Raw genomic sequence first — 144,179 nt, 5'->3', positions numbered from 1 at the left:
GCTTGCTGGCTGTGTAGCTGGGTGGCTGGCCCATGGAGTCCTCCTCCTTCTCTGGCTCCTCGATCTCTCCCCTTCTCCAGATTTCTCCCTCTATATATTCTCTCTGCCTACCAGCCCTGCCTACCCTTTCTCCTGCTTTGCTATTGGCCAGTTCTTTATTAGACCATCAGGTGTTTTAGACAGGCACAGTAACACAGCTTCACAGAGTTAAACAAAAATAACATAAACAAAAGTAACACACCTTAAAATATTCTGCTATACCCATCACATACCTGCTTGTTTGTACACTTTACCAGATGCTTCTCTATTTCCCTGACTTTTGCATTCTGGGGGGTCACCATTTTGCTTACTTGTAAATTCCACATGTGAGTTAGATAATACAATATTGATCTTTTCTGTCTGATTTATTTCAGTTAGCACAATGCCCTCATGTTTTACCCATGTTGTCACAAAAGGACTTCCTTTTTAAATGTTTGAATGTTTCATTGTATATACCACAGCTTCTTGCCCGTTCGTGTGTCAACAAACACCCCAGAAAGTGTTTGTATCCTGACCAGTGTGAACAATGCTGCTATGAAAGGCATCGCTGGGCTTTGAACATTTTGTATTTGTGATTACAAATCGTCTCTCCTTACACAATAGATGGTTGAGGTTTTGTTTATTCTAGCCGATATACATTCTTCTATTAGCTAGAGTACAGATATCTCTTGAAAGATGCTGTTTGCTTTGGAGATGCATGTGTTATTAAGTGCATGGAAAGTTCACGATTGCTAGATGTTGTATAAATCAAATCTATTAAGATCAAGTTGCACCAGGCAGTGGTGGCACACGCCTTTAATCCCAGCACTCGGGAGGCAGAGCCAGGCAGATCTCTGTGAGTTCGAGGCCAGCCTGGGCTACAGAGTGAGTTCCAGGAAAGGCGCAAAGCTACACAGAGAAACCCTGTCTTGAAAAACAAAAAACCAAAACAACAACAACAAAAAAGATTAAGTTGTGTAGCTATTGAGTCATGCTTCTTGCCTAAAAGCTGTGACATCTGATAGTAAGAGGGTTCTAGAATTCCTTCTCCTTTAGTCTCATGAGCTACACTCTCCCATTCTTTTGCTTTCAGCACCTTTTATTGTGAAGATTCACTTTCGTCTCGTTACACAACACTTCCTTAAGGTGTTCTTCCTAGTTTTTGTTGTTGTTGTTGTTGTTTGTTTTTTGTTTTTGTTTTACTGGAGGATTTATTCTGTATATGAAAGTTTCTTTTTATTCATTCTTTGTGGCTTTCACATCATGCATTGCAATCCCATTCATTTCCTGTCCCTTCGTATCTGTTCTTGCAACACTGCCCCCTCCAACCTCACCACCAATGCTGCCGCCGCCACCACCACCACTGCCAATTAAATTAAATAAAATTTAAGAGGAAAAATAAAAGGAAAAATCTCGTCATGGAAGTTGCAGTGTGACACAGTGAGTCACGCAGTGAACTCCTCTGTCCATATGTCTTTACTTGCAAGTATTCATTGCAGACTCATTGGTCTGGTTCGAGACCTCTGGTTTCTGCTACACTATCGATGCTGGGCCCTCACTGGGACTCTTCTTGGATATCCTGTTGTTGCTCTGTGTTGTGGAGATCCTGCAGCTTTGGTCCTGCGGGACTGGCCCCTCACATGCTCCAGCAGATTATAGATGGGGTGGTTGTTGGGGTGGGCCAACTCATAACCCTGATTCTGAGCCTGGGTAGTTGTGATGTTGGTCAGTCTGACAGCTCTCCCTTGTCTTCACCACCACTAGGGGGAGCTCTTCAGCATTGCCCTGGCTAGTGCACCCTTGCAACAATGAGCAAGGGGTGTGGCCAGTTCTCCTGCTTTCATGCCCTCAGGGTCAGCTTTCCCACACCTACAGCTTCAGAGCCAGCTTTACCATGTTGCCCAGGAGAGGTATAGGGGCCTCTGTCCCAAGTGTTGTAGCTGGTAAAGGGCAGGAACAACGGTTCTTATTTCTACCTTGAATACACTCCACAAATTTCTTTTGTGAAGACTGCTGGTCTGTGCTGTCATTGGAAGCCAGGTTGATGTGAGAGGCCTGTGCTACCATCTGAGGCCATGTTGATGTCCATGATCCATGTTGCTGCTGAGGACTATGTGCGTGGGTCTATGGTCATGCTATGCTGTGTTGATGTCCATGGCCCATATTATCAGCAATGGCTATGCAGATATCCATGATCTGTGCCACCACCTGAAGTCATGCTGATGTCAATGATCAATGCTACCACTGGAGACCATGTTGAGGTCCATGGCATGTGCTGATACCGGAGACCATGTGAATGTCTGCAGTTAGAGCTATCACCGGAAATCATGTGGAATGCCATGATCCATGCTCTCGCTGACTGTAAAAGGCAAGAAAGCTACTTTTTCAGTGGCATCAATGGCTACAGATTCACAAGTGAGACAGAGGGACATAGAAGGTTTGGTGACAACCCCTACCCCCACCCCATCCCACCCCCCCAAAAGTGACAACGTACACAAGAAATCACCAAAGAGAACTCTTTAAAAAAATGCGACAAGGATGCTGAAGTACAGCTCTCCACAGTCCAGGGCTTCTGGCAGGGTGGGCGTGGGGAAGGAGTCAATTTTCTTAAGGGGTTGGCTAATGGGAGTTTGACTCTGCTCCAGTGAGTATATAGGCAACACAAATTGGATTTGTGAGCTGCTTCTTTCTCTCTTCCTCCTCCTCCTCCTCCTCCTCCTCCTCCTCCTCCTCCTCCTCCTCCTCCTCCTCTTCTTCTTCTTCTTCTTCTTCTTCTTCTTCTTCTTCTTCTTCTTCTGGAAGTCACAAGGATTGGAGGCAGACCTGAGAGGACTGGAAAGTTAGTGTCATCAAGTTGCATGATGTGAAAACTCCAAATAATCAGTTGAGGGGAAAACAGACTGCTGGTGTGGAGCATTTTTCCTTTCCTGTTAGTGCCTGTACTTCATCCCCATCCTTAAAAGGTATTTTGGCTATTTATAGATTCTAGGTCAGTACTTACATTTTTCTTAACGCATTCAATGCATTCTATTATATGCTTTCGTGGCAGCTGTTGAAACGATGGCCGTGACACTATTGTCCCTTTCCAGATCATCTCTTTTCCTCCGTGTCCCCCCCACTGATACTTCCTTCATCCTTTTCTCTCTCTCTCTTTTTCTATCCCTTTACCTCCATCCCCTTCCTTCTTCCTCATTAAAAAAAAAACAAAAAAAAAAAAAAACCTTTCTAAATCTTTTTCTTATTCTGCTTTGCATTTTTGAATGCCCAGGGTCTTTGCTGAACTCTCCACCAGCCCCCTTTGCTCACACCTCCTTTCCTGCTGTTTCCAACCCCTGACAAGTGTGTCTGGCTTCCCCTTCTCCCCTTGCAGTCTTTGCTACTGGTGTGTCCCCCCCCCCCCCCCCCCCCCCCGCTCTTGTCTGTGCCCAGGGCTCTACCTCAGTGTTGACCCTCCCCCCATCTCTGTTGGATCTGCGGTCACACCTACTTTGCTACTTAAAAGTCTAAAACATTTTAGGAATTCAAGAAGCTCAGTTCCTTCTTGGTCTTCTTTTCTTATAGTTTTCTGTTCCCTGGAGGTTTCTCTAGGTTATCTTTCTTGTCCAAAAAAGTAATACAAAGTTTTCCTAGTCTGAGTCTGAACTCCTGCAGGAGGCTCTCTGGGGTTCTATGTGCTTTTGTTTCTACAAGTTCTCAATGGTGAGTCTAGTTATTTTCAGTGATCCTGAGAGATCCACAGGTGGGGAGTCCGTGGAGCAGTAGAACTGAACATCCTCCAGGAAGAACAGTGTCGCTTCTTCCCAGCACTCGAGGCCTCAATATTTTTAAGCCATTGTGGAACTAAGTTCATAGATGATGGAGGTTTTTAGACCACATAGATACTGAACATTTGGACTGCAAAGCCTTGTCAAGACGGTTTTCTGGTTACCACTTGGATTTGGTTGGTTTCCCTTTTCACCGTGTTCAAGCAACTATCCATCATTCACTTTCCACAGTTAGCAGTTGGGTAAACTTCCTTCTGACCCGCCCTTACTTGACAGTTTGGCTGAGATCTGAGCCGTCTGTACTCAAGACTCCTGTCTTGCATGTGCCTTGAGCTGCATCCGCCATCCTATGTCCTGTCTGGGCCTCTGACAGCTGGTGCTCCAGCTGAGTTTATGCTTTTCCTGTAGATAAACAAGTACATCCACAAACAGTGTGCACCACTGCTTAGTACTTAGAGTTTTTCTTACATGTCATTACAATGTGTATAGGGCTTTCTAACTATATTTTATAATCTTAGCTACATTGATGCACGGAATGCCAGTTCTCTTATCACATATCACAGTTTGCCTCTTTTTTTTGAGCTGAGGACCGAACCCTGGGCCTTGTGCTTGCTAGGCAATCCCTCTACCACTGAGCTAAATCCCCGACCCGCTACCTCTCCTTTTGAGATGTTTGGTTTTATTTTTAAATTAAAAATAGATTTTTTTCATGCAATATATTCTGATTATGATTCCCCTCCCCCCCACTTTTCCCAGCTCCTACCCATTTCCCCACCCACCCAAATCCATATCCTCTCTTTAGCTCTCTCATTAGAAAGCAAAGAGACAAGTTAAAAAAGAAGAAGATAAAATAAAAACAAATAAACCTGAATAGGACAAAACAAACAAATAATAAAGAAATAGAACCAAAAGAAAAAACAAACATATATAGACACAGAAACACACATATTTGCATGCACAGAAAGAAATCCCATAAAGGCACAAAGTTGGAAACCATAATGCATAAACAAAATACCTGCAGGATAAGAAAAGAAAAGAAAAAAGAAACAGACAAAGCATTATGAGAAACACTCCCCCACCACAAAAAAGAAACCCTCCAAAAATGCCATTGAGTTCATTGTGCGTTGGCCATCTGCTGGGCATGGGTCTTTCCTTAGGAATGGTTTGTATACCAATGAGACTCCGTTGGAGACAACTAATTTTTCATTTGCAAGTGGTGATCAGAGATAACAAGTGGTTGGAGATAGTTTCTGGGTTAGGGTTGGGGGCTCATGTCCACTTCCCCTCTCAACACTGGGACCCCATCTGGCTTAGAGCTGCGCAGGCTCTGTGCATGCTGCCACCATTTCTGAGAGTTCATATGTGTGTAGGTCCTGCATGTCTAGAAGGTCTTGTTTTCTTGATATTCACCATCCCCTCTGGCTCTTAGAATCTTTCTGACTCTTCTTGCATGGGGTTTCTTGAGCCCCAGGGGGATGAATTTGATGGAGACATCCCATTTAGGACCAGGTGTTCTAAGGTCTCTCCCTCTCTGCACACTGTCCACCTGTGGGTCTTTGTGTTTGTTCTCATCTACTGCAAGAGGAAGTTTCTCTGATGAAGGCTGAGCAGCGGGACACTGGCTGATGAGTACAGCAGAATGTCATTAGCGCCCATTTTGTTGCTACGCTCCGTTAGCAGAACCGTATTTTGAGATGTTTGTAATGCGAAAATTTTCAGGGGAATAAGTTTGCACTATTGCCAGGAGTGGAAGCCCTAGGCATCTTTACTTACAATTTTTAATTTCTTTTGCATGTTGGCCTTCAGAAAAGAAAAGTCTCTGGAACAGATTATGAGATAGTAACTTTTGTTGGTATGTAGGGCCCATGTTTACATGGTGGAACTTGCCTACACCCTTTAGCACACATAACTAGCATTGTCATATTGCTCTCAAGACAGCTCAACCAATACATCAGATTCAGTAGAAGAACATCAGTGTATATTATTTTCATGTTGAGATTTTCCCTAACTTACTTGTAAACAACATTTTCAAGTTGATTCCTTTTTCTTTGAGTTTGTGCCAGGGAGTGTATTTTTTCCTGGATAAACATTTGTGTTTGCTCACTTACATGAACTAGCATTTAATTCTCTAAAGATAGCTCTAAATTGACTCAATCTTTGGTGTGATTTCTCAAAAAAAAAAAAAAAAATCACCATTCTTATTTGCAAGGAGCATTTCACAATGGTCAAATAAATTCCTAATGAAATACCCAGGGATGGGGCTACACAAGGCAAGAAATGATCTTTCCCTTGTTTTCAGAGGCAAAAGAGGGGTGTGAACAGTTACATGAGGGACGCCACACACCTGCTTTGTCTACATCATTAAACGGTATGTGAAGCTGGATTTGGGATTTAACTCACAGCAGTGAAATTAACTGAGAATTATCAGGAAGTAACGCAGGAAGCAAGGAGCGCGCACTCTTGGAACTACCTCAGGAGGGATGGACGATTACCACCCGAAAACAGTCTTTCCGGTGTGTCCCAGTTCCACAGGACAAATGACAGGGGGAAAGGGTGCCCTACAACAACAGCTTTTCAGCTACACGTAGCTAGTTGCCTCCCCTGGGGGTGGCGAAGGCATGAAGTCCCTTGGGTGGCCTGTGGCTATCAGTCCCTCTTGAACCCAACTCGGCAGTAGGGCTGCTTGCCACAGAACTGTCCCCCAAGGGATAGCTGAGGGAGCTCGGTTCCGGGGTGCACATGATGGAGAAGCTGCAAGCCCCCTTCCTTCTAAATCGAGCAAGTGCTACATCATACGCTGAGCATATTGTCCTAGCCCAACGGTCCTGTGGAAACGTGTCTGAGACAGTATTTAGGTCCAAAGATAGGATGACCTACAGCAGAGAGCAATCACAAGGGAATTTTTCAACACTCTGAGCAAAAAAAAAAAAAAAAAAAAATAGACCTCCCTCCCTGGCCTTAACTCTTGAACTTAGGAATATGCCAAGAATGGCACACAAAAAGTGCTCAAGCTCCTTTGACTCAGAATATAATTATAAATAATATAAATAACTATACTTAAAATACAATCCCGGGGGCTGGAGAGATTGCTCAGTGTTTAAGAGCACTGATTGCTGTCTCAGAGGATCTGGGTTCAATTCCCAGCACCCAGATGGCAGCTCACAACTGTCTGTAACTACAGTTTCAGGGGATCTAACACCCTCACAGGGACATATATGCAGGTAAAACACCAATGCACATCAAAATAAAAGTCACTTTTAAAAGAAGCAATATCAAAGTGGGCTTCTCAGCTGCGCGGGGCTGCCAGTCTATGGTCACCACGGCTGCTTGTCTTCCCTTGTGGTTGTGGCTACCAATGCATGCTCTCTTGGGGCTCACAATTGGAGCTGTGGACGACCTAAGAGTTTCCTATGTGTGCCTTTCTGTTCCTCTGATTTTCAGCTGTCTCAACACTTCCCCGTTCTCAGGGCTCTTCCTCTTTCTCTCCTGAGAACACAGTCCCCTTACTGACCCCCAACTCTTCCCATTTGCAGAGACAGGAAAGGAGGAAGCCTCATTCACCACCTCAGCTTCTAGCCATGGTCATTATTTCTTCATGGTTCAAATGCAAATTCTAAAACTTAAATAAAAACAAAACAGCCCTGGAGGTGACGTGGCTCCCAAGCCTGATGTGGCTCCCAAGCCTGATAATCTGAGATTGGTCTCTGAGGCCCACATGGTAGAGAAAGAGAAAAAGAGAAATCACTCCTTCAAGGGTCCACACTCAGCCATGGCACACACATCCCCCCCCCACACACACACACAAATTAATACATATAAACACATATAAAATATTCGCGTGCACAACTCCCACGTGAAAGCTCTTTGTCAACACAACTGGATGCTTTTCTCCACTCAATTTGGATGAAGCTATTCATGACCCAATCCAGTATTGTTTAGCATCCTTTCAATCCCCAAAGCATGGATCAGCAGAATTAAGGGAAAGGAAGATTGGTTAGTTCTACAAATACTCACTTGTGTGTCTGTGTGTGTGTGTGTGTGTGTGTGTGTGTGTGTGCGCGCGCGCGCGCGCGCGCATTTATATTCAAGCCTGTACAGCTTGGCGCCTCGTGTGCATTCACTCATCTGTACCTCTCCCCCTCTACTCACTTGAATGGCAAAGAGTAGCCAGGCATCCTACAGTTCTCCTGCCCCCAGCTGTCTTCCAAGAAGGATGTCTCCTGCAGTTAGGTGAAGTTAGAGAAAACTGACAAGTTCTTCTACTCACAGGAAGACAGATGCGTTAGGGCTGGGGAGGGATGGAGTGACAAGAAGTGAAGAAAGACAGAGAGAGAGGAAAATGGGAGGGTCAGAAACAGAGAGAGGAGAGACAGAGGGAGAGAAGGGTGAAGGAGAGAGGGGTTAAGGAGCAGAGGGAAGAGAGAGGGAGAGAGAAAAAGGGAAGGAGAAAATGTAGGAGGAGGGAGGGGATGAGAGGGAGAAAGAGAGAGGAGTAGGAGAGAGCTAGGAAGAGAGAGACAGAGGGGTGGAGGAAGGAGGTAGGGAAGAGATTGAACCATTCATTATGTCTTCTGTTTGTACTGAGGTATCTATGTCCCTCGGTCCCCTGCTCAACAGCCAAGATGCAGAGTTAATATCCACTTGCGCCACACGGGGGCGCCCCTGACAGTGATTCTGAGTCCTTGGTCCTCCAAATTGGTGAGGGAAAGATTTGCATCCCAGGGAGCTTTAGAGACCCATGGGTCTCAGGTCTTCTCTCCACAAGCTGCATTCAGTCAAACTGGACAAAATAGGAAATAAAGATGCTTTTTAAAGGGGCTGATGAGATGCCTCCGTGATTAACAATGAGTCCTGTTCTTCCAGAGGACTGAAATTCAGTACCTAGCAACCATATCCAGCAAGTCACAGCTTTCTATGACTCCAGCTCCAAGGGATCTGACACTCTCTTCTGGACTCTGCAGGCATCAGTATTCACGTGCACATACCCACATGTAAACACACATGTATACTGAAGAGTTAAAATGAAAAATTAATTTTTAGAAGTAATTAAAAATAAAGATTTAAAATATTTTCAAGTCCCATCATGCCCTCAAAACACATTCCTGTGCTCCGAACCATGAGCTATCAAACAGAAGACAGAAGGGAATAATTTAGAATGTCAGCTAGAGTAGCCCAAAAAGAGGAACAGGGAAGGATAGAGGAGAGGAAAGAGAAAGGAAGGGAACAGGGTGGGAGGCAGGGAGACACATTTCACTGACGTGAACTTAGTTGGGGGCAACCGCAGTTTTAGCAAAATGTCCCAGCTCTGTTTAGAACTGTGGGGGTCTGTCAAATCTCAGGGTCAGCTGCCTCAGCAGAGGACCCCTTGACAAAACGGCAGGTGCCCAGCCTCGATAGAAGGGCTTTTGCCTTGTCTTATTGTATCTTGGTTTGTCCTGTTGTCTCTGGGGGACAAGCTCTTTTCTGAAGAGAAAATGGAGGCAGGGAATCTGAGGCAGAGGAGGGCTGAGAAAAGTAGAGGGAAGGGGAACAGTGGTTGAGAGAAGAATCTGTTTTCAATAATAATAATAATAAAAAGATGGTATGTTGAGTAGCAACTGAGGATTTGCTTCCATTTGACTGCTTTTTAATGCAAAGTTTTCTCAAAACAGTAGGCACCTGTTGGGCTGGATTATCCAATAATCCTCAAAGAACAAAAGGCACCAAGACGCCTTTGAAGGTGCCCAAACTTGGACAAGCAGGTAGCTAATTCCTTAAGCAAACACTCAGGCACCTAGCTAAAGACTACCTCCCTTCCTTCTTGACTTAAGGCCTTTCAGACCAAGTCCCAGTGTTCCTGGAGTTTGGGGAGGCAAAGCCCTGACTGACGACCCCAACAAACAAGGTCCCTCTGCTAGTCCCTCAGGCACCGATTAAAGAGAAAGAAATATTGAAAAGCCCAAGGAGATATACACAATGAGGACACACTGGGAAGAGAAACAAAGAGGCCCAGTGATCCCCCCAAGTCTGTTTGGGGGTACCAACAGGAAGTTTATGTTTAACTAGAGGGCAAGAGATAGGCATATCTCAACAGTCCTAGTTCAGGGCCTACCAATCAATCACTGAGCAGCCATTGTCTCAATCCCGGGTGCTCCTGGAAAGTGGTTTAAGTGGTCAGAACTGTGTTAAATCTTTCCCAGAGGGACAGTTTCTCCTCTCACTGAAGACTTCAGGCTTGTCTTTCCCCTCAACAAGGGACTCCAGGGGAATGTTTAGTTGTCTGGACTCCATGGTTTCAACAGTCTGGTGGCTATAGAGCGCTGTAACTGTCTCTTTAGAAGTTCTAGTCTCCTGTCCAAGTGGTTACATCTACACCTTCACTTACTGGAGTCCTTTGGGGTCCTGGGGACACCTACAGTACAACTTCGAAAGGGTTGGCTTTATGAAGCCTGAGGCCCGGCTCCCTGCCCCAGATGCCCCTACCCAGCCTCCTCTTCCCAATTTTCTCAGCCTCTTTCCTGATGTTCCCTCAGTTCCCGTGGCCTCTACCCCTCCTCTGTTCCCTCTGCCAGCTCCTCCCCACCGCTCCCCTCTCCTTTTTCCTATCCAGGCACCTCCGTGCCTGCTCTCCCCACCCTAGCTGCCTCTCCACCTCTCTACCCTAGTTTTCTTCTAGTTTTGAGACTGGACAGGGGAAAAGGTTCAAAGCCATCCCTATCTTTTGTTTTGTTTTGATTTTTTTGTTGTTGTATTTTTTTTTTTTTAAAGACAGACTATGTAGCTCTGACTGTTCTCATCTGCTATGAAGACAAGGCTAGCCTTGAACTCACAGAGATCCTTCTTCCCCCGCCTCCTTACAGTTGGGATTAAATGCTCTTGGCTCCATCTCTGTCCCTTAATGTGGAGACTACTCTCTTTGCCCTGGCACAACTGGTCTCAGAGTTGGGCAGTCCGAGCCTGTCCTCAAACCTACATCCTCAAATACTCTCTTGCAAGAGGTGTTCCCGAGTCTGTGGTACCAGCACTGAGGTGCCTGGGAGCATCCCACACTCATTTTCCCCTGAGATGGGAATAAGGGCCATCACCAATTCTGGAAACTGCTTTTCTCTGTGTGAAACTGGGCAGAAACACAGTAATGGGAACTTGGAGGTCAGGGGCTTCTGTTGAAATAGTACATGGACACAGTAGCTGGCTGTTCCTGGGTCCCTGTGTCCATGTCTAGCAGCCCACTGGACTTTGTGTCCCCAGTTTGTGAACCTGGTGAACAGAAAAGGTAACCTGAATTCCTGAGGTCTGTGCATGCCTCTTAAAGCCAAGAGTTCTGACCTTTTCCTCCAACAAGTGTTTTTCTACAAAAACCTTGCTTTGCTGTGCCTGGGTGTTGACATCAGCTGCAGCTATGTTGACATAGCAGGAGGTTGTGACTTTCTCAAAGGTGGGACAGTGGCCTCTTCCTCTCCAGGCTGTAGCAAATGACACGGCATTTGTGATGTGGGGGTTCAATAAATCTTTGCAATATTAATTAAGTTGATTATTTACATAGGTCATAGACATTATTGTGTGATATTCGGACACTGTGATTGTTAGGATTTTGCCACTCCAGCTGCATAACCACACATGCACAGTTCAGTAGCTAACCAAGGGGTCTTATGTCCTACATCATCAATGTGCTGCATGATCATGCAAATGCGTGCAGCGTGGTCACGCAATCAGTGCATGCATGGCATAGCTCTGTAAGCCCACCTGAACAAGTGCAGGGAAATCCTTAAAAAGCTGGACACAGACTCTTACCCTCTCTTCTCTCTGTTCTCTCCTCCCCCCTCTCTCTTTCTGCATGTGTGTCTCCCCCAGGCCTGGTTAGTCTCTTCCATCCCCCCTCCTCCTAATAAAGCTCTGATATTGGGTTTTGTCATGTCCCATGACCTTTTCGTCCAGGAACGGTGCCCCTATAGTTTTAAAACAACAGTGATGACATATAGCTGTGATTGGTGTAATAAAAAGACAAATGGCCAATAGCTAGGCAGGAGAGAGAGGCAGGACTTCCAGGCAGAGAGAGAATTCTGGGAGGAAGAAAGGCAGAGTCACTAGCCAGATGCAGAGGAAGCAGGGTGGGCAGTACAGAGTAAAGGTAACCAAGCTACGTAAAAGAACATAGACTAAAAGAACTGGGTTAATTGAAGTTATAAGAACTGGTTAGGGACAAGCCTAAGCTAAAGCTGTGCTTTGATAATTAGTAAGTATCTGTATTGGCTGGTTTTACATATCATCTCGACACAAGTTAGAGTCAGCAGAGGAAGGAGCCTTAAGCTGAGGAAATGCTTCTGTGAGATCCAGATGTGAGGCATTTTCTCACTTAGTGATCAATGGGGAAGGGTCCAGCCCATGGTGGGTGGTGCCATCCCTGAGCTGCTGGCTCTGGGTTCTATAAGAGGGTGGGCTGCTAAAGCCATAGCAAGCCAGTAAGCAGCACCCCTGCATGGCCTCTGCATCAGCTCCTGCATCCAGGATCCTCCCTTGTTTGATGAACAACAATGCCAACGTGTAAGCCTAATAAACCTTTTCCTCCCCAACTTGCCTTTTGGTCTTGGTGTTTTGGTGCAGTAATGGAAAAACCCTAACTAAGACAAATTTGGTACTGGCAGAGTGAAGTATTGCTGTGACAGACCTGACCATGTTTTAGGGGAGATTGGGGAAGGACCTCTGGAACACTGGGCTAGAAGAGCCATTAAGTATTGCAACCTCAGTGGCGTGATCCATGAGAGCTTGTAAGATAAGAATATTGAGAGCAGTGCCTGGCTTGTGAAAGTTCAGAAGGAAGTGTAAAGACTCTATCAGGACCATTTGCTGTAGTATGGTCTTTCTGTATGCTGTGAATATGTGTTGCTACCATTGGTTAATTAAGAAGCTGCCTTGGCCTATGGCAAGATAAGTTATAGCCAGGCAGGAAATCAAAGAGAGGTACAGGGAGAAGAAAGACAGGGTCAGAGGAGACGCTGTGAGCCACTGCCTGAGAAGCAAGAGGTGATGAAACAGGTAAAGCCACCAGACACATGGCAATACATACATGAATAGAAATGGGTTAGTTTAAGATGAGTGAGTGAGCTGGTTAGTAATAAGGCTGGGCCATAGACCATATTGTAATTAATATAAGCCTCTGTATGTTTGTTTAGGACCAAATAGCTGTGGGACACAGGAAAACTTCCATCTACAGATTCAAGATCCTGTGGTTCTGGTTAGCTCAGGCTGAAGAATCAGCTGTGATGAACAAGATATCAGAAGTCCTTCAGTGAAACCTTTATGTTACTGGGACAATTGATGTTGGTCGGCTGGAGCTAAGAAATCAGCAATGATTAAGTAGAGACCAGCATTACTGAGGTGAAATCTTCTGGGAAGTGTTTCCCGAGAGCACAGAGAAGCTGTGTTCCAGAGGTGGCCAAGGTTGTACCTTCTGCTGGCAGCTGGACTTGGTAATGTGTAAGAGTCACCCAGGTAGTACTGGTTTTGAAGGCATAAAGGGGTCATGGAGAGCAGCTGAGGCTTGGCACTGTGAGAGGCCATTGGTGAAGGTGCAGCCTCAGTGGCAGTTGAAGGGCCAAGACTGAAGGAGTCATGCAAAGAAGTTAAGGCTTGGCACCATGAAGAGAGCCTATGAGAGCCTATTGGTGAAATGCAGCCCACTTGCAGCAGAAGACCCCAGCATTGTGGAGATGCCAGTACCATGGCTGACCACCAAGAACAGCAGCAGCAGTGGAGTGGAGCCTGCTGGAGCCTAGAAGACAAGCTGTGTGTGCTGCGGAGGGCGGAGCCAGAGGAGTGACCCATGCCTTTTGGAGGAGTCCAGAAGATCTCAAATGGATCCCAGACATTGGACGGCTGGAATTTTGTTTTGCTTTGATTTGATTGTGACAGTGCCCTGATTCCTCTCTTTTGAAGAAAGAGTGTAATTTACTGGATCCCACAACTGAGAGACTTTGAATTTTCAAAGACTTTGGATTTTAAAGGAGATTGGTTATTAAGAGACTGGTGTTAATGTGTTTGAGTTTGTAAAGACGGTGAGACTTCCAGAATTACTTCAGACCTTGGGGGTGAATAAGAAGGAAGGGTTGTGGTTTAATAGTGATGTGTCTGTGTGTCAAGTTGACAGGGGTCAGCGTACTGGCTGGTTTTGTGTGTCAACTTGACACAAGTCAGAGCCATCAGAGGAAGGAGCCTCAGTTTCGTTGTAGCAATAGAAAGCCAAACTGTGTCGTTCATTATTTGTGAGCTGGCAGCCCAAGGAAAAATCCATTTACAATACATAGTGAAGTACCCTTTAGCAGACCAAGAAACTGCAAATGGAGTAGGATGAGCCCTGACAGACAGCCAGTGCCTAGCCCAGCACCCCACCTCTTTGAGCTCCTTGTCCAAAAGCCAAGAGCTGGTGGGAAATGAGGTAAAGGAGATGCTTCTGGCTTAGACGGTGTATTAGCTCTTGTTCAGACTCATGTGGACTAGTGTAGTAAATCAGCTTCTATTTTTAAACGAGTTGAGTTTGTTTATTTGCTCAAAAAATGTTTATGGCATGCTTAGGATGTAGCAGATATTGTCCTAAGTGTTAGGCACGTAAAACCAGTACATATTCATTAGATCACAGTTTATTAAATAACACCTTCTTGAAATAGCAGTATCCTTGTAAGTGGCACATGCTGTCTTGGATACTTTAAACCAAATACTTTGAAGGTAGGCCAATAAAGGCATCTATCAAATTAGGATCCTTAATAACAAACAAATGGATTTTCAATCAAGCTGAGGGAAGTCCAGAGCCTGGATTCAAAATGGTCCATGAAATTACCCGCCTTGCATTCAGGTGATACCTCTGGTGAAATGTGGGGGAGCAATCCAATCTCATGTGCTTGGAAGCCTCACCCTGACCTAGTGTAGGACAGTTCCAGATGGGAGTGGGGAGGAAACAGATTCATTACAAACCTTTTTTACTCACAGGAGAAAAATATTGAAATTGGTCAGTCTACAAAGCCCCAATCAGAATTGGAGTACTAAAATGATTTATCCTTAGTTTCTTAGACTCATGCTTGAGTTTGCTGAAAAAAAATTAGCAAAGGAGCACTAAGGAGGAGCCACAGTGTAACACCAGGTTGGCACACAGCTCTGAATTCTCATGGGTGCACTGCCGTGTACAGGGCAGATGGGTGGAAGGCTCTAGGGAGAGAGGAGCCATGGCTCAGCCAGTCCCTGGGCTGGATACCTGATATGAAGGCCTGGCTAAAAGGATGGATAAAGGGAAGGAAGGAGGAGAAAATAACAGGCTCTGGTAAGGGACCGCTCCTGGCTGTAAACTAGAAGTTAGAGTCTGTGGAGTGCCCAAGGTGGTTAAGAACTTCACTGATTCCCCGAGATTCCAGAGACATGGGAAGCAGGGAGAGCCCATAGCAGTTACTACTGACTGCGCCAGCCCCGCTGCCCTATTGAAACCTCCTAGGATCTCTGACGGGGAGAGAACATCCTCATGCTAGACTTGAGGAGTTCACAAAGGCCAAGAAACATGCCCCTGGCCATGGGGACTAGTGAGGTCAGCATGAGACTGAGGTCAGCTTCCTGTGAAGCCTCTCTCTTCTCTCCCAGGTGGGATGTGGAATATTTGAATGCCCCACCTCTTACTGTCTTCAGAGGAAGATGAAGGCCTTGAAGAAGGTAACGATGCACTCTTCCACAGGTCTAGGCTGGTGCAATCTATCTCCTCATTCTTTAAATGTTTAGGAGAAAATTGATCATTAGTTCGTCTGGGTCAAGCGCATCCAACAGAACATGGGAACTCTCAGTGTGATCTGAGCCTGACTTGGAGCCTTCTGCTATGCAGCCTACTTGTCCCATCCTTTTAGGAGTAGACTTACTTTGATGTTGTGAAATAGTCAAGTCTGTTTAAGACGTAAGGTCAACTCCACTGTTACCACAGATCATGATGTGCAAGACAGTGGGGACTTGGGGAAAGTCACAGTTGCCTCCAGAGATCTCTCTTAATGTTCAGGCATAGACTTTTTCTGGGATCGAGTTGAATAAAAATATCCCATGTAATTTGCATAATTTCTAATAAGTGAGGAGCTACAGTTGAAAGTCTGTCCATTTCATCAGTCATCACGACTGAGAAAAGCAGAGATCAATACAAAAATCATCTCTTTCAGAAAACAACAGCAAATCTAACGAATAAATGTAAAAATGGGGAGATGAGTAGGCATCAGGTATGCGGAAACATGAAACCACAGTGTCTATGACAGCATGCTCTACTCAGTTGCTTCACAGTTTAACTTTTGGAAAATTCCATTTTGACACTGACGCTAAGCCTGGGAACCAGCTCTCTTACCCCTTCACATCCCGACTAACCTCACCAGACCATTTTTTTCTACAATCCAGTGATAATCAGGTGATGTTTTCTTTTTTTTCCCTTTTTCTAGTTCCCCCAACCCCACAACAGTCTACTCCAGCACTAATCCTGTTTTCTTTCCTTACCAAAAGTTTGGTGATCAACACAAGGGCCTCTGGCCCAATGCCTCCCTCACCTGTGTGTGTGGTATGTCAGGAACGGCAGGAGGGTAACTCACCAGTGTCCAGAGGGGCCCTATGCACAGATGCATCATTTGACCACAAACCTCCACCTATGAGGAAATGCTGAAGAGACCACAATCATCCTGTTCTGTATAAGCTAGTGGATTCAGCCTGGGAGAGACAGCCCTCTTTGAACTACACTCCCTTCAAGGACCTGCTCTTAGTGAGAAAGTTATCTCTACTGTGGCAGCTTGGGTGGTTGGCTTCTCCATGGTAATAGCATACTTATTCTGGTGATCCTACCAGTTTCTGTAAGCACAGGTGAATGTTGGCTTTTGTGAAGTACAAAGGGTTTTGCCAAGAGCTCTGCAGCCAGCAAACATAATTAGATGATATCAAACAAAGGGTTTTTGGTATTTAAAACTCCAGTGGTCAGTTGTGAGCCAAAGAAGTAAAGAGTGGAAATTTGAAACACAGGCAGAATCAGGAGGTGCCTGAGGCCTAGGACTTCTAGCCATCTCTCCCTCAGTGTGTCCTGTTCTGCAAGCCCCTCTGACCAAAGCAGTGAGGTCCAGTTGTAACAGGTGTGGACTGGATTTGAAGCACAGATGTTTTGATGGAAGACAATGGTGATATTGGTGATGGGCACAAAGCCAAGAAGAAAATGGCAGCAGAAACTCTGTAGAGATTCCATTGTCCGGAAGGAAGAGATGAGAAGAGCCGAGCCTTCAAATCCTGCAGGGAGTTCTCACAGTGGAACGTCAGGGTTTATGTGTCATTTGAACAATAGGCTCCCAAAGTAAGCATGCAGGTGAAAACATCACTTACCTCAAGGGGAATAACAAATGGTTTATTCTAGACCCAAATATGAATGACCAGGGCTGGGACATGGGCTCTGTTCTCAGCACCCACATGATGGTTCACATCAACCTGTAACTCCATCTACAGCAGATCCAACACCTTCCTCTGACCTCTGAGGATAACCACACTGGTAGACACAAACACCACCACCATAATTTTAAAATTATTTGTGTGTGTGTGTGTGTGTGTGTGTGTGTGTGTGTGTGTGTGTGTGTGTGTGTATGAGCATGTATGGGTATGTGCCTCCAAAAGAGGATATCAGATATGTTAAAAAACATTTAAATTATGTATGTGTATGATCAGAAAATATTAAAAGTCTTCTTTTCCCTTTATACAACCACCATATTTCTACTGAACAGAAAACTTTGTCTGTACACTAAAAACACTAAATTTTTAATGCTCAATAGTCTTGAATCTGAGCTACACTGCTTCTGGCAGTATTTCTGGGCATCATGCAGCATGATGGCATGCACAATGCAAAGTGTGTGCTGTGTGTTCAGAACCAAGACTGCGGGGCAGTGAGACACAACCCTGGTACTGCTAGTGACTTCTTGGAGTCTTGTGTGTGTGAGGAGCTAGTCTTTAGTTGTTGCTTGTTCATAAATCATTTACTGTTGCTGAATTGCCCACAGCATTCAATTACCAGGAAAGGAGCTTGATTTCCGAGGTGAGGCACTGCAGAATAGGTCTCTTGTGGAGGACAGAGAACACAGCTATGTCCTTAGAGCTCTGAGCTACTACTGCATGCCCTTCACCAACTAATTCTGTTAGACATTTACTTTGGTGCTAAGCATGGCTGTTTGGGGTTTTAGCTATTGTATAGTCAGATATATTAAAATTACTTTTGTAGTTGATTTTTAATTTATCTGTAAATGTCTACAGGTTCCTTTTTAACATTACATTTTGGCTGGTGTTTTGTTTATTTATGTTGGTTGGTTGGTTGGTTTGGTCTGGTTTTGGTTTTTTGAGATAGGGTCTCTCTACATAGCTCCAGCTGTCCTAGAACTATGTAGAACACGCTGGCCTTGAACTCACATAGAGCCACCTGCCTCTGCCTCCTGAGTGCCAGGATTAAAGGTGTGTGTTACTATTTTTGAGTGTCCTTAAAGACACTTTATGCTGGGTTTTATTGACATGGGTTAATTCTATTTACCAACCCCAACAGTGGCACATACTAAGCCAACTTCCACTAACTGCCTCTTCCTCATACTGCTGGTGAAGGGCTGAGGGCAGTGTTTGATCTACCAGGGAATGCTCTGATGCCTGCTTCCTCCTTCTGACCTTCAAGAGCTGTGAGGCATCCTTTCTGACATATGGCAGTTTGCACGTAAAAATCGTACTAGAAATTAGTCAAAATGCCAGGACCAAGATCTATAGCTTATGGAATTATTTAAAAAACAAACAAAAAACACCTAGGCCTTTTCCATACCTAGTTTTATGTTCTAAGCTATATTAGCTATGTGGGGAAAGTTAAATATACTTTGTGGGAGTTAGGATAAAACCTGCTTCAAATTGAGGTTGTAATTAAGTTAAAAAAATCAAATCTAGGGAAAACACCCTTGGAGGAAAAAAAAGATGCTATGTTGAAGTGCTATGTTAGTGTTGGGGAATCTTTTCAGTAACTTCTCAAGGAAAAATAAAAAGTTTTAGCCTGACAAGCTCGGAGATATATAAAGCTTTTGAGTTTTCAAAGATAGTTTAATTATGTTAGGCTGAAATCTTTGCTAATTGATGTTTTAATTTAATTTCCTACTTACGGAATTATCCTCAACTAATGGGTATTTTTTCTGGCCTTAGGAGTTTGGCAAGAATAAAGGCCTATGTATTACAGTAATATTTGAGTTTATTAGTGATGCATTTAAAGATGAGAGGAAATCTGGTAGGGAGTATAGAGATGCTTTGTAAGAAACTAATGCATCCATGTATGAAGATGTATGTGTGTGTGTACATTACATGTATGTAGTATTGTGCAGATGATGTGCCTTGTAAAACTGTGTTGTCTATCAAGCATGGATGGATCAGCACCTTATGATTTATATGTAACTTCTCGAATATTCAACTACAGGGGAATTGATAGCGTCCAAACCTTGATAATAATGCTGGATCCTAGCATCCCCCAAATTAAAAACTATCAAATGCATAGTAGCACATTTATGTGTGATAATGTGTTGGTCAGTCATCAGTCCAGTGAGTAGGTGTCTTTGTTATGATGGCCCTGACATAAGAGGCAGGAAGCACGTTTGAATTACAGAACCCCCAGGGGTTACGCCCAGTGTGAGAGGATTGCCCTTCCACAGCAGGCTGCTGGCTTCGTGGAGGATGCTGCTTGAGCTTCCTCCTGGAGGTGATAAGGATGGTGACGAGAATTTATTAGACTTAATGTGTACAAGTAATAATATCATGTCCTATGTAAGACTAAGAATTAAGCTGGGCACAGTGGCTCCTGCGTCATTCGCAACCTTTGGAGGCTGAGACAAAACGATCATCCATAAGCTTGAGGCCAGCCTGGGCTACATACTGAGTTCCAGGTTAGCCTGAGATTCAGAATGAGACCTTATCTCAAAAAAAAAAAAAAAGCAAAAACAAGCAAAAAAACAAGATTGCAATAGTCACCCAAGAAGTAAGACATGGCTACATAATTTATGGATTATATGTACTTTACATAGGACTGTGTACATGCTTATATGAATAGGGAGTAGATCCTAAATTCAATTAAACATGAATGTATGATTATCTGTACACATACACCATTCATGAGGTAAGGTGCATAATGGAAGACATTTACAGAGTGTGTTGGAATTTATGTTATAATGTGGTAATACTCACATAGTAAGTGAAAACAACTCACGTGCTTCAAGTAGAAGACTCACGGAATACCTGAAGATGCATTTAAGTTTTGGAGAGGCTGTGGGCTTCCTCCTTGGTTGACCTACAGAAGTTATTTCTCCATTTTGGTTAATAATACCACAGTGTTAGTATTACCAAACTTGGGCTCTACTAGTTACATTTCCATTACTATGATAGAACACCATGACCCAGGCAACTTAGAGAAGAGTTTATTTGGGTTCCTGGTCCCAGAGTGGCCATCATCATGACAGGAACCAGCAGCTATGGCAGCTGTAATAGCAACCTGAGAGCAGGAAGTAGATAATGTGAACAAGAAACAGTGCCTCCAGCCAGTCAACAGATATTATCACTGTCGGTCTTGTTTAGGAGACCACAGCTTTGAGATTTCATGGGTACAGCTTCCCTGACTATAGCATCTCACAGCAAACACACTGCTTCTCTGCCTGTTAGAATCTTTTTGCCCGCCTTCCATGATGCTACCTAGCCTTCAGTGTGAGAGCAGTTGGTGTAGGGTTATCAGAAGAGGTTGGGGAATCCCATGGTCAGTTGCTTTCTGCCTTTTGACCAGTTTGGATTTCTGTAATGGTCTCCATCTGCTATAAGAAGAGGCTGCTTTGGTGAAGAGTAAGGGTGACATGCATCTGTGGGCAAAAGGGTGTTTGGGATGCACTTAGAAATTATGCTGGTTTAGGAAAGTAGCAGTAATAGGTTCTCCTCTGGGTCCAAGACCTCCATCAGTGTCTGTTACGCGGTTGTCTAAATTGCTATAGAAGTGTCTGTTTGCCATGAGTGTGGCCACATTGTCAACCAATCAATACCTTTTATCTGGAAAAAAAAAGTTGAAATAGTTTGTTCACAGTAATAGGATCAGATTAGAGATAACAAATATAAATATTTAATGAATTGGTAAATTTTTGAAGTGTATATGTTACACAAAACTAAGATTGATCAAATGACTAGAGAGCAATGGGTATAAACATTACTGAAAACTAGTCTAGATTGATACAGAGTTAAAGTGAGTCTGGATGGCTTGTCACTGCCAGTTAGAAGTAATGATTTCATAGCCTGACTGGGGATTAGACTGCATCAGAGTAAAGGCAGAAATGTATTAGATGGAGGGTCTCAGGCAGTGAAAGTAAGGAATTGCTACGTAAGTTACTAACAGTTATTATGATGGGCAATGTTAGAATAAACAGTAGGAAAGGAGAATGGTTATTGCTTTTATTTGAAGCGATGCCAAGGTTTGGGTTCCTATACCCAATGGGTTGTTTCTTTCCTTGGAAAATTAGGAAAAGACAGGTTAATAAATATGGAAACATTAATTAACAGCTATTACACACTTTCTCAGTAAATAAGAAACTTTAAGCTTCTGTTCGATTTACAGTCTGAAGACTTATTAAGTTATATTTATGAGCCAGGTGGTGGTGGTGGTGGTGGTGGTGGTGGTGGTGGTGGTGGTGGTGGTGGTGGTGGTGGTGGTGGTGCACGCCTTTAATCCCAGCATGTTGGAGGCAAAGGCAGGCAGATCTCTGTGAGTTCAAGGCCAGCCTGGTCTACAGATCGAGATCCAGGACAGGCTCCAAAATTACACAGAGAAACCCTGTCGCAAAAAAAAACCAAAAAAAAAAAAGTTATATTTATAGTATAGAAGCCCTAAAATACTTTCTGATTGATAGGTAAGGTACATATAAAACAGCATTTTCTGAAGTGTAAAATTGACTTAAAACAAACTACAATTTCCTCATAGCATTGTAATTAGCATATAAAGTGAGTCCAGGGCTGTGTTTAACATGTTATAGGCATGTTAAATACTACTGGCGATGTGGATCGGGAGATCTTCCAGATCTACCGAGATATGAGCAAGGGATTCAAGGTGTCAATGTGAGTCAGTGGCTCTGGGGTTTGTTGTCTCATGCTGGAGATAATTAAACACATGGACTTGAGGGAGAATGCCAAGTGAAAGCAAAGCTTTCAAAGGGAAAGTGAGAAGCCAAGGAAAGGAAAAAATCCAAGAGGAAGGACGTAAGCTGCATGTCCCTGGGGTTTTTATAAAACTCAAGTCAGAAACTGGCCAAAGATTGAGTAATTTCTAGTGGGACTGGGTTCATCACAAGGTGTGCTGATAAGAGAGACTGTTCGGGCTCTTCCGGCTCAGCCACGGAGATGATGGTATGCTGTCAGTGCCCTGTTCACCCTGCCCATCTCCAGCTTCTGTTAGCTGTTGACTGTGACTATCTGCTAGCCACTGGTGCTGGCCAGGGTTGCTACTGGTGACCTTGCAAGTGGTTCCCCACTTGTTAAACTGTGTCCTTTGTTCTCACATTTTTGTGGCCAGTTCATCCAGTTCATATATTGTGCTCCTGCCTCATTAGATGTTAGAGAAATATTAAAACAAGAATCTTGACTTCAGGGGCTGCTGGCGAGATAGCTCAATAGTTAAGAGCACATGCTGCTCTTCCAGAGGACTAGAGTTCAATGCCCAGCACCCACAGCAAGTGGCTCACACAACCACCTGAAATTCCAACTCCAGGGGATCCAAGTCCTCGGGCCTGAGGGGATACCTGCATGCTCAGGCACACACATATACAATTTAAACAATAAAATTAGAAAGTATCTGGCTTCAGTTGTTGGTGTTGCCCTGTAATTCCCAAAGGCTAGAGTCTGGAAAAGTCAAGAGCTGACCAGAAAACGACTGGCCTGGGACTGAGCACCTGGGACTTTTTAGAGCTGTTCTTTACCCCTGGCTCACCCCTGGCTCACAGGAGCAGCCACAGGGAACCCACATTCACACAGATATGGAAGACAAGAAAGAGAGGGTGGAACGAACAGGCATAGCTGGCTGGCCATGGACTCATTTGAAAGGCAATTTTTCCTCTTTTTTTTTTTTTTTAATCCGTGACTTCATAACAGCATGTAAGCTAGGAGCAGGGTGGCTGAGGGTCACGAGCACAGGGTTCAGCTACACTGCCTTTATCTGGGTTCTAGGGTACTTTACCCATGACCAAGACTCAAAACCAGATCACAGCTGTTAAAGACTAAATGAGGAGGCAAAACACGTCAACCATCATCTGATAGACATCACCGTCATCCACCATCAGGCCCATTAGAGGGAAAATACCATTTAGCCATTCAGTTTGCTCTGTTATAATGAGCCACATTCAGAAGTGAACGCCATAAATACTCGACGTTCAGATAAGTCCTGGTAATGACACTCCAAACCAGTTGGTGACTCAGGTTCTCTAAAGCAGGATCATTATCATTTAAAGCAGTCCCCACAGGTCACAGGCCACAGGATCTACTGTGTAATCTTCCCAGTCCCTCTCCTTCCTCACTTTTACAGAGAACCCACTGCAGGTCAGGCAGGGTACGATTCATGTCTACCCAATGCCATGACCAACTCAGAGGGACCACACTTGCTAAGCAGAGCTCACCGATGTTCTCATCCTCTCACTTCAGACATAGCTAAGCAGCCGGGGCTCCGTGGGGCTTTTTCCCAGAAGCCATCTCACATAATGTAGTGAATAACTTGACTGCCTTCCTGGACTTCCTTGTCTATTAGCAACTTTTAATTTCTGATCTGGCCACAGACAAAAAAAAAAAAAAACCTAATAAAAGTTTCAATAATTTAATACACAGCTGCTATTAAAAGGGGTATACTCAGTCCAGGTGGCAGTGGCACATGCCTTTAGTCCCAGCACTCAGAAGGCAGAGGCAGGCGGATCTCATTGAGTTCAAGGCCAGCCTGGTCTACAGAGTGAGTTCCAGGACAGGCTCTGAAACTACACAGACAAACCTTGTCTCAGAAAACCGAAAAAAAAAGAAGTGTCGGTGAGTGGGTAAGTCAGAATGACTGACTGTATCCCATAGAAAAAATGACAAAGACAATTAATTCTACACGAGGGTGAGCTCTATGAAGGAAGAGTGTGGAGGCCTTTGTTTTAGATAGCCATGATGCACCAGGAATGAAGTATGATTATGTGTGGTGCTGGGCAGAAACTACTTTGCCCATGCTATGCTGGTAGCTTAAGTGAACTTTACTGAGCCCTCTGGTAAATTCTGGTGTAAGCTAAGTAGTGACAGCTTGAGAACCACTCATCATCAGTATTTCAAAACATAACACACCTGTGCTTTACCACGATCAGTTTTCTGAGGGAAAAAAATCAACTGTGAAGTTTATGTCAACAATACTAACCTCCTAGGTGTATTAACATAAGCAAAGATTACCCTCATGGATGCATCCAGGAAGTGGGCCACTGGCATAATGTGGGCCATCATTATGAGACTGGGATGGAGTCACTAGTAGGAAACGATCAACATTTCTTTCAAAAAAAATCAGGAAATAAAATGACCTCCAATCTTTACAATTTACTATTTTCCAAAGGAAAACAGAATTCTGAAAGTTTAAATTTTTTTTTAAAGGCAAATCTTTGAGTCCATGAACTTCTTGGGGCTCAACTTCCCATCCACGGCCATCAGTGTCCTTCTCCATTCTCCAATCATCCCTATCATCTTCTAAATATCTGAGTAGAGCATCTTAGGAACTCCAGGTGTACTTACTCATGGTTTAAGGAGAACAATTGTAGACTGGCAAGTTCTCGGTGTCACTTCCGGCCGGGGATTCTACCCAGATTCAGGGGCACTTGAGCTCCTTCTGGCAGCCTGTCTCAGCCTTCCCTGCCGGCTCATCTCTTTCTTAGTGTCATCCACCAAGGCTCAGGAACACTTTCTACCAGGGAAGCCCCAGTACCCATCCTTGGTGATGAGGCAAGCGATTTACACTATCCTTCCTGCCCTCCACTCTCATCTCGCCACAGTCCTGCTCCAGCCTGCTTGAAAAAGCCCTCCTTCACCTCACCCTTATTCTCTGGGGACTTTGCCTCTCGGTGCAGACCTATGATCTCCCTCTCTATTCCCTGCTGCCCTTCTCTGCCTTTCCTGCAAGCCCAGCTCCAATTCCTTTGTGTCACCTGCTGGCCCACACATATACTCTCTACCAGGGACTTCACAGCCACCACACCTGCCTAGATCCAGAGTGGGCAACAGCAACCCAGAAAAACACCCACCCAATAAAAAGAAGACCAGCTATCTACATGGAGAAATAATTCAAACACTGTAACTCTAGATGCCTAGATCCCAGTGCAAAAGCACAAACACGAACAGCTAAGACAATATGCATCCTCTGGAAACCAGCAACCCTATTGCAATAATAGGCCTGGAGAAAAGTCATTCAGCTGAAGCCTAAGACAAGCACTGGAAAATAGTTGATTATTACTACGTTCAAGAACCTTAAAGATGATATGAATAGATGCCTTAATGAAGACCACAAAAACACAGCTGAGGGAAATAATGAAAACAATTGAAGACATGAAAGTAAGATTTAATGAAGAAATAGGATCACAAAAGAAAACCCATACTGAAATAAAACTAGAAAAACTCAGGATGTCAAACAAAAACCTCAGAGATAAGCCTCACCAACTGATTAAAAGGCATGGAGGGAAAGACAGCATCTTTAACAAATGGCGCTCATCAAACTGGATGGCTTCATGTCAAATGATGGAAATAGATCTGTATCTATCACCCTGAACAAAACTCCAAATTAATCAAGAGCCTCAACAACAAAGACAGGTACCCTGAATCTGATAGAAGAGAAAGTATGGAGTAGGCTTGAACTCACTGGCACAGGAATGGACTTTCTGAACAGAACACCAATAACACAGGCACTAAGATCAACAATTAATAAATGAGACTTCACAAATCTGAAAAGCATCTACATGGCTAAGGACACTATTATTTGGGCAAAGCAGCATCCTACAGAATGGGAAAAGATCTTTACCAATTATACAGCTGGTAGAAGGTTAGTATCTAAAATACATAAAGAACTAAAATATAGGGCTATCAAGAAAACAATCCAATTAAAAAAATGAGGTACAGGACTAAACAGAGTTCTCAAAAGATGAAACACAAATGGTTGAAAAACACTTCAGGAAATGTTCAACATCCTTGATGATCATGGAAACGCCAATCAAAACTACTTTGAGATTTCATCTGATCCTAAGTCAGAATGGCCAAGATCAATAAAACAAATGACAGCACATGCTGGCGAGGGTGTGGAGAAAGGGGAATGCTTACTCATTGATGGTGGGAGTGTAAAGAGGTACAGCCACCATGGCAATCAGTATGGTCTTTCCTCTGGAAGCTGACAATGAATCTACCTCAAGATCCAGCTGTGCCATTCATGAGCATGTACCTGAAGATTCTACATCTTACTACAGAGACACTTGCTCAACCATGTTCATAGAAACAGCCAAGATGTCCATCAAATGGTGAATGGATATTGAAAATATGGTACTTTACACAAATCTGCTCCTAAGAAAATTAAAATTTACAAGAAGATGAAGCTAGAAAAAAATCATCCTGAGGGGGGTAATCCAGATCCCCAAAGACAATTATTGCACAGTTTTTCTTATATGTGGATGTTGGCTTTTAAGTTTTCCATAGTCTGAATAGCCACATATACTAGGTACCTAGTAAGGAGCAAGGGCGGTGGGGAGAGTCTTCCAAGGAAGGGGAAATAGAATATAGTGTTGTAAAGATACAAGGAGGAAACTAGAATAGGTGGATTAAATGGGAAGGGGAACGGAAGGGTAAGAGGAAATAGAATAAAGTGTTATAAAGATATAAAGAGGAGACTGGGATAGGTGGATTAAATGGGAAGGGGAACGGAAGGGTAAAAGAGTGAATACAGGGAGGCACAGCTAACAAATCTCATTTGAAACACCATATGGTAACCTAATACTACAGAAGCTTGTTAAAATACATACATATATGAAAAAGTCACCAATAATAGGGGAGGCAATGCCTCAACTCTCTTATGCCATCAAGTAACCACTACTGTGCAAGGAACAAGTTACATCTTGAGTAGCCAAAGGGATCCCAAGGAACCCCCAGACATCACATTACTGTCAAAGCTATTAGCTGCTCTCCAGAACTTGATGGTAAGGGCCTATTGCTGAAAACAACACTATGTCATCAAACACAAAACTGGTGCCTAAAAAAAGCTCCACCTCTACTGACCAGCACTGATGGTGTTGAAAGGTACTCTTCCCACTACTGGAGAACTGGTATCACCAGATATACCAGTATCACCAGGCTGATAGACCTACATAAGCAACCTACCTGCAAGATATACTGGTGTAATAGTGGCCCAAATATTACGGGGGTGATCAATCAGTTGGACTTAAGGCCCACCCCCTGAGATCAAATCCATACATGACACTGGTAAAGTGGCCAAGAACCTGAGACTACATAGGTCATGAGCCTAGGGGGAAACTTCTACTCTGCTAAAGGAATAAAGCAATAAAATGACTCCTAATGACATTTTGCCTTGCCCACAGGTCAATTATCTGCCCCCAAGCTTTATCAGTGAAGTGTCTTCTTGCAGTAGATAGAAAAAACAGAGACCCCTAACTGGACCATGTGCAGAGAATGGGATATTTTGGAGCTTTGATAAAGACATCTCATTTAGATGTCTTTATCAAACCCTACCCCTCAAAAGTCAGGGGTCTATGCAGAAGAGAAGATGGAAAGATTTTAATGCCAGAGGTGATGGGTGACTCCAAAAAAACAGCAAATCTTCCAAACACAATGGGACTGGTGTGCTTATGATTTTATAGAGCCTGTGGTAGTGCACACAAGCCCTCTACAGGTTCAAGCCAGAGAGGCTCTCAGCACTGGAAGGGAGAAGCAGACATTAGGGGCCCATCCCTAAAAAAGAAGCTATTTGCAATTGATACCTGTTGGCAAAGAGAACAGTTTCCTCCACTGGAGGATCATTGGATATACCAACCACACTCTAGGGCAGGCCTCATGTCCAGGAGTTGTTGACACAAAACACGCATTCTGGATTTTTGGTTTTGTTTATTTATTCAACTATTTATCTTATTGGTCTGTTGCTTGTCTTTATGGGGTTATTTTTGTTTTGAAAAAGGAAAAGAATATAAGGCTGGGTGGACAGAAATGTGTGGAGAATCTAGGAGTTGGAGAAGGGCAAAAACATCAAAATACACTGTGTGAAAACAATTTTAATTAAAAAAAGAACTTAGGTTCTCAACCTTCCTAATGCTACAACCCTATAATAGAGTTCCTCATATGGGGATTCCCCCAACCATAAAACTATTTTCATTGTTACTTCCTCATTTTGCTATTGTTATAAATTATAATGTAAATATCTGATATGTGACCCCCCCCCCATGAAAAGGCTATTCTTACATAGTTGAGAACCACTGCCCTAAACATTGCTTGTTTTCAAAATAGAATTCCTGCCTTTACAATCGGTTTCATTGGATTTAAAATGTAGACAGGCAAGCATACCCTGTTCATTTTATCTTTTTCCATGTAGCTCTGTAAATATGAAATACCACCTTCTTAACTTTAATATTATCTTTGTGTATTTCTGTTATTAGAGATGAGAAAGGTGAATCGAAAGCTAGCCTATGAAATGTTTTTCTTTAGACTAAATTATGTCTTCTTCTAGGGCAAAATCTTAACAGTTCTCTAACAAATGCTTCAGCAATATTTTGATACAATTGAGTCAGGCTCTTAATCCAAGATCCAAGGATCATTCACCCTACTTCATGGATCAAAAGAATTGTGGGCAGAACATACTAGACAATTGTCTTCATATGCAAACAGCAGTACAGATGCTATGTGTTGACTGAACTGGGATATGGGTCCTGGTCTGTGAGGACAGCTGCAAAGGTGAATGTATACACCAGGAGGTGGCAAGTCCACATTTTCCCTAGAATGATGACTCTTAATTCTTATCTTGCCACCAGATTTATAAAAACAAACTGATTCATATAACACCCCCAATGCTTAGGCCATTAACATATCTTACGTATTTACTATCTGAACTACCTCAACAAGATAGAATTTTCTCCAGAGTGCCTCCAAGGATTGCACTATTGAACCATGGGTTTCTCCAGGCTCTATAATTACCTTGCTGGTACATATTAACAACTGCCGATCAACTGTAACTTTTTCCTCAGCTGAAATGAATATCAAAACCCTATTGGTTTCTGTTTAAAATCAAAATGCCATAGTAACTTTTGTATTCCTTACTAAGCTCCCAAAGAGTAAGTGGCATGAATGGCAGCTTATTTGAGAATAAAACCAAGATCACGAGTGGATTCGGTTTCAGATCTATGATGTCGATCTGGAGTAAGAATTTATTTGCAGTTGTAATATGAATATTGGGCAGCCTTGCAGAGCAGGGTAGGAGGGATTGCAAATGCCTGCTCTACCTCAGCGGCCCTGCAGAGCAGCACTGTGTACACAGGACAAACTGCTGGCTTTGGCCAATGTCCTCTGCAATTTTCATGACCTTTAGCAAACTTCTTAACCTCTCCAACCTGCTTTCTCAAGAGTAAATGCAATGTAAGTAACAGTCCAGCACATGAAACACACCCAGCGAAGGCTCTGAATGAGAACAGTAAAGTGCTTTGTAAAACTGCAAATCAGCTTGTCAAAACCAAACCAAACCAAACCAACCAACCAACCCCAGGAGCCAAGGATCAACCTACGTTCAGGGAATATGAATCCTTTTTAATCTTTTAGTTTCCCCTGAGAAGTCTGGCCCGAAATTAAGAATTAGAAAATGTCAATCAGTTGAAAAACAACCAGACTGTGCTGTACTTTATACAGTTCAGTCAGTACCAATAGTCACTCTGGGGAGACTAGAGGTGGTGAGCAATTCACTCAGCTTCCCCAAAGCCACTTCAAAGCCACAGACGCTAGGGAGTATTTGCCAGTGACGTGAGATGAGACTGCAAAGCTGGCATCAAATAGGTAAAATTAGGAGTAGATAGTAAAGTTTGAATGACTCCACTTCCTTTATTGCAGTAACTTCCGTACAAAGCAGCAACTGCAATACTCAGGGTTAAAACATTACAAAAGCATTTGTGACAGGTACAGTACAGTATTATCAAAATATTACATTTTCAAACTGAGCAGATAATCACCACCAGAGTTCAACTCTTTCAATTATTTTCATAGTCTTAAAAAAAAAACACATATGTCAGAAAGCAATATGAAAAGAGTGTAAAGGAAAACCTAAAGCACAAAGGAAACATTGCAACAAATAAATACTTGATTTAGTAACTGTTAATAATCAACACCAACATTCTTTCTGAACCCACTGAATTTTTTACCTATCATAACAATGAATTCAAATGCCACTGCATAATTATTTTCAAGTTATTATCAATGATTAGGACTAAAATAATTTGGCATCAAAATAATCAAAATTCAGCATAAAATAAAAATCGCTTTAATACTAGCTAGCATTTCTAAGAATTGTTGAAATTTTTCAGTTTAGAGTACTATTGCAACCTTGAAAATGTCTGACCTGGTATCTAGTGTTAAGTGAACATAATGTTTTTAAAAGTGGAAAGCTTCTTACATTATTTCACAAACAATATTACCCTCCCTAGTATGTATGTGTATTGAGATCCATTTTATGTACTTTATACACAAATGTATGGTGTATGACATTTAGTTTCTGTAGTACAGGTCACAATGAAGTTCTACTGAATGGGAAAAAAAAAAAACCTTTAGAAATAAAAGGCAAGTGTACCTGTGCACATGTCAAGATAGCAGCATTCAGTCCATGCCCTATTATCCATTCAGAAAACTCAAGCATGATATGGTTTATTGAATATGACATTTCTATATTGCCTCCAAACTTTGCAGAATTTAAAGTAAATGGAACAATATTAAATTATAATGTAGGAAAAACTTAGAAAATCATTTAACTTCATTTTCTTAATATTCTGAATGGAAACGACCAGATATCCAGCTGGTATTAATTTAGGTCATATTCATGCAGAAATATTGCATCACTGAAAACGCTTTCCTAACATTTCCTTAGGATGACGGGAGTCTGTGTGTCTGTTCTCCACCACTGAAACTTACTGATCGCCTGCTCAACAGCACTGAACCTAACTGGATAACCAGATGAAGTTTCACTCTCATCTTCAAACTGTCTTTGTCCTCCATGACACCTGTAACCTTTTGATCTTACTTGAGTGTTTATTGAAACAAAACAAAACAAAATGTAATCTACTTAACTGTGACCACTTTAAAATTTGAAACACCAGCAACAGAAGTTTCTTTACACATACACATATGCACCTGTGTATGGATAACATATACACATACAGACATGTAGACAGGGATCCCTTGAAATGTGTTTAGGAAGTCCTTCCTTGGAAAATGAGAAACTTCCCATTAAGAACTGGATACACAGCTTTTAGGACAGCGCATCTGCATGGTCAAGCATGCTGGAAGACAGGGGCAAACGCACACACTGGCAGTTTTCTTTAACACAAAAGTTGTAAAGCATTAAGAATGGATTAAATTTCAATGTTCAGAATAATCTGTTCAATCCTGAGTGTATGAAGACTAAATGTACTTGACACTTGAATAAGTTAAGCCTAAAGCCATTTCCACTAAGAAAACAGTGGTCCATTTAACCATTGATAAAATTTTAATGATTTTTCAAAAATAAAATATGGTATAGGATAGTGAAAGTCCCATAGTGTTTATTGAAATGTTCTATTAAACAGCATTTCTCTGTCTAAATTTCCTCCCAAACCACCTTTAGCATGTCTTAAAAGTCCCTCACATTTGAGAGGAGTTCTAAATTAGCTCTTTTAGAAATAATACAAATGATCTCGGGTTTTGCTTGAACAGGACATGTGCAAATGATCTCGGGTTTTGCTTGAACAGGACATGTGATTTTTCAGCATCATACAGGAAGTACTGGGCAGACCTTCCCCCTTTTCTAAGATTTATAAGAAATAATACATAATTTCAATTCAGAGTTAAAACTGGTCTTTGGGCCTCTATTTCCTTGCTCTACATGTACATATACTCACATAAACCTAACCTTGGGCTCCACCTTTTGGTATTTCCCCCCCACATATTTTATTAGTTTGTCCTAATCATCTTGAGTATCTAACAGATACTTTTACAAAAGTAATACAAAACACACAGTACTCCAGACTGACTGGTCAATGGAAGATGCAAAGGAGTGTCCACTGAAGGTGACAGATTAGAAATAAAAACATCTGAAGGCAAAGTATACCGTTCTACAAATTTACAAAAGACGACATCTGTATGGATGAAATTTGGTTAATTTCAGAAGGCACCTCAAGGCTAAAGGCTTTTTACTCCTTCCATCAATCAAAAAATAACACACTCTTATTGCTTCCAAACAGCAAAGGACAACTTTACTCTCATGAACTTCAGTCCAACAAGAAAGAATTACCAGTCACTGATACGGAGTTGGCTAAAACTGAAGTCTCCATCTATCTATCAATGGAGCAACTTTTCCATGTGCTTTCAAATAAATGAAGTACTGAAACAAAGTCCCAGTTCACCACCACTGTGATATTTGGTGTTACTGACGATTTCAGTCGCTTTCACTAGGCACTGAAGTACCATTCCTGGAGGGCAGTCCATGGTGCAGAATAATTAAGAATAGAAGGTAAGGACGCTCTGATGATTCCCACGAACTAGGAGGATTGGTGGCAGGTCCTTAGATAGAGCGTCTAGCCAAGCCATATACAGAGCACTGGACACAGCACCTTTCCGCGCAACTGGGAGACTCCTAGGATCAGAATGAGGAGACACTGAGCAATGCTTTGGAGAAGAAAATGAAACAGCAATTATTAATTAGGTCCCAATTGCCATGATAACACCTGAATGGAGGGAAATTCTGCATAGATACAACAGTAACGACTACACATACTCTCATTTCATTATCCCCAGATTTTTAGGTTTCAACCAATTTTCAAACATTTGTCCTTAAGAATAAGTCCTCCTATGAACTTCAATACATATAATTTATATTTATTATTAATAATATTAATATTTAGTCAAGCTAGCCCTTCAATAAGGATAGGATTCTTTAGAAGAAAAATGTATTTGTATTAGAACCCAGACAATAGAAGTTTTAGATGGAAAATAAAATATAATTAACTGTGTATTAATTTTACCTTCTCTTGTGAATTTTAATTTCTATTTATAGAGCATGGTAGTGACGACCTCTTGACCTCTAAGGATTCATTCTAAATTTCTATGGCTTAGCGTCCTTCATTCTAGAAGTTTGTCCACTATCAGCACAAACTGAAAATGCTGTGTTTGGTGTTACCCTGACAGTTCTTTAGTGTCCCTGCATTTCATTATCTGTCTTGGTTTCTGGGTGCCTGAGCTTTTCTTATCTGTCAGGGACACAGGATTCAGAACTAAGAACATCCAGGTTCACATTATCTCTAATAACATGGCTCAGAGGAGAGGTTCAAGTGGGACCAGTAACTATGTCTAATTCAAAGACAGCATGTTTGCATAAAACTAAACTACATCTAATTCAAAGACAGCATGTTCGCAAGGAACACAGCCGCAGGGGACATAGGGGGTAGGTTCAGACAGGAACTGCTGGACCAGGTCAATATTCTATATAGCCTTTTACACTTAGCTTTATGAGAAAGTTGTCTGGAATCCAAATTCTACTGTGAACCCCCTATACCTCACACACCTGTGGCCCTTCTAGAAACTTTGGAAAAGGTGAAGAGAAAATTAAAGATTATGAACATAAAAGTTCAGAATAACTTATCAAAAGAAATTACTTAGAGTGACTCAAGGGTACAGTGTGTCTCTTGTTCATTCCTAAATGCTAGCTCCACATGTTGAATGCAACCATGTTTTAGAGTGTGTTTTCCTTTTTATAGATAATGTCCTTTTGGCAAACTTTTAAAGTACTTATTCGCCAGGCCTTGTAGTACAGGACTGAAATCCCAGCACTTGGCAGACAGAGGCAGAGAACTGCTCCAAGTTTAAGATCAGCCTGGGCTATAGATAAAAATCCAAACAAAAAGCAAACCAATGGTGGTGTGGCTGTTACAGTGGAACCCACTGCATTCTGACTGCATCTGAGGCCTGCTCTGCAGGAAGGAAATTATGGCTGCTACTGTAAGCAGGGTCAAAAGCTCATGGCTGGGATGGCAGTGGTCCTAGGTTCTGTTAAATGATCATGGACTCAGACTGCCTTCTAAATGTTTACACCTGTGTTTACAAGTGCTTGCTCAACATTGCTCAGAGAAGCTTAGGGCAGAGGGCAGTGGTTAATGCAGAGACTTATAACTTATCAAAATATTGAGTACGTGACTGAGTTCTTGGCCATGAATGGGCATCTCTTATCACACATGTGCTGTCCACTCCCAACCAAGGCTCAGAGAGCACTGAGGAAGAGGGGATATAAAGATGGTAAGAGCCAGGAACCACTGGGAAAGAGAAGGGTGGAATCAGAGTCATCAGCCAGGTGCAGAAGAAGCAAGATGAGAATGTCACACTGAGAAAAGGGACGAAGCCATGAGGCTAAACATAGATAAGAACTAGGAGTTAATTTACATCGTAAGAGCTAGTTAGTAATAAGCTTGGGCCATCAGCCAAACATTTATAATTAGTCTACGCCTCTGAGTGATTATTTTATAAGCGGTTGCCAACCGGACAGGACACAGAAAAGCCTCTGGCTACAGGAACCTTCATGAAAATAGCCCGGACCTTCTTCCAACAATACTCACATGACAATAATATTAGCTGTGCTTGAGTGCTCCTTTAATAATTCATTTAACCTGATCTGCCGGTATGTCTGAAATAGAAAAGGACAGAATCATTCCTAAACATCAGACAATTAGAATTGTGAACAGTGTAAGGCAGATTGTAGCTCAGTATACAGTGTGTAAGCCCATGCAGCCATGTGCTAGATCTTCAGCACTACCAAAGAAAAAGGAGGAGGGGGAAGGAGAAAGAAGAAGACGATGAAGACGAAGAGGAAGCTACCATGGTTTTTAAAACAAGTAGCAAAAACAAATTTTGTATAATAAAATACCATTTAGAAAAATATTAGATGGCTGCTTCCCACCATTCAAATATAAAACGACCCTTAAGGGAGGCTTAATTTACTTAACCATTTCCCTGTGTCAAATCACAGTGCTTGGTACTTACAGCATCAGTAATTCTATTAAATCACATGTAAGATTACTGAAAAGGAGAGAAGGGAAGAGTACCTTAGTCTTATAAAGCTCAAGCTCATTATCTGTTATTCGCCAAGGCTCATCTTCCTTCATTTTATCCGCAATGTCCTGTTCTTTATCATCCTCATGAAGTCGGTATGGCTCAATCATGTCATCAAAAGCGACAATACTTTAAGGAACAGAAAGAATACTGACAATCTTACTTCGAATTATGTATTAGGAACATCCTTGAGGAGAAATTGTAACCTGTTACAAACTTGTAATAACTTTTATAATTTAGTTAGAAAACAGTAATTTCCAGTCTCTCGAACTGCACAGATGATAACAAAGTTGGAGCTAGAGCCTGTCACACCGTGACTGCCCTTGCCTGTGTCAACCCTCAAGCTAATGAGCGTCACATCAGCCACAAGGATTCCTGAGTCATGAGTAAAATGCAACTTTGCTCAAACAGCAAATCTTCTCCAGCTCAATGTAAAGCAATCTTCACCCCAGCTCTGTAACTCACTTAACACATGCCTGAAAATAATTAGTTATTCCTGACAATACACACAAACAGTAACTGCCTCTCTGTGCCATTTTCAAGAAGAGTATTCCAAAAATAGAAACTGAGTAAGAGACTCTCACTGCAACTATTATAGGGAAGTCAGATTGTCGCCATAAAAGTAAACAACAGAACTAATACGTATGTAAGGTTAGGATCAAATGCTTTTAGTGACTGTCAGTAGGAAATATCTGGAATTTAAAACCCATCTGGAATTTCTGTGGCACTAACAATTTTCAGAAAGCATGTGTAAAGAGTGAAATCCCTTCTGAAAACTGAGAATTCTTTAAAGCTTACTTCAGTATCACTGGCAAGCCAATTACCATGTAGTTTCACAGAACTCGGGCAGAGAAAAAGCTCTGGTAATCATTTCAAGTTAAATTATCTGTGCCTACACAGGCCAAAAGAATTGGAAATTTATACAGAGTAATTTATCCAGCAACTTACTTTTCTTTTTTTGGTTTGGTGTTGATATCTCCTAGGACCATGATATCAGAGAAATCTATTCGGAATTTACTAAGTAAAGTAGCCATCCTATGACAAAAAGAACAAACAGCATTCAGATATGCAAAGGATGTTAAGTATTTTTATTCACAACATATGTGATAAGATGACCTAAAGGGAAAGTCTATCAGTTGCTATACAAATTTTCTGAATTGGCCCATACTCTCCATTAAAAAAAAAAAAAAAAAAAAAATTGAAATTGCCTGGGGAAAGATGACTATCATCTAACCCTCTTTATTCCTGCTAAAATTTAAGAAAGTGATGTGAGTGGACTTAACTATGCAGGAAGAGAGGAAGGTAGAGTGCAGGGGGGCCAGCACTGTGGAGAACTGAGCTGGATTCAAAAGAAGGAAGCATTTTGTTGTATAATAGTTTCCTCCAAGTTTGATAGACTCCATCCTGCACAGAAGCTCCTTAAGCAGGAAGGTAAGCAACACACAACAGCATCAGGAAGTTCCTGAAACTGACCATATTCACTGGGCTCCTCCCTCCCAGAGTAAGCAATAAGGCTGCCGAAAGTCACTCTCAGAGAAGTCAAGCTGGTAAGAAGACTCAGACCAGACCAGCTGCCTGTAAGCAGAAGCCAGCCAAGCTTCCAGAAAGAGGACTAGACTAGAGTCACTTGCAAAGTGCACAGCACTCTCCAACCAGCTGAGCTGCCTGTAGGCAGTACAGTGAGCTCCAGGTTTCCAGTGTTCATGAGCTGACACCAAGCTGGGGTGGGCCTTGGTGATGTAGCTGTCTTTGAGTCATATCTGCTCCTTCAGTAGCTCCTCAACCTACTCCTGTAAGTTACCTCAGTAAAACTCATTGGTGCACTAAGTTGGACTTTGGTAGTATCCATGTGGTCTTGTCATAGGTTCCCTATCTGGAGAAAGTAGATGTGCGTGTTCGTCTCCCTAAGAAAAGTCTTGCCACACAACACATTTATATAGATGAATGAGGCAAATGAATAACTATGTACATAAGAGATAAGGCAGGTAGACCAAAAGCGCCTGAAATTCCCAAAATGCGGACAGCTATGCAAGACATAGCTGGAGCAGGGACAAGACGGAAGGGACAAGACAACCACTAGAAACCTTGATGCCACACTGCACACTCACACTGTCTACAAGTGGTTACAGACTGTGGGAGCATCAGTCAACACTTTCAGACTTTCTACAGGAAACTAGAAGCAATGTGTACAGTACCCTTCAGGGACAAGGCCAGGAGAAGCAACAGAAACCAGATTCACGGCAGTGCAGACATAGTATGCTGATGTCTCCAAGTCCACCCAATTTCTCTATACACGAAAAGGCAATTTCTATGCACTTTCTTTCAAAAGATTAAAGTTCTGCTTCTAACACTCGATGGTACAGGTATTAATAAAGACTTTCTAAAACGCCAACATGTTAAACTACCACATCTAAGAAAATTATGCATCTATACTTTAAATATGGATGTCAAAACATCAAAGAGGATGAGGTTCTATTTAACGAGGCTTTTGCAGTATGGTCAATACTTCAGGGTCTATATGGCTTTTATTTGATTAAATCTCTATCATGAAAGGACTATTTGATTAATGCTCTCCCACTTAAAACAAACTTACGCTCTCCGGTCATGGTCTATTCTGTTTATTTTTCCACCAATGAATACTCGGATCTTACAATCTTTCCACTTTTTCTTGGTAGTCAGAAGGTAGGGTATCAACAAGGTCAAACCTGAATAATAAAAATATAAAGTCCTTTTTAAAATGCTAATATCTCAAACAAAAAAATTTATTTTCAAATTGGTCTCAAAAAACACATTTATTATAACTCAAAGTAAAGTAAAATTCATCCTCCCTTGACAATTTCATCAAGGAGTGAGGGCCAAGAGTTGTGGTTTAGTCCAAGAATTACAGTTCTTTGAGCAACAGGATTGGGTGGTGGCCTGGGCAGCAGAAAATGCGCTGCAAACAGAAAGGGGAAGGAAACGACTGTAGCCCCCTAGGAGCAAGTGTCACGCTGAAATGGGAGCAATGAGAGGAAGAGGTTGAGTGGCACTGGCGTTCAGGCTCTAACAGTGCACACACGCACACATACATATTATATGTCCCTAGCTTCGGACACCGAGGGGCCTGGTACCAAGGACTATCCAAGAAGCCACACGCATAGTTCTTCTAAGTACTACTCTTGACCCTGAGGACAAGGAGACCTTGGTAAAAAGTCCTTTTCATAGCAAGGAAGGGATAAGTCTAGGAGACCATCCTATTCTAGGAAGCAACTTCCAAAATGAGTTCGCTCCATCAAATGAGCACGGTAAGTCACCCTAGGGAAGACCCTGGTGCTAGAGGCAGATAGTCTAAAAAGGAAACAAATGGTGACAGTCTGAGTGAGCTCCTTTTGGATAAACTGAGAAGCATGCCTTGAGATGAAGAGACAAGCTCTTCTTTTAATGAAATGCCAGCCAATCACTGAGGAAGGGATGATGGGGGTAAAAATGCATCATCCAGGACCACAACAGTCAACTGAGAAACACGAGTGAGTGAATGTTAACCCAGGTGAAATAGTTAAGGAGGAACAGTATATTTGCTGAGCCGCCCAAAACCCCACCACCACGTCTATAATCATAAAGAGGGGAAAGCAACTTTTCAGTCGAAAGTCGGAAAAAATACACATTACCAAACAACTTACTTTTCACCAATATGCCACTCTTGGTGAGATACAGACAGAAGAGCACAGTACCACTTTTGTGCTATTTTTGCCAAAGATTTATAGCGTGAAACTGATTGTGACCAATGAGACTGCATTCCAAATTGAGTCACATTACATAAACTAGTCCATAATAGTTAATATAATGGCATTGTCAAAAGTTCAAGAAAGGACTAAAGCAGCTTCTACAGAAGGATCCGGAAGGGACATGATCACTACGTATGACTCCCACACTGATTCTTGTGCTGTTTGAGCATGCTGGTAAAACCTAAATGTGGTAGACTGTACGTCATTTCTTAGCACTAGTCTTACATCATCAGCAAATTTCTAATTATTTAAAAAAATATATTAATAGCCTTACCTCCATCATCAAAAAGCCACCAGACATCAATAGTATTCTTTCCTTGTTTTTTCTGAAACTGTGTACTAGCTTCGAGAAGCTTTTGGTCAGCTACATTTAAAGGTGCAACAGGGCCTTTGGATTCTGAAGGATTAAGCAAAAAATTATGATATAAAGGAAGTAAATGTTAAATCTCCTTTTATTGTATTCCTAGAATTTCCTCGCATTTGTAAATTCAGATATATTTATATGCAGATAGCTGTATATGGCTTCCATTATAAGCCTGCAGTAGCTTATAACAAATACAATTTGAGTACAAAAGAGTACTTTTTGCTTTACAATAGGTAAACTCATCCAAATTACCCTAGTGTCTAGTATTCTGAAGTATTCTGGTGAATGCACAGGAATCCTAAATACCAAACATTTACTGATAAGAGTTAATTTTCCTGGAAAGCTATTTTAGACTAACAAATGAAGCTTTACACTTGTCCTGTGAGATTTCTTTTATTATCTGGAATCTCAAAGGTATTAAATAAAAAGCCATATTTGCAAGATGATTAGATTAACAGCAATACACTCTTGTCATTATCAGGGAAATGTGCTCATTGATCACTGTCCCCTCATTATGTGATGCCCAACTGTAAAGCCACATAACCACATCTTTCTCCGAGTTATAGAAAGATGGTAGAAACTCCTTGGAAGGGGCACGAATATGCTGCATGTCTGAAAGGAGTTCCCATTTACATTTCTAGGAAATAAAAAAAAAAATCAGCAATGACTCTGTGAGCAAGCAAATGGCTATTATGAACTCCACTACCACAATTTCAAAAACAGAAATTCACAGGAGGAGCTCTGGTCATTTTCCCAGAGGTCCATCATTCACTTTTCATGCTGCCATGATGTGAGCAAACATGACAAATGATTTTGCATGATGAAATAATATGGCTACCAAACCACACTGCTCCATAACTCTCACCTCTATCTCCTTCTCATAAAATTCATGTACGCTGACATGACTGTATCTCCCAAACGCAGCACGACTGTGAGAAATATTGCAATTTTTGAAACGAAAAATATATTAGTATCAAAATCGAGAATTTGGCTGGGTACAACTGATGGTAAAGAGTGTAAGAGACACTGTAGAATCACCTGTCCCAGTGTCCCTGCTTATCATCTAAACCATGCAGTTTAAATTAAGACAAAAAGAAAACAGCTGCCTTTCCAGGGTTGTGTATTTCAGAAACACCATGACGATTCAAGGACTGAAACAATAGCTTGTCCCAGTGAGACTTAGTGCTTAGTTGAAATAAAATCAATTTTGCTAATCTGCATTTAATAGATAACTGTAACATCACCTCACCATGGAAATAAAAACTAAATTAAAATAAAAGGAAAATAATAGGGTTGGAATTAAAGAGGTAACAGTATGGAAAGGGGATTAAAATAAAATGATGAACAATGCCTGCCTTTTTTCAACAGTGGCTGAGTTGGAGTCTTGCCATCCTCTTCCTCATCTAGATTATGTTTAAAAAACACAAAATATGAAGTTAATTGCCTTTATAATCATAAAGTAATGGAAATGTAAATAGAGCACATTATAAACAAGACAGCGTGAAGAAACAGCCCATGAGAAATGATTAATACTAAAAATTAATATTTTCTATACTGAGTGTTTAGTATTTTTTAAAATCACATTTTTTTTATAAAGACCATACAGAGTGAATGATGAACACCCACACTGAAATTTTATTTCTTTAAAATTATTCAAAAGAGCCAGCAGATTTTGTAAACTTTAAGCTTTCATACTTAAAATCAGTTGAGAATGTCAAACTATAGCGTGCAGAGTGGAAGCATGACTCTGAGCAACCATCTTTGCAGGTAACACATAAGCTTTAAACACGCCACTATATCACTACATAAGTGACTAAAAGCACCTGGTATTTGCACAAGTCAATCATAACTGGAAATATTAAGGAATTTGATCAGAGTAAAATGCCAGTTTATAAAAGAGTCATTTTCTTCAAATAAAGTTTATGTACATATGTATGCATATATTCACCAGCTTATGTTTAAATATTCACCAATTTGTTTTCTGGGGTAAGTAGTTTTTCTAACTCTTTTCCCCCATAGATGTAAATTTACTTAAGGCAAGCAAATTCGAGATTTAAAAAGAACGTTCTGCAGTGGGATCCTAAGGAAGACTCCCAGGCCTTCAACAGCATCTCTAACACTATCCTCGATGAGCTAGCGCTGGTGAGTTGATGCCTTGCTTTCTCATTGGTAGACATGTACCTACCTCTGCGGGCATTGCTGAAATGAGTTCAGGCTGGTGTAAATCAAGTACTTGCAGAACATTCTCTTTTTGTGCCCTTGTGTATTATAAGCCTCAGTAAGCAAGACGGATAAAACCAAATACTGTGACTACATAACTGTATTAGAATGTTCCTAATCCTGAAGGGTTTCTTTCTTTCTTTTTTTTTTTTTTTTTTTTTTTTACAAAGTATCCATTTCTCTTATAGTATCTATGCTGATTTTTGAGAATTTGCCAAATAGAAAACAGACAGAAAAATCAAGCTATGCAATTGTTACTTTTTATGCATGTTTTGGGAAAATAACTAATTAAAATTTAAATATTACTGTTATAAAGTAATACTTAATATCTGCTTTTGAACATATAGTGATGGATAGTTTCTATCCATTTGAAGGAGTTTAAATGTCAAAGGCACGGTGGCATTTAACATTCTTTATAATATCACCTATCTTTGCAGGTGGATGAAAGTCAGAGGACAACTCACAGCAGTCAGTTCTCTCCTTCCTTTCTGTGGGTCCCAGGAATCAAATTCAAGTCATAAGACTTAGGGGCAAATGCCTTTTTCCAACAGAGCCTTCTTAACCACCAAAATGACTCTTTAAATTAGGCTAAATGCATTTACAATTTTACAACCGAGTAGAAATATGCTAACCTAGTTTCCTATTCTTTAAAACTATGAAGTTGTAGCACACATCACTGAGTTACTGTAGTGTTTGCATCTACTTAGATGTGAGTGCAGATTAGCTTCTAGGAAACGATCAATATGACTGCATGCATGGATTCCTCATAGACTAGACAGAAAGGGTCTGTTTCAGGCAAGAAAGTGGGAAAGGGCAAAAGAATGTAGAAATAAAGTAAATGCAAAACCAAATGAACAGAATCAGCTGATGAAGTGTTTGGACAACACAAACACAGAGTGATAAAGCCACCCAGGCCGTAGAGGAGAACTGTGTGCGGGCATACTTTCTACTACACTAAGCAAGTTACACAGGAAAGCAGAGAGGAAAGAGCAACGTCAGTGCTTTCAAATAATCTAAAAGATAAATTGTGCAGAGACATGGTTTGTCCAAGGCTATCAATTTCACACAAAAGATGGTAGTCATCTTAGAGAAATCAAAAGTACACTACGGCGGGGTGATTTACAGTGCAGATTTTTCTTGTTATCAGTTGGGCCAGGACAGATGGAGATACGAGTCTGAGCAGAGGCTGGAGAGTGACTATGGCAGAGTAAGATTTGGAAGTCATCCCTTTCTTCTTACAACGTGACACACGAGTTTGTGGATGAGATGATCTGTAAGCCCCATGAAAAAGTACATGTTCTTCCCAAGTTTAAAGAGAAATATTTTGAAGCAAACTACTTCAAACTATGTTAGTCACTAATTAATTGGCATGACTTCTGTTTTAAGGAAAGCAAGCTCTTTAAAATTGTAACCAATGTCTAGCTTAGGAAAAGGAACTTTGTAATGTGTATTATATTCAAAAGCCAATCCCCTCCAAATTAAAACAAACTGTTAAAAAAATCTTGTTTGAATGAAAATTACCTTTATGTGTAATAGGTTTTTCACCAGATGATTTGCAAGTTTCTTGATCTGATTTTTTACTGTAGTCCACATTTACTACCACATCCTTGGTACCAGGTGATTTTTCTTGTGAAGATAATAATTCTTCTGTAGATATGAAAGTGAAAGTATTTAAAACAGTATCAAAATCACAGCTTAGCTATTCAAAGTGTCACGGTTTAACAGTTAAAAGGTGACCAGCGTCCCTTGTGAAGCAGCAAGGTGTAAGGATTCCTTTCTTCTTTTCTTTTGATAATTGATTTAAGAAACAACCATACTGTTTATAATGACTATCCATATAAATATGTCAGCTGCTGGGGCTAAGCTGGGTTCTGGGGAGTAAGTAATGAACAAGAAGAAATCCACATAAAAACAGAATACTGTAGGCAAAAAGATGATATGTAGGCTGTCAAGAAACTCTACTCTCAAAGGTAGTTTCAATATAAAAATATGTAAATGTGACAAATGTTCACATTCACATAAGGGACAAGTAACCCTAGAAAATTATTCCATGACTCCAAAGTCAGTGTCAGAGGTACAACCTTTTCCTAACAAGTCCAGGGAAGGTACCAATTCCTCTTAAAGCATTTTCAGATTTTGGCAAATACTTAGTAAATACTGAACTTCAACTGTAAGGCATATAAAGACAATAGAAGCCATGGGAGCCAAGTTCCAGCACTAACCTAAGGGGTTCAAAGAACTGACCTCTTTCCGTTCAGGACGACCCTAGGAGGTACATCACTAGGCGCTGACAGACAAGTAAACAGGCCCAGAAGCCACCCAACTTGCCCAGGCTACAGAATTATGGGTAAAGGCTGGAAGTTTTAGAAGACATCTACCTGGGCCTAAGACCAGATCTTAGCAATGGGCAAGCCTTCAAAAAAGCACTGCACAATAATCACAAATACATAGTACTTTTGAATGCTTCAGTCACATGCAACCCCGGGAAATAACAGAACTGAATAATCCATTACTCTCTTGGGTGACAGGGCACCACTTCTAATTATGCAGTGACAATGGGCGTGAGTCAGGCTCTCTAAACACCCTCTCAAGACTTCAAATGAGATTCTGCCACATTCACTCCAGAAAAAGAAAGTACATTTTCAAGAGTTTAAATCATGAACAGATTACAAGTTTTTATGCTTCTTATTTAGCTAACCTCAGCTAATCTGATGATTTCATTAATTAACTGATGAGGAGAAATGGTAGCTATTCAATATTTTTAAATTAGCAAAACTTTTTGAAAGCTATGGAAATTTCCATTTTCATAAAATCAGCAAGAAAGTTATACCTTAAATTGGGTCCTAACCATGACTTTAAATGTACACATCGTATTATTTAACTAACAGCTTAAGTAGTGATTTAAGTATCTTAGTAGGGGTTTAAATATTTTTTTCATCCTGTTTTTAAAAAAAAATTTGGTTGGCCAATTTACAATCATAACTAATGTCTGCCTTTCTTAAGGCTATGACTTATACTAAATGTTATCCTCCGTTAATAATCATCAGCCATTCTTTAAGATGCAGACATTGGTGGCTTCCCAGCACATCTGATCCCAAGACGGGAAGCATGAAGATGGTAACATCCACGTCAGTGAAGATCGTGTGACAATTAGGCACAATTTGTTAACAAAGTCATCGATACTTTTAGAATAAAATCTCATCTGAGGAGCACTGACCTTGTCCTTGGAGGTGTGATATGTCCAATCCTTCCTTTAGGCGGATAACCACAACTCCATATTGGATGTCGAAAGCATCACTACAACAGAGGAAGGGAGAATCACACAACTGTTTATGTCCTATAAAAAGTGAAAGGACCCACAGATCTCTAAAATGACTTCCCGCTCTAAATGTCTGTTTTCTTTAATATGTTTTGAAAGTCAGTGAGAAATGAGTCACCTTAGTTCCTAATCCCACACTTTTCTTCTACCATACCCTTCAAACGATGTAAGTTGATATTACAGTAATATGCCACATGATGCTCTGGTCAGGAACATACCATATGCATGACTTCACATTCCATATAGCCTAGTTTTCTGTACCTACTCTCAACAAAGCCAGCTCACAATGTACTTCCCAGAATTCACACCATCATCAAGCACCATGACTTGACTCATGGAGCAGCTTTTTAGAGCAGGAGTAGATTTGTTTGTGTTTGGTAACTATTACTGTTTGGCTATTTATTTATTTTTAGATTTTATTTTATTTTATTTTTCTTTATGTGTCAGTGTGGAGGCATGTGCACTTAAGTGTCTATGAGAACAGAGGCCAGAAGGACTGGATCTCCCTATAGGTGGAGTTACAGGCACCTGAAGTGGGTTCTGGGAATGGAACTTGGGTCCTCTGAAAGAGCTGAGTGGTCTCAACCACTGTACCATCTAGCCCCATCCAATAGTATTTTGATTTTGCAAGGCAGTATGACAGATAACCATTACAGTAATCCTACTGCACTTAAACTTAGATGTATTCCTCTGAAGCTAAGAGAAACATCTGAAGATGAAGAAATGGATCTTACTGAGAATGAGAACAGCTTTTAGTGTATGAAGACATTTCTGAAAGGACAGTATCTGTGAGTGTGTTAATGTATATGTGTACAGGTACTTGTGCACATTTGCAGAATCCACAAAGTCCACATCAAGTGTCTTCCTCAGTCACTACAATTGTCTGAGCCTGGAGCCTGTAACTCCAGCTCGGGCTGGCCCACACAGCCCAGGTACTCTCCTGTCTCCAGTCTCCAAAGCTGAGGTTGCAAGTGCACAGCTACACCCAGGTTTTCACAAGAGTGCTAGAGATCAAACTCAGGTCCCTACACCTTCTTAGCAAAGCACTTCACCAGCTGAGTGAGCCATCTCCATACCCTAAAGGTAGTTTTTTAAAGTATTTTTACTTTTTAGAAGCTAGTCTAGAAAAGCAATTGTCTGATTTGAGTCTGTGCAGGGTTTGAGTGTGCTATCAGTCTCTAGTCTGCGGCCTAGTCCTGCTGTGTCTGGAAGAGGCTGCTTTCTTGGAGTCATCCATCACCATGGCTCTTCTACTCTTTCTGCCTCCGCCCCCACACAGATCCCTAAGCCTTGAGTGGAGGGTTTGATAAAGATTTTAGGGCTTCAGCTCCAAGTCTCACTGTCAGCACGCTGTACAGTTGTGAGTCTGTTAACTGCAAGAACTGTCTAGTGAGGGTGGAGCAAAGCACTGGTTTCTGACATAGCAGTACACCACCAGTAGTCACTTTATTGCTACGTTTTCTTCAGCAGAACATTAGTGGCAGGCTTTCCCCTAGGGCCCATGACCTCTCTAGTCTAAGGTTTTCAACCATGCCCAGGGTTGGCTGGCCAACACAAAAATGGATTCCATGGTTTTGTTGTATTGTTTTTGTACTATCTGTGTCTGGATGGGTGTTCTGGTTTTTCTTTTCCTTTTTGAGAGAGAGGAAGTGTCTAAGAGTTACTATTGCTGTGATGAAAACAACATGACCAAGAAGGTTTTCTTTCAGTTTACTCTTTGTCACTTCCAGGTGACAGTCCAGCACTGAAGAAGTCAGGACTGGAACTCAAACAGGACAGGAACCTGGAGGCAGGAGCTGATGCAGAGGACATGGAGGGGTGCTGCTTACTGGCGTGCTCCCCATGGCTTTGTTGTTTCGTTTTGTTTTTCTTCTGAGACAGGGTTTCTCTGTGTAATAGCCCTGACTGTCCTTAAACTCTCAAAGATCTGCCTACTTCTGCCTGCCAGTGCTGAGATTAAAGGTGTGTGCCACCTGCCGGGCTCAGCCTGCTTTCTTATAGAACCCAAGAACATCAGCTCAGGGATGGCACCATCCACAATGGGCTGGGCCCTCCCCAACACTAATTAAGACAATGTCCCATAGTCCTATGTAGAGCCTGATCTTCTGGAGGCAGTTTCTTAACTGTGGCTCCTTCCTCTCAGATGACTTCAGCTTATGTCATGTCGACAAAAAACTAGCCAGTATAGGGAGAAAGAACATGAAGTTGGGTGGGAAGGGAGGCAGGAAGACCTGGGAGGAGTTGGGGGAGGTGACAGACTATGATCAAAATATAGTCTATCAAAAATAAAAAAGGCATTGCAGGGATGTATTTATATATACCAAAACCCTGAAGGTCACTCTAAGCCCATACTTAAAACTTTGAAAACTGAAAACTGGGGCTGAAGAGATAGCTCAGCTGTTAAGAGCACTTGCTGCTGTTATAAACAAAATGAATACTATTTAGGGTATAACAAAGTCAATCAGTCAGTATATGTATGTATGTATGTATGTATGTATGTATGTATCCATCCATCCATCTATCTACCTATCCATCTATGGGGGTAGAGATTACTGGGCTTTGTTCTTGTAATTAGTTAACTAAGGTCAAAGAGTCATTGTAAAAAGAAATCTAATAGAGATTACTTTCTTAATTATATCTTGAAGGATCTCATTCTAAAGAAGTAACCAATTATTTTAAGTAGATAGTAAATCAACAAAATCAACTGCCAATTCTCTTTAGAGAATGTCAGGAAATAAGCTTTGAACTTATCATAGATAAAACACCTGTATGTTTTTGCTATGAATTATAGGAAATGTTTTGTTTCAGGTCTTACATATTGCTAATAAAAATATATAAAGCAGACCTCAATTACACAAATATTTAAAACTGCACAGAAATCATTAGGGGATAATTATCTATGACAAAGATTGAGCAGTAACATTCTTTAAAGCTGCCATTAGCTGGGTCTGGTAATACAGACTTGCAATCCACATTACTGGAGAAGCTGAGTCAGGAGGATCACAACTTCAGGAGAGACTGGGCTGCAGACTGAGTTTAAAAGCAGACTGAGCAACTTACTGGGAGACCCCTTCTCCCTGCCTCCCCTAAAAAAATGAAAGGGCTGAGTGAGGTAGTAAACGCCATTTGTAATCCCAGCATTTAGGTGGAGGACAGTTGATCAGCCTCAGTGACAGAGTGAGCTCGAAACCAGCCTGAATGGTTTTGTGGGGATGAAGGTACAACCCTCATAGCTCAGTGGCATATCATATGTACCTAACATATGCAAAACCCTAGCTTCAATTTCCAGTACTACACAACAAAACATACCAATAACATTGAGAGCCAGGAGGATGGCTTGCTCAGTAGGTATGGGCACTTGCTGCCAAACCCAACAACCCTAATTCAATCCCTGGGACTCACATAGTGAGAGAAGAGAACTGATTCCTGCAAGTTGTCCTCAGACCTCCACATGCATGCACACATGTAAGTGTAGTAACATTAATAACAAGACCATTAACTTCTTCTAATGGCTTTGAAAGCTAGAGAATATTCTTACCTATCTATCTGCAAGTGGCCAAATGATGCACAACGTGCAGAGCAATGCTAACTTCCAAAGCATTAAGATAGACCCCTGTCAGGGCCATCAAGATCAACTACAACTACTACTAATGTAGTTGGTGTATAATAACCATTTTCCAAGTGTCGCTTCTCTATTTTCTAGGGTAATTACTCCATCTCACTGCTCTTGATCCTTGAGAGGAAAAGAGCATAGCCCATCCACTTTGATAGCTCATGATTTAATCTTTATGTCTACTGTTTTTCTTTTCTAAGGCACCACATATACAAAGTATAGAACTAGACAGCTACAGTGGGAGTCTGCTCCCCAGAAGGTTAGAAGGCACAAGCTCCACAGACTTTGACCTTCCTGATATCACAATAGAAGGGTTCTTGTGTGTCACCTGTGTGTATTACAAATCAACATGGACTTTTTCTGTTTTTGTTTGTTTGTTTTGTTTTTGAGACAGGGTTTCTCTGTGTAGCTTTGCACCTTTCCTGGAACTCACTTGGTAGCCCAGGCCAACATAGACCTTTTCAAAGAGCAACTATGACTTCTGATCATTTCTGGAAACTTTTCAAATAGGCTATGAAAAAAAAGCTATAGACAGACGTAGCAGGAAATCAGTAAAGGAGATGACTCCAGTGAGTTCCAAGTAACCCCTATCAGAATTCACAGGAAAATGAGAGTGTGAATTCCATCTTAGAACCACTTCGCTAAAGACAGGATTTTCTCACTGATGTTTGTTTTGAAAGACAATTGTTTATATGCAAGATAATACTGTATGATAATGGCACAATAAGAATTGTTAGTGTAAATTGGATTTGTTGAGCAAATCCCATAATATTAGGAAAAGGTAGTACTTTTCAAGTTTTAACAAGTCTATCTGGCAAAAACCAAAAAATTCTTTCATTACATAATTCAGTTCTACAAAGCACTGGTAAGATTAAATATATACACAAGTCTACGAACCACAACGACAATGTGGCGAGAGAGAGATGGGAACTCAGCGGACAAGCTGTGACAAGAGTTAGAGTGATGTGAAACAGCTAAGCCGCACGATAAACCACCAAGACAGAGGAAATGAGAACCAACCGCAGCTCAGAACGTCACGTGGAAAAGGCAAACGAGTATCTCAAGGGATGAACCAGAGACCAGCAGGGGACAAAACCCAATCTGTGCAGCCGCTCAGTGCAGGACACATGAAGACCTTACAAAGCGATACTCCACCACCTGACTGTTCAGCCACAGCAAAAGCACAGGAGGAAGCCGGCCAGCTTACATGGGAAGCAGGGTCTGTACACACCACCCTTGCTCACATCTAATAATAATAATCTATGAAAGATTATTCAGCTCTTAAGAAAAGTGAAATTATGAGATTCACAGGTAAACTGATGGAGTTAGAAACATGCATACTGAATAAGGTAACCCAAATCCAGAAAGATAAACAGCGTATGTTTCCTCTCATTTCTGGATGTTACCTTTGAGTATGCAGATACATGTGTTCCACGTGTAATACCTACAAAGGGGGCAATGGGGAAAAGAGGCCTTCAAGAACGTGGAGACAGAGCACAGTAGTATAAAATACTAAAAGGGAACAATGGGATAAGACGGGTTGAACAGGGTAGAGGAGAGAATATGAGGAAGAGGGGTAACTAATATTAAAATCCTTTTTAAAAAATTGGAAACCCATTGACTGTAGACGCTTCACAAAATATAGACATATATAAAGAGGTATAATGGTGCTACCCTACAATAGGGGGTGGGGTGGATATCTCAGCTAGCTACCCCATTCTATCTAACACATTACCCCAGTACCAAGAATGGGTTACCATTTTTTTAAGTTGCTGGCCAATGGGGTCATAGAGACCTCCAAGTATTACAAGCTAACCTCCCTAACTTGATATTAAAAACCTATCCTGAAGATACCACACAGTTGAATTACAGACCATGGAGACATCAAGTGGGTACACCTGCTAGCTTCATCCTTACTGGCCAGTGATCATGGTGCTGGAAGGTTCTATGTGCTAGAGGAGAAACAGGAAGTCTCAATTTCACCCAGCTATGAAACCTTGCAAGCTAGAACAATGACTGGCTGACAAATTAATGCCCACTGGTGTAAGAAAGGCACAGATGTTATGTGAGTAACCAACCACTTTCTGACTGGATTTAAGGTTTTATCTATGAGACAGAACCCATACATGGCACTATTAAAAGGACTAAGGAATCTGTAGCTTGATAGATCATAGACCCAGGGGAGAACCCAATACTAGTCTGTTAAACGGACAGAGAATTGAGTATTAAAACTACCTCCAATGACTGACTGCTGCACCCACAGATTAGAGCATCTTTTAAACCACCATCAGAAGCCTCTCCTGGCAGTAAGTGGCAATTAACAGACTCCAAACTGGTGAATGTACAGAGAACAAAAAACTACAATGCTTAGCCCAAAGTCAGACATTCATACCACACCCTTTACCCTGAGGCTCAGCAATCCTTGCCAAAGAGAGGATGAAAGACCTTAAGAGCTAAAGGTGGTGGACAACCTCAAGGAAGTCTTCTAGAGAAAACAAGAAAGACGCACGTCTGAACTCAGTGAAATGACAACATGCATAAGCTCCTGTCAGAGGGAGGATGGTGGACTTGTAACCCTACCATTAGCTGAGGAGCTACTGGCATCTGGGAGCAGGTGAGAGAGCAACTATCTTTTAAGGGGATCCCTGGTAAACTGACCACACACTAGCTGGGCAATAGGAACAGGAAAAAAGAAGTAGTCTCAAAGGTGAGTGAGAAAGGATGATAGAAAGTGAAGAGTATAAGGGAGTGAATATGTCCCAGATACACTGAAATTATTATAGAATTAACAAAAATACAAAAAAAAGCAAAGGTCAACAAGCTATTTTACACATACATAAGCTATTTTGTAGATGAACTGTACCTTTACATATACATACTTGTACATATATTTTGTGTAAAAAGAGATCAGTATTTTGCTAATACATCATTATTTTAAAACCCAGACAATTCATGGGGTTCTTTTTAATTTTTATGCACCTATTAAGGGAAGACTACATAAAAAATAAGGTAAAAAATGAAGGAATACTTTCAAATTAGCATTCTGCCAAGTACATAACAATTTAGAGCATACTTACTGAAATAAGTTTATGTACATATCCACATCCCTCATATCTGCTTGTAACCAGTCTTTCTTAAATCCAAGGACAAGGGTATTTGGTTTCATTCGACCAAGACCAGCAGCCTAAAATATATAAACACAACTTAGAATACAGACTATTTAATAAAAGAATTTTTTAAGAGATGATGTATTCCAAATCGATAGGGATTTTTGTAAATTTTACATATATATATATATATATATATATATATATGAAATTGACCCCAAATTAAACACAAATAAAAATAGATGTTACAATGAAACACTTGAAAACTACTCAATTCATTTTTATATCTTGATGACATAAAAATTTTATACTTATACTAACCAAAATAACATTTAATTAAAAAAGAAAACACAACACAGCTATATTCTCCACCTCCACGATATATTTTGATAATAGTCACTGATGCCTAGATAGAAGTCTGATGTCCGGAATTCTGAATTCCACCAATAGGAAACTGAATTCTTTTAATCATGCAAATGTTCTTTTTGAAATCTGTTTGGGATTCCACAATAGTTCAAATATTCTGCAATCTCACCAAGAGCTACAATGCAAGCCAAGCATTGTGGTGCATGCCCATAATCCCAAAACTCAGGAGGCAGAGCCAGGACTGCCATGAGTTTGAAGCCAGACTGGTCTATACACAGTGAGTGTCGTGGGCTACATAATATCAGAGACAGATAGGAAGATCCTGTCTTAAAACACACATAACAGACACAAAAATTTGCAATTGAATATAATTAACAATTATCCCTCAAAGTCCAATAAAATCTCTTTTCTAAGGTTTTGTTTGTTTCTTTAAGTACACTGAGAAATTATATACTGGGACTGCCAACAATACCTCAGTTTGGGGAGGAGGCTGTGACTTTTTAAAAATTGTGATAAGGGCTGAGGAGACAGTTTACCTTAGTTCAATCCTAGAACCCAGGAAAAATCCCAGGCCTTGTAGCACACACTTGTAATACCAGTGATAGAGCTAGAGACAGGCAGATCTCTGGGGCACAATGGCCAGCCAAGCTAGACAAACTGGCTGGTCCCAGGAAGAGAGTGGAAAGCCCCTGTGTCTCAAAACAACAAAACAAGAGGTGGATGACATCCACAAGAATGGCCTCTGAGGTTGACCTCTGTGTTGTTCAAATCTTAGATAGTCTTTTAGTAAAATCCCAGGGCCAGATATCAGGGTGAAAGCTGAAAGATCAGAGAAGCAGAACAGCCAGCTACTAGCTTACCTCTCTACGAAATCCTCAGCCTAAAGAGAGTGAGTTCCTATTTCCTCATGCCTCTATATAGCTTTTTCTGCCCTGCCATATCACTTCCTGGGATTAAAGGTGTGTGTGCTTCCCAAGTAAAGGCGTGAGATCTCCAGTGCTGGGATTAAAGGTGTGAGCCACCACTGCCTGACCTCCATGTCTAACCTAGTGGCTGGCTCTGATCCTCAGGCAAGTTGATTAGGGTACACAATATATCACCACACCTCTGGCCTAGACACACAAGTCCACACACATATACATACACACACATAAATGAATTATGGTATAAAGTTAACAAGTTTACTGTGTTAAGTAGTATTCATTATGTCCATAATACTGCCAAGTAATTCTACTATTTCCAAAATTTTTTTAACACTCCAATCAGAACTTGCACAACTGCTGTGTAGTAGCTACTCATAGCTATTTATGTTCTCCCTTATGACATTTAATATACTTCTACCTAGTTACTTCATGAACAAAACCCCAGAACTCTGGTGTTTAGCTTACTTCACTGTCTCCTAGGTCAATGCAAAAATGAGTACTGCTTTATTCCTTCCCACAGACAAACAGCATTTGATTGTATTTACATCTCCATGTGTCACAGCTGCTTATCCATCTATTTGATGAGGAACACTTAGTGTAAACAGCTGAAATGTACCTTTTGACTACTGTGCATGACGGTGCAGTGACAAGTATCTGCATAAAAAACTAACTCTGTTCCTTCAGTTTTTAAGAATAAATGTCAAAGAATGTGGCACAACTGATAGTCATGAAGTCACTAAGTTTATACCTTTTTTGAGGAACAATAACTTAGTTTTATAATATCTATATCACTTTATACTTACAATCAGCTAAGCACAGGCTCTCATTTTTCTACAATCCCACTAACACTTTCTATTTCTAAAATTATAGCTATCCCAATATATGACCTAGTATCTCATTGTCGTTTTTATTTACAATTCCTTTATAATTAATGATGTTGAAAATCTTTTCATGTTTACTGGAGACATATATAATCTTTTTCTTTACCCAAGTGTAACAATCTGTTGTTTTGGTTATTACTTTTAGAAGGTTTTGAATATACACTGTAGATCTCAAAACCTGTGCTGTTTTGACTGAGAATGGCCTCTGTAGGCTCATGTATAAAATGTCTATCCCTGATTGCTGAACTGTTTGGGAAGGACTAAGAGGGGTGGCATTGTTGAGGTGTGTCACTGGGGGTGGCCCACCAGACCCAGTTAGCTCTTTCTCTGCCTTGTGGGTCAGGATATGAGGTCTCGGCTACTGCTACATCTCCCTGCCACCATACTCACTGCCATGATGGTCATGGACTCACCCACTAAAACTATAAACCCACAATAAACTCTTTCTTCTATAAATTACCTTGGTCATAGTGTCTCATCACAACAGTTACTAAGTTATTTAGTTACTAAGACAAAACCCTTTATCAGATTCACTAACATTCTCCCATTCAGTAAATTGCTTTCACTTTCCTTATAAAGTCCTCTGCAGAGGGCATCTTAATTCTGGAAATGTCCAATTTACTTCTGTTTAAGGTTCATGCTTTTGGTGGCATAACTGACTCCACTGCCAGATCCAAGGTCATGGAAAATTGAGCTCCGTTTTCTTTAAGTTTTATGGCTTTAGCTCTCAATTATGTTAGGGATACATTCTAATTTGCTTTTGTGTATGGTTCTAAATGACATCTTTAAATCATTTTTCTTTCAAAACATGAATTCAAATACTTATCAGAGGCCTGGCCATGTGCCACTGCCTTAAGCATTTCAGTAATTAAGGAATAGGAAGTAAGCTACCCTGCAAGCGTGCATTCAACACTCTCATGTACAAATTTAAGAGATCAAGATTTTACTCAGGACTTAAAACATCCTTTCCTTAAAGGGATATTTTTTTTTTTCCAGGGAGGAGGTGGAGTCAAGGATGTTGAAGATAATGCTTGGTCCTGTTCAAGTACAACTGCTGTTTAACAGAGTCAAGTCACAAACAGCCAACAACTTGTGGACAGGACAAAATACTATCAAGGTCATTTTCTTGGGAGAAAAAAACCTATCATGTCATAATCCTACTATAATTAAAATAGCTTGTTTGTTTTGGTGCGAGAGATTAAGCTCAGGGTCTCACATAAACTAAGAATGCATGCTACTACTGAGCTTCAATTTTATAAAATAAGGAATAAAAAGCTGTGAGACACTCTGTACTTAGGCTTTCAATGGCATTACTGCAGTACCTCTTCCTAGGATTACTCAATGTTTTTAAATTTTCACATGTATCTCTTTCACCTTTAAAGCCTCTACTCAGTGTAGCTATTACAAAAGAGGTATTATTTCAACATTCCATGAAGCAGTATGTATTTAAGAAAACAGTTTACTACTGAAAAAAAAAATCTTTTCCAGAAAACACCTCATTAGTGTTTGACACGAACCAATCTGCAGATTCTATCACTGACTCTGTCACTGAAAACAGGAACCTCCCAGGCAACACATGAGCCTCCCTCACACCTTCCCTCCTGCAGTGCTAACTGCAGATCTTCAGCACTGTTCCCCATGCACCCCTGCCAGACCTTAAGTGACAACAGCCAAGCTCACCGATCACTCTGTATGTGCCACCACCACTACAGAAGAACAGGCTATATGGCTTTTCCTTCTTGTCTTCCACTATTAAGAAAAAGTATTTCCAAATATTATAGCTAGCTACTTAAATTTGGTTGAATAATACCAAGAGAATTATTAAATTAAAAATCACAGAAAAGGTAAGTATATGATTTTAAATACATATTCCAGGTGGTTAATATTTAAAATGGTGATGGTCTCACTTTATCATGACTTAATACATTATAGCACAATCTATTCCTAGAGACTAGCTACAGAATTGGATATAAACACTTATTTTAAATAACTGTATTAGCAATTCCTAAACTCTTTTGGTTTATGAATTCTAGAACAAAAACAGTTTTAAAAACACCATTGGCCAGATTGAAGCTGTAATCTCAGCCCAGGAAAACAGACACAAAAGGATCATGTACCGTGACTCAAGGCCAGATAGGCCAACACAGTGAGGTCCAGGACAGACAGTGATGTAACAAGACCGTTTCAAAAACTGCCACCACCGTTACTCCACTGTTCCAGCACATGACCAAGGAAGCTTAAGAACATTTTAGCAGATGCCACACAAGATAATTTTAGGCTGAAATTCTAAGCAAGCAATTGATGTGAAGAGCCATCATGATGTAATTCGGAATGTTCATTAAGAACAGTATCATTTTGCTATATAATATAAAGGTTTAAAAATGGTTTGAGAATCAGTTGTCTACTGCCTTTTTAAAAAGAAAAAAGAAAATCCAAAACATAAATGAAGAAATGAACTATGCTAATGTCTCATTGTTAAAATTCTCATTAGCAAACTAGAGATTAAAATTCTGTAATGAGGGCTGATATCCAAATGCTGGTTTAATGATCAATTCTGATGGTCAAGACTAGCTAGACAGAAAGGAAGGAGAAAAATCAGAAGTGTAGAGTGTAATTTCTACTGAAAGAATCAATTATTTAACACCGCATTGCTAGAATACAAGGCAGTGAAGGAAAACATGTACTTAACATTTCCTGACAATGATTAAAAACAAAACAAAAACCAAGATGAACTTATCACTTAAGTGACAGGCCTCCAGACGGAAAAGGGAAACGACACTTCCAGTGACACTTCCTCTGACTTCCTAACTCTACAGAAGCAGTCAGCAGCACATTCTAACAAGAGCCATCGGCTGCCTCTGCCCCTTCCAGAGGGGCAGTGCGGCAGCTGCGGGGCACACTAGGCAATCACGAGAAGTGATACTGTTGCTCTGCTTCTCCTGCCTTCGCCCACACTGAGGAAATGTTCATGATCCGGGGAGGCATGTGAGTTGATGAGGAGCACCAGATTAGTGGCAAGCCTTGCCAGATTCCAAGCTGCACACACTTTGTAGGGCAGCAGGTCTCTGGTTTCTGAGGCAGTGCGTTCCAGAGAGGGACTAGAGGCAGGAGCATGGTCTGCACTTTCAGGAGAAAAGGGAGACTCTTGGGCCTTACCACAAACCTGTCTCACCGAAAGAGGAAAACAAAAATCTGCTCTAGTGAGTTTTCTTTCATAACAATGACTCCATATGTAAGTGGTTATCCAAAATGTTTCTGTAAGTTTCACAAAAGCCAGCAGGATTAACTCATTACAAACAACATGGGCCTAAAATGTTACAAGCTACAAAAAGCTATAAAGTACACAGTTCCGACAGACAATAGAAACACACATGAAGACTGCAAGTGTCTTCACATGCACTTATCACATTTATTAGCAATTCTATTATTTAGGGATAATATCCAGGGAACATTTTGCAATTTTTAAAAATTCAACCTCCATTTTTCATACACTCTTTAAGAGCTGCTATTTTTAACCGAGATTTACTTACATGGATACGTGCAGTTCTTTTCACCTGTATGCAGAATTCTATACAATGATACATTTCACATTTAAATTATCTGATGTTTGCAGAAATTAATTATAATTGTGTTTAGCTATTACAAATGATGCTGCCAAGTGGCAATAATGGATTCTTTCCTAAGGTTCATGACCTCACTAGCCTGGGTAAGCTGGCTAGGTTTCCAGTACCAGGAATGATTTCCCTCCTGATGAGTAGACTTCTATCTAATATCCAACATGGGAGTGCCGCTTATGCATATCTTGCCATGCTGGTAAACCGCCATGTTTCACAGATGTTGTAGTTGTGCTGAACTATTTAATAGCTTCCCTCCCTTAGCATCTGACATAGTATTTTCTGGAACTATGGAAGCTGGACTGCAGGAAAAGAGGCTTTGGGGTCAGACCCAGATCAAACCATCTAAGTCTCACATGTCCTAAGTGTATGGTGTCATCAGGAATAAAGGTCCACCCTCAATCCCTGAGAGGCAGCCAAGGGCTCCATCAATATTCTGTTTAGGGAACTGCTTAGACAGCCTGACCAACCCTTCAAAAGGTGGTTTCCTGTGCCTGGAACTTAAAACTGCACAGAGTCTTCTTTACACAGGAAGAAGTATCTTCATGAAGCCTAGTCTTGTTCTCCAGTGTTACAAAAAAAAAAAAAAAAAAAAAAAAAGTCCTTCAAATTGCCAGGCTCTTGTCTATTAGTGATTATGGCATGGACTGTCCAACTTCTCTTTCTCTGACTGAAGTGACCCTGGTCACCATGGGCGCAGAATTGGTTTTCACTTATTCCTGTCACCCAGCTTTCCTCTGTGAGCTGTCTTTCACTCTGCCCCTCTCTGTTACTGACTTACAGTATTTCAGGACACACTCTGTACCGTCCTTTAACTGGCTACACTTCAGGATTATTATCTTCCCAGAATCTGGGGCTTTTTCTTCATTTTCATGTTCCCTTTAAAATCTCAAAGCTTTCAACTTCCAAAAGAATACTGACATTCTTCACAGTTCTGTTTTCTGGGCTTCACTTAGGAAATTATTCTCTGAATATTTTATATATTCTCCTCCTTTGTAAAATTTGCATTTTATCTCTAGGCCTTTAATCTATGTTAAAAATAATGGTTTTGTTTCGATTTTTACTTAAGATGAGGTCTCACTATGTAATCCTGGCTGGCCTGAAACACACTGTGTGGACCAAGCTGGCCAAAAGCATGGGATAGTCCCCAGCCTCCAAAGTCCTGAGACTGCAGCTGTGCACATCTGGCTCTTTCTGTTTTGTAGTCATGGAAGGCCTGTTCTTAGCATGTATCCCAAGCTGGTCTTCAACTAATGGCAAACATCAGCCTCCTGCACTGGGATTATATAGGCACACACCAAACTTTGCTTCAAAATGGCTTCTGCATAATTTTGTAAGGATTTATTTAATTTCATTTCCACTGACAGCTGTTATTACTGACAACCGTCTCAAAGCCACTTATACAGTAAATTGTCTGTGAGTGGCTTCTACTTCTTCCATTTGCTGTCATCACTGAATCCAGCCATTTTATATAATAACTCTGTAATTCCTTAGCAACCTACTCACTGCTTGCCTTTCCTACAGGCTGTGTGGATTATTCCTAAGTTCTAAGAAGCACACAGCAGGATGGGCTCAGGACAGTGCTGGGAGCCTCACCTCACTTTCAACAGACAGCACCAGTCAGAGCTGTTTTTACTTTCAATGTGTGTTTGATTGGTTTTGAAGATTAAGCTGGTAAACACTGTCTCAATTTCTATCTCCCTATTGCCTTCAGAACAAGGAGAATAGAGTTCAGAAGTTAAGTAAACAGTCTGGTCCAAATCCATAATAAGAGAGCAACAGCACTAACATTTAAGTCTGGGACTGGTTCCAGATTTCCTATGTGGTGCCTATAAAATACATAAAGCCTAAACTTAGAACTAGCAAATAAACAGAAACACAAAAGACAAGACTTTCTGAAAAGCCAAAATAAAGATGGCTATGACTCAACGTTTTAAAAACAAACCTAGTGGGTAGAGGAGGTGAGAAATATCTAACAGAAGGCTGAGATGATTTTCCAATGGGCCTTTGTGTCACCTGAAGGCACAAAATGTCTACAGAGTTCTAAACTACAAAACAGTTAGTGGTTTGCTTAAAGGTACTAGAAATAATATACATAGATATTGCCATAAATAATTCAGTAGAGAACAAAAGCTTTAATCAAATGCAGCCATGTGAAGGACTCGTCACCTGCATCAAGTACTGTGCCCCTTCCCTCAAGTCATCGGCATGAACTGGAGCATAGAAAGCCTTCATTTTGTTTTTAATGAGCCATCGCTGGTATTTGGCTTGATCAATGGACATCTCTTTCATAGCTTGTCTTCGAGGGCCCTTTAAAATAGAATAGTATCAAAATGGTTATTGGAAGCACAATCCTTTCCCTCTTCCAAGAGGTGTCCTTACACTGGTTTGAAAGAATGTGCTTAAACGCTGATGTGGGAGAGGTGCGGCAACGGTCTTTCATTCTCCCCGAGTTCTCTCTACTACTAAGATTACACAAACAGGCAGAGCACTGCTGGGCGGGAGAAGGGAGGAAAAAGATTTGAAAACCAAGTATTTCAATCCTAAATTAATGAGAGAAATTTGCAATTACTGAAAATTGAAAAGAGATTATATAATGCAAAATAAAGCCTTCTTTTTCTCTACAGAAAGTTCCCTACTTTGCTTTCTGTTTGGCCTAAGTGTCTGGGTTATTACATCACAGTAACTTGAGAGTATCAGTGAAAAGCAAATTAAGTAACGTATTTCTTCTGTGATAAAGGAAACAAGCTTTGCTAACTCAAAATGCCATTTTAATACCTTTATGCAACATCTTAAAAATAAGTATGCCGGGGGCTGGAGAGATGGCACTGTGGTTAAGAGCACTGGCTACCCTTCCAGAGGACCTGGGCTCAATTCCCAGCGGCCATGTGGCAGCTCACAACTGTGTGTAGTTCCAGGGGATCTGACAACTTTATATAGACATACATGGAGGCAAAACACCAATGCACATAAAATAAATAAGTTATAAAAAAAAATAAGTATGTAGAGAAAGAGATCTTTCCTAAGAATGGCAATTGCCTTCTTCCTAGCATCTTGTGCTCAAGACAATGACTTCAGGGGATCAGCTAGAGACAAACTGGAAGGCTCCATGTACCCTATGCAGGGTCAATGCTAACAAGCCCTCCACACATGGGCCCACATGTGTGCACATGGATATTTGCACTTTGCAACTATACAGGAAGATCAACTGTCACAGGAGTTGTAATACAATGCACAGCACACACTCTGGCACCTAAATAATGGAGCAGAGTTTGAGGCAAAACAAATGTGACACTCTAGTTTTTCTTTTTCACCCTGTCCCCAGGGCCTATCATTTATTTGTTACTCTTAAAACTTATTTTTAACTGGACTCAGCGAGGACAGCCTACATCTCTTGGCAATCTGTTCCTGGCATTTTTCTTTGGCGTCCCTTCATTCTCTTGGCCAAATGTTTAGCATATTCTGCAGCCTCCTCATTTTCTCATGGTATTGTTTCTTCAGAGCAATACATTGGCATCTGTGTTGCAGGATGCGTGGAGTAACGTGATGCTGAATCTTGGCTGCTTTGGTCCTTGGCTTCCTACCTTCTTTAAGGGCTTTTGGACAATATGCTGGCAGACATCGTCTTTAGAGAGACAGAAAAGTTTTCGGGTCCCGCTAGCTCTTTTGGGCCCCAGCTGCTGAGGCACAGTAGTTATTGTCCAGGAATATCTTCCTCTCTCTTTTGTACAGTAACCAAGTTCAGAACCCTCAGGCTGGCATCCATGATGAATCTCAAACACACTTGTGCTCTCCAAAATCCTGCTTGATCTATAACAGGAATGTGCTCACTCAGTAGCAAGCACAGTCTGCTGTGGATCAAAATATCTTGCATAATGGGAAAATTCTATCAATCTCACCGACCTGGACCACAAAACTCTTCTAGAACATCAGCAGCTGCTTTGGTGACCACGTGCTCCTCACAGAAAGTACTAAGTTTGTCATCCACGTCAATGAGTTTCCAATAGCCAATGGCTGGGAAGGAGGTATTCAGCTTCATCTGGACACAGCTGGCTAAGAGGTGCCATTCCACAAAAAAAGGGCTACCTTAATTTCTTATGCAGAGCAAGTAAGACATCATTTCACAATTATTTTCAAGATCCAAAATATTTTTAAAAAGCATTAATTTTTGGGTGAAAACTTATTTTTATTAGTTCAGGTATTTTTCTTACTCCTGGGTAAAATCACAACAGTTCAAAATATCTATATCTTTTAAAAATATGTTACTTTACAACTGTCTAAAGAAAAAAGTATTTTGAAGAAAATATCTAAAAAAAATCCTATAAATTTTTCCAATGATTTCCAAAGTCTGTAACTTACAATCTGTTTGATGTGTGAAAAAAATGTTTTACTATAGAAAACAAAACTGATACATACCATATGCACATGGCCACAGATCATCAAACCAACATTTTTCGTGAAGTCATGAACAAGATGAAGTAAAGCAGGGCGTGAGTTTGGAGAACCTGTCATAACAAGACACTGTGGCCTAATTTAAGATTAAAAAAATAAAATCAAATTAGAACAGTTTGAAATCTGTATGCGGTTTCTCTAAAAACAAAGCTACAGAGGAACTGTAAGAAGATGCAGGCTGAGTGGGGCTGGAGGGATGGCTCAGCAGTGAACAGTGCTTGCTGGTCTTCCAGAGGACCCAAGTTCAGTGTTCAGCAGCCACGTGAGGCAGTTCCAGACTGCTGGTAAGCCCAGTTGGTCATCAAGGGCCCCCACAGACACAGGGCACAGTCACACAAACAAATAAACATAACACCCAATGTTTAAAAGTAACAAGTATCATACCAGATGCCCCTCTCAAACAACAGGCAATTGTGAACACTGAGTTTCTGGGAATGCTAAAGAAATCACCACCTTGTTTAAGAACGACATGACAATGTTTTATCTTCAAAGGTAATAAATGTTCCAGTCATTTCATAGGTCCTGAAAAACTTACTGAGCACAACTAATCCATAACATAAACAGGTGAGTTCCATCTCACCACAATGACATCTACTTCACATATCAACCCTGTCTAACATGGCTTCCTAAGACTGCTGTGATGTATATAAAATCAAATACAGCCGTTGGAACTACATGTTCTATTGGACTAAAATCTTTTAATTCTAGTTAATAATGATGAGTGCCAAAATTGCACTCAAGTATCTCTGTAAACATGAGAAGGTGACAAAATATTTAGCTGTTTTAAACTATTGACACTCAGTTGGCCTCAGTGGCGCACACCTTTAATTCCAGCACATGGGAGGCAGAGGCAGGCAGATCTCTGTGAGTTTGAGACCAGCCTGGGCTACATAGCAAGTTCCAAGATAGCCAGGAGTACAGAGAGACCCTGTCTTGAAAAATAAAAATTTAGTTTCACTAACTATAAGAGGAAATCAGTCTTATTTATATAATACCCAGGTATCCATTTTATTTATCAAAAGAGATTAGCAAAGTTCCTTAAATTAGCAACATCTATACTTAAACCAAAGCAAAGAGCTGACTGGATTCCTAAGGTAAGGACTGGAGAGATGCTCAGTGGGTAAGAACACTTCTTGTTCTTGACAGGAACAGGGCAGGGTTTCCAGCACCCGCGTGGCAACTAACAACAGTCTGTAACTCATTTCAGAGGACCAGATGTCCTCTCTTCCGATTTGCAGACATACATGTAGGCAAAGACACACATATACATAAAATAAAACTAAGTAAATCTCTAAATTTTCCTTTAATTCTAACTTAAGCACTTCTAGACTAGTTCCTAAAATAATAAAAATATTAACAAAGACTTTTAAAAATATTGACTTATTTTGGATTTTCGTGAAGTAGCTCTAAATCAGTTCTACTGATTGAGAGAGCTGCTTTGGAGCAATCAAATGTAACGTTATGGCCCAGGGCGCAGACTGTGAAGTGCCCTCTTCTGACCAGCTTCTGCAGGTGGCGTGATTCTCCAGCTATAGAACATCCTATCCACCTTCCTAGAATAAAGCAACTGTGAGTATCTTACAACCCAGAAGGTGTTCCTTTTCCAGGCCACACTACTTAAGTGTTCCTTTCCTTCCTGTAAGCTTACAGCAGAATGGAATAAAGAGTCAAATGACCAATCTGCCTACCTGCCCTGAACCATCCAGGTCTGAACATCCACCAACACCTTCCATGTTTAAAAGTTATAAAACCACAAATCCACAAAAATCAGGAGAGTAACAGCACTAAACTACTGAAAGCCCCAGGCAAGCAGTGGGGCGAAGGAGCTGGCCATCAGAAAACCAAACGAACAGGAATGCTGTGAAACTCCTGATTCTCTACCTCAAGCGCAGCAGCAACGCTGAGTTCAGGAATCTGGAAACAGCAGTGATGGCGTTAGAGAAACCTGAACTTGGGTCTCACTGCATATAAGAAGCAATAGGAAGAGCCAGGTCATTTCCAGCACTAGGGCTGCTTGCTAAAGAGGTCTCTGTGGTCTAGACACTGGAAACAGCTAGGGACAGAAGTCGGCAATCTAAAATAGAAGACTTAGAAGATGGCTGATGGGCTGAAACTTCCACCTCCTTCCCTACCTTGCTCTCGGAATTCTGGTAACAAGGACATATAAACAGCTTAAACTATTGCTTTCTGAGAAAACTAATCAGATCAAAAAGAAAGCCTTTAAGATGACTTAAATTCCCTGAAGAATGGCAAAGCCACATTAATCTATATTAAGGGCTTGACAGGCAGGGAAGGACTTGACCACCAATGCAGACCTTCTTGTCAAGGAGCCTAGACACTGCACTTTAGCTGGAGTTAAGTTCAAAAGCCCAAACTAAAGGAGGAGGAAACAATGAGAGAGAAACTTCAAGTAACTCTAACTTTTGGCAACTCTGATGAAGGCTAAGATAAATACAAAAGTTAAATATGGAAAAAAGAATCACTAGTTTTAATAAAACAACAACAACAAAAGCCAAGAAAAAGAAATTTACACTTTGCCGACCCTGTTTAACATCACAAAAATATAAATATGAAATATGAATTAAACAAAGTAACACCATAAAATGTATTGGAAGTATGGGAAGAGCACATCCATGCACGACAGCCAGAAAAAGGCCAAGCAAAAATCAGAATGCACAGCAAGACAAGTATGGCTTTATGAAGTCAATACAAATCAGGGAACGAAGCAGCCTAATGCAGAAACTGCTGCCCGTGGTACAGGAAAAGAACACAGAGGACAGGCAAGCACTGGTTTTCATGCGAAATTTTACAAACTCTCCTCTTTGTGCTATGCTTACTTTAATTTTCTTAAGAAATTAAAGCACACATGCCTGATATCTCAGGACTTGGTTGGGGCAGAGCAGGAGTATCTTGAGTTACAGAACTGGAACTATATAGTTAATCAGTAAATAGCAGTAAGCCAAACGGGGGTAAAAAGAGCTTATAAAAATCCTTCCAATTATAATAACAGTAAGTCCAAGCAAGTTTTTGCCAATTTAAAACTGTGACTTTTGTTCATATGTTCATTTATGTCCCATAACCCACAAAAGGATAATTTATATTTCTGTCATACTTAATATCAACGACCCAAACTATGTTAAAATGTAAGTTTTCCTACCAGAGCTCTCATCCCCCCCCCCACTTTCAAAGTGTGGTCTCTAGGAACTCTTCATTCTATAGAAAAGGGATAGTGGGTGGGCAGGTGCCCAAAGGAGCAGCATAAAGACCACACACACATTCTCCTTCTACAGAGAGCAATTCTCTCCTGAAACATCTCTCTTCTTCAAAGATGTTTTCTGGAACAACTCTGCCTGGGTTACAAAAGCCAGTGAAAGGGGATGACTCATTACCAACGGAAGTCACCTCTTCACAGCTAAACAATCTGATCAATTTTAAAAATAGTATTTTATGGAAATACTAAGTACAAATAAGCTCAAATTTCCTAGACTTCATATACATAAACAGAATTTCTGGTCTAATCCATTATTAGCAGTGCATTGCAGAAGTCTCACTGATGACTAATAGACTAAAGTCTTTTGCTGAGGGAAGTACACTGCAAGGACTGCTTAGCCTAAAGCAGTCTTAGCACTGCAAGTGGTCTCCAGTTAGCTGCTGAAACTGTGACTAACTCAGTATTATTTAGTGAAGTTACAAAAGCAGGTGTGTGCAAACAAGCCTATGCCAGGCAGGGTTGTGCTTGCCCCACACAAGCGGCAGAGGCAGGCAGATCTCCGTGAGTTCAAGGACAGCACGGTCTACACAAAGGGAGTCCCCAGCCAGCTGGAGCCATACAGTGAAACCCTGTCTCAAACAAACAAAAAACCTCTTCTGGGGGTCAATTCCCAACACCCACATACCAGTTCACCACTGTCTGTAACTCCAGTTCCAGGAGTCTAGTGCTCTTCTCTGGCACCAGACACGTAAGTGGTGCAGACACAGATGCAGGCAAAACATCCATACACGTAAGAATTTTAAAAAACTTATAAACAGGTATACATCATGAATGGTTATAAAGAGAAAAAAAAATTTCTCTTCAAATGACAGTTCCAAAACTTCCATAACCTTTTTTTGAAGGAAGGTAATTTTTTTGTATGATTTGGTTTTGAATGATTAACTGTCTAAGACCAGCCAAACAAAACAGCATGTTTTGCACTATTCCATATAGAACGTTACTGAAGAATGAATGGTTTAGAATTGAGTGATAGTGACCAGACCTCCGTGGTGCGTCTCTTACCTGAAGTTTTTCACATGGTCTTCTACCCCAGAAAGACGAATTGAATGCTGTAGTGCACTCAGGTAAGTCAGGGCTTGTGTAGAGGATCCCCAGTTCACATCTGCGGAAACAGGGCCATGCAGTGTAATACCAATCACAGCCAATTCAAACCACTGAGACTGACAGCAAATTGGGCAGAATTTTTATGTTTACAAGTCAACTGCTAAAATAAACTACTACTCAGTAACTCACACAGTTCCAGTATATCGAACGAAGTACATTAAGACTGTCATCATGCCTGTCACTGCCCTTGAAAAAAGGCCTAACTTAATATAGGCATGATGATGGCATTGCACACATGTTCACATTACTCAAAACAATCTCTCAACCATAAAACATTTAAAAATTATTCGTTCTGTAGCCAGAGACCTGAAGGGCATATTATAAATACAGCAAATACATTCAAGCTATTTAATCATGAAGATGTCCTTGACCACTGAATTACAAAGGATGGGCCCTGAATGATTTTAACATTAACATATTTTTAATAGGTATATTAGAAGAATAATTGCTCCTAAAATTTAAAAGCACAGCTCTTTTGTCCATTCATTTCTGAATCCACCATCTGAATCCAATAGCTCATCATCACATCCCGATCAAAATTGTTTCGTCTCTGTTTAAAACGACTGTGTTTTAACTACCCATCCTCTCATTTATACCAGTGGGCCAAAGTCTAATTTTTTTTTGTCAGATCTTTTTCTGTGTACTGAACTGATCCTAATAGCCCTTACCATCACCACTTTACACGGAGACCTACGTAGACACCATCAATGTGAAAGATGATAATCACTAATTATTTCTTAGTTAAAAACATTTATATTAGCTGGGTGGTGGTGGCACACGCCTTTAATCCCAGCACCCAAGAGACAAAAGGCAGGCAGATCTGTGAGTTTGAGACGAACCTGATCTACAAAGTGAGTCCCAGGACAGCTAGGACTATACAGAGAAATCTTGTCTCAAAACAAACAAACCAAAATCTGTATTTGCATATTCTGGGAAAGATACATCTTTCCAGTGCTTGAATTCCCTGCTCTACAGCAGTTCTAAGATGATGACAAGAGACAATATACACACATATTTGGCTAGTAGTACTATAGTGCTGCAAATTTTAAAACATTTAAATACAGAATGTTAGTTTATTATTTTTCTTAAAATAACATTTAGTCATTTAATTTATGGGTGAAAGTAAAATTTTACAGGAATAAAACATTTTAAAATAGTTCACTGAAACTGAATGTACTTCAAAAACAACAACAAAAAACTTATTTAGAAAGAAGGCATTAAAAGTTTTACATGTGACACCTTTCCAAAGATACAAAAGATGTTTGAATAAAAAGTAACAAAAATTTGTCAACATTTTCTAACTTGAAATACTAGACAGAAAGGACTACTGACCTGGTTTTTTGTAGGTAACATAAATGTACAATCCAAGAACTATCACATATGTGAGCAAGGCAGCCCACCAGTTAATGACAAACATCACTATGCAGCACAGAATTGCTCCAATGAGGGATATCCACATGTTGTAGTATTTGAATGCAGGACGCCATCCTAACAATGACACACAGAAATGCCACTCAGATTTTCATCTGCTTTATACAGTGGTATGTAATTACATATAAAATGGCTTTCATTATAGCTTCCACACTCAGATGACTTAAAATACAAAATACAAGGCTAATAGCTAACAGTAAAGTCAATGGATGTTATTGATCACAATTAGTTTTGATCAGCCTTTTTTTTTTTTTTTTTTTGGTTTTTCGAGACAGGGTTTCTCTGTGTAGCTTTGCGCCTTTCCTGGATCTCGCTCTGTAGCCCAGGCTGGCCTCAAACTCACAGAGATCCACCTGCCTCTGCCTCCCGAGTGCTGGGATTAAAGGCGTGCACCACCGCCGCCCGGCTTACTGACTGTGAAGATAATGCATTCCTATTACTGCATCTTCTCAGACCTTCAGTCAATACAATCCTTTACATTTTAAATCAACCCAATAGAGTGAAAACTAGAGCAACATCATACAACAGACAGGCTTCAGACCTTCTCCTCAGCAGGCAGCTTTACCCTCTGGCCTTCAGCATGAGACACACCCATGTTCTGATGAATATATACGACATTTCAAGCAACCTATCCATGTAACAAAATCTTGGTGTGAAATCAAGAAATTCAGACCTTTCCATTAGTATATATGAATTTAAAACTACTTATGAAATACTAAAGAGACCATGTTTTAAATTTGTCACTAATAACCAAAAAATAGTTTTTAATTACTTCCATAAAAGTAATCAAAAAATTACAAATGTTTATTTTGAAAGTAAAACTGAAGCTAAAACATATGTGTTCATATGTCCTTTTCCTTTGAAAACTCCACATGTTGTTTGGCCTGTTCTGAGAAACTTGAATTCCTTTGTACTCTCCATCCTTTTCACCATTTTCCACTCCAGGTCCACTTTTCACAAGAGCCCCACGGTACTTCTTCAGTTGATGGAGTCCCTCATGTTCGAATTCTACAGAACTCATTGTGTGAAAACTACACTGGGGGCTGGCACTTAGGCTCAATAGGAAAATGTGTTCTTATCATGCTTGAAGCACCAGACTCAATTCTCAGCACCAGAAAGAACCAATTGAAATGCTTATTAATAATGACAATGTTATGAGAACTGAATCAGGTAAGCAAATAGTAAATAAATTTTAAAAATAAGAAATAACACTTTAATATGACAAATGTCATTTTTAATGTTCTGAAGAGAAACAGCTTATTATCAGTGTACTTCATAATAAAGAGCTTTTGAACATTGAATTTGACATAACTATAAAAGAAAACAACTTTAATGAACTAAACTCACAAACATCAAATTTTAGAAAAGTGGAAATTTTGTTTCCTCTGAAATCAAAGCTATTAGTACATATAAATTTTTAAAATGTAAAATCACCTGGAGATTTTGCAAGTGATGCATGGAATACTGAAAAATTGATTAACGCATATGATGCAAGGAAGAAATTAGAGATAATTGGAGCAATAACATTCAATTCAGCTGCAAAAGAAAAGAGAAATAAGTTTAATGGTACTTAAAACTTCAAATTTTGAAATATTCCTAATTTTTGAATAGCATAATAAAATACCCGTAAATCTACCACAGACTGATACTTATATCTTGCCATTATAATTGATGGTATAACGAGACTTTCAGTCAACTAATGAGGGTCTAGACAAAATTCTTTAGAATGTCTAAAATATTTTTAGCAGTGAAGAATCCATAGCTTTACATGTGATCAGACAGAGGTATCACCTTGCTGGGATACACTAATGTCCTTTTCCTTACACTAGAATCATATATATTTTAGGAAAAGGGCATGGTAGTACATGCCTATAATCTTAGTCCTTGGGAAATAGAGGCAGGACCATCAGGAATTCAGGATTATCTCTGGATACAATTGTGAATAATAAGAGGCTAGCCTGGGCTACATAAGTCTTTAAACAATGTAATCACTTCTATCCCTAATTTTATATAATAGCAATAACTTTAATAAATAATATCTGACACTATAATTTGTAGTATTTTACTTATTCCTTTGTTTGATTAGAAGTTAATTTAGTATACTAAAGCAAGGCACATTTTGTTAGCAATTTAATATTCATGATTATAGGTAATGCTATAAACATACCAAAACCTACATGATATACCATTCATAGAACTAACCAATTAAGATGAATCCAAGTGCAATTAAGAATGTTAAGATGTAACCACGAAGAGGTTCATTATTTTTCCCATAACCTTTGGCAAACATCTGGAAAGCTGGGTAGATATTGTCTTTACATAGAGCCTAATAAAGAAAAATAAATTAAAATGAAATACATGAAAATTAAAATACACAAATCTGCTAACAGTTGAAGTAGGTTAATAAAGAATGCAACCTGAGTCTCTCATTTCTAATGTTCTTTGTTTTCTATCTCACAGTAAGTACTTCACCTACAGACTATATATCCTTTATAGATATGAACAGTTCAAATAGCAGAAGGGTGGTTGGTTTATAACACTGTTTCAGACTTTTTGGTCTTATCCCACCCCGTGTTGAAACTCTACTTATAAAGAACCAGTGAAGAAGACATCTGAATAATACGACAATAAAAAAGAAACTTGGAAGTTAGTAAGCATGAAAGCATGATACAGTGTACCCATGGCTTTAAGAAAACCAAGTCCAAATCTGCAACTTAAAAGTAGATTAAAAAAATAAATAAAAAGCAGATTAAAAGCCCCAAATACAAAGTTTATCCACTTTTTTCCAAATATTAATAGATGATGCTTTAAAAATCATATTCTACACCATTACTATACTTTTTGGTTACCAATACTGAGAATAAGGCAGAAAACCAACATTTATCTGACTTGGTAATTAAAAATGATATCCTAATCATTTAGCTGCTTAATGGTCACTATAGGAAGTAATGTTCATTCTAGTTATCACTGTACCTACTACAATTAATGTAATGCTAGCCACATAAACTACTGAATGAAGTTGGCGTCCTAACTGAAACCATTATTCATACTTCTGATTAGTCTCAGAACACACTCCTAATACTTGAAAAGAACCCTAGACTTTTACGCTTAGTATATCAAGAAGCAAAACCCATCATTTTTATCCATAAAATATTTGTTTGTCATTTTTAATTATGTATGTGTCTGGAGTCACAGGTGGTTAGAAGCCACCCAATGTACATGCTGGGAACTGAATTTGGATCCTCTGCATGAGCCCAATACAGCTGAGCCATCTCTCCAGACCCCCAAATCATCCTTTTTAAGCATGAACTTTGACATTAGAAAAATGCACAAATGTTTGTATGGATCTGCATAGCATTTATGTACATAAAATTTATACCAATTTTGATAATACGTATATGCAAGCGTATCAAACATGTGAGGTTGATAAAGGTATCCTATTTGAATATAACATAATTTATAATTATAATACAATTTGAAATATCTTAACATCGCCCTCAATACAAAATTATAACATGAAAACATTTACCTGAAATATTTTGGGGGCACTCACGAGAGAGGCTAGCGCTGACGAAAGTGTGGCTGAAAAGATACCTGCCGAGATTAAGGGTGCGAACCCTGACACCATGCTCATCACCTTAAATGAAGTGACAGAATTGGAAAGTCAGTCATAAAGATGGTTTGAAAAAGAGCAAAGTATTCAACAGTCACAATCTGATGATTCTAGTAAAGGAAACTAATACTGCAGTAATCTGATAGGAATCTGATAAATAGCAATGAGAAGAAAATTACAAATTATTAAAACAGATTTACCACTAAAATATGCTTTTCTCTTGTAAATTTCCAAATGAACATACAGCAGAAAAAAAGATGATGAACCACCAACTACCTGTTTCAACCATGGACAACTTTGGCCAATTCCACATCGTTTCCAAGCCTAGATTTTTAATGCATAAAGTTCATCTGCAAGCTGTAGCTAAAGGCCCTGGCCCAGCTCCATGATCTGGCCATCCCTTCACAGTACCACACAACTAGTCAGCAACCAAACTGCTTCAACTGACCCGTTTTCTTGGTCATTTTAAACAGGTTCCTGAGTTTTTCTTAAACCAGCACTCAAAAGTGATTATTATATTTGGTTACTTCAGTTTTTCAATGTTTTTAATATGGAGTTTCATATTTTTTCAATTTATTTATTTTTCCTGCCATTCTCTGGAGCTTTTATCCTATATCCTGCAGTATGCTGACTGCCATCTCTCTATTATGTAGCCCACTCCTCTCATCCTTGTTCTAGAAAACTGATTATCAGATCTAGCCAAAGAGTCAGACTGAGGTTGAAGCCCCTGTCAAAGTGTACCACATTAAGGTGGTTTCTTTTTATGGGGTTGCAATAGTGTTGTGGGTATGGAGTTTTCTTAAGTAAAAATACATCTAGCCAAAAGGTTGTGATACAAATTCTATTTTTGTTTCTAAAAAGCCTGTGATATAAGAAGTTATAAGCAAAACACAATTAACCACACATTGATAAATTGATGAAGGAAGTTCATTGTGTCCAAACATTTACTATGAGGGCCCATGAGCATGTGTGCATGTGCACTCCTCCCAGAATTAATGTAAAAACCTCAGACACATTCTCTGGTTGCACTGTCCTTTGCGTAGATCAGCATCAATGTCCTATGCTTAGTAATGGGAAATACTACCGGAAAAGTCAACTAGACTTCTGGCTTTCCAGTTTAATATTTACCCAAACTTCAGCATTTCTTAAAATTTAATGGTGAACCAGGAGTATTTGGACATAGTGACACTGAATAAAAATAGTGTTGACATCAGTGCCGTCCACAACATACAGCAGCCAAGACGAAAGGCAAGATGGTGCTCCAAATGAAGCACCGAATGGAGGTAAGGAATGGTAGCATGTGTGCACACACGTTAACAAAACACAATGACCCAGCACAGGACAGACAGAGGGCTGTGACAGATCAGGTATGAGGAGCTTTAGATGGCAAAAACAAAACAAAAAACCCTCACATTTTATTCATCATGCAATGTTGCTGTGGATGTCACTCTGAGTAAAAAACGTTCTGATTGGCCAGTGGCCAGGCAGGAAGTATAGGCAGGACGAGAGAAGAGAATTCTGGGAGGTAGAAGGCTGGGGAAAAGAGACACCGCCAGCTGCCGCCATGAAAAGCAACATGTAAAGACACTGGTAAGCCACAAGCCATGTGGCAAAGTATAGACTAACAGAAATGGGTTAATTCAAGATAAAAGAAGCAGATAACAAGAAGCCTGCCACAGCCATACAGTTTCTAAACAATGTAAGTTTCTGTGTGCTTTCTTGGTTGGGTCTGAGCAACTATGGGACTGGCGGGTAAGAGAGATTTGTCCTGACTGGGCCAGGCAGGAAAATTCTAATTACACAATGTGCTAAGTCAAAAGTTTCAGAGGATATCAAAATAATGTAATGAGACAAAGCACATATAATTCAAAATTTAAAACCAGTAAGAAATTCCAAATGCCTCTACTCTCTTAAGCCTAAAGCCATTTATATATGTAAAAGAGCATTATAAAGTAGAGCCCGTGTGGGTTTTAAAATAGTCACCTGTTACAGTTTAAATGAGAATGGACCCCAGAAGCTTAAATATCTGCACGCTTAGTCCCCAGTTAACAAACTGTTTGGAAGGATTAGGACATATGTCCTTGTTGGAAGAGGTGTGTCACTGGGGGTGAGCTCTGAGATTTCAAAAGACCACACCAGCCCCAATGGGTTGTGGAATAGAGTATTTGTTAAACTGTGTAAAGATATGCTGCTGTTTCACCTTGCCTGAGGCACCTGACTGATCTAATAAAAAGCTGAATAGCCAATAGCTAGGCAGAAGAGGCAGACAAGGCTGACAGGCTGAGAGAAAAAGAGAAGCCAGGCAGCCAGATGTGGAGGAAGCAGGAAAGCAGAATGGACAGTACATAAATAAGGTAAATGAACCTAGGGGCAGCACAGAGATGAATAGAATTGAGTTAAGTTTAAAAAAAAAAAAAAAAGCTAGCTGGAAACAAGCCTAAGCTAAGACTGAGCATTCATAATTAACAGTAATTCTGTGTCATGATTTGGTGGCTGGCAGTTCAAGAAAGCCTGCTACACCAGTGTCTGTTTCTCTCTCCGCCTGCAGTCAGAGGATCAGAAATTAGAGCTATCATCTACTTCTCTAGAAACACATCTGCCTGCAGCCCACCATGCTCTTCACCACAATGATAATGGACTAAGCCTCTGAAACTGTAAGCAAGCCCCAAGTTCAACACTTTCCTTATGAGAGCTGTCTTGGTCACAGTGTCTCTTCACAGCAGCAGAACACTAAGTCAGTTTGTAACTTACATACTGTTTAGTTATATTCTACCGGCCATGCTTTATTCTCTAAATAACACATGATTTATACAGGATTCCTCCATTACCACCATTTTCTATTTTTTCCCATGGCATTAAAAGTCTTACTTATTTAAATTAAAACAGAGCTATACTCAAATGAGAATATAAGAGAGATCATAAATAATACAGTGTATTTCCAGAAACACACAAAAATCAGACTAACATTCTCTGTTACTGGGCAGAGACCAATGTTTGTACCTTTTATATACAATATCAAAGTCAGAACTGGAGTAAATCATTAGCTTAGCATGAATACTTTCATTTCTACAATTTTGCCTAATCTTGTGACTAGAAAACACAAATGTGTTTCACATAATTGAATCTAACACAATTACTACAAAAAAACTGCTTGAAACTATACAATGGAAAATAAAATACCATTAAAATTTTTGTTGGGGTTGGGGATTTAGCTCAGTGGTAGAGCGCTTGCCTAGCAAGCGCAAGGCCCCTAGGTTTGTTTCTCAGCTCTGGAAAAAAGAAAAGAAATAAGAAAAAAAATATTTTTTTGTTGAGAAAGTTGTTGTAGAATATTATTCTAAGATGTGTTACATTTGTTTATGCTGTGGAACATTTTTTTAATGATATAAAAATGTGTTGTGTTCCTTTTTGTTGCAAATGTTTAAATCTGTGAAGCTGTGTTACTTTGCCAGTCTAAAATAACTGACTGGTCTAATAAAGAGCTGAACGGCCAACGCAAGGCAGGAGAAAGGATAGGCGGGTCTGGCAGGTGAGGGACTAAACAGAAGGAGAAATCTGGGAGGAAAAGAAGAGCAAGGAACAAGGGATGAAGGAGGACTTCAGTGGCTTGCCACCCAGCCCCCAGCCAGACACTGAGTAAGAGGGAAAGAAAAGGTATACAGGTATAGAGAAAATTAAAAGCCCCAAGGCAAAAGGTAGACAAGATAATTTAAGAAAAACTGGCTAGAAACAAATCAAGCTAAGGCCAGGCATTTATAATTAAGAACACGCCTTCATGTGTGACTTACTTGGGAGCTGGGTGGTGGGCCCCCCAAAAGAGCAAAAAATACCAACAAGTTGTATCCTTAAATATTTACATATTAGTAATAGTGAACACTAAAAATATTCAGATTTTTCACTACTCTGTTAATTATGTATTGGTAACAGAAATTTCTATTTTCCTACTTGGGATCAACAAAAATCCATAGTCTATAAAATTACTACTTTGTATTTACCTCCTAAGTCCAAATGCGAATGTTTTTGTTTTGGTCATCTTTGCAGTTCTGACATACTAAAAGCTCACTTCATCTTTCTGCTATGTGTACATACGTGCATGAACATGTGAGTGTGTTCATAGGAAGGGGAAAGGACAGCCTTGGGTGCCACTTCTCAGCTATTGCCCAGCTTTTCCTGAGATAATCTCAAAACTGGCCTAAATTTGCACCAGGAGGCCTGGGCTTTCTGCCAGTGAGCCGAGCATTTAGTCATCTCCACCTCCTTGGCTCTGGGATGACAAGCACACATCACTACTCCCGGTTTTTTTCACATGGCTTCTGAGGACCAAACTCATGTCCATGTGCTCCAACTAAGTTATTTCCTCAGCCACTTGCATTTAAAATCTTAACAGAGGTAAATAATAATAAACAATAAAGAATTAAGTCTCCAAAAACTTAAGAACTACTACTGATCTTTATACAGTTCACATGTTTTAAACATAGTCTAACTTTTAAGCATCTATTCATAATTTAATTCTCTTGTTAATGGTGGTTTGGTAAAGCACAAACCTACACAGACCATACCTACCTAATTAGCATTACTATTCATACCAATCAATATAGATGTAGAAAAAGGTATCATATAGTTCAAGTTGATCTCAAACTTGCAACATAGTTAAGGATGACCTGGAGCTGACCCTCCTGCTCTACCTCCCAAATGCTGGGATTACAGGCATGTGTCCCTTCACCCACTGCATGTGGTCTGAGGACTGAGCCAGGGTTTGCACATGCTAGGCAAGCACCCACAAACTCAGCTCTATCACTCGGTATACATTAATAGTTCATTCATCCATAAAGTAGCAATGATTACTACAAAGCTAAAACTGCTAGAACTTTTTTAGAAGAGGGAGTTAATCTGACTTTAAAACTTATTATATAATAACTATGTGAAGCAGGACTGATATTCGTGAACAGACAAACCCAAAGCTCAATGGAAGAGAGCAGACAGAACCCAGAAACAGATCACCAAAAGTGACTTTTATGAAAGATGTTTGTTCCCTGGTTTTCTGAAATGTACATCCATATGCTGCATGTATACACACTATGCCCTCCATTAGAAAAGTGTAATTCTCAAAGGCTTTGTTTTATTCATGAATCGTCCCAGAGTTTACTCACTCGTTCTTGTGTTTTCCATTTGCCCTCTTGGTGATGATACAGTTTAGGAGGAGGGGCAGAAAGTATCAACTGTCCTCCCCTCTAACGTGCAGCTATATTCTGAATGGCCAGATTTCACAGTGGTCTAATATTAGGTAAATACAAAATTTCTATGTAATATGAACGCAATGCTCACCTGAAAGTTGTTCATTAGCCCGTAAGAACAAGGATTGCTTTCACAGTAGGAAAAGTCAAAGTTCAATTTGCAGGCTGCAGAAGTGCAGTTTGTGAACTCTGTTGTAATGGTGTCATTGACATTCCCAGTGGCATCCCGAACCACACAAGAACCTGAAGCACAAGCAACAATCCCAGTAACTCATCCGTGCATTCCTCTGACAATCCATTCATGAAGAAATCACAGTGTTGTCTAGGTGCACATTCATAATACCATACACTGCATGTACACTGAACTCTACTCTCAATGAAGTATGAGTGGTCACTAAAATTTAAGCAATGAAACTGAACCTTCTATTAAAAAAAAAAAGTGTTACATTTCCAGCATTACATAAATACTGGATAACCTTGTATAAATATTTCACAGTTTAGACAGACTACATAGTACTTTGCTGGTTATTTTTTTCAAACTCTACCTTTCAACTGTGTTTCCAAAAGCTTCTCTCCCTCTAAATGTACCTCTGAACTCTTACCAGACTGGAGAGAGAGGAAAGAACACTTAAGACTCCCATCAGCCTGAAAGCAGCCATGTTTCATGTCCTGTCAGTTACTGTGACACTTAAGACTCCAATCAGCCTGAAAGCAGCCATGTTTCATGTCCTGTCAGTTACTGTTTAGTGTATCCTGGGCACACTTACAAGGAAAACCCTGAGCACCAGGATCACACATGTGTGCTGTACCAGACAGTTTGGGGGAATAAAGGGTCCGTTGCTTTGAATTCCCAGCCCACTCTTGAACATAGAAAGAAAGGGGCAGTCCCACTGCTCACTGAGGACAGACAGATGAAGTCAACACAAGGTCTAGCAACACCAAAGGGTCAGACCAAAGCAGAAATGTACCAGTGGCAACAAAAAATTTTAAAAGTTGGAACATAATTTATGTCATAAGTGAAATTAAAAACAAATTTTATTTAGCTAGGCTGTATGTTATAGAAGTATTTGAAAGTTTTAGGAAAAAGCACTTGGTTTTCTCAAATGAATTTCAGAATTACGTATTAAAAAAATTAAACCCAAAAACCATTTAAAAAAGGCAACTTGGCCCATCATGATACTGTCACCATTTCTAACATTTCTTCAGCCAAATTTCAAAATTACCCTGAGAAATAGCTACGAAATTTGGAAATAGAGTTCTGTCAGTATTTCTGAACAAAACAGAAAAAAATGTGGTAAAACAAGTATTCATAGCAAAATATACATGGAAACCTTTTACTATGAAAGGAATAAATTCAGAGCTTATAATTTTGATGAGAATGAACAGGTGCATGAATAGTGTGCAAGGATTGCCTGGGCCTCCCAAATCTTTATAACTTTAAGAGTAAAATTTACTTCCATGTGTGAATATATCTCATACATCCAAATGAAGTGTGAGTTTACAGGTTTTCTATGTATTTCTAATTTACTATAATAAATAAATGCTAGAAATGACCCAAGAAAGCATTTGGTAGTTTTATGTCTCTCTTTGCAAGTCACCACTAGTTTTCCTCAACGAGTTTTGGATTAAAACAGACAACTAATTCTATGCCTTTTTACCTAAAGTACTTTGGAATGTTAAAGACAGAAAATGCTATACTACTACTTATGCTATGAACATCACAAAATTTCTAAGACATTGAAGAAATGAAGGCTCTTTACCTACAGACACTGCAATTCCTATGTAAACCACTGTAGTAATTAAAATGGCTAAGAGTGTTCCTTTGGGTATGGCTGATTGAGGATCCTAGAAGACAAGAAGAGGTTTTTAGTCTATAAAAATAAATGCATGCATAGCATTTTTCACACATCAGTAATCAATGCAGTACTTTACAATACTTACTGCAAGATCACCTGAGATATTTGCTCCAGCTAGAATACCAGTTGCAGCAGGGAAAAAAATGGCAAATACAGAAAAGAAAGTCTCTTCCCCTCGAAAATCCGGTCCAAAGTTTTCATTAAATATTTCAGCTACAGAGGACAAAATATTTTGGCAATTACTGGATAGCAAATGAGACCAAAATAATTTAAGAGTAATTAAGTATATATAGTCTCCACACAATTGGTCATTCTTACTTAATGTTAATTCAGTAACTGTGCACCTGTTTTCTGCTGTGAAGGAATGGTTTGCTATCAAAATGATGATCCAATCTAGGATCTATCCTAACTTTTGGTACCTCTTACCAGTAATTGTTTAAGAATCTCCAAACTTAATTATCACGAACTCAAACAAAAATCACAAGTATAGATTACTGACCCCATTTTCCCCCACATCAAAATAAAAAACACAGAAAGGAGATAGGGAAAGAAAAGAAACACACTGATCTGGAGCCAACGTCTACCCTACTCTCCAATACCCACTTCCATTACTACCTATTTAGACTTTTAAAATGGTTTTCCCTAGTTCCTGAGCCAGATAATTTTAGCTAGCTAAAGACTAAAAGAAATGGTCTAAAGGAGCAATTAAAAAGAAAAACAAACAAACAAACAAAAAACACCAAGATAGTCTCCTGAAGTTACTTTGAACTATAAGCTAGAAAACACTACAATGAAGAATATAGTTGGGAGGGCCAGGACCATGGTGAATACAACTGTGTGCATGAGAACAAGAGTGTGTGTGCAGGATAGTTTTGTCAACCTGACATAAGCTGAATGAAGTCATCTGAGAGGAGGGACCTCAATTAAGAAAATGCCTCCATAAGATTGGGCTGTATGCAAACCCATAGGGCATTTTCTTAATCAGTGATTGATGGGGAAGGACCCAGCCCATTGTAGGTGGTGCCTTCCCTGGACTGGTGGTCCTGGGTTCTATAAGAAAGCAGGCTGAACAAGCCAGTAAGCAGCACCCCTCTATGGCCTCTGCATCAGCTCCTGCCTCCAGGTTCCTGCCCTGATTGAGTTCCTGTCCTGACCTCCTTCAGTGATGAACAGTGATGTGGAAGTATAAGATGAACAAACCCTTTCCTCCCCAACTTGCTTTTGGTCATGGTGTTTCACTGCAGCATAGAAACTCCGACTGAGACCGAGAAGAGAGAGGAGTAAGACACACAGCAAGCACTGTGCCAGGCAGACATCAACTGGGCAGCCAACAAGGAGAGCCTTCCAAAACGGAGAAGATTGTAGCGAAGGAAGACATCTACGCTGTTCCACCTCACTGTGACCTGACAGAAGGCCGCCGAAGGACTACTAATAAAAACCATAGGAAGTCAAATGGAGGCATGGCTGTGCACTGTCTCCAAGTGTCACTTACTAACTGACAATACACAGCAACTTCCCAGCAGAGAAGCCTTAGTCATCGCCTTAATAAAGACATGAAAACTAACATCGTCAAAGTGGGGAAAGCTGAGGTCACTTGGACCCTCAATTCTGGGTGCTGAGGACACATTGCTTATAATGTAAACAACCCAGCAAGAGAGATGACCCCAACACACACACACACACACACACACACACACACACACACACACACACACACCTGTAATCCTGAAAACTGTCAGCATCACAGAAGACAAAAAAGTCTAATGAGACTGAAGATTATATAATGAGTCAGTTTTGTTTTGTTTTAAAAAGGAAAGTGAACGACTTAATGTGACTGATCCTGGACAAGGAAACCTGAAGCTGCTATTAGGATCCTCATGAAGACTTGAAAAACATCTATGCATCATCTGTGCATTGTGCCAAAGATAAATTTCCTGAATTGCCCTTCTCCTTAGTAGATATGAGCTGAAGTATTTAGAGGTAAAAAGTCATAATTTTTGCAACTTCTATCTGCTTTCACAATCCATAGCACTTTAAAATTGATAGGTTTAAAAAGTCACATGCCAAATAGCATTTTAGTCAATGATGGGCAATATCCAGAATGGGGTGTAAACTCTGATGATGTCATAGACATCATAGTCTGGGTAAGTATCCCTCAGCTGTCTGTACAACAATAAAATCACCTAAAGGCACATCTCTCACCTTCCCATCACCAAGAAACACATAACTGGACATACAACGAGAGCAGCACGGGTGGTAAACTTAGTAAGCTGGCTTCTCTCCACTCTCCCACCTGTTCCTGCTATCACTGAACAACAGAAGATGGAAATGAAAGCCATTTGACTCTAATTGTACAACCCACACAAAGAGGACAAAACTGAATTATGAACTAGTGTGAATCACTAGACCAAACTTAATTACAATTAAAATACCTAAAATGTGCTAAATGCAGTTAACAGCAGAGTACTGTAATTTGCATTCTTAACAAAGTGTTCCATTCTTTGTACTTACATTTATAGCCAAAGAATCCCTTGGGCTTCTTGCTCTCCAGTGAGATGAACGTTCCTATGATGAAGTCAGCGATGGCCAGAAGAAGAATCACCAGGAGGACGATCTGAGCCTACAGTTCAAACCCTGAAAGTCACAGCCTGTCTCCACACTCTCCTCCATTACAGACAGCCTGTCTCCACACTCTCCTCCACTACAGACAGCCTGTCTCCACACTCTCCTCCATTACAGACAGCCTGTCTCCACACTCTCCTCCATTACAGACAGCCTGTCTCCACACTCTCCTCCATTACAGACAGACTGTCTCCACACTCTCCTCCATTACAGACAGCCTGTCTCCACACTCTCCTCCATTACAGACAGCCTGTCTCCACACTCTCCTCCATTACAGACTGTCTCCACACTCTCCTCCATTACAGACAGTCTCCACACTCTCCTCCATTACAGACAGTCTCCACACTCTCCTCCATTACAGACAGACTGTCTCCACACTCTCCTCCATTACAGACAGACTGTCTCCACACTCTCCTCCATTACAGACAGACTGTCTCCACACTCTCCTCCATTACAGACAGCCTGTCTCCACACTCTCCTCCATTACAGACAGCCTGTCTCCACACTCTTCTCCATTACAGACTGTCTCCACACTCTCCTCCATTACAGACAGACTGTCTCCACACTCTCCTCCATTACAGACAGTCTGTTTCACTTTGCCTTTCTGCAAATATCTTAAAGCATTCAGTAGGTTCTCAATAAATGTTAACATGAATAACACTCTTATTAAAGAACTGTCTTAAAGCCTGAAGTTCCCATTTGTCAGGAAGCTGAGGCAGAAGGACCACAAGTCTGAGACTATTCTGAGCTCTGAGTTAGTGAGACCCTACCTCAACCAAAACTATCTGAGAATATTTAATTATAGGTAGAATCATGCTATAAATTTCTAAAATAAGTCCTAAAGATGGGTCTATTCATCCCCACCCAAGCCATAGGCTTTTCAGTCTATACATTTCTCCCCTACCTGTATGTGGAGACTACAGTCTGGAAGGGAGACTATACCCAATCAAGTTTCAGATCAGTTCCAAACACCAAGGTGTGTATGCCTGCAACTGCTCTACTTGCCAAGTGGCCACTCAGGGGTAGTGACACACGGAGGGCAGACAGCCCCAGAGATCACCAACTCTTCTCCAACTTCAGTTGCTCCAAACAACTGGGTAAATACTATGTGCAGACAAAGCGTTTACAAAGCATTTTAAAACAGATTCCTATGGGAAGGGGAGCCATGTGGACTGCAGGCATGTGTGGATCTCAGGGGACAGCTTTAGGGTGTTGGGTCTCTCTCCACCTTTCTGTGGCTTCCAGGAATCCAACCAGGCCACAGGGCATCTGTCTCAAGCACCTTCACCCACTCAGCTGTCTTGCTGGTCCAGCAAGAATTCTTATACATTAACTATGGCCCAAGTAGGATGCAATTAAAATCTTCTCAATTAAATCAATGTGTTACATATGTAAATGAATGAAGGACTGGATTACTCAGTGGTAGTCAAGCACTCAAAAACAGCATATAAATGAGGAAAGTAGTCTTCTACTGGATTTAAAATGGGTTATCTTCAAAGATATCATTTTAAATGCCAAATAACCTACATATCATAAACATCTATAAAAGTGGCCACTTTTCCACTAGATTCTGAAAGTCCAAGTTTCTCCAAAGACTGGGTTTGTGGAGTGAAGGTTGTAGATGCTGTCACATCTTACCTTTGCTTCCCACTCCATTCCAGCTACTGAGATACCCAGAAGAACCACCACTGTAATGGCTCCAATAATTCGGATGTCATTGATTTCATCTATCATAAGGATGGAATGTTCCTACACAAGAGAAATACAAGGAACAGCTCTTAGATACAGACGTTCAATCAATGCTTTATTAAAGGAATGGACAGAGATAAGTATGGTGGTGCATGCCTGTGTTCCCAGAACTTGGGAGTCAGAGGCAGGAGGACTATCAAAATTTCAAGGCTAGCCTGGTTTATACTACAAGTTCCCAGCCAGCCACATGCAAGACCCTGTCTCAAAATCAAGGGAAAAAATACTAATTACTATTAGTTCTCATTCAGTTACCTTATATATCTAATGTCTTATTAAATTACAAATACTGGTATGGACCCAATAAATCAAAAAGAATTACTAACCAAGCAAATTATAATCGGACTGGTACTGTTAGGTTTTATAAAGTGGCACAACAGAAATGTATTCTGTGTTTGGTGTGATTAGTGAACTCGTTTTAATGGTCTTTTAAGATACAAAAGGTAAAAAAAATAAACCTTCATGCTGTTATCAAAACCACATGGTTCCTACTCCATAAGCAACATTTCTTGTAAGATTTAATAATGCTGGTAGCATTTTTTGAAGTTCACATACAGGTTAAGGTGTGTGTGTGTATATGTGTGTGTGTGTGTGTGTGTGTGTGTGTGTGTGTATGTGTGTTCCTGTCATGAAGACTTGACAAGTGAATGACTAGGTCCAATTACCTTAAGCAACTCCACCACCGTTTCTGCGAACCCAACCACATACATAGCAACCGCCACTGCGTTGGCAAAGGCAAAGATCAAGCCGATGGCGCCGCCAAACTCGGGCCCTAGACTTCTAGAGATCAAGTAATATGCTCCCCCTAAGAGAAAGAATGGAAGGTTAGGCTTTTAAATGGCAACAATTGTGTTCATGACACCAAGGAATTCACAAAGCAGGTTCAGCCAAGTGGGTGAGTGTATTTTCAGAAGAAATACCCCCGCAAGACTTGTATCTGAGCTGCTCATGTTTACAGGAAGTATTGTAGCAAAAACTGCATTAATAAAACAGGAATTTCATAACTGTCTTTTTAGCTTCTACAAATATTTCATTGATCTAAAAGTTACAATTTGAAGGAATTTATCTATCACAGGAAAGAACTATGGAGTTTCTTGCTTAGTGATACTAGTGATCCATAGTTAATGGATTTAAAGACAAAAAACTTGACCTTCAATGATAACCTGATTTACTAAGAGTGTTTTTTGTCACATATAAGAAAATGTTAAGTTTTCCTCAATTTCAGTGTTTTGGCTTTACTGATACAAAAATGAAGAGGCTTTCAATTATTTCAGAAAAAAATTTTTTTTAGACATTTGAGACCAAGCTGCATAATCTCCATCAAGTTTAGATTTTTAATAAAACAGGACCATGATTGTTTCATTTCTGGTCTCATTAGTCATACAAAAGCTGAAAGTAATAAACAGCAATGCTGCATTCCTCAAGACAATGTATGTCAGAACCACGGTATCACTCTCAGCCCTAAGATTTCCAGCAATGACTATTATTATTGTATAATCTGACGTCCTTAGAAAACTGGACCTTGCCTGACACTGTTGCAAACCCAGCATGTGCGACAAGGTGATCAACAATTTCTGACTGACTGAAGTACACGTAAAGTACACTTCACTGAACCCCAGAATAAGCAAATGCATGCTCATTTCAGAGGTAAGCTCAAATAAAATCTACAGTGTTCATTTTTTAAAGGTGCCTGTGGTGGCTATCTACTCTTTTAGTCTGTATTCAGCTGTAGACGAATTCTTCCGAGACTGGTCTATGCAATGCAGGAATGCGGGTCTGAGTGATGGGACTGAGATGCATTATTATCTAAGGGCACAATCAACAGGACTCAAGCTCTCCGGAACACAGATTCCATTTATAGACAGGAAAAGGTTCTAGGCAGAAGAAGCTACAGTAACTTAAAAGGCATGACTGTGTCTTTCACACAGGGCCTGTGCCAGCTGGGCTCACCTCCTCTTACGAAGCCATTGGTAGCTATTGCTGAAGTAGACAGTCCTGTGATAGTCGTCACGACAGTGGCCATCACTATTACAAGGACGGAGAGACCTTGAAGGAGGAAAAAGAAGAACCTTATCCTCCTAAACTTGCCATTACCTAGAACTAGCAGGGCTCAGCACTGAATTACTGTGATGTTTTGAATGTTTGAACACACCCCCCTATGCTCACGTATTTGAATGTTTGGTTTCTAGTTGGTGAACTGTTGGGGAAGGGTTAGATCTAATTCTAATCTCATTTTTGAGAAATAAAGTCAAAATTACAAAAGTCAATTACGGTAACAATCTACGTAATGAAGGCAACACAGCTTAGTCAGCAGCTGCAGAAAGACACAGGTATTCTAACACATAGATCAAGTGGTGTGAAACATCACTTACCTATTCCAGCTTGACCCACAATCCACGACAATCTAATAAAGAGCATCACACCCCAAATGTTCAACATACAACGTACCTAGGAGGGAAAAAGAGGTCACATCACAGATAAAGAAATGTAATTCATTTTTATTGCTATATCATATTTTAAACAAGCCAGAAGATAAAATGTGCTTGAAACTATGGAAGCATTTTGCAATCTATCTCCTTTTCTTGAAGTCTGTCAAAGGGGCTTATTGGGAGCTTACGTTATCGGAAGTAAATATAAGTATGTTTAAAAGTAAATGTGCTCACTAGGAATGTCAGAAACACAACAGCAGATTATTTTTAAGACTTTGACTCCTTTTGGTTTTTGAAGACAGGGTTTTTCTGTGTAGCCCAGGCTATTCTGGAACTCACTACAGAGAGTAGGCGGGCCTTGAACTTGGAGATCCACCTGCCTCTGCCTCCTGAGTGCTGGAACTAAAGGCCTGTGCCACCATACCTGGCTAAGACTTCTAAACAAAGTTACAATCTGTCTTTATCATATAAGTTTTGCCTATGCATTCATAACATCTGTCATGAATGGTTAAGGCAGAGTTAAGTACTGTATGTACACCAACACAAATGTCAATGGATCACACCATTTTTGAAAACTTTAAATATGATACTCCTACAACTTGGGCATATACTAATGTTTTTATTCTGTGTTCCTCATTGTGTATTGTTACAACTGATTCAGCACTTGGGAGGCAGATGTAAAACAATGACAAGATCAAGGCCAGCCAGGTGTACTTTGGAAGTTCTAGGCCAACCGGGGCTATATACAAAGGACCTGTCTACCAAAAATAAAAATTTGTGAGTTTCCCATTTTATCAAGATGATGTGTATAATAATAAACATTCCTCCCCTAATGAACATAGTGTCACAAAAGAAAGAACATACAAGTCATTAACTGGGTCTTCCATAGTACTCACAAACAGTTACAAGCAGACAAACAGTAATTCTCTTGCGAACATCAGCTAGGTTTTCTAACCAGGACTATAGCCATCAAGTGGAATCTATGCATACATACTAATACGCCCTTGATCCATCCAAACTTTACAACTCCTTTACTTTCGGCAGTGTAGGTAACCACAGCATCCCTGGTTGGAGTACTTTCTTCTCCATTTGCAAAGCCATCCTCAAAAGGCTCCTGGTTACAGAAAGAAATATGAATGCAAATTAGGAATGTGATCATCTTAAATCACTTGATTAAAACAAACATGACTAAAGATGGTTAACTATACTTAGGGTGACAAAAACTTCCAAGAACGAAATGCAGTAATTTACACAGTTTATTTCCTATATAGCATTATGAATTGGGAGTTTGGTGCCCAGTATAGTGGTACTGGAGGTGTGAAACTATAAAGAGAGAGGCCTAGTTCAAGGTCTCTGCATCACCATGGAAGCCACCCTGCAAGCATATGTCTCCTGGATGCGGGTGACGTAATGCTCTCACTTGTACATGCTCTTCTACCCGACTGCACTCCCAGTGACAGTCAAGGGGAAGTTCTTACCAAAGCCGACAACATGCCGTCTGGGCTTTCGGCACTCACAACTGTGAGCCAAATAAGCCTTTCTTCCTAAACAGCCTGACTTAAGTATATCAGTATAAAAACAGGTCCCTTAAACCAAAGCAATAAAGTAAAAGGAGACCTAAAATTAGGTGTCACTCTGACATAAACCCATTTTAATGATCCCAACTTTTAAATGGGCCTAGTCGCACAGACTTATATTCTCAGACTCAGAAGGCAGAGACTGTTTGAGTTCAAAATCTGGACACCAATAAGGCAACACAGCACGATCCAGTCTGAACCAATGAAAATAATACAGTTTTTATACTCTGGTGGTATCTGGAGTACGCAGTGACTGCTGCCTGCCAGGGTTAATCTAGATAGGTCAGTAAACTCAGAGCTGCTGCTAGGCATATGCTAAGATGGGCCTGTAACCCCAACACTCTCAAGGACACTAGGCAGAAGGACTGTGAGTTCAAGGCCAGCCTGTCCCAGTTTCAGATAATCTTAGTAAGACCACATCAAAGATGATAGACAGACAGTCAGTCAGTCAGTCAGGCCTTGGTTCTTTAGCACAAATGTATATCATCTAGCTACTATACCCTTTCCCACATCTGAAATATCAACATTAACAATTAAAATTCCCTTTTTTTTTTTTTTTTTGTCAAGACAGAGTTTCTCTGTGTAGCCCTAGATGTCCTGGAACTAGCTCTGTAGACCAGGCTGGCCTTGAACTCAGAGGTTCATCTGCTTCTGTCTCCTGACTGCTGGGATTAAAGGTGTGTACCACCACATCAACCAATACAGATTCATTCAGAACCCCATCTCTATACCGACTCTACATGCTCTTAGTCATTCGGTTCTATTGACTTCTGCACAGACCACACAGTGCTTTCTCCATATCAGTCTGTCTTTCTTAGGTGAAGTTTCATGTCTAATTCTGTAGCTCTATTTTTTTATTCTCTACTTTCTGTTCTCAATGCCTGTTCAGTCCTTATTGGGACACAAGGCATGACATCTCCAAACTAGTATTACAAAGACTTAATGAAAACATGAAGGATAAAAGGAAATGGCTTGGAAGACAGATGCTCTAGCTCTAAAGATGCTACCTTCACACCATCACCAGGTTCTTAATCCATACTCTCACCACCAGAGAATAAAGCACAGCTGTATTTTGAGTACTGAATCTTTATATGCACAAAGTCCAATTTTTAAAACTGATTTTAGTACTTCAACATCATTAAGTTAACTTCTAAATATTATAATGAAAAGAAAAGAGTTGGGTTGGGGATTTAGCTCAGTGGTAGAGCACTTGCCTGGCAAGCACAAGGCCCTGGGTTCGATCCTCAGCTCAAAAGGAAAAAAAAAAAAGTTATGGAAAGTTATGTGTAACCAGAGCCAAATTGACACACTCATCCATTCTTCACTTTTCTTTAGCCTATTACTGTTCTTCTCTTTATGTAGAATCTGGCATAAACATGGCAACTAGTCATTAACTTTAACAGAAATGTATAGACATAGCTTTGTCTTCAATGTGACCAGATGTCAGGGCATCACAACCCCAGTCAGGCCTCACCCCATTGTTCAATGCTTCCCACACAACAGAGGGTCAATGCTGATTCCAAACATTAAACAGAGACTCTTCATTCAGATTTCACCAATTCCCTCATCTGCTCAATTAGTCAGATAAATCCACAAGGAGAAACAAGCCTGTCAACTTATTAATCTTTAAGCAAAAAGTCCTTAGTTTTCACATTGCTGCAATACAAAGTCTATAATATACACAGAAAAGGCATCTCATTTCATCTCTGTTATAAGAAACTGAATATATATATCCCTAATCAGTTACTTTTCCCAAGGCTAAACAGCAATGTGGGTGTCTTTTGAACAATGCAAAAGTATGCAGGCATCCTAAAATTTTTGCTGTGGGTGCTTATTAGAATTTCAGATCAAAGCTGAAGATCTGGCAATTACTCTTGTTTCTACCATAGTGTGAATGAACACTCTGAATGATTGTTCAAGAAACAAGTATTTTCTAGCTTATATGAAGTATTACTTTAGAAAACTAATGATTTGATCACAGAAAACAAAACAAAAAAAATTACCTTTGCAATCATCCTCTAGCAAAAGTTTTAGTATTAATCTCCAAAAATACATCTAAAGCTTGGTGCAATGGTGCATACTATAACCTCGGCATTCACGAGGATGACATGGGAGGGTTGCTATGAGTCTGAGGCACGTACAGTGAGCTCCAGGCCAACCAAGGCTAGAAGACAAACCCCAAAGCAACCACCCAAGCAAACATCAAGCTAATCAAATAAGAGTGCTACTTGTGGCTGAATAAATGAACTTAAGTGATGAAACTGGGGTTGGAACGAAATTTCCTGAAATACAAAGAGACCAGAGTTTGTTTATTTTGGTGATATTGGGTATCCAACTCAAGGCTTTATCACTGAGCAACATCTTCAGCTTTCAGTTGTCTAAAGTATGGGCTTCCAAGGAACAAAGAAACTCTCAGGAACGACACTCTATCCACCTCAAAAAATTTACATAAAAACCTCACAAATAGAAATTCAAATACAAATTTACTTAAGTTAGGCCAAGACAAAGGTATAAAAATAACAATTTTTAATACTTACTACCTTTTCCACAATAGTAGGTGGAAAGTAAAAACTATTTAGTGGAATATTAATGAGGTAGATAAAATTAATTGAGCATTATTCTAGGAAATAAAGATCTCAAAGAAGTAGCACTATGATTCTGAGTTTGGGGTTGCAATGGAAACAAACTCAGAAGAGAGGGAGAGAGGAAATAATGGAAGACATATGTAGTTACACCAACAGGAAGGATTCCTCATAAAAGAAACAGGCTTACTAGTGAATCATATTAAACTGAAAACTAAAAAAGAATATGTCAGCATGCCTGTAATTCTAGTACTTGGGTTACAGGAAGGTTATTAATAGAAGTCCAGCCTGGGCTACAAAGCAAGATTCTGTCTAAAGGGAAATTGGAAAAAGATACAAGTGGATTGTGTAGAATGAGGGGCAGGAGACGAGTCCATCGGGCAGCTTCAAATTCATGCATGGCACTTAGAGGGGCCAGGACAGTCAATGGGTAACATACGGAAACAAAGAGAAATGGAGAGAGAAAACATGGGCAGGTGAGTGTTTCTCTGAGGACAGAGAAAATACGAGAATGGAAGAATTCTAGCTTCCATGGTTATTATTTCTTTGCAGGAAGTAGAAAAAGGAAGGATTTTTTTATAGACTGGGTGCTGTCTTTGTTTTTCTTGAGGATTCAAAGCTCCCCTTCAACCATGGACACAAATCAGAGGACGAACTGGGGTATCTGGATGCTGGTCCCTGGCTTCTGCCTTGTGGAGACGGGGTCTCTGCTGCTTCACAGGAAGCAGCTAGCTGGCTCCCAAGCCTCCAGGGACGGTCTCTGCCTCCCATCTCACCTACGTAAGGAGCACTGGTATCACAGACACGTCACCATGCCTGGTTGGACGGGGCACTCTGGTCCTCAAGTTCAAATGGTCAAACTCAACCATCCCTCTACTGAAGTCCCGTGTGCTGGATTATAGAAATGTGTAACCATGTTCACCCACCAAAACTATTTCTGTCACATGCCCCCTCCCTGCACCAGGGAAAGCATTAAGGCTGAGGAGTACAGCCCCTTAGTACAGTGGGGGCACTATTAAAGCAGATTTCAGGCAAATTTATTAGCATAGATTCATTTTTGGTACAAATTTATTGTGCTTTTTGTACAAAGTATCTTTACTTGGTGACTTTAGGCAAAGAAATGAACTATATACTTTTTTAACTTGGGAAGAGGCTGTTTGGGTTGTCTTAAAGAACAGTGGGGCGAAGCTGTATCAAAGTGTCTCTTTAGGGCTCGGGAAGCTACCACAGTATTGTGTCTAGTGTAATTTAAAGCCACCCAAATATCAATACCTTTTAGGTAGGGAAATGGGCCAGTCCCTTAATGGTGCCAATGTGCAACAAGAGTCCCAAGTAACTCAGGTTCTTCCACCCTGTGCAGATTTTGCACTTGCAAAAACAGTTTCTGAGCATAAATAATAACAATATCCTTCCACTCATTCATTGGGCACACAGATATTAACACACTATCAGTCACCATGCTAGGTACTTCCAAGCCCACTTAAAAGTGTGATTTTTTTTTTCATTAGAGACTATTTTCTTTTCAATAGCCTTCTGCCCACTAGAACCCTTTCCATATTCAATGTAGCCTCCAGTAAATATTTAGCTCTGTCAACAACAAAAAGCTACATGCCTTTTTTCAAGAATACCTTCACTTTACTTTCCATATTACAACCCCTCTCTGAGAACTGGTTTCCTTGTCTAAATGGAGCTATAATTCCTGTCTACCAATACTATATCCTGGAAGGCCGTGGGCTCTCTAGATAATACGCAGACATATATAAAGCAGGTGAGTTGTCTATTATGGCTACTGAGCTGACACACCATGATTATAAAACTATAATTGAAGTGTCAATGTCACATTTTGTGTGCGACCGTTTTTTTAAGTCAAATCTATAGCTAGACTTTGGTATTTTTTTTAGTCAGCAATCAGTGGGAGAATTGTCCTTAGGTGACCGGCCTTTTCAATTCCTGGCTACTCTTCAGAAGGAGAAAGTTTATCCAGCAAGAGAAGCAGCTTCCCTGAACTACAGGTACTGGCGCTGGTCAATTCTGCTCAGCTATGCCTGCTTAGAAGCTCTGGCTCATCTGAATAAGGAGGATCAAAAGCAGGACACCCAGTACTCTCCACTCCGCTCGCAAATGACCACAGCTGAAATACACAATGATCAAATCTTGATCAGTTTTGTGGACAACAAACAAGCCTGCTTTTAGGCAAAGAGATACTTCTTTAAGAGGAACAAGTTTTCCTTTCAGCATCCCCTATGAAAAATGAATTGTAAACTAATGCATTACTTTCCATAGTGAGTAGGGAGCTAATAAAGGGCACTCATTTAGCAAATATACAAGAATGGCTATTTATTAGAGATGAAAAATGCTGGTAAGGAAGTTAGATATAGAAGATTTTTAGTTTTTCACTAGGTCAAAATTATATGTACTGGAAAGCATTGTCCTGACATGACAAGATATATTCAATACCCCCTTACCTTAATTAAAAGACAAGGGAATTATTATGCTAAACGCCTTTCCCATACTTTATCCATGAAATAAGTCTCAATTCTGGTCACCATTTCATTGATGGGCTTTTATATGGTAAATCAAAGCTTATAAACAGTAACCTAAAAGCGCAGCAAAGAAACTTGAGCAGAGACAAAAAATGGACAACAAAACACTCAGGAGATGGATGAATACAGGATAGTACCTATAATGGAGGAAAAAAGAAATTTAGAAGTCAAAACCATACCCTTATTCAGGTTATCCCTTTTCAGATTATTCTGGAGGTCATACTATCTGAGTGCTAAACACTTCAGGCAACTGTAAATCACCAAAAAAGACAAAACTCTAACAGTAAAGAGGAATACACATAAATGAAACAAAATGATCCTCTCTTGAGTTAAGCTTTAAATTATATCACAAACTAAAATGCGTAAACTAAATAAAAACAAGATGGAAAGGCCAGAGTAGTGCTGCCTTCCCAGCTCTACACAGCCCCATCTGTTTCTCAAGTCCTCCACTACAGCCTCCAACCACCAAGCTCCTGGAAAGGACAGTGACAGTCAGCGGCTTTCTCCATTAATGTCACAAGAGTTCAGCAGTGGTACCAGCTGGTTTTAGGCTCAGGAATAATCTGGCTCTTCCAAATCTGGGGAGCAGACCCTGGCAGATACTCCAACCCAAAGCACCTAGGTTTCCTGTGGTAAACACTAGATCCTTCTGTGCCTAACACAGCAAGACACCATTTTTTGTGTTTTTTGTTTTTACCACTAAGCAACAAGACACAATGACTGTAGACAGCTGCATTACAGCACCTCCAGAGATGGAACTGTTATCTGTCCAGATGTATTCCATTCAGGAAGGGACATCAAATGTGTAGCAGGAAACAGGCATGTGCATTAACTTTCCAAGTTTATTTGGAGGCTATTTTGGTAGGTGGAGGTCAGTCCAACTGGCCAATCATTCAATGTCTGGGTTGTAATGCATGCACTCACCTCAACTCTTCCAGAATGTCTGAAAGAGACTTTTCCTGTCATTTTAACTAAAATATAGTTAAACTAACATTAAGCTTTTATGGTAAGTCTGTTCTCTAAATAGTACCTTGAAATAATACACTGGAGTGAAAGGGTTAACTTTCAAGTCAGCTCTATTCAAATCCTAGCCCTGCTACTCATGACCTATAGAATTAACCCCTAAGCTTGGCTTCAACACCTATGAGATGGGGTACCTGTCACATGTTGTTTGAAAAAATGTGATGATTTTATACAAAATATAAGCTCTCATACCAGCTTTAAAAAAAAAAAAAAAAAAAACTTCAAAAGGGAAAAGCTGTTATTATTTTCAAGTTGTGTCTCAGGATTTCATCATGAAAGCTTGGGCTGGCCTTGAACTCACAGCCTCTGAGTACTGGGATATTATTGCTTTAAATAAATCCAAACTAATATATTAAAAATGTTAATGTTCATCAAAAAGCTATTTACATCCTAAAAATAATTCTGAATTAAAATACTGATAAAAATCCTTAAAATGTCAATAGTTCTCATGCCATTTAATAGCAGCTGCTAAGTCTAAGCCAAAATATTACATTGAAACAGCTTACTTAGCACTTAAAATGTAAAATATTGTATATATGCATGTATATGTAGCATATAAAATATTATGTGTGTGTGTGTGTGTGTGTGTGTGTGTGTGTGTTTGTGAACTTAGATGCCAAAGTGAAGGGCTTATCTAATCATTGTTCTGATTTTTTTTAGCAAGTACTAGCTAACTGTATCATCCCAAAGCCACCACGACTTCCTATCCGTGCTGTCGGTGATTGGTGTGTTCAGTGTAATGCTCCCCATACAGACTACGCTTTCAAAACAAAGTATTGTTTTACACAAATCCAATTTGCTTCGGGTAACAATGCTCTATTAATATCCAGTGGCATTAATGCAAGCTCAAAACTCAAGTGCCACAGATAAAAGTGGTCAGTGTGACCATGTGACTTCACAATGAACCAAGTCAGAACTGCTGATCCAAGTCAAAGAATTCAGTACTAGAACTAGCTCTGCATGTTCTTTACCAAAACTTCAAGACTGAGTTACAAAAGAATGTTTCACAAATAATAACACAGGCATTACTTCAAATCCCACAAAACTGGTTAATGTCAACAAAGAGCTTGAAACATTTTTAGATAAAATTCCCAGGAAACATACACCTTCTGTTAACAAGAAGCAGTAGCCCTGTGAAACTTTTATTTCTAAAGCCCCAAATTAAGAAGAACCTGGAGAAACCTAACAAGCAGCATCAGAACCAAGTCAATCTGCTTGGAAACCCAGGAGTGGACAGACTGCACTGGGTGTTTCATGGGATTCTCACAGGATTAGATGCTATATTCTGTCATCTCTCCCATTTTCAATTCAGGAACTCAGAGTCAGAGATGACTTATCCTTTTTCTGAAGATGTATTAAGTGGGATGATCCAGACTTAAACAATGGTCAAGAACTGCCCACCGACAGCCCAACTATTTGTTCACAGACAAGAACCCAGGGAAAGAGGAAGACAGTACACACCAGATGGAAACAGGCCTATGGACCTGCACTAGTGAAAGAAAACAGGAGTTTGCTTCTTTTCCACTGATCTTCTCCAACCGGCTGTGGCTTACACTAGAGAGAAGCCACACCAGTCTGAAATAACAGAACAGAGGCCCTATCAACAGAGGAACTGGGAAATTCATTTGAATTTCTAGAAAAAGAATAACAGTAAGGGTAGGTCCCCATATCTGAGCTGGCCAGGGGCTATTGGCAGAGGCAGGTAGAGAACAGAGATAGCACCTATTGCTCTGTCTGAGCCCAGCAAGGCGGAACACACCTGTAACCTAGCCTGCGCGGCATAATGCATCCCAGGTCAGGGTAAAATACATAGTGAGACACTGTCTCAACAAAGAAAAGGGAAATCGATTCCAGAATATTAAAAATACCAATTCAAGGTCACCACAATGTATTATCTACACATTAATTTCTCCCCTCCTCAAATTAGTAGATGTGCAAACAAATGAGAAAATGTTCCCCATTCAAGTGTTTGTGGCAGGGACCAAATGTTCTTTTCAGAACACAAACACTTCAAAATGACTATAAAAGAAGTCAAAGGTAAATCTGATTACTAACAGCATCCAAAAGAGAAATGAAAGCTTCATTGGGAACTTCAGAAATCCTAGATGTTGGTATATTTTAAAGAAAAGCACAATATTTGAAATGATAAATTCACTGAATGGACTTCAGGTCAGAGTGGAGATGACAGAAGAGAGAAATAGATAAAATAACTAATTTACAGATGCAAGAAACTAAAAAACCTAGAAAAGACACACACAGAGGAAAGTACCCGTAGCTATAAACTGCGGGAGGTTAAAGATAATGAGAAGACCTTCAGCCCTAGAGATGTTACCCATCCTCTACTGCTGGCTGACTTCTTTCCAGCAACAATGGAGTGCAGATACACTGGAACAGTATCTTCAAAGAGCTAAGAGAGAACCTGCCCACCAAGGCCGCATCTGCAAAACTATCAAGTGTGTATGAAAGCCATCTTAAATGAAAACAGTATGTGTTGGTAGCTTGCTTCTATGACACGAAGTTCTCAAGGAAGGAATGTAACATTAGACAGAAGAACACATTTCTAAATGGAGTTATTCTGGTCTCAGTTTTTATAAAGCTGTATGTTAAAAATGAAGAGTACAGCAATGCATTGTTGGATTTACCATTTATCTGACCATGACAAAGGCACGAGAGAAGTATTCTCTCAAGATTCCTCTATTTTAACTGAAATAATTCAATATACCTAGTAGAGCAAGTACCACTAGCCCCATGCATAGTACACGTCTTAGAAGCTCAGTACCTCTTCTACAGAGCGGGAAAGTCTTACAAAGAGCTACCATGTGAAACTGTTCAAGTTCTGATTAATTAGTAGCTGCCATTTTCTAGGATTTGCCCCACTGTAGAACAGATTTACAGAATTACATCCCATTGAATTCACCTAACCCTGCTCTTCCCAGTTCTTGCCTACCTCCATAAATAGTAATTCCATTCTAAAAACCATTTTTCTCTTTCCATATACATTTCATCCAAACTCCAGTAAAGGCCCTACAATCCTCCTTTTAAAAACACTTGCATCTGAACCTCTGTTCTACCAACCAGCTCATCTTCGTAAAAATCATGTTCAGCTTCTGCTGTCCTGACTTCCACCCTGTAGTATATTCTCCACATGGTAATCAGTCATATGTTTAAGTCATAAGTGTAATCCCATCAAATCTGAGCTCAAAGCCCTCCCAATGTCTCGGCTATGCTACTCAGAGTAAAACCCCAAGTCTTTATCACGATCTGCAAGGTTCAACACCAATCTCTAACTTCTTCTGTCACTGTCTTCTCATGTCAGCCTTGACCTCCCTGGTCTCTAAATCCCACCAGTCACATTCCCACCTCAGTCTCAGACACCTGCCATTTCTGAGTCTACAGCAGTCATCCTGTATTTGCATGGGGCGATCCCTTTCCTCTTGGCTAGTGTCTTTCATTAAGACCTTCCCCCAACTACTCTAAAATGACAACTAGGCCACAAATTTCTCTTCCTGCTTTAGTTTCTTCACAGTAGTACATCTGACCTATTTAAATATTGTCTCCTGCACCTAGGAAGTCCTGTGACTTTATTTTGCTTACTGACTGCTATATCCCCCACACTTAAAACAGTGATGCGTTGATGTTCAGTAAGGATTTGGTGGATAACTGAACGTATACCCGTGTCACTCAGCAAGGAACTAACTCAACTGGTATTATGAACTTCCCAAACATATGCAAACTACAAGGAAAAGTCACTGAAAGCAAAAATACCAAACCTGAGAACCAAGAACTTCAACTTGTATCTCTCTCGGGTTCTAGTTTCACAGGATAGGCATGACCATAAATATACATAGATAATGCATCAAATTTGACTAGTAATGTACAGATTTTTTCCTTTGCCTCATCTTAAGATTCCCAAATTTATCTTTGTTTTTACCCAGGTAGTCAGTTGCTAGCTACATCTACTTGGCGAATGAATATGAAAGCCAGTCTACAGCAGCCAGCAACATGGATTTAACAAGTTAGGGCCCCAGCAAAACTGAAATCTGACTTTGCTACATGCAAATGTTTATTAGGGTCACACTTTTACTCACATCTGGAAACTATTCACAGATACCACCCAAGCTATGACCTATTCTTGTTCTTTCAGGGTGACTTTCAAGGAACCAAGCTATATCCTGAAATAATTACCAGGGTGTAGAAGCAGTTCAGTGTTAGCAGCAATGCTGCAATTGTCCAGTTTGTTACTCAAAGCCCTTGTTAAGTGACAGGAACTGCCAGCCCTGATACATCCAGTGAACAGATCTAAGTACCTAATCACTGTATGAAAACTAATGAGACAAAAAGCTCTGATTCTGGTGAAGGATTAATTAACAATTGCATCACCTAAAGCACCCCCCTCCTTATTCTCAGGATGTCAACAGGCTCAAGTGATGATGGCAAAGTCTCCCTTCCAGCAGCTCAAGCATCTTACAGCAGGCCTGAGAGAGCCGAGATTTGTGATACAAAGAAAGACCCTGGAAAATATTTCAGCATCAGACAGGGAAGCAAGTATAAAGTCTAGCTCTATAGTTTAAATGGCTAGTAAACCATTTTCAGTTTCTATGAGACCATTTCATTACTAGTAAATGTGTAAAAGATTATTTAGGAATTAAATGAAAAAAACAAGCTCAGTGATAAAATCCTGTTACCTCCTTACTCCCTTCCTCTTTTATTAATGAGAAAGGCAATGGCATCCCATGACTTGATAACATTAGCAAAAGGATTCTAAACCTGGATCTAAAAACAACTGCAAAGGTAATGTTACTTTTAAAAGAGGAAAAGGACAGGTGGGGTGAAGTCTGGCTTAGACAGTAAAACAGTTAGGTGTGCAAGCCTATGCTTGTAATCCCAGAGTAGGGGCCCAGTGGCCAGCTAGCCGAGAGCCTAATCTGTGAGCCTAGGTCAGTCCAGGTAAATGGCTTTCGATGAACAACACCTGAGGTTGACACACACTTGCAAACTACAATATGCTTCATCACAAAAGCAGCATGGCTCCACTCAAACACTTTCCTATGGTTCTAACTGTAGTTACAAAATATGGTGATTGAGGAGGATGAGGATGCTGATGCTGTGACTCTTCACCACTCCACACTTGCTAACTGTGCTGCCAATCACACGAGTTAGAGGTGTCCATGTCGTTTTTCATACTCCACTTTCTCTTTCCTCCTATAGGAGAAATCAATACTTTGATGGGGGAGACAAGTTTTTAAAATCAACTCCTAACATCAACTTTTAAGAGTTTCTACCCCTTTCAGAGAGAGTTTTGCTATTTAACTCAGTCTGGCCTGGAATCATCTAAATAGCCATGGCTGGCCTCTACCCAAAAGGTGCTCCTGCCTCAGCCTCCCAGAGCTGCAGGCATGTGCTACTATGCCTTGCTTAGTTTAGTGTCTGCCTTCTTTAAAACTCATTTCTGCCCTTCTAGGATACTGCTTTCCAAGCTATTAGAAGTCCCCAACACAACTTTAGATGATCTCCTGGACCATGCTTTCTGTTCCCTTATCAACCCAACCTTTCACTCATAACTAAGGTACATCATCCATTTACATGCACACACGCGCGCACGTGCATACACACACAAACTTTCTGCCACACTCCATGACTCTTAAAATAAGGTGTCTTACAAAGAATACAAATAGAAATCTCTTCATCACACCAAATCCATTCCACTTTTAGTCTTTTCCGAGAGAGGGGGCAGAACCCCAGCCCACTATTCAATTACTCAAGTCCAAAACCTGGGAGTCAGCCTTTCTCACTTCTAATCTGTTTTGTACAAATCCTTATAATCTCTAAGTCAGGCCAACAGTTTAAGATTTTGTTTCCAGTCACACCTTAGAACACATTCTAGGGCCAGCAAAGATGTTCAAATAAAATAGACCATGTACTCTGTCGCACAGAATCCCTCAACAGCTTTACAATTACAGTAAAATACCCTGGCCTTCTATGCTTGCTACATGAACATAGCACTTTTCTCCTCTCTATCTTTATAAATACAGTCTTTGTTCTGGAATGTCATTCTACCCATTGACTTATCATTCAGGTCTCTGCCTCAATGCCATATTTATTTCTTCCCAAAGCCCAGTTAAAATTGGGTTTTTATATCCTGATTGGTGATGTTTCCTTTCATTGCACTGGAAAAAACAAACACACAATTATTTGTTATGTTAATAATAACTTTTATTTGTTTTATGTCTGTGCAGGCAGACACAGTATCTGACTTGCCACTCACTAGTCATCCATCATCCTAGAGTCCCAGAGCTCCGTGGACAACACAGTCACCCTTACCCAGCCATCAGATCCTAACTGGAAAGCCGCCAGCCTTCTTCCTAGAATGGCTCCTAACACAGCAAGGGTATTATTCACCCCTGCAGGTGGGTATTAGGGAATAGTCTGAAAGGCCAGTGACAGAAGACAGCACTAGTCCTTTTTCCTAGTAAGTTTGCAGAGCATCTACCCTTTACTTCTTCTCATCTCCCATAGTTCTTAGCATCCGTTCCTTAGACCTGCCTTAGACACTTCCTAGATAGTACAGCACTCAACCACCAGAGTACTGCTGTGGATATCGCTCTGTATAAATAAAATGCTGTGTGGCCAGTGGCCAGGCAGGAAGTATAGGCGAGACAAGAGAGGAGGAGGAGAATTGTGGAAGTGGAAGGCTGGGTGGAGAGAAGGCCAGCCACCGCCATGACAAGGAGGATGTAAGGTACTGGTAAGCCACAAGCCACTTGGCAAAGTATAGATTAATAGAAATGGGTTAATTTAAGATAGAAGAAGTAGATAACAAGAAGCCTGCCATGTCCATACAGTTTGTAAACAATGTAAGTTTCTATGTGTTTACTTGGTTGGTTCTGAGTGTCTATGGGCCTGGCGGGTGAGAGAGATTTGTCCTGACTGGGGGCCAGGCAGGAAAACTCTAACTACAGAGTACAGTACATGACAATCAAATACTAGAGCGTCATGGGAATTCTAGATATTATTAACTAGGGGTTAAAGCACTCAAGTTTCTGTCAGTCTCTATGGATGAGGAACAACCTCTGGAGATCCAGTCAGGGAAGACCACTGTCATGTATTATACCTTTGCCTGTGCCTCCTACAGCACTGAGCAGCGTTTCTGTACTATTCAACATGGCAGGTATTTAATCCATTTGCTGCAATTATCTTCAATGTTTGCTTATTGGTTAGTTAACACCACCAAGGACTTTTGGTCACTATATGAAATTTGAGTAGAAGCCGAGGGTCCACCTCAACAGAATAGCATCTCTCTAGCACGGGCTATGGAAGAAAAAACTAAAAAATTCATTATGCTACTCACTGCACAATTGGGACTCTGAATCGAGCATTTTATAAACTTATGCATCTAGTGATGAAATTAAGAGAACTTAAAACTGAAATCTGAGGAGTTTAGCCTTGTACTTGAGGAGCCAATGCAAGACAAAATAAGAACCACAATAGCAATATTCCAAGAACTTAGCATGACCATGGTCCAATATTTCTGTTGCATTTCTTCTTTAATTTTTACAATAATCTTGAAAGCTGAGGAAGCTGAGATTGAAGAATTAGGTGACTTTTTCAACTACCACATAAATGATAATTACTTTTTAGATGCTCTAAACTGGACAAAAACACCAGAACCCAAGCCACAAGCCACACACAAATCAAATTTAGCCTTAGGGGACTTGAAGTGTACTATTACTGACAAAATGTGAAACAGCAAAAATTTTCAAAAGATATATGACACCTTTCAACTTAAATACTACAACTTATAGGTATAATACTAAATTTGGCTTTACTGAAATAAATCTGAAATGTTTGTATAAAAATTATGAATACTAAAAATGCTCCAATAAAATATTGTTTATCAACTCCATTTCTACTTGAGCCTATAAAGAAAAAAAGAATGGATATGAAAAAACTGTGAATAAATGTTTCAGGAAGTGTTTAACTTTTGATATGACAAAATACAACAATAGAACAGAAGTAGTATTATCTAAGGTTAAATGATGCCAATCTTTTAAACAATCCGTAAGCTTGTAAGGGCTAGGACCTACGCACTTACTTCAAACCGTGATGGTTACTTTATCAAACACTGGGACAAGTGCAATCTTATAAGACATGAATGTATGAGATCAAACCATTCACAGTCAAAACAAATCACATAAACTTCTTCACACTGATCATCTCGACCTGTGTGGTACCAACTCTGAAGTCATAAAATTCCATTATAGACTTGCTGAGGCAGATGTCAAGTAATTTGACTCATAAAAAAGTTAAGTATTAATCAGGTCTCAAAAGCATCAATGTTATCTACAAATAATTATCTGAACCCCGAGGAAATAAAAGCCTTATGAGGCCATAAAAAAACAGAAGGAAAAGTCAATAAGAATGTGTGAGAATGGTCTTCTGTTTACAAAGTAAAAGGCATGCACAAAAAGACTCCAAACTATTTTTCTGGACATCCTCAAGGGGAAGAAAATAAAATTCTCGTGTTTCCTTTTTTCTCTCAAGACTCATCCACGCCATTTTTTAAAAATACAACCCTCTTGTAAATATTTTAGGTGTATGAATGTTTTGCCTGCAATGCATGGACATACACCACATGCATGCTTGGTGCCTATCAAGGTCAGAAGGCATAGAATCTCCCTGGAAGTGGAGTTACAGATGGTTGTGAGCTTCCTTGTGGGTGCTGGAACTGAACCCTCCCTGTTCACCCCAAGAGCAACAAGTGTTCTTAACTTCTGAGCCATCTCTCTTATCACTGCCCAGCAACACAGAGCCCTCTTTCAAAAAGTTTACAAACAAACAAACAAAAAGGAGCATGCTGTTATCAGGCACAACTTTTCCCAAGATTTGAGATTTCTATAGTCTCCAGATGTGTTGGCAAATTAATCCTAGCGCTGGAAATCAGAAGCAGGTGGATCTCTGTGAGTTCAAGGCCAGCCTGGCTATATAGCAAGCTCTAGGACAGTTAGGGCTACACACAGACCCTATCTTAAAAAAAAAAAAAAAAAGAAAAGAAAAGAAAAGAAGGAAGGAAGGAAGAAAAGAACAAAAGATTTCTATATAGTCCTCTGCATACTCAAGATTGCAAAAATTGGGCTTTAATAATTAATAGACTACAAAACACATGCTATTAAGATTTCCCTTCAAACACCAACCTTTCCACTCTGGGTCCCTAATGGATATACATAAGCCATACACTACAATTTAAAAAGGACCCAGATGGTAGTAGGTTCTCTCCACCCTGTCCCAAGAGAGAACCTCTTCTAAACCTCCTCCACACTTTCTCTGGGCTGTAAACACATGCGTAACTCAGAGAGGTGACACACTGTCAAGACGGGGTGAAAGAAGACAGGGCACACAAGATATATAACTGGACGGGAAAGGCTGCTAAGTGTTGCCTCTGCTGTATCGCGTAACCAGCAGCCTAACCCGCTGCAAACTTTTGAAGGATTAAGTTACATTCCGCTGCAATTCCACACTTGACAGCTGAATCCAGAGATGCCAGCGAGTCGTTCCTCGGGTCCTGTGCTGCCACCTCACCAGGGACAGTCAGCGGCTGCATCCTGAGGCCAGCACGCACCCAGGCATGGGAAGGGAGGAGGGTCTGGGCGAGCTCACCTTTTCCAGCTCATCGTGGAGTTCTGCCAGGCTGGGCCGGAGCAGCTTCTCGCCCAGTTGCGCGGCCGTGTGCCGATAGTGGTCGATCCTGGGCACCGCGTCCATGGTGTTGTGGCCGAAGGTGCGCAGGTAGTAGGTGTTGGTGTGGGTGTCATAGTAGTACTGCTGATGGTGTCCACTGCCGCCGCCCGAGTGCAAGCTGCTGCCTTCGCTCAGCACCGTGTCCCCGCCGTTCTGGAAACTCACGTTGGGCCCGTCGCCTCCGACCCCCGCTGCATCCGACAGGCTGTCGTCCGCGGACGACGAGGCAGCCGGGTCCACGAAGTTCACGCGGAAGCGGCCCTTGGCTTCCTCGCTGCCCTTGGCAGTGCCGCTCTCCCCGCCGGCTTTCCCGGCCGCCGGGGTCTCCTTGCCCGCCGCCCCGGCCCCGGCTCCGGCTGCAGCTGCAGCCGCTGCCGCCGCCGCCGCGGCCCGCCCGGCGTTCTCGGAAACCAGGTCCACCTGGAAGCGGCTCTGGCTGGGGGTGGGCCCCAGAGGTCTGCCCAGCCCATCTCCCCCAGCCGCGGCTCCCTCTCCGCGCACCCCGCCGGCCTGACTCCCAGCCGGAGCATCCTCTCGACCGGAGGGCACGGCAGTGCCGGGCAAGTCCACCCCGCCGGCGGCGGCAGCGGCAGCTAGCGGCGCGTCCCCATCCCGGGCGGGCCTCGGTGCGCCAGACGAGGGCGCCGCGGGCCGGGGCTCCATCGCCGCCCGACGCTCGGGGAAACCTGCGGAGCGAGCGGGTGAACGCTTGCCAACAGCGCGGCTCGGGTCCTTTGGCCCGCGATCCCGCTAAGGAGCCGGATGCGAGAGTCGCAGCGCCGCCGCCGCTGCTGCTGCTGCTGCTGCTGCTGCCCTAGCCCGCGCGCGGCACGCTCGCCGCCAGCCGCCGAGTGCCCGCGAGCGCGGCCGGCCCGCGGTTTAAAGGCGCGGCGGGGCCGCGGCGCTCGGTGCAGCACGCGGGAGGCGGGGCCGCTCAGCCCGCCCCTTCGGCCCGCCCCGAGCTCTGCACCGGCCCTGGAGAGCGCCGGCCTCCGCAGCGCAGCGAGCAGGCGCGGCCGCACGCGCCTCCACGCCGCCGACCTGCGCGCCGCCGCCCCTTCCGCCGCCGCCGCCGCTGCTGCCGCCGCCGCCGCCGCTGCTGCCGCCGCCGCCGCCGCTGCTGCCGCCGCCGCCGCCGCTGCTGCCGCCGCCGCCGCCCGCTCCACCTTCTCCTCCGTGCGCCCGCTCGCCCGCCCGCCTGGGCCCCTGGTGCCAGCCGCCGCGGATGCTCGCCCCCTCCCTCGGCAGCGCCGGCTCGGCGGACTCCTTTCGCTTTATTTTCTTAAGTTCTAAAGTCGCAGTACTTGGGGCGAGCCGGCGAGATCTCGCGAGATGCTGCCGGGCCTGTGGGCGGTTTCCCTTAGGGCGCGTGGTACCCAGGCCCCGCGGCGCTCTGGGCTGCGGGTGATGCTGGGGGCTTTCCTGTTGGACCCGCGCGCGCTTCCGGAGGCGCTGGCCACGCGCGCTCCCGGCAGGGCCTGCGCACGCACGCGCGCCTTGGGAGCCGGCGAGCGCCCAGCTGGTCTCCGAGCCCCGCGCCAGCGTTTTAGATTTGCATAACCAAAGAGTAATTCCAGCCGCGGTGCGGTGGGTGTGTCCACGCTGGGAGGGTGACAGCTTGAGTTTTTTTTTTTAAAGCCGGGGTTTGAAGGTGGCAAGGGAACCTCGTTCCGAGATTGGAAGACAATTTTTAACTTCTCTGTTAGGAAACGCAGCTCTCGGAATACAGTGAAGGCAGCAACCGATGCTACAATTTCAAGTTTTCCGTTTGGAAAAAGCCACTCCTGATTCTGCAGGCTTGCTTTCTCCGAAAATGTAGAGCTGAACACCTGTTTTCCTGCTTAGTAGCAGTATTCGCCTTTAACTTACCACCTCTCCAAAGCCCCAGGAGAAAGTGAGTCACTACAAGTAGTTTCCTGGGGTCATTGTCTGCTATGTTTGTGTTTACTCCATACTTAGAGAATTGTAGGAATAAACACCATCTCTTGCCGAATACTTTAAGCAAGATCAAAGTATCAAAGACCTCAGAGCCTAGGTTTGCAAAAATGGAAAGGTGTGAGAAAAGCAGCCGGTCAAACTTTTAAAAACCTTCAGCTGCGCTCTTAATCGCCCTTGACAATTTATCAGCTTATTACCATTATCTGTATTTTAAAGATGGAAATCTAAAAGCGCAGATGATGGAGCTGAAAAAATCCATATCCCCATGTTAGTGTACATTTTTCTGTTTGAATACACATGCAGTATTATATTAAGCATGCAGTGTTCAGATCGCTAATGTGCAAGTTTTGTTGCCTAAGAGAAATTGGCTATGCCGCATCGTATATGTATGGTGTAAACTATATACCATGTAGGTTTGAGTACATATTTTACTATGGAAGCTTGAACTGCCATTCCACTCAGAGTAAAAGCCAAAGTCTATCCAACAGCCAGAGGCTTGACACATTTCCCCCTCCTCAAACACTGACTCCATTGCCTTTGATTCTTCCCGCCTCTTAAGTTCCAGTCAGAGTGCCCTACATGCAATTCCATGCCAGGCCCACTCCCACTTAGGGGGCCTTTGCTTTCTCTCCTTAAATTGTTCCAAAATATTTGCATACTATACTTTCTCGCTTAAAGGTCACCTCGATGATGTCATCCGAAGGAAGATTTGCCATCCCAATCCCATCACCCTCCCCCTTTCCCTTAGCATTTGCTTCTGATAGACAGGCTCTGTATCTTATCTCTTTACCTTAACCATCCTCATAATACCCATGAGATGGATTTAGCTATATCCTAAGAGCACAGGGAAGCTCATAGCAGGTGTTTCAACATTTGTTCAAGAAATTAATGGTGCATTGTAACAGTCGTAAATTAGCTTTAGGCTGAAAGGCTCAATGCAGAGCTGTTACTACAATAGTGTTCCCTGGTAGAAAATTATACTGCTTGAAAGAACCTGTGATTTTTCTGGCTTCTGGTTTTCCGTTAATATTGGGAAAGTTCAAGCTCATACATTCTACAGTGATCAGTCAAAATTACCAAACAACATGCTTGTCCCTCTAGGTAACCAACACAGAAGACCAATGTAATTGCTCTGTAGGCAAGGAAGTCAGTGGCAGAGAAAGATCAGGATGTGTGGAAGTGGCCTAGAACAATCCCCAAATGGACAGTGTGGCTTTGGCCATGGTGCTTAGTAGTAGAAAGTGGGGGTAAGTGGTGGGGTGGGGCAGTAAGTGGTTGGTAAGGGGGTGGTGGCATTTGCAGATAGAAACTGAGCGTGGAGTGAGAACCCAAGGCTCTGGGCCCCAGCAACTGAAAGAATAATGGAGTTCCTGAGATGAGAAGAGAAGGAAAGGAATAGATTTGAGTGAGACATCTAACAGGAGCTTAGAGCTGTCAAAAATAAATATAGAGGAATTGTAATTAATCACTTGTACAAGCCTGTGTTGCAAACTGAAGTTCTAACAGAATGCAAAATAGAGCGGCCGGACTTGGAAGTGACTTTTCAGAAGAAATCTGAAAGTTGCCCAGAAGTAAACTAACTCAAGAGTATTTCAAACAAGGGAAACAGTGTGGACCAGAGCCCTCCTGGAGTGAACGTGGCCCAAGGACCTTGAAGTCTGTTTGATTAAAAGCACCAGAGAGAGAGGCAAGAATGGCAGAGGATGAGACTCTCTTTTTTCTAAAAGCCCCATAAAACCATGACTAGGTTTCCAGAGATATAGAAGGCCACAAGACAAGACTCTCAACAGAATGGAGGAGAAAAATCAACAATAGAATGCAGGACTCCATCAGTCTACTCAAGGAGCAGTAGTAGCTATGACTTTAGAAGAAAGTATGTCTGGGATACCAGACTAAATTCTTTACAATATAATCTTAATGGCACAATACTATGAGGAATAAAATGCCATTACCCTCATGTTGTATGTGAAAAGCTTAGTTCAGTAGGGAAGTGAGTGATTCCAAAACTCGATGACTAAGGACAGAAAAGTCAGGAGGAATAAGGGACCTAAAAGATGAGAAGAAAACCAGCTGAAGTCATTTGGAAGCAGGACAGAGAAGAGTTGAATATATTGAATTATGTAACAGTATTGGCCAGGGGAATGGGAGTTGGTATAGTTCCAGGAGAAACAATCGAAATATGCACATAAAACATGTAAAAACACTGTGGGAGTGGGGGGAGGCCAGCTCCCACCTGTTCAAGGGTTCTTGGGAGAGAAGAATAAGAACCTTTTAGAGAGACGGTGGAGAGGAGACAGACAGAAACACAGGATAGCTTCGGGAGGACCTGGATCAAAATCCACTGGCCCAGAAGTTTATTCAAAGGGGCTTTTTATAATAATGCCAAGGGGAGGGCAAAAGACCTCCGCCTTGCTGGATCAAAGCACACTGTACAACCAAGTACAGACCCTTCCAAACACCTGGCAACCATGCCCGTGGTCAAATCACCCCCTTATACAGGCCTGCTGGATAAAAGCAAGCTCAGATTCTCTGACCCTGAGTAATTTGAGCCTCCACGTGTGTGTGTGTGTGTGTGTGTGTGTTAATTGTCTCCCTTAGTTAATTGTCAGTTATGTGGCTGTCAGATTTGCCAGGTGCCAACTAAGGAACTGGCCATAAAAACAGATTCATCTTCAGGGACATAAAGGAGGACCCTGCACTATTTTGTTCATTTATCCACCTTTTGCTAATAGCCCAGCCCCAGGCCAATTGTAGTATCAACAAATTTAGGAGTTTGTACCAAATGCACATAGACTTAGAGGCTAGATAGGTCTTATATCAAACTTCTCACTTTACAAATGTTAAGTGTCCTGGTTAGTTTTTATTGTCAACTCGCTACAACCTAGAGTCCCCTGGAAAGAAAGAACCACACTTGAAGACTTGCTTAGATCAGACTGGCCTATAGGCATGTCTGTAGGGCATTGTCTTGATTCGTAATTGATATAGGAAGGTCCAGCCCACTGTGAGCAGTCTGGTGCTTGGCTGTATAAGAAAATGTAGCTGAGCATTACCTTCCCTGGTGGGAGGTAATGCCGCACGAAATAACCAGCAGTCTTGCTGCCTTGCTCCTGGCTTGAGTTCCTTGCCCTGACTTCTCTCAATGGATTATGACTGGGAAGTCTAAATCAAATGAACCCTTTGCTCCCTAAGTCGCTTTTGGTGAACTGTTTCATCCCAGCTGAGGAAAAGGAAGCTAGAGCACTAAGGTACTCTACCTGGAGGCATAAATTCTGGTTAGACTCTATAGCTCTGTATCTGCAGTGTGAGAATAAGTGAGGTTCAAAACCATGTGGAACCTGTCAATGGTCTGGTTCTGAGACTGGGTTTCATGGGAGCCCAGGCTGGCCTGGAACTCACTCTGTAGGTCAAGTTGTCCTCAGAAGTACATCAGTTCTCCTGCCTCAGCCTCCTAAGTGCGAGGGTTACAAGCATGAGCTGTAACCTGACTTCATGTGGAACCTTTAAAATCTCTCTCTCTCTCTCTCTCTCTCTCTCTCTCCCTCCCTCCCTCCCTCCCCCCCTCTCTCTCTCTCTCTCTCTCTCTCTCTCTCTCTCTCTCTCTCACACACACACACACACACACACACACACACACACACACACACACGCCCACACACCCCAAGCCAGTGAGTTCAGTTAGACAAACTGCCATTCTACCTGGTTGTGGTTCTCTGTTTTCACTAGCTGGCATTAAGCACACGGATGAAGTCAACAGTATTTCCCTTGAGAAAGAAAGTGATTATCCTATCATGGAAAAAAGCAGGCAGTTGCCCTAGAGAAGCTTGTTCATGCTGAACTTGTTATTTTGTTTTCTTCCCTAAGCCCTATTCACGTTCTTTCTTTAAAAATATTGTCAATATTTTCAAGTCAGTATTCAACATTAATCCAAACCTTATTATCCATTCTCAAAGCACAATATTTAAATTCATGTTTATAAGTTATCCCTTTTAAAATATATAATGGATAACCCAATGCTATCCATCTGTCTGTCTGTCTATCTATCATCTATCTATCTATGTGCCTCTGTGTGTATGTCTCGCTCTGTGTGTGTGTGTGTGTGAGTGTGTGTGTGAGTGTGTGTGTGTGTGTGTGTGTGTGTGTGTGTATGTGTGTGTGATGGTACAACCTCAGCTGTCCTTTCTCAGGAGCTGTCTAACTTGTTTTTTGAGATAGTCTCTTAACTGGGCCCTTGGGTTCATTGATTAGACCATGCTGGCTGGCCAGCTGGCCCCAGGGATTTGCCTGTCTCCACCCACCCCACCCAACTGGGATAAATCCCTCCATCATGCCTGGCCTTTTACATGGGTACTGGGGATCAAGTTCAGGCCTTCATGCTTATGGGGTACACACTGTACTATTCTATCTTCCCAGCCCCAATATATTTTTTTTTTATTTCTTTAAAAATTTTATGTTGCTCTTATCCAAATTGTAAATTCATAGCTAGGCCTAGTAGCCCACACCTTTATCCCAGCACCCAGGAGGCAGAGGTAGGCAGGTCTCTGTGAGCTCAAGGCCAGCCTGATCTACAAAGAGAGTTCCAGGACAGCCAGAGATACATACAAAACAGAACAAAACAAAACAACAACAAAAATTGGTTGATATTTTAATCAGAGAAATGGCCATGAAGTAAGTCTTTTAAGTGATGTCTTTGGTCTCTCTGTGTGTGAGGGTATAATGAGGTTTTCTCTGTCCCACCAGCCAGCTCCCAAATAATGACATGGAGACTTATTATTAACTATGAAAACTTGGCTTTAGCTTAGGTTTGTCCCACTAGCTCTTATAACTTAAATTAATCCATTTATATTAATCTACATTCTGTTACACACAGCCCATCCTGCTTCTTGTCTCTCTCTCTCTCTCTCTCTCTCTCTCTCTCTCTCTCTCTCTCATGTAGATTCCTCTCCCTACTTCTTCTCTGTCTGGAAGTCCAGCCTAGTCTCCCTGCTTAGCTATTGGCTGTTTAGCTTTTTAGTAAACCAATCACAGTGCCATATCTTTACACAGTGTATTCAAATATCTCACAACATGGTGGGGGAATCTCTTTAATATTTTCCTTTTGCTTTTCAGGGGTATTTAAGCATTTTTTATTACAACATAAATGCTGTTTTGATGCATTTTTGTTTGTGTTTTCTGGTAATGAATTTTTTTGTAATGAATTTTTAAAAGCAATTCTTAACTGTCATTATTCAGCTGCTCCATGTGGACGTTCAAGCAGCATCCACGTTGTACATGTTTCTTCATTTTCTTTCAGACCATTTTCAAATCTTTTCACTATTCTCTTGAAGACTAATAGGTGCTTACTCTGAGGCCAAAGGGTTATAATAAGTTCAAGGACAACCTGACAAACACAGTGAGACCTTGACTTAATGGGTATTTATATACTTACAGAGGCCTAAAATATGATTGTACTATACTGTAGAGTCCAATATACTGCAGAATAAGCCACATTCTCTGAATGGCACTAGCGTTTCGAAAACAGAGTTATAGTACATACATTGACACTTTTGAGACAACACCTGTAATGAATTTTAAATCGCATTTATTTTTCATGGGTGTGTGAGTATGCATGTATGTGTGGGGTGTGCATGCATGCATTACGGGGTCAGAGGACAACTTGTGGGACTTAGTTACCTTCTTTCACAGTGCAAACATGAACCTCTTTTTTAAAACGATAAAATTAATGTATCTTTAATGTATTATAATTAGAAAATTCTCGTACAGTATATTCTGATCATGCTTCTCCTCAGCCCAATTCCTCTGATCCTCCCTACCTCTCCATCTACCCAACTCCATACCCTTTCTCTCTCTCCTCTCTCCCTTTAAAAATAAACAAGAAACACACACACACAACCACACAAAACCAGAAACCAAAATATAAAAACAAAATACCAAAAAACAAACGACTGAAAAAAAAAGAGCCTAAACAAAGCAAAATGAGACAGAAAAAAAAGCCTACAAAAATACCATTGAGTTCTTTTTATGTTGGCCGAATACTCCTATGCATGGTGCCTGCTCTAAAGTGTGGTTACTATACTCGTTGAGACTCCAGTGGAGAAGACTAATTTTTCCTTTGTCAGTGGGTATCAATTGCAAATAGCTTCTGGGCGAGGGATGGGAGCTCATGGCAACGTCTCCTTCTCAGTACTGGGACCCCATCTAGCTGGAACCTATGCATGCTGTCGTGGTCTCTATGAGTCATGTGTTTCAGTCCTGTTCGTGTCTGGACAGCAGTTTCCTTGGTGTCTTCCATACCCACTGTGTCTTTCAATCTTTCTGCCTCCTCTTTAGTAGCGTTCCACGAACCCTGAGGGGACATCCCCTCAGGACTGAATGCTCCGAAGTCTCTCACTCTCTGCACATTGTCCACTGGCAGGTCTCTGTATAGTTCCTGTCTACTGAAGAAGTTTCTCTGGTGATGGCTAAGTGAGGTCTGATCTATGTGTACAGCAGAATGTCATTAGGAGTCATGGTGTTACTTTGTTCCCTGAGCAGAACAGTAGATTTTTTAGTTTTTCCCCTAGGCCCATGGCCTATCCAGGCTCTGATTCTTGTTTACCCCAGCGTGGATTCTATCTCATGGAGTGGGCCTTAAATCCAGAGAGTGGTTGGTTACTTTCACGTCTGTGCTCTTATTGCACCAGGATATGTTGCAAGCAAGTCATAATTGTAGGTGATTACCTTTCTCCTCTTGTAGTATGCCGAGTACCTTAGAGTACAATGAAAGCTAGTCATTTTTAGGTAAAGCCTCTAGTTCCGCCAGACTTCTCCAGAACACACACCTCTTAATGACTACTTTACCCTTTCCCATGCTTTATGGACTGAATAATGCAATACATTCCCTCACTGAGCTGCAGACCTACATGTCTTTCAACATTAATGAGAAAAATCTTTAATAGTTTAATCTTCTAGTGCATTCCTTAGTGATTTGTCACTTTCAGAAAGCCATAAATACAATTCAAATATATTTTTATAAATGTTTTAAGATGTGGAAAGTATTTTTCTTTTAAATGCTGGAGCTCAGCCAGGCAGTGGTGGTGGTGCACGCCTTTAATCCCAGCACTTGGGGGGTGGGGGGGCAGAGGCAGGCGGATCTCTGTGAGTTTGAGGCCAGCCTGGTCTACAGAGTGAGTTCCAGGAAAGGCGCAAAGTGACAAAGTGTCTTGAGGGGAAAAAAAAAAGCTGGAGCTCAAGCACAGGTTCTGACCTATGCTAGACTAGTATTCTATCACTGAGTTACAGTGGAAAGGATCTTAAATGGGTAAGAGTAAACACGTACACACACACACACACACACACACACACACACACACACACACACCTATAAAAAATCCTTTAGTGGGCTCTCAGGTTGATGTTGTAGCTTGGTGGTAAAGGTTTGTCCAGCATGCATAAGGCCCTGGGTTCAATCGGCTACATGGAAAAATGGGAAGCAAGAAACAAAACAACCAGAACTTTAAATTATACTGAGCTATCGGCTGACTTCCAGTGTGTCCCTCAGTATCAACTCTCCAGTTGGTCAAGAACCTTGCAAGCTCACCATGAAGAATCACATCTAACTCTACCACTTGGGAAGCTGCAGTGAACTGCCACACGCACCAGGCTAGCTGGTACTATGCAATTCGAGGTCAGACTCAGCTAGCTGTCTCAAAGAAAACCACGAAAACATCCACCGCCAGCTGTGTGTGGAGTGTTGGCACGTGGGTAAAATCCTAGTTGTTCAGAAGGCTGACACTAAAAGATGATAAGTTTTCGATAAGCCTGAGTGTAGCAGTTGGAATAAGAGCGCTCCCCAGAGGCTCACAGATTTGAACGCTTGGTCACCTGGGAGTGGAACTCGTTGACAGGCTTTGAAGGACTGGGGGGCTGTGACCCTGTTGGAGCAAATGTGTTCTCACTGGAAGTGGGCTCTGAGGTCTCAAAAGCCCAATCCAGGCCCTGTGTCAATTCTCTCTCAGCCTGTGGACCAGGATATTATTCTCAGGTTCAATTCCCAGTGTTGTTAAAAACAGCGGTTGAGAGCAGACAGACACACCATGTGACGGGGCTCACGCGCGGAGGGTTTATGAAAGGGGGAGACAACAGTTGAGGAGACAAAGGAGAAAGAGAGGGACAAAGGCCTGCCTGCCTCTGGGAGGAGCGGTGGGAAAAAGAGCGAGGAATGGGGTGGAGCTTGCCTTTAAAGGTGTGTGTGTGTTGGGGGGGGGGGTGTCCTAAAGCATGCGCATGAGTATAGAGGCTTATGAAGACATGCAGCACGTGCGCATAGATTACGTGTCATACTGCCATAAGACCCTGGGTGATGGTTAGTCATTTGCCCGAAATGCTAACACCCAGCACCCACATGGCAGCTCACAGATGTCTGTAACTTCAATTCTAGGGGATCCTACACCCTCATACAGACATACATGCAGGCAAAACACCAATGCACTAAAATAAATTTTAAAAAATCCACCTTTATTATAATCAGTTTCTAAAATATATATTCTATAATTTCATTTAAGATCTCAAGTAGGCACTTGTTACTTATCATTTTACAATTATAAACATGATACAAGGTGACATTTTGTGCTTTGCAGTACTGGGAATTGAACCCACGGCTTCATGCATGGTAGGCACATATTCTACCGCTAAACTCTTTCTTTAGCCCACAATATAGATATAAAATAAACATAGGAAAACACAATGAAAGTAATAATTGCAATAATGTAACACCTTTTGGTATATATATATATATATATATATATATATATATATATATATATATATAAACTTCTTGTACGGTTTTTCTAGTTTTTAAAATTTACTGACAAAATGGTCACTTTTCCACGTGGGAAGCTGAATGTCTTACAATTGCATGCTTTCTGCCGGCTTCATAATATTGCATCATTTAGACTTACCACAATCCACTAAATCCGTCATGTTTGAACATTTATTTCCTTTGTAAATAATATGGAGAAAAGTTGCATTTAATGCCTTTGTGTGCCTGCCCTGCCTGCCCCATTTCTTTATGCCTGCCTTTTTTGGCCAGGTATCTCTCAAAGTCCTGGGATCAAGTGATCCTTCTGCTTCAGGCAGACTCCACTTTCTTCCTGATTGATTTTTCCTAAGGATAAATTCCTAGAAATAAAATTACAGCATGTGTATATTCTAAAACTTGACACACAGTGCAAAAACTGATCATCAGAAAAGGTATTCTGTTGGCATTGTATCTGTCTCCTATTTTCTGCCACCCTTACAATGTCTGAGGATTACCCCTCCTCAGCCTCATCACCAAAAGATAATTTAATCTCAGACTTAGTAGTCTAAAGAAGTACTTTTAAAAGTTTATTAACCTCACTCCCACCCTGAAGTGGTGCATACCTGAGTTCCAACTACTCAAGTGAGGTGGGGTCTTCAGAGTTTATGGTCATTCAGAACAACAGAGTGAGCCTTAGTCTCAGAAACCATCCCTCCCCCTTAAGAATAGCCTTTAGTAATCATTTGTCTATCTTTACTTTTGAATTGCCTGCTGATGCCTGGAGTAGACACTTGCTGGGGCCTGAAAGTCTGGCTTCCATCCGGTCTTGATGTGGACATAGAAATGCTTTTTGATTCTTATTCTTGTTTATATGCCTCCCTCCCCCACATACTCACACACTTATTTATTAGGGTGGATGATTACCTCTGTGTACAGTTTTGGAAAAACAAAATTAGGACCTCGCCTGCTCCAGCCAAATTGTGAGCACATCACCAAAATGTGCCAGCCTGGGCTCTTTCGTGTTTTGAAGTCCAGGCAGTATGATGCAAAATAAGAAAATAGGTCAATAACCTCGTCCTAACTCCCTGCCTCCTCAGTGGGGAACTGCTATGCCTGGGGTAGTCCACTATGAGTGACTACCAGGCTGGCTGAGAAGACAAAGGCCTTGGCTGTCTAGGACAACTGCAAAGGATCCAGCAAAGAGCACCGGATGGGAGTGGCTGAGGCCTCAGCACCCTCCTACTTTTAGATGGACCCTCTGCAAATCCTGCCTTGCTATTTTCTTTTGAGATGCATCACCTGAGACCCAGAAAGCTCTCTCCCTCTCTTTCCCCTCTCCTCTCTGTCTCAGTCTGCTTCCAGGGACTGCCCATCTGGTTCTGGTGACAGCATTCAGAGGGCTGCACAGTTGTCCCTGCAAGACCTTCTGGAACAACGTTGCTTGTCTTCTTTGCACCCAGCTCTTTCTTTGTAGCTTCCCTGCAGCAATACCCATCTAGCAATTTAGCCTGTTTTAATTAAACACTGTTGGCTTGCAACCAAGAACCAGCATATATGCAGTGCTTTGGGTTTTTATGGATTCTGCCGCCAAACCTGACACTAAATTAGTTTTCTCTAGTTTCTTACATTGTAGTTTTTGCTCATCATGCTGTTAACCTTCAGTTATTAGTGAGATCAGTAGGGTTTGGCTGGTTTTGAATGCTTGGAAAATCCTTTGCTGTCAAAAACCATATGAATAAAATGAGTCACAAGAGCATATAATTATAAATAAATATATATACATGTATATATATATATATATATATATATATATACATGTATATATATATATATATATATATATAAAGTTTTGCTTTTATCACTTATTATTTGAGTGATTTTTATTTTAATACACAGCAACAATGTAATCATCCACGGGACATATTTTGAGTCTTTAGACTTTTATGTTTTGCTCTAAGAGTCGTCTCAGCTCAGATTTCAGTGCTCACATTCTCCTCCAACAGCAGTCAATCCAGAAGCGCCTGTCTGAAGGAGGCCAAGCCTCCTGTTCACCAGGAGACTCTGCTGCTACTTTCCAACTCGGGAGAAGGGTGTCTGCAGAGTAGAGAACAACCACCCCACTCCCACCCCAGTCCCCACCCCAGTCCCCACTTGTGTCAACACTTTATGTAGCACATTGGGCAAGTGGGATTTTCATTTTTTGTTGTTGAGGTGTTTGTGTGAGCACACATGTGTTAGAGGTTACCTGGCAACCACATGGCCAGCAAAGCACACAGATTTCTGGGATCCCCCTATAATGAGGACTCCTGCCAGTAAAAACCTGTTCTAAGGGGTTAGGACACATTTGCTTAATATTTAAATGTTTATTATCAAAATGACAATTATGTTGAATATGGAATTGAAAATGTGCTTACAACTGTAAAGTGAAAAAGATAAAGCTAACATTTTCTAAGGCTTCTCCCCAAGACTTGAAAAATGTGTGTGTGCCTATGTTTGTGCCTGTGTGTGCCTGTGTGTGTGTGTGTGTGTGTGTGTATGTGTGTGTGTGTGTGTGTAGGGGTAAGAATTCTAAACATCTTACTCCTCTCCTTTTCTATCTGGAGTACTATATACAGTTCTTTATAACTTTGCATTAGGAGCTTGATGTTAGAGGCACTTTTTCATATGCTGATGGCTTATACTTATACCACATATTTGTGCCTTTTCCTTTTCCTCTGTGTTCTGGGGGTTGAGCCTATGAGCACACTAGCTAGGAAGGTTTCTGCCACTCAGCTAAGTCCCTATTCCTTTATTTGTTTGCCTGGTTTTAGTTTAAGATAGGGTCTCCATGTTGTCTAAGTTGGCCTTGAACTCATACAGCACAGATGGCCTTGAACTTATGATTTTCCTATTTTGGCCTCGTAAGTAGCTGGGATCACAGGCTTATCCTACCAGATCCATGTGCTTATACTTTTCAACTCCCAGGTCCTTTAGGTACAGGCTAGCTACATGGTCCTGGTGGTGCAAAAGGAGAAGGAAGGAAAGTTTACAATTCACGCACACACCATACACACACACACACACACACACACACACACACACACACACATACACATTCCATCAGGACAAATTATTATAAAATGTTAGGAGCATATTTTCACTTTACAGTTATAAATACATTTTCAGTTCATTGTTCAACATAATTATCATGATAGACTATATTAGTATGATTAATTAGAGAACCTGGCAATTTATGAGATAAATTTATCATGAAATGTAATGTCCTTGAAAAAGATTGTCCTGTGTCTAATTTAGGAATGAATATTAGAAATCTAGTCCTGAAAGAGGAATTAGAAATTCTATCTTCTAATCTAAATATAATGCTTCTTCTTGGGACTAGAGTGTGCCTTTGCTGTGGTGATTTGGACATGGTTCCATATTTAGCCTCTCTATGCTTTATTTTTGGATTATTAATGTGTAAACCTTGGGATTCTTCCTGCAAGCTTATATGTGACTCCCTACACCAGCATAAGATATTTCTTGGAATTGTAGACTACTGGTCTACAAACCTTTGATTATAGTATGTTCATTGAGTGGTTAGTTTAGGTTCTTGTTTGTTTGTTTTCTATTTTACTTTTGTATTTTGTTGGGTTTTTGTTTTGACATTATTGGGGAACCTGCTTAGTGCTGTTGGAGACTGAACCAAGGCCTTGGATGTGCTACACCCATACTCTGCCATTGAACCATATTCTCTCCCCTATTTTATCTTGGTTTTGTTTACGTTCTTGCAATATGGTTTCAATATGTAGCCTGGGACAACCTTGAACTCTGGATTGTTTTCACTTTCCTCCCTGGTGTGCAGGTATGTTCCACTGCACTGGGCTATATTTTATGACATGCCTAACATATAAACAGAGAAGTGTTTTGAACATGAATGTGCATTTTGATTAAAATTATAAAACAAACCCCTATGTAAGTCACCATATAGTCTTGAAACATATTTCCAGGTGCCCCAAAGTCCCAAGTGTGTCCCTTCAAGATCATACCTTTCCTTTACTCCCAGAAGATAATCATTTTCTCAGTTTTACTATCATGATCCTCAGACACCATGAATGCATTTGTACTGTATGCTTCTTGTTTCTCCTCAGAACATTATATTGTTCTATTTTTCTCTCTTAGTGATTTGTAAAACTGGTAGATTAAAGAAACTAGCTTTTAAGTTTGCTTTTTATGGCAAATATTTTTCTAATTCCGAAGTTAATTTTTTTACATTTCATTTTGTAACCTTTTTGTACATATTAATATTCTTTTTTATTCAAGTTACATATAACATTCAAATTGCTTAGAAGCCAATTTTATGAGTTGTCATGTAATAATGACATGAATTGAATTATAAATTAGTCCTCCACCTTTTTCAAGTTCTGTGAGAACATTCCTAGAAAGAAACCCTGCAGATGCATGAGTGTTGTGAGTTCGAGTCGTCAAAACAAAAATATATTCAACATTTAAGCAACTTTTGCTTCCTTTCTTTAAGCACCCGAAAATCCAATAGATAGCAAAATTTTATTACAAAAAAAAAGTTATCAAACATTATCTGGTCAAAATAAGAATACCCTGTCTCCTGCTTCCCTTCCAACCAACAGCCCTCATCTTACTGGAGAGACATCACATCACAGGCCAGAAGTACTCATTTTATCCATGGCTAACTATTGGCTTGCAGGAATGAAATTAAGCAGATTCAACTGGACCTATCTATGGTTTGGGTTTGGTGGTTCAAGCCTGTGATCCCAGCTCTTGAGAGGCAGAGGCCAATGGATTGTAGCAAGTTTGGGGCCAGCCTATTGAGGCTTTACCTTAAAACAAACAAAAAGCCTTGTCATTAGTTTTATAGAATACTTGAACTATAATCTAAACAAAACACTAAGGTGTCTAAATGAGTTGGTAATTTAATATATAAAAATAATCTGCATGACACAGTCCATGTATACCTAACCCCTTACTTAGTTCTCGGCAAAAATGACTTCAAGTTTTACCCCCCAAAACACACTGGACAAATCAAAATAGTAACAGCCAACCCTGTATGTCTTTCTTAGTTCATTAATATGTTCTTGTTTCCTATGTGTTGTGAAGCTGTTTACAAATGACCAAGTAAGATTAACTAATGAAACATCAAACCGTTTCTGCAGCTCTGCTTCAGCGGGCTGGGAACTGAAAACTACAGAGCAGACTTGGTTGGCTGTCACCACTGAAGTGACCTGGCCTCTCCAGCGTTGTACTGGTGGCAGCATGAGGACATTCAGACGGGATCCTTTCATATTAGAATAAGAGAATTCTGGTGCCCACCTCCTATTTTATGTCAAAAGATGATTTACATTTACAATGCTTGTTGTTTTCAATAAAAGAAAACTCATTAAACATTTAATTAAATGCTGTATATAGAGTTGAAAAACTATAGAATTTTAAAAAACTGTCTCAATTTTTACAGATACTCTTCCATTTATAATGCTTTGAGAAAACTGCTTATCCTGTTGTGCTTCTAGAAATTAGATGGTAATTATAACACTTCTTAAGACAGTATATTAAGAATTCTGTTTACAGTGTTTAACCCTCTTTCTCCAACCTAGGAAGTTTTCATTATTTCTTCTGAAAATGGAGACTATGAACTGAGCCCAGCATCCATCACTATCTCATCCTTGGTGGCGGATGCCATGTGACCAGCGGCTTCAAGCTGTTGCCACTTGGCTTCTCTGACATAACTCTTAAATTGTGAACTGAAATAAACTCTTCCTCCCTTCAGGTGCTTATATCATGATATTTTAATCACAGCAACAGGAAAAGAAACTAAGATAGCTACATTTCTCCATCTCCTCATGGGCTTCTGTATGTCTCACAAGCAGAGACCTGACTCGTAATCCAAACTATCTGTTCTTAAATGTATAGCCCAAAGCCCCAGGAGACTGAGATAATATCTGCCTGCCAGTACAAAGCAGGTGTGCTGACTGCCCTTTATGACTGCTTCAGAGTCTCTGAGCTCAGGATCCCTTTCCTACTGTGCAAGCAGGTGTCTGTCCCATGGATCTCTCCATGTCACTCTTTGGGAATCTGCATGTAAGTAACTGCAGCAGATGGCTGCTCTGGCTGGAAACTAGTCCATAGTTGCTGACCCTGGAGTCTTCTCTCTCCTGCTAGACCCATGAAACTGCAGTGACGGATCTTGTTAGCTTGTAAGTAAGATAAAATCTCAGGACTTTCAAGAAATGATAGGGAACAGGTATGACATTCTTCTGCAGATTCAGACAGGTGATAAGTGGCCTCTTAGGTGAGCATCTTTGATTTTTGTTCTTTCCCTTGAAAATCTAAAACCTCTTCTGAGCTTGTAGGCCCTACAAAAGCAATTTGGGGGCCAGATTTGGCCCATGGGCTGTAGGTTACTGGCCTCTACTGTAGATCCCTGGCCAGAGGGCTGTTCTGCTGTCCTGGGCATTTCCCAGAGTTCTGAGTCATGATAGCTTCTTTCCTCTGAAAAAAATCTTTGATTTGTTCTTTGATGATTTCACACATGTTTGCATTGATCATGTCCACCCCAACTCCCCATACCCACTCCTCTCAGACACACCCTAATATGTCTCCTTCCCACTTCCATATCCTCTCCTTTTTGGTTTTCTTTTTTAAAAAAAAAAAAAAAATGATTTTTTTCTATGACTCAACACATATTTCCTGTGACTCAATATAATACAATGAATCCAGCACAGCTATCCATCTCCTTGGAAGTAGAATGTGACTATTATCTAAGAACTAGATTATGAACAGAAACCACCACATCTTCCCAAATTTTCTTCCAGCTATGAGTCCTGGAAATCAATTAACCTGTGGAGCAAACAGATCTGATTCAGGCTGCAGGGAGCTTTTGTTATGTCCACTCTGTAACATAACACTATCAATAGTAACTGACACTGAGTTTTATTGGAGAGTTTATCTCAATGTAATATTTTTCTCAGAACAAAGTCACATTTTCATCTGAGATTCTTATAGTTTGTATGCATAGAATTTCTCAGACAATAAACGTTGGGCCAATAGTATTGTTGGATTTAACTGTTTTTAATCAACTTTCCTTCTGAAAACACTTAAGATGTCTTTTAAAAGTGTGCGGGTTGACTGGATGTGGTGGCTCACACTTCTAACCCTAGCACTCAGGAAGCAGAGACAGATGGATGTCTGTAAATTTGAGGCCAGCCTATAGTGAGCTTTAAGCTATATAGTGAGTCCCTGTTGGGGAAAAAAAAAAAAAAAAAGTGAGCAGGTATCTCAAAGTAAACTCAGAACACCTGGGAAGCTGGCTGCTTTCCCCCTTAGAACACAACGGAAGAGCATGGCCCAGGATTTCCTGCCTGCCCGAATGGTTAAAAGTACAGGTAGAGTCTAGGACCTGTCAGTCAAGAGCCAAGATGAACTACGCGTCTAACTTTGAACACTGTGACCCAAGGGTTACATCATAGAGGCAAAGGAGAAGCCCCCCCAGGCACTGTTATCAGCTTTATAGCATCTCAGTATCTGCAAGCACACAGATCAAAAGATCCTCCCCAATACAGAGAGTCTAAGGCTGGACTCTCTGAAGCCTCTTTGCCCCCGAATTTAGGGTTTGTCAGTTTGAAGTAAAACAGGGCGGATGGTTGACTCACAATTCTTGTGTACACCTGACACGATCACGCCTCGACCTTATTGCGCCATTCCATCAGTTGAGGCCCTACAGGCAGGAGAAAAAGCCCACAGGGCCTTTGTGTTAAAACTCCAGGCTTTTGTTTTAGTTCAGTTCAGGAGGGTGAGGAAGAAGCCATTTGGAAGTTCACCATCTTTATTCTCCAGTCATTGTCGCTCTCTGTCTGTCTGCCTATCAGGGAATCTAACTCCTAGTCCCTTATCACCACAGTGGTCGGGGGTAGGGGGTGGGGAGTGGGGGGTGGGGGGTGGGGGGGGGGGGGGTGGGAGGGGGCAGGTTAACATATTTATTGCTTTACAAGAAGAGGAAAATCACAGGGATGTGATTAGCATGTTTTCAACATCATTCAAAAACTTATGTATCTTTTTATATGGAAGGTAAGGTGACTGTAGAGAATGTAGAGAGTTTGGAGGGACTGTAAATAGACACTAAGAGGAATTAGAAGTTTGTAAAAAGATTGGAATCTGAACCTGGGACACAGGCATTAGCTTGAAGTAGGGATTATCTGGAGCTAGACAATGAGATTTCCAAAAGAGATGGGAAATGGGATTTGAGGTGGGAAAGGAAGCAATTTCATTTCCTTTCTCAGTTTGGTCTTAATACAGATAAGAGAACTACAGAGCAATCCTGTTTCAATAACAGATCACTCATTGTGACCCAAACAACCATATTTAGGGGGTTATTCTGAACCCTGACCATATCCACATAGTATCAAAATAAACAAAAACTAAATTTGTGCAGCAACACCATCTCTGTTAAAGAACAAGCACATTTTAAAATGTATGTATGCTCGTGTGTGTGTGTGTGTGTGTGTGTGTGTGTGTGTGTGTGTGTGTGACCACCAACAACTTAGAAGTTTCAAATAAAATTTGCACATTTAGTATTGGGCGGGTGCACATACTTGTAACCCTCAGCATTCCCCCTGTTCAAGAGCATTTTGAGTTCCACATCAACTTGGTCTAAGAGAGAAGACCCCGTCTCAAGAAAAATATCATCACAATGCCGTATTCCAATTAAAGATTTTTAAAAATAAAGGAGAATAGCCCTACTGTTTTCTACTTCATAAGCTATAGACAAACACAATACTTTAAGAGGCTCTTAATTTGCAAAGTAAATAATTTAGGCTGGTTGCATGAACACATGAAGAGAGTCAGCCTGTTTATAACTTCTTCAAATACCCAGGGGATGGGTTTTTTCTGCATTTCCCAGATTTGAAACTGAAAACAGCATGTCATCAGCAATATGGGCGATGGATAATGCTCTGAAAGGAATTCTCTAAAAGATGCGTGGAAGTTCCCCCACTCTTTTATGTTGTCATTAGCTGTAACTGTATCTGTGATGCTATGCCTTGTGGTCAGGGTAGATAGAGCCCAGTAGTAGAGTGCATCCTTAGTATGCACAAGGTTCCAGCACTGCACACTGCACACGCACACAGGCACACACACATAGACACACACACACACACACACACACACACACACACACACACACACACGAGAGAGAGAGAGAGAGAGAGAGAGAGAGAGAGAGAGAGTGTGTTAAAGAAGAAAGGCTCTCTTTCAAAAGCCAAAGCTCCCCTGTGGGGAATTCAAAAACTCTGACTCCCCCTCATTCATACATGATTTGATGCAACTTTGGATAAATCAGTTTGCCCAGGGCAGCAGCCATTTCTACACTCTAACTTATCAACAGGTAGGTGTTGATAGTGTGGTAGCCCAGCATGGCTTCTGTTCAACGTTCTGTGTCGTCCAAATGGCATCCTCTTTTTCATGGTTGCCATGACTGTATTTCTGTAGGCCATAACATGGCAGCTTGAGTAGCAGTGGGTAGGACAGAGTGTTCTTGGAACTCAGCTCTGCCTGTTGTTTATCAGTGGTGTCTGGACAGGTCACCTTCTTGGTGCCTTAGTTTCTCTAACTGTAAAATAAGGAACATGACCATGTTGACCATAGAAAAGGCAACTACTATTTTTTTCTGCCACACTATTCAAGACTCTCAGAAAATTATGTAAGTAAAACAAATAAGAATGAAAAATAATGAATTTAGCCTTTGTGGATCTTACACCTTCCTACCTAGTCATTGGTAACTGCTAAGATCACATTGGTGCATAATGAGATATACAAATGTGTAGTTTCTTTTTATTTTAAACTCTTTGGGGGTCCACCACCCAGCTCCCAAATAAATACATGGAAACTTATTCCTATTTATGAATGCCTGGCCTTAGCTTGTCTTGTTTCTAGCCAGCTTTTCTAACTTAAATTATCATGTTTCTCTTTAACTACATTTTGCCTCTGTGCTTTTTACCTTTCTTTCTTCTATATACCTTTCTTTCCTTCTTATTCCATGGCTGGCTGGGTGGCTGGGTAGCTGGCTCCTGGCATGCTTCTCTTTTTCTCCTTTTATTGCTCCTTGCCCTCTTCCCTAGATTTCTCCTCCTATTTATTCTTCTGCCCGCCAGCCCTGCTGATCTTTTTCCTGCCCAGCTATTGGCCGTTCAGCTCTTTATTAGACTAATCAGGTGTTTTAGTCAGGCAAAGTAATGTAGCTTTACAGAGTTAAACAAATGCAACATAAAAGATTGTAACACATCTTTGCATCTAAACAAATATTCCACAACATATACAAATGTAACACATCTTAAACTAATATTCCATAACATTCCCCCTTTTTGTCTAAATAAAAATGAAAGGTTTTAACTTTAACATAGTAAAACTATATACAACAAAAACAGCTATCAAGTAAGAATTATATTTACAATTTCAGTCCATTTATATTTAACAAATTCAGAAAAAAATATCCCATTATCTTATCTTAGTGATTCTAAAGTTTTATACCTAATTTCCTATCTATCATAACTAAAGAAAACCATAACTCTAACTATTTAGTCTTTAACTCCATCAATGACCCCAGAAGGATGTAATGTTTCTTAACAACAGAGACATCTGGTTGCCTAGACAGTCACTCAAAGTTCTTCTGCAACATTGGGGCATTGACCTTTGGCCTATAGGACTAGAATATCTGACAGACTTTTCAGTGAAGCAGGAAATTTGAAGGACTGTCCTGCCTTGTATTGACAAAGTTTGTCAATCTCTTTCCTCTGTGCCCTGGAGAATATCTGGCAGACTCTTCTGTGAAGCAAGAATCTCAAAGGACTGTCCTTCCTTGTCTTGGCAAAGTTCAACAGTCTTTTTCCTGTGTCCCACTTGTCCAGTTTGTACAGCATACTGTCAACAGTTGAGGCAAGAACAGTTTCTTGCCCAAATGGCTAGCCTTGCCACATTGAAAGTAAACTCCATATGGAGTTTCTGTGATGCCCATCATCTTTTTATGAAGTAAATTGGTGCTGTTAGGAGCATCTGTGTCTCATTGTCATGATAAACCTTAGGTTATTAAACATCTTAAATGCCATATTCTATAGACCTTTGAAGTACTTGAAAATCATCTGTCTGTCTAAAATATACCTGTTTAACCTTGAAAACACATCTAATGTGACTGTAAGTTTGATTATTATAGATTAACCACTAACCTAATTTTTCAATTATACATTGCATTTTTAAATGAGCTGCATAAACACAATACCCCAAATAAGAGTAGAAACATATATACAGTCTAACAAAAATAAGTTTACATTTGTATCAATATACTAAAATCCATGCCAATGCAAAACATCTGAGATTAATAGTTGTCTTTTTATCCTATATTTCCATATTCCCCTAAATGATAACAAACATCCACAACCCACCAAATAACCAAAGACCACCCATGCAAACTCCTGGAAATGTGGGAGTCATGTTCTCTAGGCTGCTTCCTGTTGGTGAAGGTATCTTTAGGGTCCCAGAGAGAAAATTTGAGATAATGGCCAAGTCCTGGAAAGACCAGCTGTAAACTTTGTTGATATATACCATCTGTCAAGATTCAGGAGCTCTCTCTCTCCCAATCAAACCTGATTCATATTAACCTAGAACAAATTCACAGTCTTTTGTTTCGGAAACAAAAGCATAACCTCTTCCCCAATGTAACTGTGGTGATATATAGTGTACCCTAATAAAATTTACCTGAAGATCAGAGAACAGAATAAGCTACTAGATTAAACATAGAGGCCAGACAGTGGTGACACACACCTTTAATCCCAGCACTTGATATCTCATGCCTTTGCTTGGGAAGCACACATACTTTTAAACCCAGGAAGTATTATGGCAGGGTAGAGAAAGGTGTATAAGGTATGACGAAACAGGAACTAAAGCCTTTTCGACTGAGGAACCCCTTTCAGCTAGAGGGTTTTTCAGGATGAAGATTGGTGGGGTAAGAGGTGATGGCTGTGGTTTGTTCCTTTGTCTCTCTGATCTTTCAGCATTTACCACAATATCTGGTTCATGTTTTTATTATTATTATGATTATGATGATGATGATGATTAAAAGACCTTTTAAGATTCATGTTACATAGGGTGCCAGATGATAACTCGAATTGCTAAATGGTCTTATCAGAGCTCCAGCCGAAAGAGCTTCTAACTGAAAGGAACACTTCTGCCAAAAAACCTTTAGTTCCTGTCTCCTCATGCCTTATATACCTTTCTCCCCACAGCCATCACTTCCTGGGATTAAAGGTGTGTGCCACCACTGCCTGGCTCTGCTTTCTGTCCTAGACTGAATCAATCTCATGTAGTCCAGGATGGCTTTGATCGCACAGAGATCCAGATGAATCTCTGTCTTCTGAGTGCTTCCTGGTCTCTATGTTTAATCTAGTGGCTTGTTCTGTTCTCTGATCTTTGGGCAAATTTTATTAGGGTAAACAATATATCACCACATTTTTCCTTTGTTGTCGAAAATAACAAAAGAAGGTTATAACTAATATAAGAGAAACATACAATAAGTATACAATATATACAGCCAAGAATTATATTAACAATGTCAAGTCTATAAACATTTGACAAATTCAGAGAAAATATTCTATTATCTATCCTATTTTGGTGAATCCCAAGTGTTGTACCTAATTCACATTTTTATCCTAACTTGTATTACCAACCAAAAGCTATCTTTTGATGTCTTTCAAACTTATACACTCTATACCTCTTTAGGGAGTTTTCTTTTCTGCATTTCTGAATTTGTTAATAAGGAAAACTATAACTGTCTAGGCTTCAACTCCCTCAGAGACCCAAGAAGGAAATAATATTAACAAAGTAAGCAGGAAGTACAAACAAGCGACTTTCAAAATATGTGAGAAATAACAGAAACATTTAGCTGCCTGGATAGTCACCCAAGGTTCCTCTGCAATGTTGGGGCATCCATCTTTGGCCTAAAGTACTAGCATATATGACAGACTCATCTGTGAAGCAGGATATTCTGAAGGGCTGTCTTACTTTGTCTTGGCAAAGTTTGGCAGTCCTTTCTTTTGTGTCCTGCTTGTCTATTTTGGACAGCATACTGTCAGCAGTCAAAGTAAGGGCATTTTCTTGCTCAGTGGCTAACTTTTGCCACAAATAAAGTAAACTCCATAAGGAATTTCTTTGATGCTCATCATCTTCTCTAAAATAGACTGGTGCTGCCAGGAGCACACATGTCTCATTGTCAAAAAAAAAAAAAAAAAAAAGGATCTATGTTATTAAAACGTCTTAAATGCCATATTCTGTAGATCTCTGAAGTGTTTGAAGATGTCCTTTCTATCTAAAATACATCTATTTGATCCTGAAAACATACCTAACCCAACAAGTTGTTTTTTTGACTTCTTTTTTAAAGTTAAGATATCCCTAACATATCTAGGTTGGTTCAATTTAGCAGTTTTGTTCACAATCCTATGTCTGTCAGCAGCTATTTTTTGTTTACCAACATTCAAAAATTCAAAATTAACATAACAATGTACAGGATCCAGACACCCTGCATATTTCCCATCTCTTTTTGGCTTATTTTTTTTTTATATTACTTCTTTCTTTAAGGACTTTATTATTTATAAACCATTTGCTTTGTTCTGACTGTCTATACTTTTTTCTGACTGTCTTACTCTGTGGATGGCTGGGTGGCTGGCCCCTGGAATTCTCCTCTCCATCTGCTTTTCTTACTTCTCTCTCTTTTTGCTCTAGATTTCTCCTCCTTTTTATTCTCTCTGCCTGATAGCCCCACTTATCCTTTCTCCTGCCTAGCTATAGGCCATTCAGCTCTTTATTAGACCAATCAGATGTTTTAGGCAGGCAAAGTAACACAGCTTTGAAGAGATAAACAAATGCAACATAAAAGAATGCAACATATCTTTGCATCATTAAACAAATATTCCACAGCATAAAGGAATGAAGACATCTTAAACCAATATCCCATAACACAAATGGACAAGACGTAAACCTCACAAACAAATAGAATGCTGACACAACCTATGTAGAGAAAACTCAGTAAGCCAAGTGAGAGGCCCTGAAGAAATAGATCCAGAAGAGTGTCAGCGCTCAGTCAGTGACTGTCAGTTTCAAATTCGGGACCAAAATAAGAAAGTTGAATATGAACTCCCATCTAATCACAAGAGAAGTCCCGCTTCTAGTTAGCCCACCCCTAGCTTCTCAAGCAAATGATTTCCAATTGGAGCATACTCAAACTTTTCTTCTTTTATTATAAAGCCTCCTGACATGGAACCCTCCCCTGCCTGCTTTTGAGTCTCTGTCAAGCATAAATAATGATTCCCGACTCCCTTGTATAACAAGCCTGAGAGAAATAGCCTCTGGTTATTCTCATTTGGGTGGTATTTATTTCCATGATATCTGCTCTGGTTTGCTTTCTATTGCTGTGAGAAGCATCATGACCAAAAGCAACTTGGGGAGGAAAGGTTTTATTCATCTTTACACCATATAGTCCATCATGAAGAGAAGTCAGGGCAGGGACTCAAACAGAAACCTGGAGACAGGAACCAAAGCAGAGGCCATGGAGGAATGTTGCTTATTGGCTTGCTCCCCATGGCTTGCGCAGCTTGCTTTCTTATACAACTGAGGTCCACCTGCCTGGGAGTGGTGCTCCCCACAATGGGCTGGGCCCTCGAACATCAATTATTCATCAAGGAAATGCCCTACAGGTTTGTCTACAGGCCAATCCAATGGAGGTGTTTTCTCAAATGAAGTTTCCTCTTCCCAGATGACCTCTAGCTTGTGTCCAGTCAACAAAAACCTGCATCCCTCCAGCCTTTTTTTCCCTAAACATATTCAAATAGACAACCATACTTTACCATTTGGAAGTATATATGTCATTTTGTGGATTTTTTTTTTTCACTTTCTTTTTCAATACTGAGAATGGAACCCAGGGTCTCACTTATATTAGACAAGTACTCTACCACTATTCTGTACCCTCAGTCCTATTTTGTGGACTTTGAAAGACAAAGTAGTTCCCGTGATCATATACACACCCACTTACACAATCCGTGTTCTCACATAGTCTGGTTTCTTCCACACTCAGCTCTGTGAAGCTCCTCTATTTGCTTCGTACACCAGGATTGAACTTTGAACCTGTAGCTCACTTTCCAACCCCAGGACCTTCCTCGTTAATCCTTCTCTTTGCCACAGTTGATTCTGCACAACCCTGGCTAGTTCCCTTCCTCAGGGCTGCTAAAAGGCGGCACACTCAGGCTGCTTCTCTCTATGCGGAGTTGCTTGGAGGGGCGAAGGAGGCAATGGCCTGTTTGCTCTCAGTCTTGTCTATCTTCAGTTAAACTTCCTCATCACTGGCTTGTGATGAACTGTGAATCTTACTCATGGTGAATTCTTTCATCTTGAGTCAGTTTTTCAATTGTATGTAAAGAATTTTTTCCCAGTGAGAACACACGTCAACCTTAGAAACCGGTTTCTGCAGGAAGTGAAATAAAGTTGAATGCTTCATTTATCTTTGCTTTTTTAACTCAATAATTCAGGCGATAATAATTCTCTCCCTAGTATGAACAAAAGCACTTAGAATTGAGACATCTGATGGTAAGTGTAAGGATTGCTTGTTTTTGTTTATGTTATGGTTTTGTGTGTGTGTGTGTGTGTGTGTGTGTGTGTGTGTGTGTGTTTTCCTCAGGGGTGGGGGGCACTGCACTGGAATTAAATCTAGAAGCTCTTACATGCTAAGCACTCTATTGCTGAGTCACAACCCCAGATCTGTAGAGATTACCTTTAAAATCTGAAGTTTGGTTTGGGCATGGTGATGTACAACTTTAACTCCAGCACTCAGGAGGCAGAGGCAGGTAGATCTCTGTGAGTTCCAGGACAGCCAGGACTACATAGAAAGACCCTGTCTCAAAAACAAAAACAAAATCAAAAGAGCAAAATGATCTGAAGTTTGAGACTGGAGGTGGTGTGGGACTCAGCAGAAGAGTGACTGCCTACCATACTTTGGTTCATCTCCAGCACCACAAGAAACAAATACTGGCATGCCTGAATTATCTGTCAGTTGGCATGAGCGACTACAGCTTCTAGACCCAGTATGAATGATTTACTGATGTAGTGTAGCATAGACTCTAGGGCAGCATAGTCTTACATTTGAATCCTCACACTGCTTCAGTGAAGTGGGCAAGTTTCCTGAATTTGACTCTAACTTTTCTTATAGTCAAAGAAGTATTGGAGATTAGATTACTTCCCTCATAGGGCTTGTAAAGCAGGAAAATTTTTTCCTCCACCCTCAGGTTTACTACTTAGGAGTTGTGATTTAATTAATTAAAGTATTTATTGTGTAACATTGTCCAGCTGGGAATTTACAGGTTTCTATGTGTGTGTATACACATGAGCACATGACGTAGAGGCCAGAGGTCAACATCAGATATTTTTTTTTCCTTTTACTCTCCGCCTTAATTTTTGAGACAGGGTCTCTCATTAAGCCTGTGGTTTATCAATTTGACTAGCTTTGGCTTGTCAATGAGCTCCAAGGAGTCAAGGAGACACTTCTTCAGCACTGGGATCACAGGTAGGTACCACTCACTTTCCTGGGAAGGTGGGGCTCTGAATTCAGGTCCTCCAGCTGTGCAGGCTTGATTCACACATTACTGACAGCCAGCTCCCTAGCCCCAAGGTTATAATTTAAATGGGGAAAAGATAAGACAATAACGAAAAACTGTTTGTTTGTTTTCCTATGTAGGAACACAGAGAAAACTAGGAGTCCCACTTAGCAAAAGATGGGGATTTCCAAACACAATTTGATAGAAGAGGGAGGGAGAGCAAAGGAGAGAGGCAAGATTTGAGATGGTGTTTGTTTTTACAGGTGTCAGTGGTCTTTTCTGCCTCCTGGTCAGTAAAATTCTCTCCAACAAGATTTTGCGCCTCTAGTCAGATGAGGGAGGATCTCGGGAGAAGTTGTTCTGCATCTGTTGAATCTCAAGTGTCTGATGTTTTATCTATGTGTCAATCTGGAGTACCATGAGACAATGCATGGGCTGCTATGAGATAGCTAAGGTCATGTAGCTGTGTTCTGAGCTCATGACCCCATAAATACTTGCTCTCATTTTTGATATGTGGACACTGGTCTTTCTTCATTGACACTAACAGCAGATGAGAAGTTACGGTGAATTTTTGTTCTAACATTGACGAACATACTAGATCTCAGCCAGCCTGCCTCGTACTGGATCCGCATCTCTTCATGCCTTCTGGCTCATGCCCAGTTATATTCTCAGTCTAACTCATCTAAACCAATTTATTACAGACTTAGAATCCATTGTAGTTGTCCTAAATAATTTGAGGACAACTACAATTACAAATCTTAACGTCTGTTAAGATTTATTCTTTATCATTCCTAGTTTCTGTCTGTCTTCTTGTGAATGGCATTCTGGGGTATGTCATTCAAGGTTTTGTTATTTGTTTTTTACCTACATCCTCTTTGCTTCACTTGGCTTCTTGACCATTAGAGGAGAAACAGAGAGTTCTGTCTGCATTTGCAATTCCTTCAGTACCAGTCATTTATAAATGCTTGGCATTCAGCAGGGCACTAGGGGTCAGTGGGAAAAATGCATCTTGTCAACACACATCACAGCTTTGCAATTCGATAGTGCTGGGTCTTCTTCATTTTTCTGTGGAGGAACAGAACAAGCAAAATCTTAATATGGTAAAGATGGGTCAGAAGATTTGTGTGATTGACTACATGCTTCACTCCTTGCATAATTCATATGTTGAAATGTTAATTTTTAGCACTGGTGTTCAAAAATCAAGCCTTTGGGAGGTCAATTCTTCATGAAGGGATTAGTGCACTCACAAGAAGAGGCCAGAAAGCCAGCTAGGCCTCTTTTCACCATGTGAAGATTTGTCTGTCTGCAACTCAGAAGAGGCCTCGCACCATGTTGATACATCATCTTGGACTTCCAATATCCAGAGCTTTGAGAAGTAGTTCTATATTCTTTATGTGTGATAGAGGTTCATGGTATGTGTGATAGAGGTCCTAACCAACTTACATAGTCTGGATATGAGGTTGTATTACTTACAGCAGGGATGTACTTCCTTCAAGTATATAAATCATCTATACTGCATTTTGCCTAATTTGATAATACGAGGTTTTTTGTTGTTTGTTTACTTGATTTTTTTTTCCCCAGACAGGGCTTCATTGTGTAGCCCAGGCCTAGTCTTGAACTCATTATGTACATGATACAGGCCTTAAACTTGTGGCAATCCTTCTGCTTCATCCTCCCAAGTGTGGAGATTGGATGTATGAGACAACATACCCAGATTGATTTACTGTTTGGGCAAACAATTACTTAAGACAAAACAATTTCTGAGATGTATGAATGTATTGGAATATAAACACGTAATATAGTATAATGTAATTCTCCATTTTGATGTAGTAATTGCTAGACAAATATGAAAGAAGTATGTGTGAATGCATTAAAATTATTTACTAATTGCTAAAGTTACATGCTATATGTTTCTCACAAAAATGCCAAGGTTTTTTCTATTGCATGTTGTTGAACTAGAGCTGGGTATTGAGCCTATCTATGGCCTCATACATACTAGGCAAGTACTTTATTACGCTACATCCTTAACACATAAAAATGATTTAAAACATACTTTAGTTAGTTATTTGATATGGAAATCTCATTCCATTTGAATTCTGAGACTGATTTGCCCAAAGAAAAAAACATTTAATGCCATTCCCCAAAGAACAGTACATTCATAATTAGTGGGAGGGACCACCTAGGAAGTGAATTCCAGAGCTGAGAACCTCTCACTGATTCAGTTGATTCAAATAAAAATACAGTCAGCATCCAGCAAGCTTGCAAACCAGCTGGCAGAATGCAAGAGAAAGAACTAGTTTGACAACCATGGGAAATATTTATCATAAGTGATCTCAGTTTCCAACTCAATACATGATTAGATTATTTAAAAACCAGTCACATCTTCATTTGATTATGTTATGTCATTTTAGAGAACTAGAATTCTGTTGACATACAGGAGAATAGAGATTACTTTAAAATTCTGTGCTTATTGACATGGCATTGGTTTCTGATTTATTTTCAGATATTATAATACAAGGTGTGTATGTGTTTGAGGGGGTTATGCATGTATGTGTTCAGGTACACTTGCCTATGTGCATGTAAAGGCAACAGATTGATGTCAAACGTCTTCCTCTATCACTCTCCACTGTATTTTATGAGGCAAGCTCTTTCATTGTACCTAATTTGACTAGGCTGGTTGGGGAGTGCTTTTCTGGGGTCCTTCTGTCTGTATTCCCTCAGCTCTAGGGCCATCAGTGCATGACCATGCTTAGCTTTGATTTAGGTTCTGAAGCTCCAAACTTAGATCCTCACACTTGCTCAGTGAATGGTTTATCCACTGAGCCACACCCCTCAAGTCCCAGAAATCTTTTTAAACTTTTCTCCATTTCCCAGGAAAGAAGTTGAATCTTAGGATGTAATCAAAGAGAGTGACAATCCAAATTAAAAAATCATTTATGATGAAAAGACAAGAGCCTAGGAATACAATCATAATTTCCTGGGTAATTCAGGACAAGAGGCATTCTTTTTTTTTTTTTTTTTAACTACCAAGATAATTGAAGTGTTAAGAAGTCAATTAGATTGAATGATCACAGTGGTTGTTGTGGAATAATCTTTTTGTACGCTGTGAAGATGTGTCATTCTGATTGGTTTAATAAGAAGCTGAATGGCCAATAGCTAGGCAGGATTTCCTAGCAGAGGGGAGGCTGGGAAGTAGAGGAACAGAGACAGCAGGGGACTTACAACAATCAGCATGGGCTTTACAAAGTAAAGGTAACCAAGCCAAGTAAAAGAACATAGAGTAAAAGATATGGGTCAGTTTTAGTTGTAAGAGCTAGTTAGAAACAAATCTAAGCTATGGGCCAAGCTTTCATAGTCGATAACAAATCTCCATGTGGCTATTTGGAAGCTGGCAGGTGGGACAGAAAAATGTGCCTACAGTGGTTAACTGTGTGATTCAAATAAATGTGACAGCTAACTCCATAATTTCAAGGCATATATTAAAAAGGTAGACTGTGTCAAGTTTGGGATTATGTTACTTAAAATTTAGGAAACTTTGTGTTCAGAATTTGAAAAACCACTGAAACTAACATATTGCCCCTTGCTCGGTGTGCTCTTAAGTAATCTGCTGAGTACTTTCAGTTTCATGATTATTTGTTCCCTAGCACCTTATTTCCTCTCCCTAAATGAACAGTGTGAAAATGTTGTCCTCTCAACTTGAACAACTGGTCCTTTCAGGCTCTCTGGGACAAAGCCAAATATTTACAAGATGAGAAGTAAGGAAAAGTTGACGGATGATCTCTAATCTGAGCACATAGAGGCTTCATCGAGCAGGATGTCATGGACTTGAGAGAATGAAGCACCCAGGCTCTAAGGCCAGGCAAACCCTCTTTTCTCTCCTGGAAAGAATGAGAGCCAGGGCCAAGGCAGACCGATGTTGGGACCCAGGCCAATGTCGAACTAGGTTATAAGCAGTACCAGGCAGCCGCAGTGAACTCTTGTTTTTTTAGCATCTTAACCTGCTTCCCTGTCTTTTTTATTTCAATAAACGGCGCCTCCTTCCGTTCCCTCTTTATTCATTACACTCCGTGTTGCTGTTGACAACTACCTGAAAAATATCAACTTAAAGAGAGGAAAGATAAGCTTTCCTTGTGGTTGCAGAGGGAGCGGTCTGTGGTCGCTCAGACCCATGTGTCGGGCAGAACATCGTGACTGTAGAGACGTGTGGCAGTGGAGCATCTTCTCTTGAGGAAGCAGAGAGGTGACAACCTCCAGAACACACACCCTAGTGACCTACTTCCTTCAGTGTGGCCCCACTATCTGTTCTTGACTGTCAACAATACTGTCATATCATAAAGCTATCAAAGGATTAATCCATTGAAAGACCAGAGTCCTCATAGTCCTATTAGGTTCCCAAAGCCTGTCACTTGGCAAAAGAGCCACCAATGAGGACAATTTCCACTCAAACAGCCCTGGCCCTTCAGACCCATCAATTCTTTGTCAGCTCAGGAAGCTCTGCTTTCTTCTTCAGTAAGACAGACAAACAAAGGCTTGATTACTTATTAAAACTGTTATAAAAGCCATTTGCAGTTGAAATGATGGTTTCATTTCTTTAGCTACAAGAGGAACTTACTGTTATAAACCTGAGGCCAATCTCCATGCTCTGAAAGGATCAGGAAATATTTTTATTTCTACCCCAAGGGTACAGGGACAATGATGATGGGATAGCAGTCTTTCCTATCAGTTTCTTAGAACTTACCACTTAAACTACAAATAAAATGGGTGAAATCCCATATTAAGATAGGCCACTTACTTATATTCAATATATAAATTACTAGCAAAACACATTTTCTGAAGGTAACACTGCCCCTCCCCAATAACACACTTTATGCTTTTTGTTTTGGCTTTTACTACTATTATTATTATTATTTTGTTTATCACTTTTGGTATTTGCTTAATGTGAATTTTATCAGTTTTGGCACCTTCTGTCATATGCAAAATGACTCCTGGGCATGATGAACCAATCTTTGTTTTCTAGCTTTGGTTGACATAGGAAAAATCACAGAAAGCTATTGTTTTGTGCTAAACTCTTCCAAGTAGACCCCAGCCCACGAGTCCAAATGGAATCACTGCCTCAAAAGCTGAAACTGAGCTGATTATCTGGCCTTCAGAGAAACTAGGAGCAGAGAAGCCAACTGCCAAATTTCCTCAAAAGATCATTTTCTTTTTTTTTGAGGGGGGGGGTTGGTTTTTTGATACAGGGTTTCTCTGTGTAGCCTTAGCTGTTCTGGAGCTTGCTCTGCAGACCAGGCTGGCCTCGAACTCAGAGATTCATCTACTTGCCTCCTGACTGCCCACGCTCATTTTTCAACTGGCATGGCCACACAGTTTCTTTTGTGCTGGTTTTGTTTTGTTTTGTTTTTAAGACAGGGTTTTACTGTGTAGACCAGGCTGGTCTTGAACTCACAAGATCCTTTACCTCTGCCACCCAAGTGCTGAGATCGAGCCCACCATGTGGAGTTAACATTTCACTTGTTTTGTTTGTTTTTGTTTTCTTGACATAAGTTCTTACTACATAGCCTTGGCTGGCATGGAACTCAGGTAGACCAGGCTATCCTGGAACTCCTAGAGGTCTGCCTGCCTTTGCTTCCCAGTGCTGGGACTAAAGGTGTGCACCACCACACCCAGTGTGCAAAATCTTAGTTTGCATTCTTATGCACACAGAGAAGTGACTTGACGATGTCAGTATTTTCCTATTGTTCTTGTCCCTTGTGCCCAGATTATCAGAAAACAAAACAGAACAAACAAACAAACAAACAAACAAACACAAACTCCGAAATGACCAATTCTAGTTTATGTCTGATTTTTAGAATCCAAGATTAAGCCAACTGCGATCTTAACTAAATTGCTGTCCTGGGAAAAGGAGAAACAAAGGAGTATGGAGAATTTGGCATTCATGGTGCCTCATGAATGACTTCCAATTGCTGGTGTGAATGTGGACCCATCTCACCTGGACCATCAGTGAGATACTGGAAGTGTATCACCTTGTGAATACACTAACTATTCAAGACTGGTGAACATCTTATGATCAGAAAAATAACTACCATGCATAGTTGAATTTCTAAATGGTCTTATTAAATAAAAAACACAGAGCCAAATATAGGGCTGAAAGTCTTAGAGAAATCAGGGAAACAGGGAAAGGCACCAGCCAACCTCACCTCACCAACTCTGCAGCTTCCAAATGCGAGTTACTTCCTGTCTACCCACGTCTATATGACTTGCTGTTCTGCCATCTGATTTGCTCTCTCTGTCCAGCTACATCACTTCCTCTTCCCACATAGCTCTGTCACTTCCTGTCTGTCTGTACAGACCTCCAGACCACAATGGTTAACAAGTGTTGGAATTAAGGTTTATGCCACCACACCTGGCTCTGTTTCCAGTGTGGCCTTGAACACACAGAAATCCTACCTGCCAAATGATAGGATTAAGGGCGTCTGCTACTGCTGCCTGACTTCTTTATTTACTTATAATGGCTGGACTTTTCCCTCTGATCTCCAGGCAAGCTTTATTTATTAAAGCACAAATAAAATATCACCACATTTCAGCACAAATAAAATATCATCACAACCATGACTACATATTCTAAATGATTCACCTCCTGGCAGACAGAAATGGGGATGTGAGCTCCTTAAATAATCTGTTTTGGTTTGGTTTGAATGAAGCTGGTGAACTACCCCGCAAATCATTTGTATTAGTATATACCTTATTGACTTCTGAGGTAGATAATGTGATGAGTGTCTCCAAGAAAGCATTTTCTCAGCACCTCTCTCCAAAGCACCAATGAGCTAACCATCAAAGGCTGACTTTTCTTTTTTCAAAGCATTGTTTGCATTGAAAAATTTCTAAGTTTTGTGTAACTAGCCATCTATGGTGGCACATGTCTCTAATCCCAGCACTTGGGAGACAGAAACAAGCAGAGCTTTGTGAGTTTGAGCCCAGTCTGGACTAAATAGTGAGTTCCTGAACAGCCAAGACTACATAGAAAAACCATTTCTCAAAAAAAAAAAAAAAAAAAAAAAGAAACGAAACAAATTTTGTGTAAATAGGAAAACAACCCAATTTCTGAAAAGTGATGAACACAGTCTTATCATTGCCTCTTCACACAGAATGCTTAATGTGTACTTGATGAATGGAAACACATTCTCTAATCTTTGTCCTAATGCTTTAAGAACATGACAGACATTTATTTATGGTTAAAATAACTTCTCAACTCTTTTTCTTTAGGAGACACTTTCTGAGAACTTTATCTTAATATAAGAAAAACTCTGATGAAAGAGTAGGGGCCCAACACATTCCTCGGATGTTATATTTTAACCAAAGGATAAAGAAAGTGAGTTTGTTTTCTCTGTCTCATTTTTAGACTGTTCTAAAAATAAGTGCTATTTGCATGAAGGATATAATCATAGTTTGGGTGTTTTCATCTGATTTGTACATAATAGGAATTTTTGAAGTCTTCCAACTCATGTGGACGGAACAGAGAATAGAATGCAAAAAAAAAAAAAAGAGTATTCACGTAGGTTGTAAATACAAGTAAATTCAATGAAGATCAACCTAAGTTACTGAAGAAATTTAATGTAAGGGTAAGGGGAAAGAGTTTAAAATTGCCAGGCATTGGTGGTATATGCCTTCAATCCCAGCACTCAGGTACAGGCAGGTGGACCTCTGTGAGTGCAAGACCAGCCTAGCCCATAGAGTGAATTCCAGGACAGCCAGGACTACACAGAAAAATCAATCCAAAACAAAACAAAACAAAAAAGTTTAAAATCATCTGTGTAATCCTTGGGTAGCTGAATAAGAGGATTAATGCAAAATTAATAGCTATGCAAATGTGGGCAGATCTTCTGGAGGATGTTCTATGATCTTAAAGAAAAGCAGCAGCCTGCATGGGACTGGCCTAGGCCCTCTGCATATATGTGACAGAGAAAATTGAATGTGACTGATGGACTGACCTATTCTAATATTTTTGATGTTGTTTCTTTTGAGATAGCATTTCTCTGTGTAGCCCTGGCTGTGTAGGAACTCACTTTGTAGACCAGGCTGGACTAGATCACTGAGATCCACCTGCCTCTGACTCCCAAGTGAAGAGATTAAAGGCATGTGCCACCATGCAAGGCAAAAATTTTTAGATTTATTTATTTTATTATTTTATGTGTATGAATACTATGTGTGTATGAGCACTACATGAGTGCCTGGTGCCCTTCAAGGTCAGAAGAGGGCAACAAATTCCCTAGAACTGTTGTTACATATGGTTGTTAGCTATCTTGTGAGTGCTGGGAATCGAACCTGGGTCCTTTGCAAGAGCAATGAGTGCTCTTAACTGCTGGCTAATTCTCAAGCCCCCATTTTAGTATTTTAATAACACTGAATAATCACAAGTCACTGAGGTAGAATTCCATTGTAGAAAGGAGACACAAAGTATATATTTAAGAACAAAGTACAGAATGTGCCTCTAGATTAGAAGTCATTCAAGTATCAGCCCTGAACTGCATGTGCCTCTGGCCCCAGCTACTTAAGAAAAGACCAAGGTAGGAGAATAACAAGTTCATGGTGTCCTATCTGGCAGGAATAGATATGGCTCCCCAGATAAAGTTATGCAACAGGGGGACAGGGACTTTTAAACTGGTATTGACCTTATTCATTTCCTGGGTAAATTTTGCAAGAGGCATTTCATAAGCTTCATTATAAGATCTTGGTAAGGCCAAGTACCAGTTACTTTAGCCAGTTTGCAGAAGACACCTTTGAATTCATCCTCTTTCGCATCCTTAAGAATCTTAGTTATACTTTTTGGGATTACTGCTCAAGAAACGACAATCCTATGTTTTAATTCTTTTGAGAGATCCAGTGTCAAACACACGGAGGGAGAAACTGATATATAAACAATCCTACACAAAAGTGTAAGGATGTTAATTGCAAAGAAAAATGGAGAGCTTGAATAAGAATTGCCCTCATAAGACCATATATCTGAATGCTGAGTCACCAAGGAGTGGCACTGTTTGAAAGGATTAGAAGGATTAGGAGGTGTGGCCTTATTGGAGTAAGTGTGTTACTGGGGGTGGGGTGGGTTTTGGGGTTTTAAAAGCCCATGCCAGGCTCTCTATCCTCTTTCTCTCTCTTCCTGCTGCCTGTGGATCTGGATGTAGAGCTCTCTGCTACTTCTTCAGCACCATGTCTGTCACGTGCTGCCCTGCTCCCTGCTATGATGATAATGGGTGAAGCCCCTGAAACTGTAAACAAGCCCCCAAATAAATGCTGCTTTCTTTATGAGAGATGCCTTGGTCATGGTGTCTCTTCACAGGAATAGAACAGTGACTGAGACAAAGAGAGACATTTTAAAGGTAGACTCTAAAAGAATGGATAAAATTTAGTGACTGAACAATGAAGCAAGCCAACAGTTTGGGGGTGCAAGATGATGGATTTAATCCTAGCTGAGGCCGCAGCTTAATGGTAAATTTGACAGTTGTAGCTAAGATAAAATACTCAAGTGAAAGTTAAAATCTCATGAGTACATGAGTTTTCTAAACTACTTTCGAGATGGCCAGTGTTCTATTGACTGGATTCCAGAGAATGGTCAGACTCCAGTGTTGTGAGATAATCTTTTTGTGTACTTGAAGATGTGTCTCTTCCAATGATGACTTCTGGTGGGTTTAATAAAGAGATGAGTAGCCAATAGCTAGGCAGGAGAGAATAGGTGGGACTTCCATGGGAGGGACAGGAACTGGGGAAGAATTTGAGGTGTGTGTGTGTGTGTGTGTGTGTGTGTGTGTGTGTGTGGTTTTTTGCCAGTGAGACACAGAGGGAGTTAGATCTATAGTATGGAGGAGAGGTGAAGAGCCACATGGCAGAATGTAGATTAATATAAATGGGTTAATTTACTTTATAAGATCTAGTTGGGAACAAGCCTAGGTTAAGGCCAAGCATTCATAATTAATAAGAAGGCTATGTGTCATTATTGGGTAACTGGCAATCCAAAGAAAATCTGACTATACTCCAGAAGTCAAGATGAAAAGAAAGGGAAGTGACTGGGTGAGCAGAAACATTGAAAGCACTGTGGAATGGAAAGTGAGTGGAGGAGAGCATGCCATTCAGTACCACACTGAGCCAGAGGCTAGACTAAAGGAACTGTTGGTGGTGACAGGAGACAGGGAAGACAGGGATTCAGTAGTGATATACATAACTTATGGTACAGACTAATGTGGAGGGAGGTGGTCACTCCTGCTGAGTAATAAGTTTGCTAGGTATGTACTAAAGGATTAGAGTTCATCTTATTTTCAAATGAAAATTTATTAAGATTAATTACTCACTACATAGAAAATCTGACATTTATCTTAGCTTCTCACATTTATGCATTTTTAATGCCTAAAACACTAATTAAAAAAAAGATGAACACTCTTATGCACTTTCTCTAAGATGTTGGCCCACAGAATGGCATCATTGAAAAGTACCTCTCTTCCAGAAAATATTGGAAGAATTCCACTTGAATAAATATTGCATAACTGAGTGCCTACTTTTACATACCCATATTTGTGGCAAGCTAATCCCAGTTTCCAAAAAAAGGTTTTGTGCTGTTGAAAAGCATTTCTGAAATACTGCCAATCCCATCTTGTGATTGAAGTTGCTTGGTATAACGTAGCTTAGAAGGGGTAAGATGCCAAGCAGGTAGCCAGAGAGAGGAGAGTTTCATTTGTATTTTTTAAATATTTGAATGAGTCATAGTTTAATCTGTATTTGAAAAAAAAAAACTGTTTTCCATGCACAGTCATGATTTTCTACCTTTCTGTGGAATCTTTTCAGTCTTTTCCAACTTCTGTTTTAAACAGAAATGGCAGTCCGTCACAGGATGCTTAGTTTAGCAAACACCTTCCCTTCAGGGTAGATTTATTATCTGTAGGATTTACATTTTGGATTAAAATGTTACTGAGATGAGTGAGATGTGAGATAGTGACTATTTGCCCACAGAGAATGAGTGAGGCTCACGAACCACAGGCTGTTTATTTAGTTACATGTACACCTCTTGTTGGCCACACAATATAGTTGTGACAATCAAATTGAAATTCATTTTCAGGGGATTTTCTAATTTTTATTTTTGCTTTGTTTCACGTCCTCAGGAATATCGTAATTGAGTTTTAATTGATATTAAGCTGTTGCTGAAGTCTGTCCTATTTAACTTTTACAGATTTTAGTTTTGCTGATCTGCTCACTCAACTTCTGTACCAACAAATGATACCCACCATCTTCACTTTAATTTCGTGTGGAACTTCCTTGTTTTTGAAGGGAAAAGAAGTGCAAGTTCCTTACTGATAACAGAAATACTTTTTAAAATGAGGACATAAAAATTTTCCAGTCCTGCTGTTCAAAGAAAGTTGTTGATATTTTTGTTCAGACATTGTTATCATTCCCATGTGCCAATGTACAATGCAAAACTCACAAATGGAATCATAATTGGACATAAACTTCCATAATTTTTCTCATTCACATATATTATGTACACATAAATTTGTTGAATATTTCCCCACAATATGATTTATATTGGTCATATAATGTTGAATATTTAGAACATTTCCAGTTTTCCAATGCTTGTGAATAATTGTGTATGTAAATTATTCCCAGTTTCCTTATCTTTTCAGGTATATACTTACACTATTTATCTATTGGTTAGAACTCTTATTTTTCCAGCAACAGAAACCTTACTGAGCTTAACAAGAAGAAATTTGAGAAGAAAAAAGGAGACGAGGAGGAGGAGGAGGGAGGAGGAGGAGAGAGTTGAAATACAGGAGCGTTTTCAGGAGCCTGCAATGAAGACAGAGTTGAAAACACTCTTGATTGCTGTGAACATGCATCTGTGCACTTCTGACCCATATTTCCCTTGTTACTAAACAGTCATTCCCTGTCCCCTCCTATGGAATATAGATACGGCCACATTCAGCATGCCAGTTTACATGCCAGTTTGAGCCACATCTGAGAAAAACTAATTCTATCCCAGTCCTTTCTCATCTCCCCACTCACTCAATATTCCAGATTTCCAGAACTGTTGGTGTCTGCTTTGACACACAGGTAGATGCTCTGTTAGCCGTGTAAATGGTAGGGCAAGGAAGTTCAGAAGAAAAGAATGAGGAAAGACACCATATAAATACCTTCATATTCTTGCCACTCACTCATAACGTCCATTTTCATTTCTTTTTAAAATATTTTTTTGCCCTTAAAAAAAATTAATTGAAGATTTAGCTCAGTGGTAGAGAGCTTGCCTAGCAAGCGCAAGGCCCTGGGTTCAGTCCTCAGCTCTGGCAAAAAAAAAAAAAAGAAAAAAAAAAGAAAAAAAAAATTAATTGAAAAACACTTTCATACATTATATTCTGATTATGATTTTCCTCTCTCCCAATTCTTCCCGAATATTCCCCATCCCTCTACCCATCCAACTCTGCACCCTTTCTCCCTCTTACACAAACAAAAACTTGAAGCACACTAAAAGATCTCTCACAAAACACTCAAAAAACCAGAAACCCAAATAGACAAGCAAAAGACCAAAAAGAAAAAAATGCCTATAACGAGCAAAATGAGACAAAAAGTTTACAAAAATAGCATTGAGTTCATTTTGTATTATATACATTTTCAATTGGTGATATATAAATTGCAAGAAATTAACATTAAGCCAGTAAAAGAAAATTCTTGAACTGGGTGGTGGTGGCACATGCCTTTAATCCTGGCATGGCTGGGGTGGGTGAGTGGAGAGGGGGCAGAGGTAGGCCACTCTCTGATTTCAAGGTTAATCTGGTCTAGAGTGTTTCAGGATAGCTAAGTGTTCACAGAGAAACCCTCTCTTGAAAATGTAGACAAACCAACCAAACAAACAAACAAACAACCAACCAAACAAACAAACAAACAACCAAACAACCAAACAAACAAACAAAAATTCTTGAGGCTAGAGAAATGGTTGAGCAGTTAACAGCATTGCTACTTTTGTGGAAGACCCAGGTTCTGTTCCAGCACCTATACAGAGGCTAACTGTAGTGGGTAGCCATTCCAGCTTTGACCTGAAAGTTCCAATCCCCATTGAGGCTTTGGTAATAGTCATGCCTACAAGGTGGGGCTGAGAGAGACGCTGAAGACCTGGGATCAGGATGCGTGGGCTCTCTTGGTTCCTGGACCCTGGACGATGGAGGTAGAACGAGCAGAGTTTTCCAAAGAACACCGCCAGACTGTGACACACCTTTCAGACCCTGCAACTTACCTATCCCTTCATTTGTAAGTTACACTAGTAAATAAACCTCCTTTTTAACTACATGGAGCGGCCTTAATAGTTTCACCAATAAACAACCACCCTTAACTACAGTTCCAGAGGACCAACACCCTTTTCAGGCCTCTGTGAGTACCAGGCATGTCCATGGTACACTTAGATAAATGCAGACAAAACACATATACATAAAATAAAAAGAAATCTTTTTTTAAACATAATTTATTTTTATTGTTTCTTTGAGAATTTCACATTATGCATTCCAATCCCACTCATTTCCAAGTCCTTCCATATCTGCCCTCTCCCCTTGTAACCTTCCTCTCCCCCCAAAAAAATTAGAAAATAAAAAAAAAACATCTTGTTGACCCCTCTGGGTAAGGATCTGTTCCTCTATCAACTGCAACCTTCTGTGCATGTAGTATTCTGCTCCTTCAGCTTTACTGCCTCTCCATCACATATTCATTCATTGTTGCTGTGGGACAATCCTTGCACATTGTAAATATGTATTACTCTCATTGATTAATAAAGAGCTGACTTGGCCCATAGCTGGGCTGGAAGAGATGGGGGGGGGAGCCAGACAAGGAGGATGCTGGGAAGAAGAAGGATGGAGTCTGGGAATCAGGAGGAGATGCAGAGAGAAGGAGATGAACTTGCTGTACTGAGAAAGGTACCAAGCCATGTGACAGAGCATAGATAAGAAATACGGGTTAATTTAAAATGTAAGAGTTAGCTAATAACAAGCATGAGCCATTGGCCGAGCGTTTATTATTAACAATAAGTCTCAGTGTGGTTATTTGGGAGTACCTGCCGGGACACAGAGAAACTCCACCGACACATTGTAGTGGCATTGGAAATTCTGGTGTGCCATGTAGTATACTCTTTTGCCCAAATGACTTTACTTGCAAATGTTCACTGCAATGAGTTATTGGTCTGGTTCAAGGTCTCTGGCTTCTAGTATACCATCAAAACTGAACCTTCACCAAGACTCTTGGAAATCTGGCTATTGCACTGAGTTGTGGAGATCCTGTGGGTATGGA

The 144,179-nt window shown here is 40.6% G+C and overlaps 1 protein-coding gene across 2 annotated transcripts; it reads right to left on the bottom strand.

Moving 5' to 3' along the window:
• Window positions 1-29,872: 29,872 nt before the first annotated feature.
• Slc12a2 (solute carrier family 12 member 2) lies at window positions 29,873-103,256 on the bottom strand. Of its 2 annotated transcripts, XM_036204552.1 has the most exons (27): window positions 102,450-103,256; window positions 86,065-86,184; window positions 85,014-85,089; window positions 84,592-84,687; window positions 83,307-83,446; window positions 82,534-82,644; window positions 80,785-80,893; window positions 78,359-78,486; window positions 78,178-78,262; window positions 76,509-76,660; window positions 71,100-71,207; window positions 69,773-69,896; window positions 69,005-69,106; window positions 67,472-67,627; window positions 66,038-66,137; window positions 61,729-61,840; window positions 59,482-59,622; window positions 51,499-51,605; window positions 44,707-44,786; window positions 43,011-43,136; window positions 40,625-40,672; window positions 39,180-39,302; window positions 37,735-37,846; window positions 36,090-36,176; window positions 35,135-35,270; window positions 34,649-34,716; window positions 29,873-32,676 (listed from the first exon to the last, which is right to left on the bottom strand). In XM_036204552.1, exons 1-27 carry the CDS (start codon window positions 103,191-103,193, stop codon window positions 32,541-32,543), a joined length of 3,627 nt encoding a protein of 1,208 aa, XP_036060445.1. In that variant the 5' UTR covers window positions 103,194-103,256; the 3' UTR covers window positions 29,873-32,540. The 2 variants fall into 2 exon arrangements, with proteins under 2 accessions (XP_036060445.1, XP_036060446.1); XM_036204553.1 differs by lacking the exon at window positions 40,625-40,672.
• Between the last annotated feature and the right edge of the window lie 40,923 nt (window positions 103,257-144,179).

The sequence above is a fragment of the Onychomys torridus genome, chromosome 13, assembly GCF_903995425.1.
Source record: "Onychomys torridus chromosome 13, mOncTor1.1, whole genome shotgun sequence".
Taxonomy (NCBI): Eukaryota; Metazoa; Chordata; class Mammalia; order Rodentia; family Cricetidae; genus Onychomys; species Onychomys torridus.
Note: the sequence above shows the minus strand (reverse complement) of the source record. Positions and strands in the feature narration are given on the sequence as shown.

Bases quoted from the DNA above. Each gene is read 5' to 3' on its own strand.
- Slc12a2 (XM_036204552.1), bottom strand. From the start codon at position 103,193: ATGGAGCCCCGGCCCGCGGCGCCCTCGTCTGGCGCACCGAGGCCCGCC. The intron at 59,623-61,728 runs GTATGTATCAGT...TCTATTTTAAAG, and splicing joins TCTGTGGCCATGTGCATATG to GGCCCTCGAAGACAAGCTAT. The intron at 32,677-34,648 runs GTGAGTATTGTT...TTCTGATCCTAG, and splicing joins ACAGCTAATATTATTGTCAT to GAGTCTCCCAGTTGCGCGGA.